This window comes from Thamnophis elegans, chromosome 11 (assembly GCF_009769535.1).
Source record: "Thamnophis elegans isolate rThaEle1 chromosome 11, rThaEle1.pri, whole genome shotgun sequence".
Classification (NCBI taxonomy): Eukaryota; Metazoa; Chordata; class Lepidosauria; order Squamata; family Colubridae; genus Thamnophis; species Thamnophis elegans.
This window is the reverse complement of record NC_045551.1, coordinates 7,291,995-7,396,051: the sequence shown is the minus strand read 5'-3', so window position 1 is coordinate 7,396,051 and position 104,057 is coordinate 7,291,995. Positions and strand designations below refer to the sequence as shown.

Genomic DNA, 104,057 nt, shown 5'->3' with positions numbered 1-104,057 from the left:
ATAAGCCAAAGGTTTTACATGCCCACCCACCTGTCTCCATCTCCACACGCGGATTTCTTTCTCCCCCTTCAGCCATTTTCTTTGTGGGGGAAGCTTTATAACATTAAAAATAAAAGCACATAACACCATGGGTCATTAATAGGCCAATTCTCACACACACGAGAGAGAGAGAGAGAGAGAGAGAGGGAGGGAGGGAGGGAGGGAGGAGGCGGTGTTTCAACCCAAAGAATAAAGAAACAATGTCCCTTCTTTTTTTCAAAAAATGCTTGGCTGTTCTGTCATAACACTACCGTTGAGTGTGTTGTGTTTTGGTTCCACCACAAATGCACGAACGACAAAAGCGCGCCTGACTAAATCGCGGTGACAAAACCGCACCAACAAAACCGCGCCGACAACAGCGCGCCGACAGAAGCGCCCTGTAACCTAACCCTAAACCTAACCCTAAACCTAACCCTAAACCTAACCCTAAACCTAACCCTAAACCTAACCCTAAACCTAACCCTAAACCTAACCCTAAACCTAACCCTAAACCTAACCCTAAACCTAACCCTAAACCTTACCTTAACTTAAATCGCGCTTCTGTCGGCGCGCTGTTGTCGGCGCACTGTTGTCGGTGCGCTTTTGACATCACAGTTTTAGCACCGCGGTTTTGTCGGCGCGCTTTTGACGTTCACGCTTTTGTCGGGTCACGTTGTGTTTTGACCTGCTTTGTTTTCTTTATTTTTTAAAAACTTTTTAGTACTTTTTAAATTGTCTTTTATGTAAGCCGCCCGGAGTCCTTCGGGATTGGGGCAGCATATAAGTTTATTAAAATCCAAAATCCAAATTCAAATAATAGCTGTGCATTATGTTCTGTGCAAAATGCATGAGGAAAAGAGAGCCCTCTCCTCCAGCTTTCCAAACCAGGACATTTCCCCATGACTTGTGCAGGGGGGCAAGAAAATCCCCTGCCCCCCCCTCCCCGGCCAGCTTTGTTGACCCTAACATTCAGCTCCTTCTCAAAACCTGACCACCTGCCCCTCAGTCAGTGGGTCAATGCCACAATGCAACACATCCTCCAGAGTTTCCTTTTCTCTCCCCCCACCCAGCTGTCCTCCAGTTTAACCCCAATCAATCTCTGTCCAGCCCCATTGCTTCCTCACCCAGCCCTTCTCCAGCCTTTGGAATTCTTAAAGATGCCCAGCTTCATCTGCTGCATATTTACAATCTGCCCTGCCCTGCCCTGCCCTAGACCCGTTCAGAATTATCCCACTTACAGAAATCCTGACCAACAACTGCGGTGGATGTGATCACTATCAGATTCAAGGATAGGGCAGAACAGCAAAAAAAAAATGGCCCTTTCTAGAAGGACATGGCTGGGAGGGGAAAAGACTCCTGTGCTTTTCACAGCCAGGCAGAATTGAGATTTTGGCAGCGGAAATGTGTCTTATAGCTTGGATTAAAGCTTTACCTGTTGGGCTTCCCTCTTCAAGAAAAGCATATTCGGGATATTTTGAAGTCTGGAACAGATTTTATGCCTGGTATAAGACAAGGGGACAAGACTGGAACAAACTGTATATATTGTGATTGGACAGAAGGATTGATAATGTATTGAGTAGGCTAATTGTCAATGGTTGAGACTAGCTGTATATAATGTGAATGTACGGTAACTTCGACTCCGCGGTACTGCATTGTTTTAAATGTAAAAATAATAAAAATATATGGGGGGGGGAAGCATATTCAGGAATCCTGTATTAGGAAAGCAGCTTTTGGGTTTCTGAGCATCGAATTTGTTTACTTATTTTAGAAAACAGTTATGGCCTCCCATTGGACACAGAAACGCTAGGTGGCTAACAACAATCAACAAAATCAATATAATGAAATCTCGATAAATCAGAATTAAGATCACCATAATATAATAACCAAGATGCAGTATTGCATAGGCCAGTGTTTCTCAACCTTGGTAACTTGAAGATGTCCGGACTTCAACTCCCAGAATTCCCCAGCCAGCATTTGCTCAAGGTTGACTCAGCCTTCCATCCTTCCGAGGTGGGTGAAATGAGGATCCAGACTCTGGGGGCAATATGCTGACTCTGTAAACCGCTTAGAGAGGGCTGAAAGCCCTATGAAGCGGTATATAAGTCTAACTGCTATTGCTATTGCTAAGAAATATCGTGCAGGAGAGTGGCAGACCCAAGTAGTGTCACAGCATCGTGATGTAAACTTTTATTCCCTATTAAAATATTAGAGAATCTTCTAATATAATAACAAATGTCTAGAGGTGAAAAGCCAGATAAGGGCTAAAGTTTCAGGGTTCTGTCCATTTTTAACCGAAGCGCCTATTTCAGGGCAGGCTCTGTGGTTTCGATATGCTTCTCAGTTAAAACCGGCAGGAAACTGTATTGCGGTTGCCAGAATTACATTCACCCTTTTTTAAAGCTTCTGCCTGTTTTAAATTGACTCTCTTAACTTTCTGTCTGCACAGTTTGAGTTTTATTTGAATTGTGTGGTTCTTTTATGTACCTTCAAAACAATTCTTATAAGAGCAACACAAATCGAATAACTAAATAAGATTAGGATGTGAATAAGATTAGGAAACTGGTTAGGAACCAAAAAGGTTTCCCCCCCCCCTCGGCAGAGCAGACTGTCAAATGGCAGCTTCTATTCTATAATAATCTGGCTTGGAGCTGAGCCAGGCAATTTAAAAGCTCCAAGTTTTCTTCCTTCCCCAAAGCTGCTTTTCATCTCACGTTTCTCTAACCTATACTGACTAAATGGTAGCTTCACACATCACAACCATAGGCATATTGCACAGCAAGGAAATAAAATTATGCACACTTTTAAGTGGCATCTGAACACTTAATTCAGAATTCCAAGTTAGGTGTGCACAGTAACTTAAAAGACATAGTGTTACTGTTGTGGCCCAGCGAGAGCCGTTGGAGCTGCCACCAGACTCCGACAGCGAGGGGCCCTCTGAGCCGGCTCTGGAGGATGTGGAGGACCCTGGACAGGGTTCCGACTCCGAGCAGGGCGCAGAGAGGCTGGTTGGCCACCAGGAGGCGCCTGAGCCTTGGACCAGTGGGGAGGAGAAAAAGGAGAGTGATCCGGACACCAGCAGTGAGTTGTTCCTGGATGCCCAGCACCAAAGAACTAATAGGAACAGTTGTGCAGTTACAGGAGGTAATTGCACTCAGCTGGTGGTCATTAGGCTCCTCTCCAGACTATAAAAGGACTGCTTGTGCACATGCCCTTTTTGCAGAAGTCAACGCAGTAACTAATGTTGGAGAACATTATTGTGAGCTTGGCAGGCTGGATTGCTGCCACGGCTTATCTGTGCTGGATTGCTGCCCAAGCTTCTCTGTGCCGGTTTGCTGCCAAGGACCTGTCTGTCTGTTAATTAAATGCTGCAACTTATAGCAATAGCAATAGCAGTTAGACTTATATACCGCTTCATAGGGCTTTCAGCCCTCTCTAAGCGGTTTACAGAGTCAGCATATCGCCCCCACAGTCTGGGTCCTCATTTAACCCACCTCGGAAGGATGGAAGGCTGAGTCAACCTTGATCCGGTGAGATTTGAACCGCTGAACTGCAGATAACAGTCAGCTGAAGTGGCCTGCAGTACTGCACCCTAACCAACTCAGTTCAGGCATTGTTGGGCTCATGTGGACTAGTGACACATGACTTGGGCCAAAACAAATGGATCCAGAGGTATCCCTTTCAGTTATTAAAGGATTCAACTTGGATCACTCTTTTGATTCAGACATTCTATCAAACTGCTGTTAAATTCATTCTCCAAATCAACCCAGAGATGAGGTGAAGATTAAAACCATTACAGTGAAACCAACAATACAGGCCCCAGCATTGTATTGAGCCGAGGTGGCCGAGGTGGCACAGTGGTTAGAGTGCAGTACTGCAGCCACTTCAGCTGACTGTTAGCTGCAATTCAGCAGTTCAAATCTCACTGGCTCAGGGTTGACTCAGCCTTCCATCCTTCCGAGATGGGTGAAATGAGGACCCAGACTGTGGAGGCGATATGCTGACTCTGTAAACCACTTAGAGAGGGCTGAAAGCCCTATGAAGCAGTATATAAGTCTAACTGCTATTGCTATTGCTATTTCCCCCCAAAAGACCCATAAAGCTGACACTCCCGGGTTTTTGGCATCCGATGAGATGACTTATTTTCTCTATGCAGTTACAGAGTTGAATAGGCTTGTTGCAATCTAAAAGAATACAAAAATAATTTTCAAAATCTTATGATTTATATCCTACCAATCAATTAAGTACTGAAGGTATAATTGTAGTTACTGGCAAGCTAAATGATCAATACAGTTGAAAGTATTTAATTTCCCTGCCCTAGCCCATATAGTCTTCAAAAAGATCCAAATGTTGGGTTTTCACAAAACAGAAAGTTCCAGTTATATTTTACTATAGCAGAAAAGATCAATGCCAAGTTAAAATAAAGCAGGATGGACTTTAAAGAAATAATTATATGTCCTTTACACACACACACATACACACACACACACACACACACACACATATCAGTTCTCATTGCTATCATGCATTTTAATACTTCAACAAAGCTTGCATTAAAAAGAGCATCCTGAGCTTTCAGACTGAGATGCTGCTATGGTTATTTGGTATCTCAGGGTCAATGTATCTTTCAGTTATCTCTTCTCCCTCACTATTGTGGACATATTGTGGACGCTCTACATGGGGCAGCCCTTGAAGAGCATTCAGAGACTTCAGCTCGTCCAGAATGCAGCCGCGCGAGCGATTGTGGGTCCACCTCGGTACACCCACGTTACACCTATCCTCCGCGAGCTGCACTGGTTACCGATTGGTCTCCGGATACGCTTCAAGGTGCTAGTCGTCACTTATAAAGCCCTTCATGGTATTGGACCTGGGTACTTGAGAGACCGCTTGCTGCCAATTACCTCCCAAAGACCCATTAGATCACACAGATTAGGCCTCCTCTGGGTTCCGTCTACCAGCCAATGTCATCTGGCTACTACCTGGGGGAGGGCCTTCTCTGTGGTGGCTCTGGCCCTTTGGAACGAACTCCCCGCAGAGATTCGGACCCTCACCTCTCTCCAGGCCTTCCGTAAAGCCGTTAAAACCTGGCTGTGTCGGCAGGCCTGGGGTCGATGAGTTCCCTTCCCCTCTCGAATTGTGTGGCTGTTGGTTGTTTTTAAATGCCCTGTATTTTTGTAGTTTTTGTGTTTTTCCCTTCCCCTCCTTGGGTTTGTGTGCCGCCCTGAGTCCCGCAGGGAATAGGGCGGCATATAAATAAAATGAAACTCAAACTCAAACATAGAAAAAAAATGCCAACAGCTTAATCTATTTATTTCAAATGTTTTTTTTGTGGTGGGAAACCACCCCTTTCTGAATAGGGCCAGTGAAAGGAAAGGTGAGTCAATGGGCTTTCTCTTCCTTTTTAGTGAACTGATGTATGACCTTGGATTCTTACTGCATTAGCAAAATGGAAGCGAGTAATCTGGAACTTGGTCAGCTATCTGGTTGGAAAAAGTGAGAAGGACTGTCCAGGCTGCAGCTAAAAGCAGTGGCTTTTACCAGGTGATTCCTGATTAATCTGCCTAGACATGCAGCAAGAGCAGTTCACACCATAAGCAGAAAATTGGAAGATTTTGTGAAATAAATGGAGCAAGGCAGCACCCAACTATGAGTTACAACCAGTTACTAAATCTGAAAGGATGCTTACTTACTCAACTTTGACTAGATGGTTCCGCCCCAGGCGCCTGATGGACCCTGAAAGGTTCCTGATGGCGCTTGGGACTTTTCCTGAATCCCTTGCTCACAACTCGTCCGAAGCCCTAGTGGAAGCCTGGGATAGGGTCAGAGGTGGGTTCCTACCAGTTCGCACTTATTTGGTAGAACCGGTTCATCAAATCTACCAAACCGGTTAGAAGAGGTTCCACCAGTGGACCGGGAAAGCAGGCCACACCTACAGAAGAAGTTCCAAATTTTACAGAAACTGCCTCTCCGGTTAACCCTTATTACATTGTAAGAGCTAAGGTGAAGCGCCCACCCAGTCACATGACCACCGAGCCCCACCTACCCAGATGGTCATTAGGGCAGAGAACCGGTTGTTAAATTATTTGAATCCCACCACTGCCTTGGATAAGTTGCAGACTAAGAAGCATGGGGGGGGGGGCATTTGCATCATAGTTAACCATTTTGCAGGGATAATTTCAACAAACGGCCAATCCCTGTAGCAAAATCTGAAAGACATAAAAATCCCGCTCATGTTTAAGCAGATGCTTAATTTAAACTTAATAGCAATAGCAGTTAGACTTATATACTGCTTCGTAGGGCTTTCAGCCCTCTCTAAGCGGTTTACAGAGTCAGCATATCTCCCCCACAGTCTGGGTCCTCATTTTACCCACCTTGGAAGGATGGAAGGCTGAGTCAACCCTGAGCCGGTGAGATTAGAACCGCTGAACTGCAGATAACAGTCAGCTGAAGTGGCCTGCAGTACTGCACCCTAACCACTGCACCACCTCGGCTCTGTAAACTTAAGTGTGGACTGCATGACTCACACTGGCTCCTGGATTCGTAACCATACGAGACCAATTGAGGCTTTAAGGCCCTATAATTTACAGTAGGGCAGATTTGATTTCCTAACCCAAACGTAGCTCCTTGGTAGCAAGTAGGGGGCTGGCGGGACAAAGGCTCCTGCTCCCTGAAGCCAGGAGAAAGCGAGGCCTGTGATCAGTCAAACCAGACTTGCACGACCAATGGCTATTCCTGTCCTCCAACTAATTACCTAAATGGATGCAGGCTGTTGAGAGACAGTCACTATTCCCTAATAGAATTTGCCCTCAAGTGCAATTTAATTTTCTCGGAGGTTGTTTTCCACCACCCCCCTCCTTCTTTCTCTTCCACTGACCCACACACAGAATCACTTTTCCCACTCTGCACCGTGGAGATCACAGCACCTTCCCTGCATGGAGACTTGACAACCCTTTGACTCTTCCTCTTTCACACTTTGGGGCTTCTTCATACCTTTTAAGTCCTAGTCTCTCCTGTAGTATTTTAATCTGCTCCTTCATAATTTCAGTCGAAAACAAGCCCGTGGGGGGGGAGGGAGAGGGGGGAATTAAACGCCCCGCAGCGGGTCCTCTGGGCTACAAACAAATTTCACTTCTCAAGGTTAGGCTATTATCCTCTACGTCTCTTGAAAGACCTACCTTCCTTTTATCCCCTGGTAAGTACAGCCATTCTTATTTATGTACCGCTAATTCTGGACATCTGAAAGTTTTCTTGGGTGCAAGTGAGGAGCATCAAGTTTAGAAGGAAATACTGGGATGTTCTTGTACTGAAACTAGTCGCTTGATGGAGCCGGCGTAGGGAAATGTCCTGATGGTTTGGGGCCCATATTTCTATCAGCAAGTGATTGTAGTTTTCTTGCAAAGAAAAAACGTATCAAGAAAAAGATGACAAAAATGCCTGTATCAGTGATGAGACATTTCTCTTCCTGTATCAAGATCAAAGGGAAGCAGCTTCAGATGTGGGGACTTTTTCTGTTGTGGTTGGGACTGGACATAGTTTGCAGCTTACTGAGATGTAATTTTTAAGATGCATTTTTTTTTCATAATAGGTAGGATTCAACATTTTCTGTGCCTCTGCCTTGCTATAGCTTAATTTGCACATGTTCCTTGTTAGGATGCTTTTCTTCCAGGTTTTCAAATGGGATGGTGGTGCTTAGTTTATATGTTATTAGTATTTATATTTGATATCGTTTCCATTTGATAAAGTCGCCAACTGAAATAAAGTCCGCAAACTGAAAATAGAATAAAAGCCCTTTGCCCTGAAACAATATAATGCAATCCATCGTTTTACTGAAGGACTTTCAAGAAATAGGTCCCTGGTTTCTCTTGAAGCAAAAAGAAGCCTCTTTAAATAAACCAGAATGATTCCATCAGCTGCCAAATCTTCCTACCAATTTCTCTGAAATTATTTCTCAGTGCTGACATGAGGTGTGCTGCAGCCTTTTTAGATGAGAGAGAATTAATGGCCGCTGGCCAGGGAGGAAAAGAAATCTATGGGCAACACTAATAATCAAGCACACTAATGAATTTTAGACTAATTATGCTAAGTAATCCCATGCCCGCACGCCAGCCATGTGAAGAGGTGAAGACTGAGAGATGATGACACCCAGGGAATTTCGTGGCTTAACGGGAATTTAGATCAGGGATTTGTTCTTCTGTATCCAACACTCTACCTGTTTCCCCAAGTCGGGTCTCAATCTAAATGGCACCAGGCTTTTTCCTCAAATTATAATCTCAGTAGGCTTTAATTAATAAGAGGGTAAAGGTAGAGCATGAGTGGTTTTATATGTATGTATGTATGTATGTATGTATGTATGTATGTATGTATATATATATATGTTTTATTTGTGCTGATAAATAAATAAAGGGAGACTAGTATAGATCTATTTCAAGCTATTTAGCTCTCATCAGCTAGCCATACCCTTACTGGGATTCGAACCTGTGCTGTATTGCATCTTCGAATCCCAGTAAGGGTATGGCTAGCTGATGAGAGCTAAATAGCTTGAAATAGATCTATACTAGTCTCCCTTTATTTATTTATCAGCACAAATAAAACACAAATATAACAAAGGCAACAGTAAAAATATTGGGTTTCTGTCATGATGGACTCTTGTGACGAGCCGATTGACAGATGATGGAAGCAGTTAGCTTCCTCCCATAATTGGGGCTTACCAGGGGTTGTGACACTAAATAATAAACATATATATATATATATATATATATATATATATATATATATATATATATATATATATATATATATATATATATATATATATATAGAGAGAGAGAGAGAGAGAGAGAGAGAGATAGATAGATAGATAGATAGATAGATAGATAGATAGATAGATAGATAGATAGATAGATATGGTTCAGATGTGCTTCTTTTCTTAAGGATTGGATATTCTCCTCTATAGAATATCTCTGATATATCTTTGAGACCCAGTTTGATCTAGTGCATATGGTACATTGCTAGAAAGCAGAAGGCCGTTAGTTCAAATTTAACCTTAGTCACAAATCCAGGTGGATAACCTTGGGCCAGTCACTCTCTCTGAGCCCAATCCACCTCACTGGCTGGTGGTTGTGGGGGGGAAATAGGAAGAGGAAGATACTGTATGTTGGATATGTTTGCTGCCTTGAGTGATCTGTAAAAATAATAAAGATGTGGATGCAAATTAAATAAATAGAATGGAGACTAACCTTAGTAAATTTCTCAGTGACGCACACAGCGATGTGCTCTAATCAAGGTGACAGATCTTTACTATCTTGACTATGAATAATATGACAGCTTCACATCTTGATGTCTTTAAAAGAAAACAAGTTTATTCTCTGATTTGCATTAAATCTTCAATTAAGGTTTTGCACAGATAGATTAATTGCAGCAAAAGAAGGAGGGATTTCAGAAAAGGGGCCATATAGAATCCAAAATCTTAACTTTTGAAAGCACTTTTACAGCATGTCATTTCCCAGTTGTTAAGCTCTACTGTTTTTTTAACATGGTTATTTATGCTTTAAACAGTACTCAGTTTTTGAGAGTTTTGAATGGAAAGTAAAAATAGCTTTTTCAAATAATGAATGAATGTATGAATGAGGAAATGTTGTCTCTTGGGAAAAAAATAGCCAAAGTAAAACATTCAGAGAGAAAATATCGATGTTGGGGTATAAATGAAGAGAGATATTTAAATTCACAAAATATTTGCTCAAGATTTTTACTGTGATTGTTTTCAAAGAAAAGAAAATGATTGTGATGTCTTTAGTTAATACAATAAACTGGTTTTAACTATACAAGAATTCATAGTTTATGTGAAGGTTAATTCTTTTCTTACAAGTGTATCATGATAACACATTTTAGAATGAAGCATAAGGAGCACAAAATGATGTGGTTCGGGCATATGTCTTTAAAATATTTTTCTTGATCAGGAGTTTTTTAAAAAAATAGGCTTTATATTTTGCCTTTTGGGTTGTGTAGCCACCAACCTTGCTGGCAAATTGTGCTAGCCAGGATTGGGATACAAACTAGAAGTGACGTGATTTTGAAGTAGAAATTGCAAGTTAAATAACAGAAAACAGTTATCCCAACCAGGGTTGGCACCTGCTATGAAATTGCTTTTTCCTGTGTGGTTCATTTGTGTATTGTCCTACGTACAGTATTCCTGCAGAAGGATTTTATTTCTCTTTTGCTCTTTTCTGAACTGTTTTCCTTTGATAAGAAAACAAACCAAAAACCCAGAAAAGCTTAACTTACAGTGTCATCTGGCCCTTCCCTAAAACTGTCTTGGGAGGCATGGGTTTAATGTAATTCCTAATGTAAGAATTGTGTTGCTCCAATTGATCAGGGTTTCTTCTACCTCAGAATGCTGATAACATCAAAATTAGCAGTGCTTGTGGGCGCGGTGCACTTTTCAAAGTACTTGGGATCCAGAAGAGTATTGCTTCTGAACATGGAGGGTCAGTGCTTACCTAATATTCATTGATAGATTTATCCCCTGGAAACTGATTTAATCTAGTGACTTGTTAAACCTGAGGTCTGCCTGGAAAGGTAAAAGGTTAGGATCTGTTCTGCTTCTGAAAAGCAACATTGAAAGACAGATGAATTAGCAGGTTTTCTCCTATGAGGAACAACTCTTCCCACAGTAGACTTAAAATATTCTCAGCTCGCCAGCTAATTAGATTTCTAGAACAGCTATGCAACCACAAGGGAGAATCTTAGGAATGACTATAAAAGTGTATCTTTTGAATTTGTACCTATACACACATACACAGATCTTATTTCCTTGACACCTGCACAGGCAAATTAACCAAACTGGAGGGCGAATGTTCTACTTTCAGATACTTCTCTGGTGGTTGGGGACAGAGAGACAGTATAGATACCATGCTGTACCTTCTCTGCGTGACCCGACAAAAGCGCAAACGTCATAAGCACGCCGACAATACCGTGGCGCTAAAACCGCGATGTCAAAAGCGCGCCAACAACAGCGCGCCGACAACAGCGCGCCGACAGAAGCGCGATTTAATTTAAGGTAAGATTTACATTTAGGTTTAGGGTTAGGTTTAGGGTTAGGTTTACGGTTAGGTTTAGGGTTAGGTTTAGGTTTAGGTTTAGGTTTAGGGTTAGGGTTAGGGTTAGGGTTAGGGTTAGGGTTAGGGTTAGCTTTAGGGTTAGCTTTAGGGTTAGCTTTAGGGTTAGCTTTAGGGTTAGCTTTAGGGTTACAGCGCGCTTCTGTCGGCGCGCTTTTGTCGGTGCGCTTTAAGGCTAATTAGTTGCTCATTCGTCGCGCGGTTTTGTCACCGCGCTTTAGACACCGCGGTTTAGTCAGGCGCGCTTTTGTTGTGCGCGCATTTGTGGTGGAACCCCTTCTCTGTTAGTTCAGAGATGATCTTTCCATGATCTTAATATAGTCCAAATCAAAATTGAAAGGATCTTCTGGGCAAAGGTTTCCCTCTCCCATGACAATGGATAATCACTGCCTTCCCCATCTCTCTCTCTTCCATTCCCCCTCCCTCTGCTTTTCCAAACGGTTTCCCTAATTATTCCATTCTGCCAAGGAGATCATCATTCTCCTCCTCCCAGCATCCTTTGATTTATCTTTCTGTCTGAAGCACAGCTCTTTCCTCCTCCTCCTCTTTCTCCCACGGGAATTTGATTTTCATTCATTTTTCTGCTTTGCTAGATTGATATAGACCCTCTGCCCTGGTCCATATTACTCACCGCAACCAGGAATACTGCAGAGAAGCTAGGTTTGAAGGGAGATTTTTTTTTTTCAAGAAAAGGGCAAGAACCTTCACTGCAGAAGAATGAGATATGGTTTTTACCTTTCTGATTTTTTTCCCCACCTTCGCTAAATGTAACCCTTCATAATATTTCTTGGATCTTATTTATGGCTATTTTAAATATATATCTCTGTGTGTTTTCTGATCTCTCTCTCTCACACACACACACACGATCTTGGTTTGAAGTAAAAATAAAAACCATGAGTATCATAAACTTTTCTATAGTGGTCATCACTAGGGATTTCTAAATCTGGGCGGACAAAAACTGTCCCTAGTAACAGTGACTATTTTAAAATGAGCATACAGGTTAAAAAAAAATGCCAGTGCCATTTTTACACTGCCGGGTTTGCTGACTCTCTATCTTCAGGATTTTTTAAAATTCTGTCTCGTTGCAGAAATGTCTTCTCTTAGAAAACGTATCTCTTCTTGCAATTTGCAATATTGGTATCATCATTTTAAATGTGTTCATTTGGAGCACTGTGTGTGTGTGCTGCAAAATGACAACAATCTCTAGAGGGCAGCAGGGAGTTCAAAGGGGCCATTTCTCTTTGCTGCCATCTAGTGGTTGCATGATTTTTGCAGTCAGGTTGTGCATGTCAAAAATAAAGAGAGGTGACTTTTGAAAAAATCACTTTAACCTTCTTTTTTTTCTCATTAGAGCACCACAGTTAAACACATTGGGAAGGCCATTACACAACTCAATCTGGTGTGTCTATTGCACTTTTTCCTAGATTTGGGGGCCTTTAGTCAACTCAAGGCTTGACTACTGCAACATGCTCTATATAGGGTTGCCTCGGAAGGCCTCCCAGAAGCTTTAACTCAGTGTTTCTCAACCTTGGAGAGTTGAAGTCCTGTGGACTTCTGGAACCTTCTGGATCAGTTAAAGCAATGTTTCTCAACCTTGGAGAGTTGAAGTCCCCAGCACTTGCTGGGGAATTCTGGGAGTTGAAGTCCACAGGACTTCAACTCTCCAAGGTTGAGAAACATTGCTTTAACTGATCCAGAAGGTGGCAGCACAAGCAGTGATAGGCATGCCTTGATATGTCCATGAAACATATTTAAGAGCCGAGGTGGTGCAGTGGTTAGGGTGCAGTACTGCAGGCCACTTCAGCTGACTGTTATCTGCAGTTCGGCAGTTCAAATCTCACCGGCTCAAGATTGACTCAGCCTTCCATCCTTCCGAGGTGGGTGAAATGAGGACCCAGACTGTGGGGGCGATATGCTGACTCTGTAAACCGCTTAGAGAGGGCTGAAAGCCCTATGAAGCGGTATATAAGTCTAACTGCTATTGCTATTGCTATATTAGCTTTTCAGACTGCACTGATTTCCAGTTGGCTTCTGGGTGTGATTTAAGGTGTTAGTTGTTACCTATAAAGCCCTACATGGCTTACTTGAGGGACTGCTTGTTCCCCTTAGCATCTGCCCACCAATTCAGTTCCGCAGGCTCTGGTTTCCTTTCATTAAACAATGTCATTTATTGCAATCCTGGAAACACACTTCTCTATATCAATATCTGCACTCTGGAATTTATTGCATACTTGAGAGACCGCCTGCTGCCAATTACCTCCCAAAGACCTATTAGATCACACAGATTAGGCCTCCTCCGGGTTCCGTCTACCAGCCAATGTCATCTGGCCACTACCCGGGGGAGGGCCTTCTCTGTGGCGGCTCCGGCCCTTTGGAACGAACTCCCCGCAGAGATTCGGACCCTCACCTCTCTCCAGGCCTTCCGAAAAGCCGTCAAAACCTGGCTGTGTCGGCAGGCCTGGGGTTGATGAGTTCCCTTCCCCTCTCGAATCGTGTGGCTGTTGGTTGTTTTTAAATGCCCTGTACTTTTGTAGTTTTTGTGTTTTTCCCTTCCCCTCCTTGGGTTTGTGTGCCGCCCTGAGTCCCGCTGGGAATAGGGCGGCATATAAATAAAATGAAACTCGAAACTCGAAACTCGAATGACGTTTCCCCCAAGAAAAAGGATAACACACATTCTGCTATTTCTTAGAAAAGCCATGAAGACCTCGCTCTTCACCCAGTCTTTTGGCAAGGGTGGGAGCGTGACCCCCTCACTTTATTCCATATGGGCCGTCATGTTTGTCAGCTTTTATCTTTCATTGATTTTATTGTGCTTTCTTGCATTGTTTTGTGAGCCACCCAGAGTCATTGAAAGTTGGGTGGCATGCAAATTAAATAAACTATGATTAATTGTTGTTATTCCTATTACCTCTGCGCCTCCAGTTTGCAGGTTCTTAAGACTACAATAAACTTGTCAGTCAATGAATGCAGATGCTTATTCAGGGGTCAACCAATTCCTTCATGAATTAAATTTCATTTTATCTGTCTTACATGTAGACACATTCCAATTGCAATTCCTTACTTACTTATTCAAGCAAGAGAACAGGTGGAAAGGTGCCCCTGCTCCTTACAGATAAAAGAGAACTATATAAATATTCCAGATATTCTATTGAAAGGCATGGCCCTGTGAGTATTTAGCATCATAAATCGTATCAGTCTGACCTGACTATTTGATTCTAATGGATTCTGATGTCTAAAACAAATCAGACTGGTTTTCCACACAGAAACCATTTGAATCAGTCCAGGCTTGATTGCCACAGGCCTACTAAAAACACACTCTGTAGGGAAAAGGCCTGCACTATTTACCATACACGCATGCACATGCACACAGAGTGTGTCAGATGACGCTAAGCTTGTAAGGTCAGTTGGGACCGTAGGCTTACAAATTTACATGCTGGGTGGGGAATTCTGGAATGTGTTGTCCTAAGACATCTGAGTGGCTACAGCAGGCTCTGGAGCTGCATGTGGCTCTTTCATCCCTCTACTATGGGTCCCTGTCACCGGTCGGTCAGCGCCACAATTTTGAGAGGAGTTTCCAGTTGGGAGGGAGGGAAAGCACAGCATGCCAGGAGGAGACTACGGCAAGGAGCGGGTTTTCTGGTTGGCTCCCCAATTGATAGGGCTTTCAGTTAGGACAGGTAGAGGAAAAAGTAGCTGCGCTAGGAGGAGACTCTATGGTGGGGGAACAGAACTTCCAGTTGGCTTGAATGGGGACCTTCCGGTTAGGACCTTTGCAGCTTTGCCGACCCTTGGGCTAGAGAAAACTGGAGATTGAAGAGGGCCCACTTATTCTTCAATTGGTCTATTAGATGATTTTGAGAAGCATCATTGGAGACAATATTTCCAATGTCCTGTGAGGTCGTTCCTTCTTCTTCCTGCTTTCCCAGAATGATCCCTTAGGTTGTTCTTCCTGCCTCTGTGGGATACAGATATTGTATATCTCATATGAAATGAAATAGTTCTCAATCATGCTTAGAAAAAAAATGGGTCTGAATCAGTGGTGGGTTTCAAAAATTGTTCAAACCTACTCTGTGGGTGTGGCCTCCTTTGTGGGAGTGGCTTGCCACCCATGTGACCGGATATGAAGATGCCGACGACACTTGTCAGAACCACCTTAAATTACCTCACACACAGCACTGGCATGCATAAGAATATGATGCAAACTTGTTTTTTAAAAGGCATCTTTGGTTTGCGTTAAAACAACTTCAACACACGCAATGTTCTGATTGCACCACAAACGCAGTAGTCATCCTTACCTTTCACAGAGGCACTGAGTTTTATAAATATGAGCATGATAGTGTAGAATAATCATATCCAAGGACCAGTGGTGGGTTTCAAAAAATTTTTGGAACCTCTTCTGTAGATGTGTCCTGCTTTCCAGATCCACAGGTGGAACCTCTTCTAAGCGGTTCGGTAGATTTGACGAACCGGTTCTACCGAATAGGTGCAAACTGGTAGGAACCCACCTCTGATCTGAGTTCATCTTGATGATGCCTTCATGAGCTTCTGTGATCTGCGCAACAACGCTTCTAACAACTCCAAAGTCACAAATAAGAAACACAAACATGCAATTTTTAAAAAGCCTAACTGGATCAAACCAAAGACATTGCTAATCCTCTTTTTTTTTTTTACTCACTGTGAGTGGGTTGATGGCAATTGTTAGCTCCCAATCTGCCATTGCACTCTCCTTGCTAATATTCCCGGGCAACTGATATGACAAACTTTTTATCATCCATACTGGAGGTAATATATGCTCATCGTGATTAATAGCCTGTTCTTTTCGTGACCCGTCAAAACCGTGGTCCACAAAAGCACGCTCGATGAAAGCGCGCATTTGACATCATCACAGCGCGATGAAAAAAATTAAAAATTGAAATAAAAATACAATTAAAGCAAGCCGATTCACATAAAGGTAAGGGTTAGGTTTAGGGTTAGGGTTAGGGTTAGGTTAAGGGTTAGGGTTAGGTTTAGAGCGTTAGGGTTACGTTTAGCGTTAGGTTAAGGGTTAGCGTTAGGTTTAGCGTTAGGTTAAGGGTTAGGTTTAGGGTTAGATTTAGGGTTAGGTTAAGGGTTAGGTTTAGGGTTAGGTTTAGGGTTAGGTTTGGGGGGGTTAAGGTAAGGTTTTCGCTTTATTTTTACATTTATCGATCACAGCGCGATGTTTTCGTCGCGCTGTGATGACGTCACGTACGCGCTTTCGTCGAGCGCGATTTTGTCGTCCGCGGTTTTGTGGTGGAACCGTTCTTTTAACCCTGTATTTCAGCAGGGGGTGCAGAATTTGGGTTCTCCTTGCCATGGCGTTATTTCTTAGACAATTGTGCTTTAGTGAGTTGGCTTGTGTATCAACTCCAGTATGGCTATCTAATTCTCATAGCTGTTGCTCGGATTGCTTTTATGAAATTGACTATAGTTCTTCTGCCAAGATGTAGCTGCATTAGAACGAGTGCTGATCCTTATTGCAGTGTGTGTGTGTGTGCGTGTAAGTAATAGATATATAAATTAAATTTATATGTCAATACACTTAGGAGGCTGTTGTATGGGGAGAGCCTCTTGCCACACTAAAGAGACCCTGTAGTCTTGCTCTTCCCCTGGACAGCTGACTCTTAGAGTTAATTGTGCTTGGAAGGTCTGCGGCTCAGTTCCCAGTAGATTCATATTTTGGCCCTCTGGGCCTCCACTGACATGCTTTAACTCCGAGGCCAACTTGGGCTAAGCGTCATTAGCTTTGATGCTCCCATGCTGGCTGGGTGATGATCTATACATCAGCAGGGAATGCTCCAGCGAGTCCTTTCTTTTTCATTAGGCAGCAATTGAACGCAAGGTTTTAAAGATGTAATTTTCAAGAGTTTGGCAGCTGTTTTCAGTGTGAATTCCAGATGCTCTTTTGCAAAATAAGCCAAGTGGCCATTTGGAGAGAGGGGAAAAAAATGGGAGGAGAATGTATAAAAATAGGATGATGAGATCCGGGCTGCAAGAATCCAGAAGACCACACCATGGCAACAATGAGTACAGAGACCCTTGATAGCTCTATTTTTTAAAAAGTAGATGGACCTTAAAATACATTCCAATGGCACAAAACTAGAAATTGATCCTAGAGGGTTATAAAGAAATCAAAGCAATCCACTATGACACCAGTAATATTTAACTTCGGATATGGTACCTACCCTAGAAGATAAATTCTTGCAAAACCCAGCTACAAAAGAAAAGGTCAGAGACTTTTCATTCTCTAGTGTGATATATAAGTGGATGTGGGAGGAAGCGAGGAAGTGAGATGTATGGCCATTCATCCAAAATTTCTTTAATCCTTTACTTTCCATTTCATAAACTACAAAATAAGACTGATTATTTACACCTTGAGGGTCAAACAACACATTTATACACACAAGGATTGTAACCGTGACAGCAGCTAGTAGGTACAAATGTTCCTCCATAAATGGTAGGACCATTAACCTTGGTAGCTCTGAGTAGAAAAGATAATGAGATGCTCAAGGACACATCTCTCACCTCCCACATCACCAGAGTATTGGCCTTCACATCCCACAATCTCTAGACAATTTACAGTAGTCTGGGTGGGACCACAGATTGGGACCACAGGTTGGGGAAAGCTGGTCAGAATACATTACAAGTAATCCTCAATGTACGACACAATTGACCTCAAAATTTCTTTTTTTTATAAAGATTGTTTTTTTATTTTTTTGAATAAACACAAAAAGACAAAACACACAAAAAACCTCACAAAATCATCTTCCATTACAAATTGTAGAAAGTGTGTCGATTGGTCACAAAAACTTCCGTGCATCCCTTCCACATTCATCACCTACAATTCATATCAAATCATATATTTTAAATCAAATATATTTATATATATTACTATCATCATATCTCAACCTTCATTTGACTATAATTGTTTTTACATCCTTTTATATAAAATATTCCAGATTTAAAGCAAAACCACATAATGGCATTCCATTAGCTCTTCCCAATATCATCCAGTAACATTACATCTTTATAGCCTGTTCTAAATAAAAATGGTTATATTTAATAACAGAGTTTCTAAACCTCCTTTCGTATTCACCATTTGAAATTCATATCAAATCTCCTCTTATCAAACCAATACATATATATGCATTATTATCATTATCAATCATTTATTTAACTGTATCCATTATCACTTCATTTTATACATAATGCTCTAAATATAACTAAATTTGACTTAATTTTTTATTATAAGCTTTCATTACATCAACCTGTGTCTTTCCAGTAATAGTGCAGTCTTAAATGCGCCTAAAGTCTTAATCTTTGTGGCGTTAGTATTCTGGTTATTTCCTTAGTAAGTTTTGTATGGACTTCTCTTCACAACTTATTGCTTATCTTGTATAAGCTCAAAACCCTCCATCTGCTTCTTCGATCAACTTATCTTTGGTTATCACTGGTGCTTCTAACAAAATTTCTCTTCTTAGTTCCATCAATTCTTCTCTTTTCTTCTTCTATACTTTGAAATCTGGGGTAGAGCTCCAGTCCATCTATCTCCCCTTTCCATATTCAACTCTTTCCATTTCCAACCACGCTCAGTTCACTGTCAGTATCAACAATTTTCTTGTCTCTTTGTTTATTTTTTCCTTCAGTTTTTAGAACTCTGACCTCCACTTTCTTCATTTGATGAACATCTTCAATTTTTTCATCAAATTTGACTGTTCTATGATCTATGTTCTCCAATCTCTTCTCAATTTTCTCTCTTACTTCTAATAATTTTTGAACATAATCTTTTGCAATGTTAAAGTTTCTTTTTCATGTTGTGCCATTCTTCCAACTTGTAAACAATGCCACTCTGGCATTCAAACCTTTTTATTAAATTTAAAACAAGTTCATTAATAATCTTTCAAGACAAGGCTTTGTTTCACTCCACTCCAGCTGCCAATAAAGCTCCCAAAGAGCACCTGTATAAACAACCCATGCCCTTCTCACTATCACTCTCTGTAAACAAGCTGAGGACCCTTGAAATGCAAAGTCAAATGATCAAAGAGAAAAAAGAAAAAACAATATTTCCAAGCCTTCCAAGCCTCCAGCTTCCAAGTGGCAGTGTTACTTCCTTTCCCTCTGTTATTACAGCCCTCTTTGTATTCCTTTTATATCTTATTTTATATTCCAGGCTTAAAGAAAACAACATTCTTAAATGGAGCAAAAAAAACCCCATCCAATCCAGCATTATAAAAATAAGGAAAAATTTTTTAATCCATAGGTATATAAAAAAAGAATATAAAAAGAAGAAGAAAAACTAATCAGTTCAATTTAAAGAATAGGAAATGTTTGCAAAAGTTCCATCTGTAAAAGAAAATTTTAAAAAAAGATAACACACTGTCTAATGTAGCTTAATTTCATTGCTTGTTCTCTTCTGTTTTCAAAGTTAATTTAGCTTTAATTTGGGGGGGGGTAGTCTCTTTTATAATAATAAGATTTCCTCACCAGATGGACACATTTTCTCTTTCTGTTTTCCTCCCGTTCCGGAGCTATCCCAACTTCAGCAGCTTCAATGGCTGCGCTTCTATCGCTGGTAAAAAGAGATTCTCCTGGATCAATCAGGGACTTTGTGGTGTCCCTGAGATCAGCAGGACATACTCTTCCCTGTCACCGTCTCTTCGGGATGGTTTAGGTCCAAAAGGACTATCCAGCGGCACGAGGTCCAAGATCGCACGTCGTGTCGTTGCGACATCAGCTCCTCCTTCAATTGACCCCAAAATTTCTGTTGCTAAGCAAAACATGTGTTAAGTGAGTCTTACCCCATTTCATGACCTTTCGTGCCACAGTTGTTAAGCGAACCACTGCAATTGTTAAGGAATCGGGCTTCCTCATTTACTTTGCTTGTCAGAAGGTTGCAAAAGGGGATTACATGAACTCGGGACACTGTGACCATCATCATAACTACGAGTCAGTTTCCAAGCATCTGAATTTTGATCATGTGATCACGGAGACGCTGCAATGGTCATGTGAAAAACGATAAGTGATTTTTTTCAATGCCGTTGTAACTTTGAATGGTCTCTAAATGAACTGTTATAAGGCGAGGACCACCTGTGTAAGCAGAGGGGATGCTATTGTCAAGAGTGTATTGGAATGTTTCCCCATGAGAAAAATTATTTCATTATATTATTTCCTCCCAAAGACATGGGGTGTGGCTGTCAAATGATGTGATCACTACAAATGGAATGAGATTTTTGGCTTTTGTGAGGTTGAAAGGGCTTTAAAAAATGAAATAGATATGTTAAACCTATTGAAAACATATATTTATTTTGCAAATGACTACGTTGTTTGATCTCAGTGAAGGACTGAGAATAATACTTTACTATGGAAATACACTACTTTGAAAATGTCTCATAATGTGAGATTGACTGTAGTTACTCATCAGTCAGGGCCACTCAATATTATCAGATTCTCTGCTCTATATTGTTTCTCTGTGGGTGAGCAATATACTTAACTCAATTACTGAATCAGTCCATTAATTCAATTTCTGACCTAACCTATTTTTAATTTGTTGAATAGTTAACTAACTAAAAGGACTGTGATTTCACAACACTACCCCCCCCCCAATTCACCAACGTTAAAATTAAGCAAGATTGCCATGCTGTGTGAAGGCAACTTGGTTAGGCATGTGATGTAAATCCAGACATGGTATTTAAGAAAAAAATTGTAAGAAGTAAAGTTTAATTCAGTGTCACACTGTATGTAGTATTTGCTGAAAAAGAAATTCTTCAATACTACCAGTGGTGGGTTGCTGCCAGTTTTACTATTGGTTCGCTTCTCACACCTGTGCACAGTTCAATATAAATTGTTCTTCGAGAAAGAGAAGGAGAGAGGGTAGGAAGGGGAAGAGAGAGGGTAAGAATAGGGGAGAGGTAAGGGAAGAAAGTGTGACCCATCAAAACCGCGCTCGACTAAACTGCGCCCGATTAAACCACGTCGCAGGATAGACGTCTGTAAAATAAATAGATACATAAACTTCATTATCAAATTGTAGGAGTCCCTCATAACAATTCGCTATTACTGCTCGAGCTTTGAACAGTCTTGGATGACACCAAAATGAATGGATCAGATATTAACCCGAGCATATTAGGACTGCTTAAGTACGTGCAACCAATTATGAAATGAAGTTACCTCATCTCCTAACTTTGACAGGTGTACTAGAGCCTGGAAGATGATGATCATTTATTAGCTTAAAATGCATTTCTTCCCAGAGGGACTGTCCCCACTAGTGTTGACTGACAATTTCCCTTCCCCCTGGAAACAAGCAATTGATCACAAGTTGGGCTCTTATGGGCTCTCACCGGTATTCTTAATGTCCCTAGGCTTTGAGCAAGCAAAGCAAGTAGTAATTAATAGAATGAGGGACATGGAGTTCCAAGAAGAACTAAATAGGTTGCCTCTCCACAGTAGGGACAGAATCAAACAGGGTGTGTGGGAATCGGCAAGATATCTAAATGACCTGATCTCCCCAAAACAAAGAATAGCTTTCTTCAGAGCCAGATTTAACGTTCGTCCTTCAGCACTCCTCCAGGGCAGGTATAAGAGAACACCTATAGCAGAACGGGTTTGTATAGGTGGCAAGGGAGAAGTGGAAGATAATTCACATGTTCTATTACACTGCGAGCTATACAGAGCTTGTAGGTCTGCACATATTCTCCCCTTATTAGAGAGATTTCCAGGGAGGGCAGACCATTTTTATCTAGGCTTTCTCCTCCAGGACACTAAAGCCCAGTTACCACGTATGCAGGGGCAAAGTTCTGTGCGGCTGCAATGTCCATAAGAAAAAAAAATTGGCTACAGAAGTATAGTTGTCATCTGGTACCAATTATCTGGACATATCTCTAACAATCTTTGGACCATTATGTTATTATCCACTTTTAATGTCAATACTTTTTAATTATATCTTAAAGTTAGTATTTTTTTAATATAGTGTAAAAACTAATGTGTATTGCTGGTCTTTGACCGTAATAAAGATTTTACTGACTGACAGGTGTACTACTTAATCCCATGTTTCCTGCATTTCTGAGTTGAGTGTAATCTTCAGTGACACAGATGAAACAATTGCTTATGCTGATAATACAAAAACAAAAATAGAATGACTTTATTCAGAGGACAACAAGGCAAACAGCTTCTGTTAAAAGGAAAGAAGGTGACCATAAAGTCACATTGGGTGTGTGTGCGTGTTTACGTTTAAACAACTACGAATTTTCAAATAACTGGATCATGGAAATGCAATGCATGTCTTAGATGCACAGCCCAATATTGATCCATTAATTGCTACCAAGACCTTAGCTGACGGATGTTTCAATTAACTATACTGAACCTACAATAGTAGCTTTGCCAAGTGGTTTTCCCAGGGTCAGAAATATGAGCTTCTGTATGTCAATGCTGACTAAAGGCATCACTCTCTTTCCATCTTCTATTTGCCCATTGACTGCATTCCAATGATCTATCAAGTCAGTTACAGTATCAAGAAAGCAAACACAAATCAATATTTGGTTGGGGCAAACGTCTTCTGGAGAAATAGTAATCTCTGCTTCCCCATCTTAATACCCAGAGATGAGTAATACAGGAAATTGTTTGACGATGGTCATGATAATAGATGTGATACAGCATTCCATGAATAAGAATAAAACTATAGGTTATAAGCTATAGCTGGTATAACATGCCGCCTACTGCCAATCACCTTCACTAGACCGATAAGATCGCATAGATTAGGCCTCCTCCAAATTCCATCAGCTAGCCAGTGTAGACTGGCAACTACTCGGAGGAGAGCCTTCTCGGTGGCTGCTCCGACCCTCTGGAACGAACTCCCCGTGGAGATCCGGACCCTCACCACCCTCCAGACCTTCCGCGCCGCACTTAAAATCTGGCTATCCCGGCTGGCCTGGGATTAAAGACTCTAACCCCTACTCGAATTGTATGACTGTTGAGTTCTTAAATGATGTAGTGCTTTTATGTTGTAAATTGTTTGTCCTTCCCCCCCCCCTTTTGAACTGTGGGCCGCCCTGAGTCCCCCCAGGGAAAAGGGCGGCATACAAATAAAGTGAAACTGAAACCATGCGGTCATTAGAAGGCTCCCGGATAGCAATAGCAATAGCAGTAGACTTATATACCGCTTCATAGGCCTTTCAGGCCTCTCTAAGCGGTTTACAGAGAGTCAGCATATTGCCCCCAACAATCTGGGTCCTCATTTTACCCACCTCGGAAGGATGGAAGGCTGAGTCAACCCTGAGCCGGTGAGATTTGAACCGCTGACCTGCTGATCTAGCAGTAGCCTGCAGTGCTGCATTTAACCACTGCGCCACCTTGGCTTATTTAGATAAGACCTGTTTTCTGTGTTTTAGAACCACACTGGCTGAGGAATGCTTCAGCCATAAACCAAGACTTTCTCCAAATGCCTAGGACAAAAGCGCATCCTATAAATGCTGTGTATAAATGCAAATCTTGCTTTTCTTCGTGGCGTTGCCAAGTCAGGCTCTTCCACAGCTAGCTTGAATGAAGTCTTGATCATTTTACATAGCAATACGCAGAGCACTCTGTCAACCTGATCTCTTTCAGAAACAGTTGGGGCTGCAACTAATTCCCAACTGGGGGGAAAAAAAAATTTGTGAGTTCTACTTCCAATTTATCTGGAAAGCATCAACTCAGAAAATTAAGATAAAAAGTTAATTACTGTTACATCAGCATCATGTTCATTTGATTCTAACCAAAATTATGTATTACCCATAGCACTTAGAATTATTATTTTTTTGCATTTGCATTTTTTTGTATTTTCCTGTTTCTTTTCAAGACTTTTAAGCAAGTAACTTTTTTCTTCGTTGTTAATACTCTTTATTGTTAATACAAGCCATGTTCAACATGGTCCCTTCTAGAATGTGGGAACTATGTCTTCTATTATCCGGAAAGTGAATTAGCATGGTGTAATGACTTGAATCTCTGATCAGGGGCAGAACAAACCAGGTTTAAATTCTGGTTCATTTCCTTTTGTGGTTCACTTGAGGATTCAAATGGGACAATAAAATATCTCAATTAATGCATCTCATAAGTGTGTAGGAATAACTTGGAGGAAGAAAAGAACCATATACTTGTCCTTCATTATCTTGGAGGAAATATGAGTTTCATATATAATTAATTTCTCTATTTCCCCAAGAACAGTGATCTAAGTAGTACTATTCTTAAAAGCCCTCTCTATTCTCTTATCTCCCCACCTCTTCCTCTATTTTTTTAAAAAAAGAAAGAGAAGTTTTATTTTTACATAATTTTAGGGGGAGGGGAGGTGTAGAAAACCATAATGAATCTGAGCTTGTGTTGACTTAGATGCCAGGGAGGTGAATAATAATTATTTTGCTTGGTGCTGTTTGTGGATTTGATGGTGCTGACAACCTGTGATGCAGAATGCTTGCAAGGTTTTTATCTGCATGTTAATATACTGGTCCATCAGTGAAATCTGTCTTTGTGGTCATGACAGCTACATGCCTCTTCACTTGAAATTATGAGGAAATAATTTACTGAAGATCTAAAATTCCTGGGCAGAGTCCAACCAACGATAAGTGTTTTAAAACTTAATTTTAAATTATTGGTTAAATGGGCTTGTCCGCATCACCACAATGGTCTTCCAACAAAATGAAATGGCTTCAATTGCAGATCAAAAATGTTACAGTACGTCAAAGTGGGAATTATCAACCAATAAGGAGTTTAATCCCATGACTTTATTTTTGCACGAACTGTGATTTCAAAGTAAAGGAATCTAAGGCACAGGTCTTGTCCTCTGAGAAAAAGATAAATCCTGCTGAAGAATGGAATTGTCTTTTAACTTCCTTTGACTTTGTGCTAGCTGTTTTACCTTGCCTGATTATCATGTTCCGTATTTGTAATATGTGTAATAGATAACGTGTCTACTCATTATGGGTGCTAATTGAAAGGAGACAAGGCCAGAGTAATTAATCATGCCAAAGTGTGATGAGCATCCCTCTTCTGGGATTGCATATTTTGGGTTCATATGAGTGGTCAATAATTAAATTTATTTGTGGTGCAAGCAGTTGCACACAATTTACAAATTACTCTTGTAGCTGCCCCGGTTAAATCGGGAGAATTGGAAACGCATCCCAGGATGGATCTTGCTTGATGCACAGATAGTGTCCTTAATTCTACTGGGCTTCCCCACCCCCACCCCAGGGGTATCTGAATCGAATCTCTGCTGGTGGCCAACTTGACACTTTCTAGAATGTTTTTGTTGTTGCAATATCTTTTGTCCGGGATGGTGATGGTGACAGTAATCATCTTTCAGGTCTTATGCAAAGAGGAGCAAGCTTAGATCTTGAGATCTGTTTTACTCAACACTATCAAATTTATAGACGTAAGCACAGCATTTCAAGTATCTGTTTTCAATATAAATTCAGAAAATTTGGAAAATTCTCCTCGAAGCAAGATCTCTCTCCCTCTTGGCATCTACTTTAGTGGGCACACCGATGGAGTTATGGTGAAGGAAATCAAAGGTTACATTTTATTATTTTTTAAAAATCAGCTAGAGAAATAAACTGCAGTCACTACGATTGCATTTTTTTTTAACCAAACGTGTTGAAATTTTATTTGGTAAATTCATTTCACATAGTGTTCCTCTCCTTCCCATCCTCTTACGATATTCAAATGTTCTGAGAATTTAATTCTTAAATTAATGCTGGGAGATTCCACTCCTGCTTCCTTTCTAGAAAACGCTCTCGGTCACTTAACTAATGCCCGAAAAGAATTGAGCAATTTGTAAGGGTTGATGTTGTTAACATTTTAACACCGTGGAAGTAAATGACCAAACCACAAACGTCCCTTTTCCCTGTTTGAAAAGGGAAGGTTTGGCCCTTTTTCTTAAACTCATCAGCTCAATTCCAAGCCAAACAAAACCGAAGTGGAAACTCAGCATTGTTAAAAGTAGCCAGAATATTGCTCAGAGGAAAAAAAAATAAATCTCATTTTCCAAGCTTCCACCTGAGCCCTGATTTTCGATTGTGAAAAAAAGAAAAGCTGTGTTTTAGGAGCAATGTCTTTTCTTGGTTCTTGCTGTTCCCTGCGCCCAGCCCATCACTTAAGCCCTGCCACATTCATTCATCGCCGGTTGAGGTTTTCTCTGCAGATTTAATCTCAGCATTGTTTGTGGTTGATCATATCAATCTACCTGGTACTTGCCTCCGTTTCCCCGCTGACTTAAACCCGGACAGGAGTAGAGCAGTTCTACCCAACGAATTGGGTTAGAAATAAATGTAATGGCAAAGAAAGGCTGCGATATAATCCTTCAAACGGCAGGAAATCCTACACAGCGAATAGAGGCGTGCAAGCCAGGCTTACTCCTCTTCGGAAATGCGCATTTACCGCGCAATCCCGGGAACCCTGAAGCCTCGGGATCCGAACGAAAGGCGGTCGCTTGCAGTTGAACTAAGAACGAAAAGGCTGGGAAGTGGCTGCCTCTTTAAAAGCTCTCTTCTCTCAGCGATGGCCGAGGTGGTTAATTGAAAGCAGAAATGAATTTCTCCTCCCGTTTCTGATCCGCGCATTACCTCCACACACACACACACCCTTCAGCACACACACAAGCGCGAGCGCCGTCACCTGATCGGCTGCGAGTTTGAGAAAGAGCGAGCGAGAGAGAGGTGGACGAATTTTGCAGCGCGCTTGCTTTCAACTTTCGATCCAGAAGCGAGTGCTCTCCACGTCTCGTCTCCACTTTTACTTTTCCCGGGGAACCGGAGGCAAGGGCTTGGGGTTTTTGTTTTGCCCCTGAGTTGGCAGTGGGTCAGAAGCCAGAAAAAAAGAGAAAGTTTTGGGGTTCGTGGGAACCGAGGAGGCAAAACAAAATGCAACCTTTACCCCAAGGCTTTAGGGCGCATAAACCACCCCGGTTTCTTACAAACAGGCCGGGATAGGCTCAACTTATTTTCTCCACCACAGCCTTGAAACAACGGACCGAGTGAGTCTCTTTACCGAAGAGGGTATGTGAGGGAGGGAGAGGGAGAGACGGAGGAGGAAGGGAGGGAAGTTGGGCCAAGGTCTTAAACAAGAGTTTTGGTCAAGCTTCCTAGTTCTACCCAAATAGTCCCCACCTGGTTTGAGAAAGGGAAAAGGGGTCGAAGCGAAGACTACCTGGTCGGTAGGAGGCGGAGAGCATCCGTCACCTAAAGCTGCTTCCCCGCGCCCAGGGCCTAGGGGAGACCCGAAACGCTCAGACTTCGTGCTCGCTGAGAGGGAAGGGGGAAATCCCTTTCGCGGAGCCTGGCCGAGACCGCTAAGCGCTTCTCTGAAAGGCCTATGAAGCGGTATATAAGTCTACTGCTATTGCTATTCTTGCAAGTGGTCCTCCTCCTTGGGGATGGGGGAAGAATCGTACACTGTTGGAAAGGAAAACAACAGTGTTTATTTTCGTTGCATCGAGCGTCAAAATGCAATGTTACACTGATGCCTGGGGCGGCGTCGAACCTTTCAGGGCAGAAAAAATGCCATCTTTTGAAGACATCCTTAAAAACTACAGACGGGGGTGACTGGACGAGCTGGTGAAGAAAGGGGTGCTTAAGAGGCCTCCTTCTACGTTGAGCGGGAAGGGTTCCCTCGGCTGGGCAGCTCAGAAAGAGAGAAAATCCAGGGAAGAGATTTTGGATGGAAAAGCGACGGTGCAACTGCCCTGGAAAGGGATCCACAGTCTCTCCAGGTGCCTCGCCTATGCTGCGAAAAGACTAAAAGAAGAGGGAATCCGACGGGACGGGACGGGACGCTGTTGCTGGCAGAGCCTCACACAGCCCAGTCGCAAAAAAAGAAGACAGGGCTTGCGTGGGGGGGGGGGGGGTGTCTTCTCGGCTCAGCGGCATCCCAGAGACTCTCCAAGATCCTTTGAGGGTCCATTTTCCCCGCCCAGATTTTTTGAAAGGAGGCGCACCGGGATTGGCTGTGGGGGCGGGGCTTCCCTGCGGAAAGTGACGTCACGCCCTCTCCCTGCAGTGTGAATGAATCAAAGCTGCGTTCTCTGGACCAGCACTCAGCTAGCAGGCGACTTGCTGCAGCACCACTTTCCAACCGGGATAACAGTCAAGCTGGAATAGCAGGAGACTCCAAGGGGGATCTGAAACCAACTGGGCCCAACCTTCTGCAAATCGAGAAGGATCGGTCCCGAATAGGCTTCGTTTTTTAAAAAAATTCTGAGTTTTTTTTTAATTTATTATTATTATTTTTTAAAATAACAATCCCCTTGGGTGTTTTTCCCCTCCCTTCGCCCAGCGTTTTCGTCTTCTCCGTATAGTGAAATAAAATGATGCAAAGCTCAGCACTCGCCACGGAAGGTTCTGTGAAGGGGCTTCCAGAAATTCTTGGTGTGCCAATGCAACGTAAGGAATCTTCTTTTTTTTCTCCCTACTCTCTCTCTCTCTCTCTTCCACGTTAATGTAATAATTAAGAAATGTGGCGATTTGGAGAGCTTGAATGGTGCAGGGAGGGTAGCTATTAAAAACAGCTGCGTGAAGAACAGGGGTAGAAGAAGATTCTGCCTGGCGCTATGTGTACATTGGCGTGTGTCTCTTAGGGGGGCCTTGTGCGAGCGATCTTCCAAGGTTGTGGCCAGGAGGAGGACAGGTTGTTTTGCCTTATGGGTCAATAAATCCTAGCGCTGGAAAAAAACAAGATGCCAGATGGAGAGGGGTAGCAGCTCACCGCTTACTATATACTCACACAGGAGTGAATCCCGCTGAGCTTCAGGGGTCTCTCTCCCAGATAGGCGGGGTGGGGTGGGCAGGGGGTCAGGTTGTTGGGCAGACACGAGAACGGCCTTACCGTGAAGCAAGATAGGGCTGAATAGCGGCTTGCCAGAAGTCTGCCTCCGTCCTTATCGCTTGTGAGCCCATCGATCCCCTTTCCATTGCCCTTCAGTTAATTTGCAGTCTTGTTTTGAGTCCCTTTACTGGGCCGGATGTTGCTTGCGTTTGGGGCATCTCCGGGTGGCGGTGGTGGGGTTAGCTTCCTTTAGCGGGGAGGAGAATGAGAAGCGGCCGGCTCTGCATTTGCTGCAGACCCGAGAAAATAAGCGTCTATACTGTGTCGTGAGAAGGCGTCTCTTTCACCCCGCAAAGGGAGGGGGGGGGTTAATTAAAATTCTCCCCTTGGAGGTTCCGCGGATCCATGAGGTGAGTCAAGGAAGCGGATTGAAAAACGGTGGCAGAAGCGGGAGCGTTTCCTTGCCTTCAAGGATCCAAAGGGCCGGGGTCTCCCGAGAACATTTTATATGTTCACTTCTCTCTTCCGATGAGTGTACTTTTCTCCAACCGGAGCTCTGGTATGAATTGGGCCTTCGTGAGCAACAAGCTTCTGCTGGCCTCGGTTCCACTTCCTTGTGTCCCGGCGGATTTGCTGATCGATCCGCCCTGAAGCTGTGTTGAGTCAGAAGCAAGTCCCTCTGATTTAAACGGAGCGGACCTTTAGGAAGAGCCCCGCTCAGGCAGTGCTCGCCTTCCCCGAGGTACCTTCTTAGAGGTGCCTTCTAAGTCAGGGAGGTCGCTTCCTGGGAAAAGGGGAACTCGGGAAACTCCCTCCTAGAGAAAGAGTCACTGTTTGGCCTCTGTAAAAAATAGGTGCTTTGCGAGGACCGATTAAGCAAGCCAGGAACGCATAGATGATGCGGATGGGAGCTTTCCGTTTTCTAGGCAGAAGGGAAGGCTCGGTCCCGGGCTGGGACGGGGTCTCCTCCTCCTTAAAGATTGTCCCTCTGGGGAAGGGAGGGTTTCCACCGCGGGCTGTCAGTTCCCGCTAGTTTGTCTCAATGCCACCGCAGAACGTCGGATGGAGGGCCTGGCGGCTGCGCTTCAACCAGAAAGAAGGAGCGCGTTAGGGAAGCTGAGTCTTCCCAGACAGGCCCCGGTGGAGCCAAAGCGAAGGGCTTTTAGGTTCACTTCAGGTCAAGGGAAGCCTTAGGAGGAGAAGGTTTGGCGGAGCATATCGGTAGGTACAATTAGCCTGGCGAGGTACTGGGCATCAGCACCCCTCCTCCCTTTCTGCGTGGCTTCGAGGGAGCGAACCACCACCCCCCAGCCTGAAGGTCAAAGGGGCTGAGAGTCTCCTGGGTAGCAACAGTGGCGCTGGGACTTGGCCAGGACAGATCAATCGCTCCCCTCCCCTCTTGTGCTGCTTGGGGCTCAGCCTGGCGCTCTGAGCGCGCAGGATGGCCGGAGCAGCGCTACGATCCCGCAAAGTTGGCCAGGTCCTGCCCAGCAGTGGTGCGAACGGGTCGGGACCGGGTGTCATTGCTTGTCGAGCTGCCCTGACGCAGGGTCCGGTTTCCGATACTCCATCCTCGGCTGGCCTCTTCGGCTTCTTCTCTCGTTCACCGCTTCGGACGGCCTTCGTTGCACTGGACTGAGCGCTTCTCACCGGGCGGTGGAGGCTCCTTCGCCAGGGCAAGCCGGATGCTTCCCGTAGGCGTCCTTCTTCCGGAGGAGAGCACGCCGCAACAGGTGGCTTCCAGTCCATAGGAGACGAGGGTCGCCTCCGTTCTCCGTAGTGTCAAAAGGGATTTGGGGAGTTGTCTCAAGAAGGAGGCAGGTTCGCTGGCCCCAGGAAGAGGGAGGTGGATTTGGGGTGGGGATCTCAGGCCCGGCCTTCATAAGCAAGGCAGCCCCCGTCCCCGCCGAGCGGCTCTTTGCCACCGCCCTTCCATTTGCTCCCAGGCCAGCTTGACTTAGGGGGCAATTGTTGCTGATTTCAGAAGTTGCAGTGTGGAAACAGCAGGAGGGAGACTTTCTAGTGGATCAGGCTGTCCGGTAAGGAACCTGGCCGGGTTCTCGGCCTTGTCACCGGCCTCAGCCCCAACCATTGCCCGAAAAGCGCTGGAGGGCAGGTGAATTGGCCTGAGAAGAACCTTTCTCAGGTTTGAGCAGCAATACCTTGGCGCTTCACCTAAGCTAGTTGGGTTGAGTTGGCTTCGTACCTGGAGTGAAGTCAGCCATTTTGAACCAAGGCGTTGCACCTTGTCTGAACCCAATGGTGATGGCTGGTCAAGCAACCAGAGTTGAAATTTCATGAATTTGAGGGCGATTTATGTCCTGATGTTTGCCTCCAAAACGCGAGGGTCATCCCCCATCCACCGCGAGTCTAGATTTTACTGGATTTTACTGGAAATAGACTTCGGAGGGTTGATTTCACCGCATTGTCTTGATGCGGCCAACCTCTTAGAGGGCAAAATGGGAAGTTGTGAAACACGCGAACTATGAAACCAGGGTCTGGCATGATTTGAGATGTGGTAGACCCGAGATTGGCAAGAAAACACTGTTTGTTGTAAACGTGGAACCGGCTTCGTTTCTTCATATCTTACCTCCTCCTGCTTTAATTTCTTTCCCGCACCTGGCGTTTATTCCAATCAAGAATCCTTTCTTGATTCTCCTCTTGGTGGAAAACCGTCCTCATCTTCTTAAAAATGCCACTGCAAGATAAGTCCTTTTATTTTCTTGAAAACCGATTCCCACTAAATTAGGGAGGAGGAACCGACTGAAAGCAGAAAGGCAACTGGGGAACTCGCTGAAAACCATGTGCCCCAAATTTATAGCCTGGGTCACTGCTCGAATTTGTCTAATGGAGAGTCAATTGGTTCCATTCAATTAGGCCTAGAATATAACTCAGAAAGTCCGTTAAATTCCAATTATCTAACCGCTGATGTGTGTGCCTTCTCACTTTTTCACCTGCTTTGCTTTCCAAGCCAAGAGCTGTTTACTTATCAATCGGCATTTTTCTCTCCTCAGTTAACAGCACATCTCTCCCTCTCCATAGATATGCTCATATGCATGCACACTTTTTGTACCTTTGCACACATAATCCAATGTCAAGTTCAATGCGCCTAAGCATACTAATACCGTATCAGCACGAGAGCTGTCTTTGCATACCTTCCACACCTTCACAGCTTTCCCTTTTCTTTTCTGACTACAAATGTGAGAACTGCCAGCAGGAGTCACCGAAGGATTGACGTTTTACCTCTGTTTTGTTAGTTTGATGGGATACTTTAGTAGCAATTTTTCTGCGCTCCCTTTCTCCAGGGGCTGCACCTTCATAGTTTTTCACACACTATTTCTCTCTTTTCAGAGCTGCCCTGCCTAATATAGCCGTCTTGGTTCCCATCAGTCCTGGCCTTTCCCAGTTCTTTCTCACGCAGGAGCTGTGGGACGCTCTGACGGGGCCCTTTTATTAGTGGCTCCTCACTTGGAGGCGCAGTCAGATCCTTTCCTTATTATCCCTTCCTTTCTCCGCCGAAAAGGTAATTCTGGAGTGAAAGCCCCGCTTGGGTGTGTCAGGCCTCCAAAGGACGGTGGATTGTGGACTCAGGTCGGCTTTTTCCCAATATGGTGCTCCCAGTTTAAGAAAGGTTGACTTGGCTTTCTAAAACATTTGGGAAACACATGGGTGAGGCGGAGTGAGATATGAGATGTCCTTGGATTTGTTTTGAACTCCAGAGTATCGCTGGAATAAGATCCCCAGAATATCTCCTTGCTTCGAGGAGAGGGAGTTGAGCATGGGAGTCAGTTTCCTTTCACTTTTTCTAATAACAGGAAGTCATCCTGGTTCAAAAGCCCAAGATTGGTGGTCACAAATCAAGCCTGTCTTTCTTCGCCATCTATCACTTTCTTTCTTTTCCATTTCGACCTATCTCCTATCTCCAAGGCAAAAGAGGCTGAATATGAAGCAGAGAGGGAAGGGAAGGGATTTGGTGAAGATCCAGCCTTTTCCCCGCGGGGCAAGAGGCGCGGCAGTAAAGGGGTTTTCTTCGGGGGCAATTCTTTCCTTAGCACAGCTGACCTCTACTCTAATCCGCTGTAATTGCTGGAAGCCTAATTGGGACCTGGAAAATTTGTGGAAAATCAGCAAATTTTCCTTAACTGTATGTGAGCCAAGAGCATATCCCCCTCCCCGGGATAGGGAATAAAATCGATTTTCCGGCTTTCCCTCCCCCGCCGCTTTCCTGGGATTTTCTGTCTTGCACATGGCTTAGAAATGGAGCAGACTCCGTTTGCCACCATCCAACCAGGCGCAGCAATCAGCTGCGCTCCGTTTATTTTCTATTAGCGAAAAGCGAGGCGGGGCTAAGAGCTGGAATAAACCGTGGTTAATAAGAAGCTGGCGATGCGTAATTTGCTTGATTTTTTCAGTTACATTGTTCTCCAACCGATTCGATGCAAACATGGCTTAATTCCAGCGAAATGCCAAGCTTGCCCTCTGTGGAGAAAACAGGGCAAGCAGGTGGGATGACTTCCTAGGTTTTGCTGTAGATAAACTGTTTGGGGGAGGGGAGGGGAGAAAGTCTGAGAAAATCCACCTTTTGCAGTCGTAGGATAGAGCAATTCATTTAAGGCACTAAACTACGATGTCATTTGCTTGCTTGTTGACTCAGATACGAGAATCTGAACATTATGTTCTATCCAAGAAACCCAGTTTGAGCGAAGACTGATTGGGCGAGATATGAAAATGCGTCCATCCATTGGCTTTAATTCTAATTACACACGGGAAGCACACTTGTGTACATATTTCGATTGTTCTTTCGGATGGAAAGCTCATTTCTTCTCCACCTTGGTGGCAGGGTATAAGTAGACTAACCGCTTTGCAGTTTGAAGAGAGAGTCAACCATTCTCTCCTGCAACCGTGGAGTCTAGTTCCTCGAAATAGACTTCGGTGTGAAACCCGGATTTCAGCTTAAATATCCCCTTCTTCCGATTTGACAGGAGGGAGAATTTCAATCTTTCGAGACAGATTAGACTCGAGGCAAAGGCTGCTCCGGGTTCATCACAGCTGAGATCTGCCTCAGTCTTTCAGGAATAGTTTTCCGAGTTCCGAAAAGATTCGGATTAACCGAAATAGCTGTCGTGCTCTTCTCTGCTTTCCTGTACAATCTTGATTCGGTTTTAGCGAGTTTCGATTGTATGAGTTGCCCAATTTGTTTAACCGACAGTTCCTTTACACCTGCTAGTTAGGGCAGTCAATAGATAAGCAGCTTAGGGTTGCAAAAATCAACCATCAGAAGCAAACGATTAAGCAAAGAGTGAAGGAAGTAATAATGGAAAGAAAGGCAGGTAGAGGGGCAGCAATCAGCGTGGCAAACACCATTTTTAAAAAATGGCACGCAACGGCAGACTACATACACTCCAACACCCACTTTTCCAAGTTTTTATTGCGCCGCCATGCAAGCGGATCGGGCCACTTATGCAGATGGGATGTGCCTGTAAGTGCAGGTCCCACGTTAAGCGTGGGAAAGATCACATTCGCGGGGACTTGCGGCCCGTCACATCCCGGAGGCTTTGCGTGCTCTGGTGCTTGGCGATATTAGGAAAAAATCGGATCTTATCGGCAAGGAGGGGCTTCTTTGGGGTTGCTTGCAATCGTTTTCCCCTTCTTGTAGAGTCTGCAATGCTTGTAGGGGTTGCTTGCAATCGTTTTCCCCTTCTTGTAGAGTCTGCAATGCTTGTAGGGGTTGCTTGCAATCGTTTTCTCCTTCTTGTAGAGTCTGCAATGCTTGTAGGGGTTGCTTGCAATCGTTTTCCCCTTCTTGTAGAGTCTGCAATGCTTGTAGGGGTTGCTTGCAATCGTTTTCTCCTTCTTGTGGAGTTTGCAATGCTTTGTGTAAAATCGGAATTCCAGTTAAGAGTCTGAGAGAACAGCCTGAAATAAACACTTCTAACCTTAAGCGAAATACTTGATCTGGCACTTTTGCCGCAATGTACCTTTCCTCCTTCAAATTAGCGTATTTTTCATTTCATTTGGGACCTTTACCGACCCAGAAAGAATAGCAGAAGGAGGGGGAAAGTTATCTTCAAAATAAATAAACGTGGAAATAAAATTGCTGGCAAAATTTTTAAAGATATGCTCATCTTCCATCTTCTTTTGTTTGGAGAAGCTGCAGGAAGGAAAAAAAAGATAATCGCTCGAATTGAAGACGAATAATAATAATAATAATAATAATAATAAAACAACCCTTGCATTTTCAAAACTGTAGCTTGGAAGCATAAACATTACAAGGAAGGAGAGAAGGAGAGTAGATAGGAAGGAGGGAAGGAAGGAGGGAACTTAAGAGAAGAAAAAGGAAGGAGGGAAAGAGGAAAGGAGGGAGGGAAGATATGAGAGGAGGGGGGGAAGAAGAGAGGAAAGAGAGGGGGAAGGAAAGGTAGGATAGGAAAAGAAAGGAGGGAAGGAAGGAGGGAAGGAGAGAAGGAGGGAGGGAAGGAAGGGGAGTGGGAAAGAAGAAACAAGGGAAGGAAAGAGGGAGGGAGGGGAGAAGATATCTAACCTCTGATGTCTATAAGGATTTTGATATTATGGGAACGTCTTGAAACGCAGTCAAATGTAAAGCGAAACAGTGAATGTTGTATTGTTTTTTACCAGTTATTGGTTGTTGTATTTTTCTTTTACTAATAAAAATATTTTAAAAAAAACATTACAATTAAAAAACACGTTCTTTTTGAAAAGTCATATTTGCGGGGGAAGGAAGAGGAATAGATATATATGGGATTCAATTATTGCTCGGTGTGTCCAAGGGATTGTGAGCCTCTCGCCAAAAAACAACGAAACAGCCCTTCGTCTCCCCCAGAATCTCGGCCGTCTGGGATCTTCGCTTGTCCCCGTCCTCTGCAGGGGATGCTGACCCTTGGAAGGAAGGCAACGGCCTCGGAGGCTCGACCCGTAACCGGGGATCGGTCCTTCTTTAAGGCCTTTAGCTGGGCGAACTTAATTCCCTCTTGCAGACGCCAATTCATTTTTGTTGAATTTCTGTTTTGGGCCCGGTAGACAAAAGCGCGGACGCCTCGCTCTCTTCCTTCCCAGCCTTCGCCTTCTCTGGGACAGAAACAGCGGCCTCCTGGAGGCGAATTCACTTCTAAGGGTCGGAACGGCGAAGGTTTCCCCGGGAGGTTCGAGCGGCTCCCGAACCTTTCCTTGAGCCTCTTCTGATCGCTTAAGAGGGGAGAGAAAGCCCGTGGAAAAGGAGAGCAACTTTTGAAGGGAAACGCAACCGAGAAGCCGTCCGGTTTCTTCCAACAGCGGAGGGGACGGCAAAGCCTTCGTGTTTCGCCCGACCGGAGGCCAGTCACGAAGCCGCCGAAACCTCCCTGCTGCTTTTCTGCCCGCCAACGCTGCTCAGGCAGGCCTGGTTTTTCCCCCTAGTGGGATCCGTAAGGAAACCGGGCTCTCCTGAAGAAAACCCGGAGAGGAAAAAGGAGCCGCCGCAGGATATGGAAACCCCGTTCGCCTTCACTTCTGACAGGCATGGAATCCCGTAAAATGCAAATGGATTCAAATATATTTGCGCCAAGAGAGAGAGAGAGAGCCATGGAAAGGGAAGAGGCGGCCCGCCGCCCTCCTCCGCCTCCGGGGGGAAACTATTCCGCGTCTCTCGGACGAGAGGCCGGCCTTCCCTTCTAGCGAGTCCCGCGGGGCTGAGGGAAGCGTTCAGCCCTGTCAGAGGCCTGGTAGGTGGCCGTTGGGGCGAGCGCTAAGAGCGCGCGAAAGGCGGAGAGGCCTTTTACCTCACGGGGGGAAAAGCGCGCCAAACTCGCTGTGCTAAAAGGGGCGGGGCGTGGGTGGGTCTCGAAACGAGGTAATGCTGGCCCCGTTTCGGAAGCGCCCCAGAAAATTCGACGAGGAATTCGGGTGCTCTCTCTCTCCCCCCCCCTCCTCCGAGGTGTTTTGGGCCCAGTGCGGCCTAAGAGGACCGAGATCCTTCGCTTTCCTAGATGAGAGAGGCGCACTTGCTTCTCTCCTCTAAGGTTTAATGGGTTTAATGGCGCCGGGTTCTCCTGCAGGCCTCGAGTGGCTCGTCCTGAATTCAGCTATCTTTACCTTTCCTTTAAGGAAAAAAAAACAAGCTTGGTTTTTTTTTTATAATTTTATTTTTTATTACATAGACAACATCACATAACAATAGAAAAAAAAACAATGGGAAAGGGAAAAGGAAAAAAAAGGGGGAAAAAACCCCCATCATCACATACAATATGTCATTTGATCACAGGTGCATCCCTACTACGTTTATACATACATCCCGTATCTCTCTGTTAACAAGCTTGTTTTTTTATCTGAAGTTTTAGTCTCTTTTGGAGAAGAGAACCAGCCAAAACAGACCACGAAACAGATGAGCCGATGAAATGATAATAGTAATAATTACTGATTGTACAGTTGTAGAGGCTAATCTGATTTTGCATTTAATAACCGCAGCGAGACTTCTGGTGACGCAATACTGGAAGAAGGAAGATTTGCCTACTATGGATGGACATTAAAAGTAACAAACTTAGCAGAGATGGCTAAAATATCAGCATATCTCAAGGATATAACTTAGACGCTGGCGCTGGCTAGGCCATACATTGAGAATGCCAGATAATCGAATCCCCAAAATTTCCCTGCTTGCAGAGCCTGGTCTGACCTGGAAACGGCCAAAAGGAGGTGTTCGTCTAACCACTCTGCGTCACTTCAAACGGAAAGCCGAAGATATAGTCATGCGGCCATTCAATCTTAGCCGAAAATCATATAATAGCGACTGGCTGCACCACCTGACAACCCTAGCCCAGGACCGAAAACAGTGGCGTCAAATTTCCATGGAAGTCGCCTATACCCACGATGGGTGAAGAGGCGTCAAGTACAAGTACAAGTATATAGTAGAGAAGATGGATCGACTATACTCAAAATAAATATGGGACTAAGAAATTCCAGATAGCTTATGACTGAAGAAACAAGGAATGACATAATCTGTTTAGAGCTAGCCTAGCAAAGAGGAGTTAAAGCTCAAATGAAAGATGATATTAACTTTTTTTAAAGTTTATTTTAGAATATTATTGTTAAAGATTTATACCCTGTATTGGTTCTGGGAAGTGGGGGGGGGGGGAAGGTTGGGGGAGTTGGGTGGGGAGGGGAGGGGGAGGAAGTAAACATTTGTAAAAGTTTTTTTCCCCCAGTTTTCAATAAAAAAAGAATAAAAAAATAAATAATAATTACTGCCTCCCAATTCCCTCTTCTCCTTTTATTGCAACAAAGTCTGCCCTGAATTCAACAAATAATCTACTGCAGAGCCATTTATTATATTTATTATATTTATATGCCGCCCTTCCCCCCCCCCCCAAGGGGACTCAGTGCGGCTAAGGGTAGCCAACAAATCAAGAAGAGATTACTCAAGAATAGGTCTGTAGCGTTGGGTTTTTTGGTTCTCTAGACCAAAGACTAGAAGGACAAATCAAGATATAAATCTTGCCCTCTGGTAAACACTAGAGGCATCAAACCCAAAATGATTTGAAAAGCATGCAGCTTCTGTCCTAGAGAAGTCATGATGAGCTCTAATGAAAGAGATCACACACTGATTGTATGTCAACAATTTGTGATAAGTTACAAGTTGATCTATGGCATCAGGATCTTCACACACTTCTTATTCCTTATATAAGTGTCTAAATACTTTCTGAATACTGGACAATGAATTTGCTTCATTTGCATTTTATATATCTTTATGAATAACATAATTAATTTGGGTTCTATTGATCAGGTTCTTAAGGTTAGTATACTGGGTTTTGGATTGGAGGCATGATTCAGTGGTGCAGATTGTAGATCAATTTAAGATTAACTTCATGCATTTATTCTCATTCAGCAAAATAGTATCTTTGTGGAACATCTATCTATTGGAACAAATATTATTTTATTGTAGGAAATGAACTTTTAAAAACAAAATGAGCAGATGAAACCATTTATATCTCAGTTATCTAATTTAGGGCAGTAATATTTTAAAAAATCAGGAGGAAGAACACTGAAGAGATCAGTACTTAACTCACTTGTAACTAGGTATTTTTGATAAAGTCAGTGTAAATTTACACCATATCAAATGGATCCTGTGGTTTTTCCTGTAGTACTTTTGTCCTTTAAATTAATTAACATTTGTTTGAGTTTCACAGCCTCTGCGGAAAATTCTCAGTCTTTTCCCTCCAACCCCCTCTAATTAATCTGAGGCTCAGTCTGTTGGGAGGTTTCAAATATGCTTTGATGGTTTTCCTGGACCTTTCCTTCAAATCAAAAGATGGAGACTGGCACAAATGTTTTCCTGGGCTTGTTTATAATGTCTAGTAAATGTTGTCTGATAGATGTTGTCTGCTTTTCTCCACAATTCTGGCTAGAAAGTTAAAAAAAAAGGACAAGAAACAGATTTCAATATGTATTCAATGTGGGTTGATCTGCCTGAGGAAAAAATATCACAAAGTTAAGAAACTACTCTTGGACTCAAGAAGAGCCCTCCTAAAATGGTATAGAAATACAATTATTATTGCCTGTGCTATTGTTAATATAATAAATGCATTCTTTGCTTAAAGATGGTGACTACTTTTATATCTCATAATATTTAACTCAAGACATATTCCTTACAAATAATCTTACAAATGACTTGATATACTGCTACTGATCCCTTTAACTACTACACAACACTGAATCTCATTAGCATTGATAGAAAAGAAGACTTATTAATTACCTGAGGGTAGTTATGATTAACTACGTTGTATTTTATTTACATTTAAATTAAATCAAAATGAGGTTTTGACCTAGATTTAGCTGCTTTTTTGTTGGCAAATATCCCTTGTCTTTAAGTCAATGGCCAGGTGCAGCTAAGTCTGAAAAAAGATTAGATTCCCTATTTTTTCCCTTCAAAGCATAAATACATGCAAAATGAGACAGGTGACAATCCACAATGAAAACACTCATCATCTATTATTTGTTACTGATATGGTGCAATTAATTCTGAAACAACCCGATATTTACTTACCTAGTGACAAACTTCTTGAGTTTATGTCTAGGTAGGATTGCACTGTATATGCATTGATTGGATACAATAATCATGCAGATTTTTAAAAATCTTTTGAATACATTACATTTTTATGTTCTGATATATGTACCGGGGTGTTTGAATCTGTAATAAGTTTGCAAGGACATCCATCTTCTTGCAAAAATATGAAATTTGTGAAATGATTCTTTCAACTGGATTGGATGAGGTGTGAGGGTACTTAATTGTGGATAAACTCACATTTAATTTAATTATTTATATATATTTATATATCAAATTTATAATGGTGTCATTTGTCACACTTAAGCGTATTGCAATGTATATTATTTCACAGATTTTTCCTCAAGAGTTTATTAAACTGTAACTGTTTTGATTGTATCCTTGGCTAATCTAATTATTTGAAATGTCACTTGTTTCTATCATATTCTCTGAAATCTCATATTTATATGTCCTTCTTACTTTATAGGGACTTAACTGAACATTTTGTCTTATTTCGATAAAAGTGCATTTGAAGAAGTCTTTCACAGGGAGTCTAGGAGGGAAAGAGTTTTAAAACAGCAAAACATACAGATACGTTAAAAGCCAGCTGAATAGTTAGCTATGTCCATATATTTTTTCCATTCATGTTTACTCATGAACTTCCTTTGACTGTGGAGTATATGTTATCCCTCATTAACCTATATTTTCATTTAGAGTAAAATATTTCAGAGTTGATTATTTTGGAGGGTTATCATTAATAATATTAATGGAGGATTTATTTACATATCACTTTTCCTCCCAAATAGAATTCGGTACTTGTACATTCTGTTGCCAATAGTGTTTCATCTCTTTAAATTCTCCATAGCCTGTTTTCGTTCAATTTCTCTAGAATTCATCACTTCTATATAAAAGCAGAGGGCATGATAAAGGCAGGAAGGAATATTTGCCCAAGCATGGTGTTGAACCCCTCCAGTTCTAAAAGCTGGAACCTTTTCTCAGGCACATTTTTCATTTGTTCAAGCGTAATTTATGCCCCAGTGTAACAGAGCCAAAAGCCATGTCACAGCTTTTCTCCTAGATATCCTTCTCATCTCATTGTCTTCTACTTCCCACCTCACCATGTTTTCACATCCTAAATATAAGATCTTCTTGGTTCTGCTGTTCTTAAAGTATAATAAACTTTAACATATGCAGAAGGTTTCTACTGGTAGAAAAAAAAGTACAATCCATATATTGGTAGACTGTGCCCAGGTGATGTGGTAATCAGTTTCTTGGAACTGCATGAAATCTCAAGATAGATAAATAAGTAGCCCGATACTTTGCACACTCCCCCAAATCCTATTGATTCTGCATGCTTAGTAGGGGGAATTTAAGTATCTGTGTAAGGAGAGAAATAAAGCAAAAAAAAGTAGTTGAATCTCTGTACCACATTTGGTTTCTTGCTGAAGCAAAAAGCAAAGAGAGACTCTCTGGTCTGTTTGGGGAAATGCAGGAAAATCCAGTGTGCTAAGTTGCTAATGAAGCAGAAAGACAATTGTCTGGAAGAACTGTAGGAATATATGAAGTCAGGAATATAAAAGAAGAGAGTGCCGTCATCTGACAAAGTCTGTAAACTAATGAAAGATTTGGCGAAATAGATGGCTGATATGGATTCTGCCTTAGATACATGAGAATAGAGCCATCTGTTTATAATTTACAAACATCTGTTTTCTTAGGATCCAAACTGCACTTCTACCAAAGGATCCAGGCTGGGATACTTAGCTGATGTTGGACTCTGCATCAGTGCATCATTCCAAATGCATCTGTGGCATTTGGTGCTCATGGTTGAATGTCTCTTTTCCATAGGAATTCTGAATGTAGTGCTGGAAGGGTTTTTGGGAAGAACCCCTGGCTTTGAAAATGAGCTTCACTTCATTTTTTTTTTCATATGAAGCAAGATGAGCAATTAAACTGTGTCTATTCAGCATTTTAATTTATCTTGAGTTCCTTCAGAGGCAGATCAATGCCACAAGTAGGAAGGCTGCCTGTATATTATGGTATTAATATTATGCAAACGAACAGGCCTCCTTTGAAATCAATATTAAGTTGTTCGTGATCACTATAAAAGGAAGGTTACTGTGTGGGGACTGTGGTAAGATACAGTGTCTTGGGTTTAGAAAAGGTCATTTGTTGAATATGTTTTCAAGTTATAGTAATGAAACAGCAAGAAATAGCTTAGCTTGACGTTCTGGAACTTTTATGAAACTTGTCAAGGGGACAAGTGATGCTTTTTCTTACAGAAATAAGAATATATGGAGATTGTATTGTGGATGACAGCCAAGGCTGTTCCACGGTTCTAGAATCTAGATGAAAGCACTGGGATGATTGACAGATAACCAGGGCAAAGGAAAAGCCCTTTAAAATAATTTGAACCTTAAATTTGGTAGTAGTGGTGTTTAATCATTTCAATATATTACATTTCAACTTAAGGTTTTCTTGTTGCGTGTTTATATAAGACATACAATTCCCCTTGAGCCTCTCCTGGACAATCTGCCCCAGATTTTTCCCCTGTGCAGTGTGTCTAGATTCTAGAATGTGTAATAGACTTACAGATTATATTTTTTGTCCTGTTAAATTATTGACAACAATCATGGTTTCAGTGACCCACAACATTAAGATTGTGGCATGGATGGAAGAGAGGAGAATCTCTATTCCCATTGTGAATCCACCTCAGATTAAAATAAGTGTGCTATATTGTTGAAAGGAAGGACTTTCTAGACCAACGTTTGGCTGAGCTGTGGATTAGAGGTCCTTTATGAGCCCATATTTTAAGATGGAGATTGCTTTGGCTTGGTGCTTATTCTTGCATTTAGCAATTAATCACGGAAATTCTGTCTCTCGTTGTTAATAAGTGTTCATTTAGCTAACCTCCTCTTCTAGGGCACAGAGGGATTCCCCACCCCACCCAATATCTTTGCAATGCCAGCTATTACTTTCCCCAAGTGTAATAGAGCTGCTATTCAAATCTTCGGCTTCATGCATTCGAAACCTAGAGTACGGTATGTTAAAAGTACCGTACATTTAAGTAAGGAAAGTAATTCTCAGGAAGTATTTGGTATTTTTTAGGAGAGGATCAATCACAATCAATCTGCTTTAACCCAACAGTCTTTTAATTGCTTCTCTACTTTGATCTTGCAGACAGAGGTGACACATTTTTGTTTGAATTATGGACCTCTGCATAATGGAACACTTACAGAAGCATAACTGGACTGACTTGGATGAAACTAGGATAATAAATTAAGAGTATCATTGCCCTATAACCTATCTTTGTTTCATGTATGAATCCTAAAACTGAATTTAGCCAGGACACTCTATCAGTGCCAATATGAATTGTGTTGCTATTGTTATTAGTGTTTTTTCTTTACATAAGCAAAATGTTATTGAAGGATGCTGGGACTTTATACAAGTCAGCGATTATGATTAATTAGCCAGATGAAATTTGGAAATATATTCTTGTCATCTATATTGGAAATGGGCAGAAATGGATTGCGGGAAGCACAGCATACCCAGGCAACATTGCTTTTCTGTTACTATACTCCAGCTTTAAGGGTTGCTAATAACTTTTGAAATGTGGCATTGTCTCAGAGTTCCATTGGTCACCTGGATATACTTCCTGGAAGCTCTCTCAGTTCTGCAGAAGAAGCAGATTCCGGGATGCAATGATTGCAGTCAAAGTTTTATTGGGGTTTTCTCCACTGTCTAATAAGTCTTGCCAAAGGAAACATCATTTCAGGCATTTCTAGGTTTTAGATCACACTATGACATCTCCTCCTCTTTCTTCCCTTTTGCAGTACTAATATGGTTTTTATTTTATTGTTTGCCATTTTTTTGGCCTTTTTTAATTTTTATTTTAAACACATAAACACATCAACAAAAACAAACACATGACTTAAGACAACATAGGAACAAGAAGTTCCATCGTATATCATACAGCAGTTCCGTATCGGTTTCCTTTGCAGTTAGTGTTTTCCCTTCTATACATTTCTATCTTGCATTCATGGTCCCCTTATTCGTTATCCATTTTTATGTACAGTTCTATATTTATTTATACTTAGCTATTTATAACCAAATATTGTTTACCTATATTGTGCTTTATATTCTTACTATCATTTATTCTCTTACATACAATTATAGGTATACATTCACATAGTTATTCTTTTTCTTTGCAATTTTTATACTTTTGTTATTCCATTTAAAAGGTTATAATGTACAGTTTGAGTTGCTTTGTTTACCATTCCTAGCGCCTGTTGTAACACCACCTTATTTTCCCTTTCTTTTCTCCCTCCCTTCCTTCTCTCCTTCCTTCCTTCCTCCTCTCCTTCTCCTTCCTTCTTCCCTTACCTCTCCCCTACTCCTACCCTCTCTCTTCCCCTTCCTGCCCTCTCTCCTTCTCTTTCTCTCCCTTCCACCCTCCTCCCCTTACCTCTTTCTTCTTCCCTTGCCTCTCCTCCACTCTTCCTCTTCCCTTCCTACTATCTCTCCTTCTCTTTCTCTCCCTTCCACCCTCCTCTCCTTTCCCTTCCTTCTTCCCTCCCTTCCCTACTTCCTTCCTCCTCTCTTCTCCTTCCTCCTCTCCTTCCCCTTCCTTCTTCCCTTACCTCTCCCCTACTCCTACTCTCTCTCTTCCCCTTCCTACCTCTCTCCCTCTCTTTCTCTCCCTTCCACCCACCTCTCCTTACCTCTTTCTTCTTCCCTTGCCTCTCCTCCACTCTTCCTCTTCCCTTCCTACTATCTCTCCTTCTCTTTCTCTCCCTTCCACCCTCCTCTCCTTTCCCTTCCTTCTTCCCTCCCTTCCCTACTTCCTTCCTCCTCTCTCCTCCTTCCTCCTCTCCTTCCCCTTCCTTCTTCCCTTACCTCTCCCCTACTCCTACTCTCTCTCTTCCCCTTCCTACCTCTCTCCCTCTCTTTCTCTCCCTTCCACCCACCTCTCCTTACCTCTTTCTTCTTCCCTTGCCTCTCCTCCACTCTTCCTCTTCCCTTCCTACTATCTCTCCTTCTCTTTCTCTCCCTTCCACCCTCCTCTCCTTTCCCTTCCTTCTTCCCTCCCTTCCCTACTTCCTTCCTCCTCTCTCCTCCTTCCTCCTCTCCTTCCCCTTCCTTCTTCCCTTACCTCTCCCCTACTCCTACTCTCTCTCTTCCCCTTCCTGCCCTCTCTCCTTCTCTTTCTCTCCCTTCCACCCACCTCTCCTTACCTCTTTCTTCTTCCCTTGCCTCTCCTCCACTCTTCTATTCCCTTCCTACTATCTCTCCTTCTCTTTCTCTCCCTTCCACCCTCCTCTCCCTCCTCTTTTATTGGCCTTCTATAAATCCTATCATCAATCAGAGTGACACATCATCTCAAGTAGCAAAAGCTTAGTATTATTCAGCACTCATGGATTGTCTATTCCTGACAATTTCCTCTTCATTCTGACCTGTTGGAAAACAAAACCTTCAGCCTCCATTGCATTCTGTACTGTAAACAAATTTGTCCTCAGATATGGTTAGGGAGGGATATTTGACCTTATTTTTTTACTCATGACATGCTTATCAGAATTGGGAAAACCTACTCCATCAAGGCCACTTGATGGGAAAATTGGCATCCAAGATTAGTTAGGCTTTTTGTTTTACTGTGACTTGAAACTTACGTCTTAAAATAAGGGATAGTTGGAGTGAGACACGATGATCTTCCAATGAAAGAACAAGGAAAAGGGAGATAAAAAAACTAGGGGAAGCATATTTGAAGAACCAATGGGATAAAATAAGTGCTTTTTTCCCCCAAGGTGTTTATATTTCCCTTATTTGATTTATCCTGGTATTAAATATTCTGTAATATAATACTTCATATAATTTTATTTTACCTTATAAAAAGGCAAACTAAAAGAATAGATGTGTACAAATTAAGATAAATATAACGTTTGGATTTCTCAGTGAAAATCTATCAATCTCAGATAAGGTAAAACCCGTAATATTTGACTTGGTCCTCTTTTAACCACCTGCCCAGAAAGAAATTCTTCAATGATAGTGAGACAGTCTGATCAGTGTTAGTACATCAAAAAGATGTAGACACCATGTTGCACCTTGCTTGATGTGTCCAAATTGTTTCAGGCATGCTGTTTAATTACTGTGTATCAATACGAATGGATTGGTTTTATTATTTAATTTATTGTTTTTATTTATTGTTTGTACATACTTCAAGTAACATGCTGTTGGTAGAGATTACAGCATGAATATTGCAATCCCCACCATAATGGTAAGGACCATACCAGTGGTGGGTTTCAAAAATTGTTCGAACTTACTCTGTGGGTGTGGCCTCCTTTGTGGGAGTGGCTTGCTGCCCATGTGACCAGATGGGAGTGGCTTGCCGCCCATGTGACTGGATACGAAGATGCCGACGACACTTGTCAGAACCACCTTAAATTACCTCACACACAGCACTGGCATGCATAAGAATAGGATGTAAACTTGTTTTTTAAAAGGCATTTTTGGTTTGCGTTAAAACAACTTCAACACACGCAATGTTCTGATTGCACCACAAACGCAGTAGTCATCCTTACCTTTCACAGAGGCACTGAGTTTTATAAATAGGAGCATGATAGTGTAGAATAATCATATCCAAGGACCAGTGGTGGGTTTCAAAACATTTTGGAACCTCTTCTGTAGGTGTGGCCTGCTTTCCGGGTCCACTGGTGGAACCTCTTCTAACCGGTTCGGTAGATTTGACGAACCGGTTCTACCGAATAGGTGCGAACTGGTAGGAACCCACCTTTGGACCATACAGAAATGTAAAAGAGTCATGTTATAATGTATAAAAGTTTTAACATTTAAAATACTATATGAATGCTAAATTGCTATAAATAAATAAATAAATTTAAATCTTAGGGTAAATAAATCAATCTACTAATAAAAAAAAGGTAGCCATAATTTTCCTGCAATCCATACCACAATGTTCTAACTTGCAAGGTATTAATGTTGTCATTAAAATACTCTACTTCCTGTTATGTACACAACAACTTCCTGTCACTGAATAGGACAAGTCATCGCCAACTTTGGCTCCAGCTCAAGGAGAGCTATCATTTCCATCAAGCCGTACTTCTGGGTGATGTTCAAGTTCTGCCCATTTGGGCGACATCACTGTTTCTATGGTAACTAATGCACTTCAAGGAGAAACCATTATTGGATTTTATTTTCTTTTAAAAAGGGAAACTAAAATTGGTGGCATAAACAAAACCTGCAATGTCAGTGATGCTATAAAGTTTTCATTGCCACTTATGGGGAAGAGCTGTATAACTCACTGACATCTTGGGAAAACCTACGCAGTCTCAACTAAGGGAAATAAAACATTTATAGAGCTGAATTCTGCATTAATTATGGCACTGTCACCGTATTCCTCATCAAGTACACGAGGAGCCCCCCCCCAAATAAGGCAATGAGGTGGCGCAGTGGGTAGAGTGCAGTACTGCAGGCCACTTCAGCTGACTGCTAGTTCAGCAGTTGGAGCCATGTTGCCTGGCAAGCCGTGTATCGCCCGTTCCTCTTCCAGGTTTCTGGCACACATGAACGCGTGATGATCAGCTGGCCTTTGTGTGTGTGGCAGGGCCAGAAACTGGAAGATGGTCTTCCATTTTCCGGTGTGAGTATGTGTACCGGCCAGCTGATCATCGTATGTGCATGCACACCAGTAACTGGCAGACTAGATTGCCAGTGCTCATTTAGTGTTTAGTATTTAGTATTTAATAAATTTATAGGTCGCCCAATCCCAAAGGACTCCGGGCGGCTTACAGAAAATACATTAAAAAAAAAAAGAATTAAAAAATTAAAAAAAAAACAGAGAAAAACAGATTAAAAACCACATCATGCACTCAATCTGGTCGGGGCTGGACCACAGTCATGAGGTCAACAGCCCCAGGCCTGCCGGAATAACCAGGTTTTGATAGCCTTTCGGAAGGCCATGAGAGTGGGCAGGGTCCGGATCTCTGGGGGTAGTTCATTCCATAGGGTCGGAGTGGCTACAGAGAAGGCCCTCCCCCGGGGAGCCGCCAGCCGACATTGTCTGGTTGACGGCACCTGGAGAAGGCCCACCCTGTGCGATCTTATCGGCCGTTGGGAGGTATGCGGCAGAAGTCGGTCTCGCAGATATCCGGGTCCTAGGCCATGTAGGGCTTTAAAGGTAATAACCAGCACCTTGAATCGCGTTCGGAGACCGATAGGAAGCCAGTGCAGCTCGCGGAGGATAGGTGTAACATGGGTGTATCTTGGTACACCCAGTATCGCTCGCGCGGCACATATGTGCACTGGAAACCAGAAGCTCATATCACCATCACTCCCTTAGTGTGTTTCAGTACTTTGGTCCATCATATGATCCATCAGTGCAATAAATACATTGCAAGCAAAGTGCATATGAACTTTGATAGTAAAGGGCTGAAAACAAGAAAAATCCCTCTGAAATGTTTTTAGTGTGCAAAAACCCCAATGTATCTCAAAAGTGTGGTTGACACGATCAAAGAAAATGTTTATCATTTTAAAATAGGGACCGGTATTTGGCAGGTGTAATTTGTTTCATTTCTACAATATGAAAGCACATTTTAAAATGTTTAATGACACTTATTTTTTTTCCTTTAATGCTGAAAGTCAAATTAGATGAAAGAACATGAGACCAAAATACAGTAATATATTAAATATCTTGATGCTATCCAAATAACTATTAATACAGCATGAGCAAAAATTCCTATGCTCCAGGTTTTTAATAGAAGTTATATCACTGCATTTGGAAGGAAGAGTAACGGTGAATTCATAAGATATTTTTTACACTAAAGACAATTTGGCATGGTCTAATCTCAAAATCTTGCCCCATTTCCTTCTGAAGCACCAGACAGACAGATACATTGGGGGACCGAATGGAACTCAAAGCTTAATTTGGACATCTCCCCCCACTTCTCTTTCTGATTTTGTTCCCACACAAATTCCACCCAGCCCAGTAAAAATATTGTTTGAATAGAAAGAAGGGGAAAGAGAGCTAACATCATCTGTTGTCTCTTGGGCAGTGGAGGAGGGAGTGGGAGGCTCTCCCCACAAAGTCATCTTCTTGGATGTTTCAACTGTGTTTGACTTCGGGTTAAAAGAGTAGGTCCATTAGCTGGTAACCTAATCAAATCTGTGGCCGCTGAAAGCAAGTTCAGAACATATAACTCTCTGTGTATACTGCGAAGAAAAAGGCTAATAGATTTGTTGGAAATAAGAAGCAGGTCTGTGGTGTGTGTTTGTGAAACAGATGTGATCATTTATCGTAAAAATGGTAGAAGAATCAACACAGAAATGTCTCTCTATTTTATATTGTAAAGAGACAGCTACTTTCTCTCAATTTGTTTAGCTTTTTTCTTAAAGAAAGAAAAGGTTTTTTCCCCTTATTTAAGTTCCACAGATCCATAGTTGGTATCCTGCTTCTGATATATTTAAGCAACGGCTTTTTTCATTAAATTCATTAAATTCATTAAATTCATTAAATTCATTAAATTCATTAAATTCATTAAATTCATTAAATTCATTAAATTCATTAAATTCATTAAATTTCAATTTTTCAATTTTTCACACAGTTCATTGCCCTGCTGATAGCTTCTTGGATTTGAAGGTGTTTTTCCTAAATTATAATATCATATTGTTTTTTGTCTTGAGTGATCTCCAAGCATACTTTGAGATATGATATTGCTGATTTTCCCTTTCAGCTTCCTCTTTAACACTCCTCCGATTTTTGAGACATTTCATCTTATGAACTTTATGGTAATTTATGTTGGACTTCTTTACATGCACCTTACAACTTATTTAATTATTTAAACTTGCTCATAAATTAGAGTAGGATTTGGGGAAAGGTTACTTATACCATTTAGCAATAGCAATAGCAATAGCAGTTAGACTTATATACCGCTTCATAGGGCTTTCAGCCCTCTCTAAGCGGTTTACAGAGTCAGCATATCGCCCCCACAGTCTGGGTCCCCATTTTACCCACCTCGGAAGGATGGAAGGCTGAGTCAACCCTGAGCCGGTGAGATCTGAACCGCTGAACTGCAGATAACAGTCAGCTGAAGTGGTTGCAGTACAGCACTCTAACCACTGCGCCACCTCAGCTCTATCATTTATCTCAAATGATGTCACTGAGCAGCTTTCTGTAGTACTATATTAGGGGTGTCAAACTCACTTCGTCATGGTGGTGTCACATGACGTATCGGGACTTTCTCTCCCCCCTTCGCTAAACAGGGTGTGGGTGTGGCCAGTGCATGACGCATCTGGGCTGCAGGCTGGGAGTTGGACAGCCCTGTACTATACAGTATTCCCCAGCTGTTCAGGACTACATTTTCCACCATTCCTAGCTAGCTCATCACAGGACAGGCCCTAATTTGGAGAAGATGTTTGGAAGGCATTCTCTAATAAATTTTTGTGAACTGAAATCATATTTTATGTAGTGCTTATATAGTGATACATATGCCACTGCTGAGACTGTTGGTCGGAAGGAATCCATTTCCCAATGGCAGATTATCCCAATCTTTGATGCTGGAACAATGCGGTGTCATTTCAAAGGTCTTCCATGGAATGGAGTTGATGTTTTCTCCAACAACAGAATAGCAATTGCATATTCCATGCTTTAAGCATCCATGAAAGAGTCCCTATCAACTTATAGTTCCATTCGGGAACCTTTGTTTTGTTACCATCTGACATTCTGAAGGACAGTGAGGCATTTTGAAATTTCAGAAGCAAGGTATACAGAATGTTCTAATATTAATGATATATAAAGTGCCTGATTAACACTCTTTTGAAATCCCTAATTATTTCTGAGAATGTTAGGTTAGGTTTAGGTTAGGTTTATTGGTTTTGTATGCCGCCCACTCCCGAAGGACTCCGGGCGGCTCACAATAAACAGGGGTGGGAATAAATAAGACAATATAAACAATTTTAAAATCCACAACAGTCACAATTAAGACGGGGCTGGGTGCTTTAACAGCCCCCAGCCTGCCGGAACAGCCAGGACTTAGTAGCTTTACGGAAGGCCGGGAGGGTAGTAAGGGTCCGGATCTCCATGGGGAGCTCGTTCCAGAGGGCTGGAGCAGAAGGCTCTCCCCCGGGGGGTCGCTAGCCGGCATTGGCTGGCAGATGGAACCCGGAGAAGGCCAAGCCTGTGCGATCGAATTGGTCTTTGGGAGGTAATTGGCAGGAGGCGGTCTCTCAGGTACCCAGGTCCGATGCCATGTAGGGCTTTATAATGTTGGCCAGTTTATGGCCAATCGACGGCATATGTAGAATTCTAATGCTTCATATTTATTTTTCAGTCCAATTCTGAACAAAAAACTTTTTTTTAAAGCATGTATAGGAGTTTCAAAGGGAATTGTCATAAATCTCCTAAGGAATTGTCGCAAACCTCCTAAATTTTAAGCAAACCTTTTGTTAAAAATTTAAGACCTGCAACTCCCTGAGCAAAGAATTTTTCACTTCACTTGTACTGAAAACTCTAGAAAGAAACAGCTTTCAAGGGATTCCACAGTGCTTCATTAAATTTCAGGGCCAGGAACTGAAGAGGTAATTTTGGCTTTGAAAAACAAGATTGAGAACATGACTCGGGGCTCCAGAATTTAGCTCTTTATCCAGTGGCACTAGTTTGTAACTGATCAATTAAATAACAATTAAATAACAATTAAATAACAATACAAATCTAATCCTACTGGCTTGAATAATGGTCTATTCTTAACAGACAAACTCAAAAGAAGCTTCGTCTAATAAAGTACTGTATTGTAAAGATAAAGTAAGCATTTCATATTATAAACATTAAGTGGAAATATTTGTTGCATGAAAGCATTAGATTTTAATCTGATCACAAGATATAATTTCACTAACTGTATTACTGCCATAGTTAAAATAAATTACATAATTGCTAGATGGAAAGATTAGGAGAATAAGATCATCAAGATTTCTCAGGACAGATAATTGTACTTAGAAAGTCAAAGCGGGCATATAGATTTTTCACTGCTTTATTTTCATGTTTTGCTCGTCATTGGAGGGAAATGGATTTTATAGTTTGATTGATTTATTTCCTGTCATATGGAACTACCAAGTTTTAAAGAAAGAAAAAATCAAGTCTGATTAGTTTTACATGTTGTTATCTCTTTATTGATAGAAATGGTATTGGAGGTAAGGACACCTCCATAGGAGGATTCTGTGCCAGTTTGAAAGTAGTTCCTGATTTGTTCATACTCATAATATAGACAATATTGGTGAATGAGACAATTTATTTCCAACTCAGATGATCTGGAACTCAACCCTAACAGTTCTAAATTTATTCTTGCTCAGCATTAGCAGAAAATCTTGCTTCGCCACATCTCCTAGCTCATGAATTCAAGAGAAACTTATTCTCTCTCTCTCTTTTATCTGTTTCCGCCAGCTTTAGTATAAAAGGTAAATATAACAATACATCCCTAAGCAATAGCTTGGTGAAGCAAAAAGAGAAGGAATTCAGATTCATCTTTGCCTTCTTTGCTCTGGGCTATTAAACACCACAGAAATTGTTTCAGGGACCTGCAATTAGTTAAACAGCCTAGAATCTAGATTAAACTTGGCTATGATCTTTGGCTGCAAAAATGCTGATATGCTATTCTTTTGGCTTCACAGTTCATAGTAGTTTTGAAACAGAAAGAATGGCTCTTTGTAGCTACGGAAGTTCTCCTTGTAGCAATGACTCAGATTGTGGTGGGTGGATGGGTAACACATTGACCACAAACACTCACAACTTGTATTGAAAATGAAGAGACATGACACACTAGCTAGCTTTTGCTTTTAAATTCCAGGTAGAACGGTGGAAATTGATTTTGGTTAGTTCAGAAATTGTTACTAACTGTTAACCTCAACCCTAAGACATGCTCAGATAATAATTATATATATATTCATTTCATAGATATCCTAAATAGCAATCTAAGAATTATATCGATAGTGAATAAATAGGGCATCTTGAGATACTGAATGATCAATTAGAATTTTTAATGCCATTTTGCAAGCTCTTTGAATCTTATAGAGAGATCTCTGTAAAATCTTATCATTTTTGGAAAAAAAATGTCAACAAGTATTCAACGAGGTTGGACGATATATGTTCAATGTTTAATGTTGATTCTGTATATGTTGTGCGCGTTTTTTTTATTCCTCTTTTGCCTTGTCTGTAATTTTTCTTTTTATTGTCTTTGCAGTTTGTTTTAAATGTAATATCTTGTTTTTGAAATTAAAAAAAGATGTTTTATGAGAAAAAGTGAAACGGCCATGTTTAAAAAACAATTTATTTATTTATTTCAGTGGTTCCCAAACTTGGCAACTTTAAGACTTGTGGACTTCAATTCCCAGAATTCTCCAGCCAGAATTCCCAGAATTCTGGGAGTTGAAATCCACAAGTCTTAAAGTTGCCAAGTTTGGGAACCACTGATTTATTTATTTATTTATTTATTTATTTATTTATTTATTTATTTATTTATTTATTTATTTATAAAGAAAGAAAGAAAGAAAGAAAGAAAGATGGCAAAAAGTCAAGATTTTACTTTGCCATGACCTCTTTTAGTTAATGCAACAGGCATTCTGCTTTAAAACAATCAACTTATCATCTGAAAGCTGAAGTTCATGTTGTTCCTTTGTCAAACTGTGACTGGCCTTACATAATGCTGCACTGCTAACCAGGATTTTTAAAAAAATGAGCATTTGAAATAATAGTCATAATAATAAATGGTACTGAAATGAAATACATGCACAATGATGCTATCATGGAAGTTCTTTACATCCTTACATCCTTATACAAGCTCGTATGTCATGACATTTGTATATGAGATCATTGCACATGGGTTCAACCAAGTAACAACCATTTTACAGAGAAGGAAAGGTCTTATGCAAAATCAATCTTGTCTTGCAGGTTGGAGGTATAGATGCCTGTTCTGTCCCCCCTTCTCCGCTCATTAACAGACCACAGGCAGACAAACTTAAAAGGAAAGAACTTTATCAGTCCTCGGCTCTGACTGGCTGCGAGCCCAAAAATAAACATAACCAAGTCTCTGACAAGAGATAACAGAATGCAAAACAAAACTCTTACAGCAAAATTCAGGTGTCCAAAAAGAAAGCAAAACACTTCTCCAAGTGTCTCTCACAAACAAACCACGACCGATGAATCCTGAACGTTCACTCCTGCAACCAGGGCGTAGCACTATCCGTCCTTTTATCACCAGAAGACCCACTAACGAGCCCCAGCTGTATTGTAATCTTGCATCCCGAAAAGACTCACAGGAGACGTCTGCTGAGTCACAACAGATGCCTATGCATTACAGTGAAGCTGTGGCACTAAATGATTAGTTTCAAAACTGTTAAACCATTAAGAAGCTTGGTTTTGGCATTGTCTGGGGAGTGAATCCATCCATGACGCCCCAGCGATATAAGCAAATCAGGATAGTACAGGTTATCTAAAAACACAATGTAACCAAAGAATCTTGATTTAAGGTTATGGGGAGGCAGTTATTCTGAGACTAGATCATTTAAAAATTGTAATGAAAATAAAATGGGATGATTCCTTACAGGAAAGTTGAGAAAAAAAGTTTAATTAATACAGAAATTCAGGAGGACGGGAGGCTCAATTTACTTCATAATGAATTGGAGTCTCATTTGGAGGGTCACAATGACTAAAGTTTCTGCCTTCCCTCTATTTTATTATTTGGGTTTTTCTTTCATTCTTCATGACCTAAATTGCTTGGCAATTGCTCAGCTTTAGAAATTGAATTACAGTAATAAGAGAGAGAATTCGTTTATATTACAAATGCCTTTCTCTCATTTTTTTTAATAAGGCTGGTTTAGAGAGGCATCTCAGATATAAAATGGTGAGAAAATCCACTGAAAAGAAAGGCAAGAGGTTCAAGGATTATCATGAAGAATAATGCAAATGTGTTTGTTTAAAAAGCCCTGTGCATTATAGCCTGCATTCACCACTTCAGAGGCAACCTTCATAACCTCTGAAATAACATGCGATAATGAGCCGATTTCATCTGGAATAAGCTGTATATCTTCACTTTTTTTCTACTGCATATTCATATCCAGGAATTTCCTGTCTTTCAAAAATTTTATTTCAAACTTTTCAAGGGCATTTTATTGCATGTTTTTTTGGATTAGATCAATAAATTAAACTGAAATGAAATATTTGAGTTATCTTGCAGATATTAAATTCCGCATAGGTTTTCTAGCAACTTTCCAAATTGGAGCGTCAGACAGAAAAGACAAGTTCTTTTACAATACAATACAATACAATACAATACAATACAATACAATACAATACAATACAATACAATACAATACAATACAATACAATACAATACAATAATACAATACAATACAATACAATAATACAATACAATACAATACAATAATACAATACAATACAATACAATACAATACAATACAATACAATACAATACAATACAATACAATAGCAGAGTTGGAAGGGACCTTGGAGGTCTTCGAGTCCAACCCCCTGCCTAGGCAGGAAACCTTATACCATTTCAGACCTATCCAGCATCTTCTTAAAGACTTCCAGTGTTGGGGCATTCACAACTTCTGGAGGCAACTTCTGTTCCACTGATTAATTGTTCTAACTGTCAGGAAATTTCTCCTCAGTTCTAAGTTGCTTCTCTCCTTGATTAGTTTCCACCCATTGCTTCTTGTTCTGCCCTCAGGTGCTTTGGATAATAGTTTGACTCCCTCTTCTTTGGGGCAACCCCTGACATATTGGAACACTGCTATCATGTCTCCCCTAGTCCTTCTTTTCATTAAGCTAGACTTACCCAGTTCCTGCAACCGTTCTTCATATTTTAGTTGATATGTGTGTCAGAGTAAGAGCCGAGGTGGTGCAGTGGTTAGGGGTGCAGTACTGCAGGCCACTTCAGCTGACTGTTATCTGCAGTTCAGCGGTTCTAATCTCACTGGCTCAAGGTTGACTCAGCCTTCCATCCTTCCGAGGTGGGTGAAATGAGGACCCAGACTGTGGGGGCGATATGCTGACTCTGTAATCCGCTTAGAGAGGGCTGAAAGCCCTAGGAAGCGGTATATAAGTCTAACTGCTATTGCTATAGTACACAAGGAGGGTGCTCTCAAAAATCTATCGTTGAGGGAGAGAGGTGTGTTAGGGAGGGAGAATCAAATGTTTGGAAAAGAGAAAAATTTCTCACCGTCAGGTTTAACATTCCTCTCATACATAGAGCAATTAAATTTTGGTGAGAAAAAAGGCAGGCAGTTGGCATTAATGGACGTTCTTTTTCTTCAAAGCTTAGATGCCAACATTACGGAAGGGACTTTTTAAAAATTTCAGCATGTGTGTTTGTGTGTAGCCGTTATTTTTGTCTTCATAGTTACAATCTCCCAATCTTCCTTATTTTCATTAAGACCGAGACAAAAAATAAATAAATTCCAAACCGTTCTGGTAATGCTGATGGACAATTGAGGTCCAGAGATCTTGGTGTGGGATTGATCCCCATGCTTGCTACCTGTTTTTCTTATCAATGAAAATAAACTAGTGTTCAGAAATTTATATGTGGGGTAGAAAGCATGATCTGGTGGTGAACTGTATTTAATATGTTTTTGAAAAAGGCCACTTTCCAATAAGCCCACGTTTGCAGCTGGAGACAACAGTTTTAGGAATTGAAGGTTAAATCATATCGGCATAATTTCCCATTGTATATACAATTCTTTCTTCAGTCATATTCTCCATCTCTCTTGTAGATTTTTTTTACTGCAAAAGCTTGCATTAATCTATAAGCAAGCCTATAGAGTAGATGTTGAAAATGCACAAAAGACCTGGCTTTTATTAGGCAGCCATCTTAGGGGAAGAAATTAATAATAGGAGTTGGAAGACAGAGAAGAACTGAGAAAGAACACACACTTTAAGACAGCCTGCCCCAGTGGTGGGTTTCAAAAATTGTTGGAACCTACCCTGTGGGTGTGGCCTCCTTGTGGGAGTGGCTTGCCACCCATGTGACCGAATGGGAGTGGCTTGCCACCCATGTGACCGGATATGAAATTATGAATTAGTACTTAGGTCGATTCAAGTAGCTATTCAGAAACTCTGGCATTGAAGCATGCAAGTCTTAAAGCTGTCGAGTTACAAGATCCTTGCCAGTGGTGGGTTTCAAAAAAATTTGGAACCTCTTCTGTAGGTGTGGTCTGCTTTCCGGGTCCACTGGTGGAATCTCTTCTAACCAATTCGGTAGATTTGACGAACCAGTTCTACCGAATAGGTGCGAACTGGTAGGAACCCACCTCTGCAGCCTGCTAACCTCAGGAGAATGCTCTCTCTTACCATCACAGCTGAAACCTGATTTCAAATCCTGTTTGTTCTGTCCTGTCCCTGGGACCCTGCTTTTTATTTCAGCCAGCGAAAGGAAGGTTGGGGGTAATGATGGGTTCATGATTCCACTTTCAGTCCTCTTGAGAACTAGAATCTTTGTTCAGCAATAGAATACTCCTCAGTTAATAAGCCAATCAGTGCTTCTGTTTCATTGGGATTTTAGTACAAAAGCTTCTGAGATGCCTTCCTGGCCATCCAGAGGGGCATAAAAAGGCAATGAATTCTTCATATTTACTGTGAGTCGGTCTCCTGCCATTCCAAAACTCCTCCTTTCCCTGAAAAAGGAGGGAAAAGAGCGGGAAGGAATAGAAAGAATCCTTTGATGCATAAACATCTCTTGAAATATTATGCCATATCTGCTCTGTGGTTTGCTTCTTTAGAAATCAATCTTTCCTTCAGACATATATATTAGAATTTATGTGCATTGCTTTTACTGAGAAATCTCCCCTGGCAGGCTTTGCTACATTTTCTACATTATTTGGAACTATAGACAGATAGAAAGAGGCATGAACTCACAGCTCTTTGTAGCTGTATACCCTACCTATTTCTCCTGCAGACAGACGACTCATGTAGAGACAGATTGCACAATCAGACCAGTGGTGGGATTCAGCCAGTTTGCACCTATTCGGGAGAACCAGTTGGTAACTTTCTAAGCAGTTCGGAGAACTGGTTGTTGGAAGAAATCTCCTTTTGTTTTTTCCCCACTTTACAGGGCTAATCCTGTAAGGAAGGCAGGAAGGAAACATTCTGGTGTTGTTTCTAGCCTAATCTTTATTGACCTGCTTACAGAAACTGCCTCTCCGGTTAACCCTTATGACATTGTAACAGCTAAGGCGAAGCGTCCATCAACCTGAGTGATCTTGAGTTGGCCACGCCCACCCAGTCACATGACTACTGAACCACACCTACTCAGCTGGTAATTAGGGCAGAGAACCGGTTGTTAAATTATTTGAATCCCACCACTGAACCAGACTATATTTTACTGGTCTGACTAATGATGAAAGAAATGTCCTTCTGGGTTCGGCTCCAAGTGGGGAAAAAGACACTGGAGACATGGAGAGATTGGAAAGATGGTTTTAATGGTGGACAGGACCACGTGGCTTGAGCCCTGAACAGAAAAGGGGATCACATGCTTCAATGTTGGTGGAGAAGAAGAGAAGGGCCGAAGGAGGGGCTTGCTAGGCTTTTTATAACCTTTTTAGTCCCACCTCTCTGTTTCCTGTTCCTGTGTAAGAAATGTATTCTGATTGGTTGTCAGACTCCCATGGGGCCATGCAGGGGCTACTCTCTAGGCTGTCTTTTGAATCCAGGTATGGATGAGTTCTCAGATTCCATGTGGTCAGTTGAGTAAAGTTCCAATATTATCATGCCTTTACTCCAATCCCCTCTGGGGCTGCAGTGGAGAAGTCTTTATTATGTAAAAGGGACTAGCTTGGCCTTCTTAATGGCCCATTAACAGTGGGGATGGGCAGGAAGCTACAGGCAACTATTCTGTCTTTTAAAACATGTTTCTTTCTTTTCATATCCAGAGAAATTTTCTGCCTTTTCAATATTTCCTAGGATATTTCATTTTTCTGGGAGAGGGCTGGATGATAACATCCCACACTAATAAGCCTGAACTTGGTCATACAAGCAGAATAGTGGTCAAAATTCAGCAAGGCTTTACCCACTTATCAGCCTTTTGACTCCAACTGCACCTCATCTTCACATCCTCGACTCCCCAGTCTTGGCCTCACATAAACAAAAAATTGGCAGTCCTGTCTATTTTTATTTCTAATCATTGAAGAGCCATCTTTAATTTATGCATGGCATCTCAGAAGAATACAAAGATTACACCCATTCTAGGAAACTGCAGATTTTCTCTAACATATATGTTTGGTATTGTAAAACTGAACTTAAAACAGTGCTGGGTTTTATCTTGTCTCTGGTTTCCTAAGAACAAATGTTTTTGATTTGTTAGACATGTATTATCTATGCAGAGTTTTAGCGCTGATTTCAATCGCGTGTGGAAATAAATCCTTCATATATTGTATATATGTACCAAAGCTATAATAAAGGTTAAGAAGATTGGAACATCTATGGAGGCAAAAACCATCCATCCAATTTTTCTAATCTCCAGCTGGATCTGTTTAAATACTAAGATCACTTATTCCTCTGTACCTTGTTAATATGGCTGATAAAGTGTAGGATGGGCATGTGAACTGTTTTACATAGGACAATCCTTTATTTGAAGAGCAGTTGAGTACGACTCTGGTTTAAATATGAAGCATAATTAAGACTGGGTAGATGAAGCCATGAAAGTCACCATCCTTATTTGCTATCTGGATTGAATAGGCACACAAGTCACAGCCTCTCCCACTATGGTGAAATGTACTGCATTTCTGTTGTAATATTATATCCATTTCAGGGACGTGCAGGCAGAGGAGGCAGAGCCTCACCACTGTCATCCTGAAAAGGAAAAAAAAATGTAAAAGGAAAAAGGCTGAGCTAGTTGCTGCCAGAATCACCATGGATGACTCTGCTTAGTGCTTAACTGTTTAAAAAAGCCTCTAAAAAAGCGCCCTCTACAGGAGGAGGCGGGAGAACCATGTGCCTCATCTAGTCTGAGTTTATGATCACTCGAGCAGAGCTAAGCAAGAGTTAAAAGCCGAAAAATTCCTGACGTAGATGAGGCACGGAGAAGAAAAAGAATGAAGGAAAACTTTTTCGCAAAGGAGAAAAACAAATGCTGTCGCTTTAAATCGGGACTGAGCATGCCTGGCTGAGGAATTCTGGGAGATGAAGTCCACAAGTCTAAAAAAATTTGAAACCCACCACTGTGTCAGTGCCTCACCAGCCATAAACCTCACCGCACGTCACTGATCCATTTTTACCTTTTTTCTTGGGAAAATGTAGGTCACCTCATTAATTACAGGATTTCTCATGGTGGAATCCAAACTTAGTGTGCTATTCTTTCCGAACAATTTTTTGCTAGCTTTGAGTGACAGAAATCAGTCAGACAGAAATTAGCAGGTGAAGTTTCCTGGGGTATAAAAATGATTGCAGTAGAACTGTTGCTTATTAAATGTCTGGATTCCACAGTTTGACACAAGGAATTGTGCCGAAAGGAATGGAGGGAGGATATTTGAATTTGGAAAGGATTTTTAAAGGAGGATGTTTAGTATAGTCACTACAACTAATTCTTCAGAGTAGACTGATCAATATGGTAGAAAGAAGGAACAAAAAAACCCCCATCTCTTAGTAATATGAAGATCTTACATTGTAAAAATAGAAAACCTCTGAAAAAAGAGTTATCATGACAATATTAAAACCCTAAAGCCTTTAAAAGCAATAGTTTCTTTTAAGCATTTTCTAGAAAACTAAGAATCTGCATATTTTTACAATGCTGCACAGCATTAATGGCCAACAGAGACCATGAAGCTGGATGTTATGCTGTGAGTCATTTTGTCTGGCTACTGTTTTAATCAAGATTTGATAAAAAAAATTGCACAGTTCCATATGATAAGAAAAACAGGAATGATTTTAGATGGCAAGAAACTGAAACAATCCAAACTGTGATGTTACATTTCTTTTGAATTTTAGTCATGATCCAAAATGATAACAATGCGTTATGGAAGTTTCTGAATATTCTTAATAGACATGGTTTGCCTTGGCAGAAATCTGAACATCCCAGCTTTAATTTCAGAAAGGAAATCACAAACTAAAATCGGGGAATAGTGCTTTTCAGTTTTACCCTTGGTCTTGATGTCTTGCTCTTTAATTTTTGCGAGCTGCATCAATACAATAACACATCCTCCCAAATTTGACAATTTGACTACAGAATTTGGACTTTTCTAGCTGCAGAGCCTAAAATGTTTAAAAATTACCAATGGTTTATGGATGAATAGATGATAGAACTTGTATTCGGTCTTACATTGGGTAAGGCTAAATATAGGTAGTCCTCAACTTAAAACTACAATTACACCCAAAATTTCTGTTGTTTAAGTGAGACATTTGTTAAGTGAATTTTGTCCCATTTTATGACTTTCTTGCCACAGTTCAGTGGTGGGTTTCAATTTTTTTTCGAACCTACTCTGTGGCCTCCTTTGTGGGAGTGGCTTGTTGGCCATGTGACCTGGTGGGAGTGGCTTGATGGCCATGTGTTTTCTTTCTTTCTCTCTCTCTCTCTTTCCTTCCTTTTGTCTCTCTGTCCCTTTTTCCTTTTTCCTTTCATCTCTCTCTCACTTTTTCTTTCTTTTTTTCTTTTTTCTTTTTTTCTTTCTTCCTTTCTTTCCCTTTCTCTTTCTCTCTCTGTGTGAGTCTGTGTGTGTGTGTGTGTGTGTGTGTCAGTGGTGGGTTTCAAAAATTTTTGGAACCTCTTCTGTAGGTGTGGCCTGCTTTCTGTTGGAACATCTTCTAACCGGTTCGGTAGATTTGACAAACCGGTTCTACTGAACTGGTGCGAACTGGTAGGAACCCACCTCTGCCACAGTTGTTAAGTGAATCACTGCTGTTGATAATTTAGTATCCTGGTTGTTAAGTGAATCTGGCTTCCCTATTGACTTTGCTTATCAGAAGGTGCAAAAGGTGATCACATGACCTTGGGACACAGCAACAGTCTTAAATATGAACTAGTGGCCAATCATCCGAATTTCGATCATGTGATCTTGGGGATGCTGCAAAAGTCGTAACTGTAGAAAAATCTTCATAAATCACATCTTTCAGTCTCATTGTAGCTTTGAACGGTCATTGAAGAACTGTTGTAAATCGAGGAGTACCTGTAAATGAATTTCAGGCTGAACCTGGATTATAAAAGTTTCCAAGCCTTTTTAAATGATACAAAACGAACAAGATGTTGACTTTAAACAGGGCAGATTTGTTTGTGAAGTATAGAAGCCTTCGGATCTTCTCCAGTCATAATATTATACTAGAATTGACATGGAAACGATGGTGGCGTGGAATTGTTGCTGCGTAGAATTTAACGGCAGCAAGTGGGACTGATAAAAACTAGAGGAAACCAACTCCTTACATTTTCCCCCTTGTTAAAAATGGACTTTCCATGTGATCTTCAAGTACATGTTCCTGCAGGTTCCCCTCACTGGGGAAAAATATGGGAAAGAGAATTTTAAGTTGGAAATAATAAAACGGGGTTAAACTTACAACCTCATTCCCATGTGCTTCAAGTATCTCCTTCATATTTAGTTGTGCACAATTACATCCCCCCCCAGCCCCCTCCACCAATCAGATCTGCCTGCTCGCTACAGTCTTTTCTGAGCCGAGGTGGCGTAGTGGTTAGGGTGCAGTACTGCAGGCCACTTCAGCTGACTGCTATCTGCAGTTCAGCGGTTCAAATCTCACCGGCTCAAGGTTGACTCAGCCTTCCATCCTTCCGAGGTGGGTGAAATGAGGACCCAGACTGTGGGGGCGATATGCTGACTCTGTAAACCGCTTAGAGAGGGCTGAAAGCCCTATGAAGCGGTATAAAAGTCTAACTGCTATTGCTATTACTATTGCTATTTTCAAGCTTTGTGGAAATGCTTGTTGTTTGTTGCTGATATTGTTCTTGTTCTTCCTTTGCCAGAGATCCCCCAGTGTGCTGGTTGCAACCAGCACATCTTGGATAAGTTCATCCTGAAAGTCCTTGATCGACACTGGCACGGCTCCTGCCTCAAGTGTGCAGATTGCCAGATGCAGCTGGCAGAACGTTGCTTTTCCAGATCTGGAAGTGTCTATTGCAAGGAAGACTTTTTCAAGTAGGTACAGAATAGCTATCCAAGATGCCTTGGAAGTCTTGCAGGATTACTGTCTGGCCATGGGCAATGTCCTGAAATGCCCTTGTTTTGGGGGAGGTGGCAAGGGGGTAATTGAGGGTTGTTAAAAGGGGCGAGCTAAAAAAATGCTAATTTAAGTGTCTGCAGTCCTAACATGGCACTGCCTCTGGCAAAATCTGCTGATGACTGAGATCAGACTTCCCAGGTCTTTTGAAAATACTATTGCTATAAGATGTTTTTTAAATTATTCATAATCTCTTATCCTGATGCTATAATGACTTCTATATGTAATGCTATTTCGGAAGGGTATTCTTAACACAATATAACCTATGGCTTCAACCAAGAATACCTGTTCCAGTCTTATATTGGGAAGGTGGGGGAATGTATTTGATTTAGATTCTCTAGTCAGCATTTTCTTGGTGTTGGTTATTCAGCCTGTAATTCCATGTGCCTTTCAATTCCATTTAATTCTGTTGCTTTTTGCTATGTAACACATAGTATGTGTTAGATTTCAAAGTGACGCGATTGCACTTGTATACTGTTGCTCTTTAATTCCAGTGTAAAAATAGGACAAGCTGAATATATTGATAGATAGTAGAAATACACCGAAGGGAGGAGTAGAGGGATAGAAGAAAGAGGGGTAGAGAGGGCGGGAGAGAGGACGGGAGGGAGGGTGAGAAGGAAGGGAGGGAGTGTATCGGGAGAGAGGAGAGGTAGAGGGGGAGGGGAAGTAGGGTAGAGGGGAATGATGGTGGGAAGATGGAAAGTTGGAGGGGGGGGCGAAAGAAAGGGTGTATGGAGGGTCGAAGAGGTACATTGGGTTTCTATTTTTGGGGGTATTATTGACAAGAGGAATGGCTGTGTTTATTGTTTAATGTTATATGGCCCCGGTTCTGCACAGTATATATGTGACTGTACGAAAATGAAAATGGAAAATAAAAACACATTTACAGAGCAATAGCAATAGCAGTTAGACTTATATACCGCTTCATAGGGCTTTCAGCCCTCTCTAAGTGGTTTACACAGTCAGATTTTGCCCCCAACAACAATCTGGGTCCTCATTTCACCCACCTCGGAAGGATGGAAGGCTGAGTCAACCCTGAGCCGGTGAGATTTGAACCGCCGAACTGCAGATAGCAGTCAGCTGAAGTGGCCTGCAGCGCTGCACCCTAACCACTGCGCCCCCTCGGCTCTACTCGGTACTGACCCATATAGGATTCCTTTATCAAGGTCCCACAATCTTATTCCTTTCAGATAGAGTCCCTTAGGATGCTTGGACCATCTGCTTGGTCTTCTAATTCCTAAATAAGCCTAGAGCTGGGGAGAGGAGGAGGCAGGCAGGGGAGCGGCCAGGAATAATGTCCGTTCATAAGTAACAAGCCCTGCATTGGAAGGGGAACAGTAACTCTTAACAGAGAGCGAAAAAACTTAGAGCAAACATCCCACTCGAAGAAAGCTTAATCCAAGACATCCTCCAGCATTTACAAAACCCTTTTGCCTTGAAAATGAATTCTTTTTAGGAGAGATAGTAGGAAGGGAAGAGTGGAGGAGAGGCAAGGGAAGAAGAAAGAGGTAAGGAGAGGTGGGTGGAAGGGAGAGAAAGAGAGGGAGAGATAGTAGGAAGGGAAGAGGAAGAGTGGAGGAGAGGCAAGGGAAGAAGAAAGAGGTAAGGAGAGGTGGGTGGAAGGGAGAGAAAGAGAAGGAGAGATAGTAGGAAGGGAAGAGGAAGAGTGGAGGAGAGGCAAGGGAAGAAGAAAGAGGTAAGGAGAGGTGGGTGGAAGGGAGAGAAAGAGAGGGAGAGAGGGTAGGAAGGGGAAGAGAGAGAGTAGGAGTAGGGGAGAGGTAAGGGAAGAAGGAAGGGGAAGGAGAGGAGGAAGGAGGAGAGAGGAGGAAGGAAGTAGGGAAGGGAGGGAAGAAGGAAGGGAAAGGAGAGGAGGGTGGAAGGGAGAGAAAGAGAAGGAGAGATAGTAGGAAGGGAAGAGTGGAGGAGAGGCAAGGGAAGAAGAAAGAGGTAAGGAGAGGAGGGTGGAAGGGAGAGAAAGAAGGAGAGAGGGTAGGAAGGGGAAGAGAGAAGGTAGGAGTAGGGGAGAGGTAAGGGAAGAAGGAAGGGGAAGGAGAGGAGGAAGGAGAAGAGAGGAGGAAGGAAGTAGGGAAGGGAGGGAAGAAGGAAGGGAAAGGAGAGGAGGGTGGAAGGGAGAGAAAGAGAAGGAGAGAGGGTAGGAAGGGAAGAGTGGAGGAGAGGCAAGGGAAGAAGAAAGAGGTAAGGAGAGGTGGGTGGAAGGGAGAGAAAGAGAGGGAGAGATAGTAGGAAGGGAAGAGGAAGAGTGGAGGAGAGGCAAGGGAAGAAGAAAGAGGTAAGGAGAGGTGGGTGGAAGGGAGAGAAAGAGAAGGAGAGATAGTAGGAAGGGAAGAGGAAGAGTGGAGGAGAGGCAAGGGAAGAAGAAAGAGGTAAGGAGAGGTGGGTGGAAGGGAGAGAAAGAGAGGGAGAGAGGGTAGGAAGGGGAAGAGAGAGAGTAGGAGTAGGGGAGAGGTAAGGGAAGAAGGAAGGGGAAGGAGAGGAGGAAGGAGGAGAGAGGAGGAAGGAAGTAGGGAAGGGAGGGAAGAAGGAAGGGAAAGGAGAGGAGGGTGGAAGGGAGAGAAAGAGAAGGAGAGATAGTAGGAAGGGAAGAGTGGAGGAGAGGCAAGGGAAGAAGAAAGAGGTAAGGAGAGGAGGGTGGAAGGGAGAGAAAGAAGGAGAGAGGGTAGGAAGGGGAAGAGAGAAGGTAGGAGTAGGGGAGAGGTAAGGGAAGAAGGAAGGGGAAGGAGAGGAGGAAGGAGAAGAGAGGAGGAAGGAAGTAGGGAAGGGAGGGAAGAAGGAAGGGAAAGGAGAGGAGGGTGGAAGGGAGAGAAAGAGAAGGAGAGATAGTAGGAAGGGAAGAGTGGAGGAGAGGCAAGGGAAGAAGAAAGAGGTAAGGAGAGGTGGGTGGAAGGGAGAGAAAGAGAAGGAGAGAGGGTAGGAAGGGGAAGAGAGAGAGTAGGAGTAGGGGAGAGGTAAGGGAAGAAGGAAGGGGAAGGAGAGGAGGAAGGAGGAGAGAGGAGGAAGGAAGTAGGGAAGGGAGGGAAGAAGGAAGGGAAAGGAGAGGAGGGTGGAAGGGAGAGAAAGAGAAGGAGAGATAGTAGGAAGGGAAGAGTGGAGGAGAGGCAAGGGAAGAAGAAAGAGATAAGGAGAGGTGGGTGGAAGGGAGAGAAAGAGAAGGAGAGAGGGTAGGAAGGGGAAGAGAGAGAGTAGGAGTAGGGGAGAGGTAAGGGAAGAAGGAAGGGGAAGGAGAGGAGGAAGGAGGAGAGAGGAGGAAGGAAGTAGGGAAGGGAGGGAAGAAGGAAGGGAAAGGAGAGGAGGGTGGAAGGGAGAGAAAGAGAAGGAGAGATAGTAGGAAGGGAAGAGTGGAGGAGAGGCAAGGGAAGAAGAAAGAGGTAAGGAGAGGTGGGTGGAAGGGAGAGAAGAGAAGGAGAGAGGGCAGGAAGGGGAAGAGAGAGAGTAGGAGTAGGGGAGAGGTAAGGGAAGAAGGAAGGGGAAGGAGAGGAGGAAGGAGGAGAGAGGAGGAAGGAAGTAGGGAAGGGAGGGAAGAAGGAAGGGAAAGGAGAGGAGGGTGGAAGGGAGAGAAAGAGAAGGAGAGATAGTAGGAAGGGAAGAGTGGAGGAGAGGCAAGGGAAGAAGAAAGAGGTAAGGAGAGGTGGGTGGAAGGGAGAGAAAGAGAAGGAGAGAGGGCAGGAAGGGGAAGAGAGAGAGTAGGAGTAGGGGAGAGGTAAGGGAAGAAGGAAGGGGAAGGAGAGGAGGAAGGAGGAGAGAGGAGAAAGGAAGTAGGGAAGGGAGGGAAGAAGGAAGGGAAAGGAGAGGAGGGTGGAAGGGAGAGAAAGAGAAGGAGAGATAGTAGGAAGGGAAGAGTGGAGGAGAGGCAAGGGAAGAAGAAAGAGGTAAGGAGAGGTGGGTGGAAGGGAGAGAAAGAGAAGGAGAGAGGGCAGGAAGGGGAAGAGAGAGAGTAGGAGTAGGGGAGAGGTAAGGGAAGAAGGAAGGGGAAGGAGAGGAGGAAGGAGGAGAGAGGAGGAAGGAAGTAGGGAAGGGAGGGAAGAAGGAAGGGAAAGGAGAGGAGGGTGGAAGGGAGAGAAAGAGAAGGAGAGATAGTAGGAAGGGAAGAGTGGAGGAGAGGCAAGGGAAGAAGAAAGAGGTAAGGAGAGGTGGGTGGAAGGGAGAGAAAGAGAAGGAGAGAGGGTAGGAAGGGGAAGAGAGAGAGTAGGAGTAGGGGAGAGGTAAGGGAAGAAGGAAGGGGAAGGAGAGGAGGAAGGAGAAAGAAGGAGAGAGGAGGAAGTAGGGAAGGGAGGGAAGAAGGAAGGGAAAGGAGAGGAGGGTGGAAGGGAGAGAAAGAGAAGGAGAGATAGTAGGAAGGGAAGAGTGGAGGAGAGGCAAGGGAAGAAGAAAGAGGTAAGGAGAGGAGGGTGGAAGGGAGAGAAAGAGAAGGAGAGGAGGGTGGAAGGGAGAGAAAGAGAAGGAGAGAGGGTAGGAAGGGGAAGAGAGAGGGTAGGAGTAGGGGAGAGGTAAGGGAAGAAGGAAGGGGAAGGAGAGAGGAGGAAGTAGGGAAGGGAGGGAAGAAGGAAGGGAAAGGAGAGGAGGGTGGAAGGGAGAGAAAGAGAAGGAGAGATAGTAGGAAGGGAAGAGTGGAGGAGAGGCAAGGGAAGAAGAAAGAGGTAAGGAGAGGAGGGTGGAAGGGAGAGAAAGAGAAGGAGAGGAGGGTGGAAGGGAGAGAAAGAGAAGGAGAGAGGGTAGGAAGGGGAAGAGAGAGAGTAGGAGTAGGGGAGAGGCAAGGGAAGAAGGAAGGGGAAGGAGAGGAGGAAGGAGAAAGAAGGAGAGAGGAGGAAGTAGGGAAGGGAGGGAAGAAGGAAGGGAAAGGAGAGGAGGGTGGAAGGGAGAGAAAGAGAAGGAGAGATAGTAGGAAGGGAAGAGTGGAGGAGAGGCAAGGGAAGAAGAAAGAGGTAAGGAGAGGAGGGTGGAAGGGAGAGAAAGAGAAGGAGAGGAGGGTGGAAGGGAGAGAAAGAGAAGGAGAGAGGGTAGGAAGGGGAAGAGAGAGGGTAGGAGTAGGGGAGAGGTAAGGGAAGAAGGAAGGGGAAGGAGAGAGGAGGAAGTAGGGAAGGGAGGGAAGAAGGAAGGGAAAGGAGAGGAGGGTGGAAGGGAGAGAAAGAGAAGGAGAGATAGTAGGAAGGGAAGAGTGGAGGAGAGGCAAGGGAAGAAGAAAGAGGTAAGGAGAGGTGGGTGGAAGGGAGAGAAAGAGAAGGAGAGAGGGTAGGAAGGGGAAGAGAGAGAGTAGGAGTAGGGGAGAGGTAAGGGAAGAAGGAAGGGGAAGGAGAGGAGGAAGGAGAAAGAAGGAGAGAGGAGGAAGTAGGGAAGGGAGGGAAGAAGGAAGGGAAAGGAGAGGAGGGTGGAAGGGAGAGAAGAGAAGGAGAGATAGTAGGAAGGGAAGAGTGGAGGAGAGGCAAGGGAAGAAGAAAGAGGTAAGGAGAGGAGGGTGGAAGGGAGAGAAAGAGAAGGAGAGGAGGGTGGAAGGGAGAGAAAGAGAAGGAGAGAGGGCAGGAAGGGGAAGAGAGAGGGTAGGAGTAGGGGAGAGGTAAGGGAAGAAGGAAGGAGAAGGAAAGGAGGAAAGAAGGAAGTAGAGAAGGAGGGGAAGGAGAAAAGAAAGAGAAAATAAGGTGGTGTTACAACAGGCGCTAGGGATGGTAAACAAAGCAACTCAAACTGTACATTATAACCTTTTAAATGGAATAACAAAAGTATAAAAATTGCAAAGAAAAAGAATAACTATGTGAATGTATACCTATAATTGTATGTAAGAGAATAAATGATAGTAAGAATATAAAGCACAATATAGGTAAACAATATTTTGTTATAAATAGCTAAGTATAAATAAATATAGAATAGCACATAAAAATGGATAACGATTAAGGAGACCATGAACGCAAGATAGAAATGTATAGAAGGGAAAACACTAACTGTAAAGAAACCGATACGGAACTGCTGTATGATATACGATGGAACTTCTTGTTCCTATGTTGTTTTAAGTCATGTGTTTGTTTTTCTTGTGTTTATGTTTAAAATAAAAATTAAAAAAAAGAAAAGAAAATGAATTCTTTTGAATTTAATAATTTGTTAATCAAACCCTGATTTACTTTGTGCTGCTGCTTTGCCCCCAGGGGACAATCTGGGCATGAGATGGGCTGGCTGGAAGAAAGGCATGGCCTCTGAGATCAGTGCCAAGGCACTCAGTGGCCTTGATAGTTTGGCTGGCAGCCAGGTCGAGTCTAGGACTGGCAGGGAGGGGAAAAAAAGTAGGTAATGTATGTCCACTCTGGAATCAGAGGGGGAAAGGCAGGGGTGGGTTCCTGCCAGTTCTAACCTCTTCTATAGAAGAGGTTCCACAAATCTACAGTGCCGTTTAGAACCGGTTCCAGCTCCCTCCCCTGCCCATCTGCCCATCATCAAGATGAAGAGCGAGAGGAGGAATTCTGGGAGTTGAAGTCCACAAGTCTTAAAGCTGTCAAGTTTGAACACCCCTGGAGTTTTTTTCCCTAAAGAGTTAGGAGTGCAAGGGTCTTGTAACTTGACAGCTTTAAGACTTACGTGCTTCAAATGCCAGAGTTTCTGAGCCAACATTTTGGTTGCTAAGCAAGAGCGTTGTTAAGTGAGTTTCACCACATTTTACAAGTTGGCCACGGCCACCCAGCCACATGGCTGGCAAGCCACTCCCACTCGGTCACATGGTTGGCAAGCCACTCCCACCCAGTCACATGGCCAGCAAGCCACTCCCACAAAGCAGGCCACACCTACAGAAGAGGTTCTAAAAAGTTTTGAAACCCACCACTGGGGAAAGGCCACCTAATCTGCTTAGTTATTTGGATGGACAATCCCAGTTATTAACATTTTGGGTCTCGGTATTTAATATTTATTTGAATATGAATTAACAGAAAATAAATACTAGTCCACTAATTATTCCATCTGTAATGTAAATAAACATTTCTAGCCTGCCGCTAGTAAATAACTAGTGTCTTCAGAATTAATTGTTTACAAAGGTAGGCTAGAAATATTTGATTATTTTACAGAACTGCAGAAAAAAAATGTGCGTGCTTAGGTTTTGTCTTGGGTTAGTGACGCATGGCTATCAATCTGTCATAATCCAGATTATTTATTTGCATAATTTATATCCTGCCCAAGTCTACAAACCTTGAGCAGCTCACATAAAAACATCGTAAATATCATAAAACAATCAATTTAAAAACAACAGGGATCATTAAAGTAGCACAGCACATCTAACAAAACCGCCCTCCTGAATTCTAAAAGCGCCACCACCATATATACAATTTTATAGCTCAGAACCAACATTGAGACATGGATGCATCCTGGAAAAGCTGTTGATCCTTTATCCCTCTGTGCTGAAAGATCAGTTGGAGAACCATGCCTTAGAAAGACCCAGATATTTACATGAACATAACTCTTGTAAAAGTTATGTATATGTTTGCATTTATCAGATATTCTGGCATCTGCTAATCTTGGGGAGGTCCAATGGCTCATAGAAATCTTATTCTTCAGCATCAAAATGCACCTGTGGCCAAAGTTTTCTTAAAAGAGCCGAGGTGGCACAGTGGTTAGAGTGCAGTACTGCAGGCCATTTCAGCTGACTGCTAGCTGCAGTTCGGCGGTTCAAATCTCACCGGATACTGCACATATCTCTATAATTTGCATTGTGGAGTAACCTTAAAATCCATTATTAGGAGAGCAAATGAAGACATCTATGTAGTATTAAAACTTTCATTTCCATAACCTTTAACTGGTTGATTTTCCAAGATGCAATCCCCACTTTTAAAATATCAGTTTTATTATGATAAATAATAAACCGGCTCAAGGTTGACTCAGCCTTCCATCCTTCCGAGGTGGGTGAAATGAGGACCCGGATTGTTGTTGGGGCCAATATGCTGACGCTCTGTAAACTGCTTAGAGAGGGCTGAAAGCCCTATGAAGCGGTATATAAGTCTAACTGCTACTGCTATTGCTATTGCTAAAACCTTTTCCTCTGTGATCACTTCCAGTCACTAAAGAGAAAGACTTGCTTTTAAAAAACAGACAGTGATAATGTTCAGGGAACTATCCTTGCTATGCGCCAGAGCAAAGTCTAGAGGCTTTTGCTGCACATGGGTGATGATTCACAGTACCCTGCCCTCTGGAAGTCTCCTACTTGCCCAGTTTGAATCTAGAAAGAGAAATGCTCTTGTAAAGTAGATTCCCAAGTACATATTGCTGGCCAGATGATTTATATCTGTAGGGTAGAGCCAGCCCAGCTCAGTATACAGGTGAAAGAAAAGTGTAACCCAGGAAATGATACCCCCTCCTCTCTTTTCCATTATTTGGCTGCATTGCTTGATACCAAAAGCATCTGCCTGACAACCTTCCCTCCCTCCCTTGCCATTAGCAAGGGAAGAACATGTGACTGAGGAGATGCTAAAGGCAGAGAGCCTTTGAAGTCATCATGTAGAGTTGGTGGTTGCATGTAAGCAGGGGATTAGAGAAATTAGAGTGTGTGTGTGTGTGGCAGTGGTGAGTTTCAATTTTTTTTAGAATCTGTAGGTGTGGCCTGTTTTGTGGGAGTGATTCAGTGATCATGTGACTGGGTGGGCGTGGCTTGTTGGTCATGTGACTGGGTGGGCATGGCCAACTTGGAAAATGTGGTGAAACTCACTTAACAATGCTCTTGCTTAGCAACCAAAATTTTGGGCTCAATTGTGATCATAAGTTTTCTTTCTTTCTTTCTTTCTTTCTTTCTTTCTTTCTTTCTTTCTTTCTTTCTTTCTTTCCTTCCTTTTGTCTCTCTCTCTCTTTTTCTTTCTTTATTTATTTCTCTTTCCTTCTTTCTCTTTCTCTCTCTTTTTATCTTTGTCTCTCTCTTTTTTCTCTCACTCTTGCTCACTCATTCCTTCCTTCCTTCCTTCCTCTCTTTCTCTCTCTCTCTCCCTCTCTCTCTCACACACGCACATCCCTTCCAATTATTTTCGTAGATATATTCTATGAACTAAAACCGGTGCACAATAAATCCTATGATCAGACATTCTGTGTCCTACAAGCCAATTCACAGAGCCCCCAATTCAGTCTCTCTTACCGCTCTGGGGGTTAACCAAATATGGTTAGTCGTCATGTTATCTCTTGGCCTTGGTTCCGGCCTTTTTAGCAGGGAGGCAGAGAGGGCTAATTTCAAACGGCTTTTTTTCCTTTTGAGAAGCCAGATTTCTCTGCCACTTGGCGAGTGACCTGATGGGTGTCCAAAGGTGTTGGGCCCATCACGGAAGGCACGCAAGTCACACACACACACACACACACACACACACACACACACAAAAACACACACACACACGATGCTTGTCGCAATGCAAGGCGCATGTGTAAGAGGGACTGGACCAACTGGGAGGCTGGCAAATAAGAAGCCTCTGTTTCTCCGCTCGCAGAGGAAGGAGGCAGGGATGATGACCACTGTTGCCGCTGCGGCCCGCCAGCTGTGGAGAAACAGAGGCTTCATTTTTGCCAGCCTCCCAGCTGATCCAGTCCCCCTTAAATATGCGGTGTGTGTGTGTGTGTGTGTGTGTGTGTATGTGAGACAGCCACCTTGTTTCCTCGCCTCCTTTCCTTCTTTGGCTGTTGGACAAGCCCACGTGGCGTGCACTCCTTCTCTTTGACAGCCGCCTCATTTCCAATGGGGTGGGAAATCCATGCAGAGGGAGGAAAAATGCATGGATTCCCCTCCCTCCATTGGAAACGAGGCAGCTGTCAAAGAGAAGGGAGTGCATGCCATGTGGGCTTCTCCCAATCCTCCACTCTGGCAAAGGAAGTGGGTGGGCAGGGAAAGCCTGGTGCGGACAGGCGGGGCGAGCGAGTGACCGGTGACTGGGCAGGTGGGCAGGGGGAGTGAGCAGGGGGAGCAGACCAGGGGTGGGAGCGTTCCAGTAAGGGGCTGGAAGATCAGGTACAGGAAAGCACACTCAATGTCACCATCCGGTATGCCTGTACCAGTGCGTACCGGCTGAAACCCACCGCTGGTGTGTGGGGATTAATAGTTCTCTGCAGATTTATAGAGTGTCGTGATGATGATGATACTTTCAAGATGCAGTTTTTAGGGTTGTGGAAGGGATGGTTGCAGTAAAAAATAAGGTATTCCTAATTTGACTGATTAGCTTGATCAATATTGTTAAACATGAGGTGGCAGCATCCGGAAATGGGACACTAAGCATACCAGGTAGGCTAGTGTCATTTTGGAGTTCTCTCTTACAACCTTTTTACTATATGTGTATCTGCTTATTAAGAGCAGGGGACTTTATTAACTGCAGAGGGTCTTGAAATTGCCGCAGCATAGCAGCATAAAGGCATCCCCACCATTCCATTGTGCTGGCATTGTGTAGGACAGGCCCAACAATTGGGCAAGGAGTGGGAAGACGATTGTACATGCAAAATGCCAGCACAATGGAAGTGCCTGTTGCAGTCACAGGAATTCAGAGAGCCTGTTGGACACACTGCAAGCAAGGGGTAGATCGCCCTAGAAGAGAAGAGGAGGAACACGTGTGTATGAGAAGGCAAGTGAGGGATCTCCAGATCTAAAACACAAGTGAAAAAAGGGAATAGGGTGCATGTGCTTCCCCCTGGGGACCCTGGTAGTAAATAAACAGGATGTACAACAGAGGTGGGTTCCTCCCGGTTTGGCCCAGTTCGGCTGAACCGGTAGTGGAATTCAGGCCTGGGTTTCAGAACCAGCAGCGACCCAGGCCTGCCATGCCCCGGAACCGGTTCCCTCACCGCCACTGAGACACTACCATTTTAGTTTTTAGTGATTGTGCGTGCGCAGTTCACGGTAAGTTGTTCTGCGCATGCGTGGAGAACAATTTACATTGAACAGCACACGTGCGTGCGTTGCATGCAGGTTGCGCACTGGTAGTAAAACCGGCAGCAACCCACCCCTGGTGTACATTTGATGTACTGTTTGACAATGGAGCTGGTTCTGGGTTTTCCAAGCAGAAATTCCTGTAGCTCTTGGATTATTTAATCATCAAGGCTACTGCCAAGCCAAACGGGGAGTTCTAACGGTGTCCCTCCCTCCCTTTTAGGCCATCTAAGTAAGCCACTCTTACCCTTGCTCCCCCATTCCATAATGTGCTCAGTGTGTTCCTCTGCTAAGCTATAGTGCTTGCTGTAAATCTTTAGGCCATTTTTTCCCCCTCTTCCTGGGTCAAATTTCTAAACTGTTTCTCAGCTCCTAACATATAAACTCCCTGAGTTTTGCATCACATGGACACAGCAGCCAATTTTTTTTTATTTAATTTTTTGCGGGCCATAGTTTGAGCATCCATGCTTTAATAGATTCCCATTGCCGTATTCTTTTTATTTCTCCTAGCTATTTCATCCATGCTTGGTCTCACTTTGGTCAAACTGTTGCTTACATCAATCAGTATCTTTAGGTTCGGGTGGACCCACAACTTCACATTCATTTATTTTTCAAATGTTTAAGTTTTATTTCTCCTTCTCAGTTCTATGGATCACATCCCCTTTTGAATGTAAGGCCCCAATTCATATATCTTTGTAGGATTTTCTGTGGTCTTGGAAAAAAACTGCCTTATTTCCTGTAATTTCTATGTTTATTTCTCCTTGTTTATCTATGCATCATTTTCCTCTGTCCGGCCTCCCTGGCTACCCAAATTCTTAACATCCAAATTATTTCCTTGCTTTTCATAGCAATCCCTAAGTGAGTGAAATTGCCCCAATTTCAGTCATTTTTCCCAAATTTAATACAACTCCTTGGTTAAATTCACTGTTAATACATACATCCTTAGTTATTTACTTACTTATTTATTGACTTCCTAATGACTATTGGCCTTGAGTTCAAAGAAATAATACACATGAATAAAAGAGGGAGACGTGGAAACCACGTCAAAATTGCGCCCACAACAGGGCGCTGACAAAACCGCATCCACAAAAGCCCGATTAGGGTTAAGGTAAGGTTTAGGATTAGGGTTAGGTTTAGGGTTAGGTTTAGGGTTAGGTTTAGGGTTAGGTTTAGGGTTAGGTTTAGGGTTAGGGTTAGGATTATTACCTTGTTTTTGTGTTGTTGGTTGATGGCACGCTTTTGTCGGCACGCTGTTGTGGGCGCGCTGTTGTGGGTGCGATTTCGACGTTGCTGTTTTCTCGCTGTGGTTTTGTCGGCGCGCTTTTGTCAGTGAACCCTTAAAGGAAACTCAGTTTCAGATAATAACTCTCTAAATCCATGCCTGTTGCTTCTTATATGGTACCAAAATGGCTGGCCTTGTGTAACATGTGCAGCCTTTATGTCTGTGTGCAGGGGTCTTCCATAAAATGCCTTTACAGATGGCTGCAGGTAATATTTTTCTGTTGGGCGCTTATAGCTTTTTAATCCAGCAGTTAATATCCCACTCATTTTATCAGTTATTTGGATCTCTCTGGAGAATGGGAATGGAAGTTTAAAAAAAATAACGGCTGCTTGATTTGCTGGGCATAACTGCATGTTTTCTTTTAGTTAAAACCTCTCTAATGGCATTACATAAGCCAGTTTTAAAGGAAGTAATGGCTCTCGTGTGGGCACCAGTCAGCATAAGCTTTAGAGCCAATTCCGTATTTAATTCAATGGAATAATATTGTTGGATAAATAAGCATTAAATTGCCATGAAAAATGAAATGTATATAGGAAAGAGTGAAAATGGTTAAAGCTGACAAAGTTTTCTTACAAATACAGGTACAACTATTGCAGTGGTGGGTTTCAAAAATTGTTCGAACCTACTCTGTGGGTGTGGCCTCCTTTGTGGGAGTGGCTTGCTGCCCATGTGACCGGATGGGAGTGGCTTGCCACCCATGTGACCGGATATGAAGATGCCGACGACACTTGTCAGAACCACCTTAAATTACCTCTCACACAGCACTGGCATGCATAAGAATAGGATGTAAACTTGTTTTTTAAAAGGCATCTTTGGTTTGCGTTAAAACAACTTCAACACACGCAATGTTCTGATTGCACCACAAACACAGTAGTCATCCTTACCTTTCACAGAGGCACTGAGTTTTATAAATAGGAGCATGATAGTGTAGAATAATCATATCCAAGGACCAGTGGTGGGTTTCAAAAAATGTTGGAACCTCTTCTGTAGGTGTGGCCTGCTTTCCGGGTCCACTGGTGGAACCTCTTCTAACCGGTCCGGTAGATTTGACAAACCGGTTCTACCGAATAGGTGCGAACTGGTAGGAACCCACCTCTGAACTATTGGTACAACTCTCTATTGTTGAAATGTTCCCTTTACCTGGTTCATCTTGCCAAGCTTTCTTCGATATGCTATCTGGCTATTTCCTGATTTCATGTATAGCAATAAAATATTATTCTGATTTAATATTCTTCAGCATATATAGAATGCCAATTCAGGCCCACCCTTCCCTATAGTGACAGAACCTATCCTTGTGACTTGAGTGCTTTTGAAATTTTGCAGTACATCTTGCTTTATTGTCCCTTTTCTAAGGACCTAATGTTACCTCTGATTAGGAATATTATTGGGGCCTGATGAATTTTCCATTGACTGTTGAGGGTATGGAAATGTTTTGAATTTAGTTTTGCCCTATTCGAGTTTGAAACCGTTCTTTTCAATTCAGTATGGGTTATTTGAATAATCTTGGAAGTGTTTCAATCTTGAAGCAACTGCTTGAAGCTCAAAACACTTCCAGAAAGGTAGGAACATCGTGTTTGGAATTCAAAATTATTGTTTCAAGGTGCAAAATAGGGCATTTTAAATTCAGAACTGTTTGAAACAAGAGCATTTTGTACATCATTATTTGATACCTTTTAAATGACCGAAAACTAAATACCATATCACACTCCAAACTGCTAGATTTTCTTAGTCCAAATTGCTAGGTTTTGTTACTTATCTGTTAGCAAGTAAAGTATGGCTGCATATATATCAGCCAAGGTGGCGCAGTGGTTAAATGCAGCACTGCAGGCTACTGCTAGATCAGCAGTTCAGTGGTTCAAATCTCACCGGCTCAGGGTTGACTCAGCCTTCCATCCTTCCGAGGTGGGTAAAATGAGGACCCAGATTGTTGGGGGCAATATGCTGACTCTCTGTAAACCGCTTAGAGAGGGCTGAAAGCCCTATGAAGCGGTATATAAGTCTACTGCTATTGCTATAAATCAGTGTCTCCTGCTTATAATATCATTTACCATAAAGTTGATATGTAACACATATCCTAAAACAAATGTATTCAACTTAATCCACCACTAGCAGTGAAACTGCTTTGCATTTATTTTTGGTTCCTATATTAAGCCATACCTTACACAAATGACAGGTTTATCCATGCAAAGCTATCTTATAGCAACTTAAATCTTTGAAGGATGTGTATATGTGCTTTTCTTGCTTATTTATTAAACATATTTTGAAAGATGAGAGTTAAAGTTGAGACTTTCTGCACAGCAGGCATTTTTTTTGCCACAGAATGAGAACAGGATATTCTTCTGTTAGCAAACAAAAATGTTATGAAAGATGTATACTAAGGAGATCTTATATATCACATGGATCCGAGTGGAGGTGTTGCATGCCTATAGGATCAGGATGAAAGAGAGATCATGCAAATTTATCTCCACATACTGCACAGTATCAAATGACACAAGTTGCAATTATTCATGTGCATCTTTCAAGGTGAGCAACCTCTCTTCCAACAAATTCAGAAACAAAATGGTTGATTTTCCAAGATGCAATCCCCACTTTTAAAATATCAGTTTTATTATATTTTATGTAGATAGGAAATAAACATGAACAAGTATATGAAGAAAGATTAACAATTTCTCACTTTGTTAAAGACAAGGGCAGGTGTGGGAACCAGAAGGAACAGGATGCAAACTGGTCTTGTTCCAGCCGCAAAGCCCCATGAAATAGCTTGAAATATACCCAGATTTTTATTATTTTGTGAGGGGAGAATTGCTAATGGTGGAAATGAGAATGGTTTCCTTCCAAGATTTCTCCTGCTCCCATTCCCACTGCTAAAAGTCTAACAGGCTAGGGAATGAGCAATAGCAATAGCAGTTAGACTTATATACCGCTTCATAGGGCTTTCAGCCCTCTCTAAGTGGTTTACAGAGTCAGCATATCGCCCCCACAATCTGGGTCCTCATTTTACCCACCTTGGAAGGATGGAAGGCTGAGTCAACCCTGAGCTGGTGAGATTTGAACAGCCGAACTGCAGAACTGCAGTCAGCTGAAGTAGCCTGCAGTGCTGCATTTAACCACTGCGCCACCTCGGCTCTGTGCCCTCCCTTCTTCCACATTTCCAACACAGTGGGGATAACCCAGGAAACATTTTGGCTAACCTTGTTGGGGGAAAGTGCCATCTATAAACCATCTTGCGTATATTTTCTTTAAACGCTGTAGATATCGTAAGTTTAATAGTCTTACTCCATAAGCCCATTGGGTGGGCTATCTTGATGGCCTAATCCTCATATATTGTTTGCATAGTGTTTCAAAAACGTGAGCAAACGTTGTCCCGAGGAATTTAAATCAGACATGAAATGGAAAGAACAACGAGAGGAAACAAGATGCAATGATCCCAAGAGATGAATTTAAGCTTCTGGTATGTGTCCTACATTATATGTATATCAGCAGTATGGTGTAGAGCTAAATGCTTTGTGAAGAGTCCTTTTGAGCAGCACAATTGAACCAGTATATCCTATCCCCTGCAAATTCATTGGCTGCTGAACATTAGTATTACAGCTAACCATTCCCTTTCGGGGGCCTGGCTATTACTATATTACCCAGAGGGGTATTTGCTGGGGGAGGAATTGAATGAATTTTCCATGTTAATGTGTTTATGTCACCATATATCCTATTATTAATTTGCCTTTTAAAAACTGATTGATGTGATTTCCAGTGGTTGCTGCTCCTGCCCGAAATAACAAATGGTATTATTTACTTAGCCACATTTTCTGATGGTTGATAGGCTCTGACAGATGCCATTAAAAGACATGTTTTTTACAAGAGCAGAACATTTTTCACACCATGTGAATGGAAGCAAAAAAAATGTATTAAAATGTAATCATGGTGCCTGGAGTTTCTGGCTATCCGGGTAGGAAGGGCTCTGCTAAATCAGTGGGTTTGAGGCTTAGATGAGGAAGTAGATATTGGACTGTGGAAAGTCTAGATTGATACCGCCAGCTGTAAAAAAATAAGGTCTTAATTATAAAGTACATATGTGAAATGAGGCAGCAGAAATGCATGCAAGAGGCAAGGCTTATGAAATGTTAGCTCCCTTCCGTTTCAGGACCACGGACAGCAACCTGGTAGCAGTGTAGCGGTGACAGTGTTTTAATTTTTTTATGAGATCCCAATTGTCTTAATGCAAACTCTCTTCATGTGCTTTAGCTCGTTGGAAAGTAGCTAGCTTTAAAAAATAATCCAAATTTATTAAAGGAAGGGGAAAACTTATTTTATTGTATAAATGAATGTATGTCAAGCGTCCGGATGGTTCCACCACAAAACCGCGGTAGACGAAAGCGCGCTCGACGAAAGCGCGTACGTGACGTCATCACAGCGCGATGAAAACATCGCGCTGTGAGCGGTAAATTTAAAATTGAAGCGAAAACCTTACCCTAACCCCCCCAAACCTAACCCTAAACCTAAACCTAACCCTTAACCTAACCCTAAACCTAACCCTAAACCTAACCCTTAACCTAACGCTAAACCTGACGCTAACCCTTAACCTAATGCTAACCCTAACCCTAACGCTTAACGTAACCCTAAACCTAACCCTAACCCTTAACCTAACCCTAACCCTAAACCTAAACCTAACCCTTACCTTTATGTGAATCGGCTTGCTTTAATTTTATTTTAATTTCAATTTAATTTCAATTTAATTTTTTTCATCGCGCTGCTGATGAAGTCAGGTACGCGCTTTCGTCGAGCGCGCTTTTGTCTACCGTGGTTTTGACGGGTCACGGTCTGGATTAATGTCACTGTTGGCAATGCTTTTGATGAGTCTTGCCGGAGAGATCAGTTTTTCTGTTTGTGCAGAAAAGCTCCTACGATAATCTCTCATATCATAATCTTATCGTTCGATCAGTGCATATTTCCTTTGCCTGACAGTGAGCAAGGTAACGTCTGTGTTCTTGTGCACATTGGGTTGGATCCAAATAGGCTGTTTCTAGAAAGAAAGGCTCTCGGATCCAGTAGAAGTTCTTTGCTGGAAGAACAATAGGGCAGCAATCCTTGCCAATTTATCTACTTTGCTCAGCACAAAAATTTTCCAACACAAAGGCAACTCCACTACACATTGATTGATTGATTGATTGATTGATTAGTGTCATCAAGGCACTTTTTACTCCTAGCAATCATACATATAGACTGTCTCCATGACAACCTGTTGTGGCCTGGCAGGAGCTGTTGGAGCTGCTGCCAGACTCCGACAGCGAGGGGTCTTATGAGTCGGCCCTGGAGGAGGTGGAGGACCCTGGACAGGGTTCTGACTGCGAGCAGGGCGAGGAGAAACTGGTTGGCCACCAGGTGGTGTCTGAGCCTTGGATCAGTGGGGAGGAGACAAGAGTGAGTGATCCAGAAAACACCTGTGAGTTGTTCCAGGATGCACACCGTTGAAGGGCTACTCAGCGTCAAGAACAACGGCGTAATTATAAGAGGTGATTACGCTCAGCTGATGCTCATTAAGATCCTCTCCTGATTATAAAAGAGACTGCTTGTGCCACGCCTTTCTGCAGAAACCAATGTTAAGGACTAACAAGAAACAAACTTGGCAGGCTGGATTGCTGCCAGAGTTTGTTTGCATTGCTGCCAAGTTTTGTAGGACTTGCTGCCAGAGTGCTTATCTCTTTGTTTATGTGGCTTGCAGCCAATGAGAGTCTGGACTGATTAAAAGAAACCTTCTCATTTACGTTGGTTTTGGCTTTCGTTCCTGGATGGAGGAGGGGGGTCAGAACACAACCTGTCCCCAATCTGATCATTCAAGTCTTCCAACAGTGAACTCACTGCTATTGTTCATCCTCAGTGCTGTTGGTCACCCTCTTCTCTTTCCTTCCACCTTTGCTAGCTTTAGATTCTTCTTCTATTTGGAACGTATTATATGAAGACTTAACTCTCTGGAGTTAGTCTTCATATAATATGACCAAAATAGAATAATTTGAACCCTTGTGTCTTGAGTTAAAAAAAGTATGGGTTGATTTGTTTCATAGCAATAGCAATAGCAGTTAGACTTATATACCGCTTCATAGGGCTTTTGGCCCTCTCTAAGCGGTTTACAGAGTCAGCATATCGCCCCCACAGTCTGGGTCCTCATTTCACCCACCTCGGAAGGATGGAAGGCTGAGTCAACCTTGAGCCGGTGAGATTTGAACCGCCGAACTGCAGATAACAGTCAGCTGAAGTGGCCTGCACTACTGCACCCTAATCACTGTGCCACCTCGGCTCTTCATGATAGATGTGTTTATTTTCTTGGCCGTACACAGTATTCCCCAACCCTAAAGTTCAAAAAACCGAGAGATACTGCACATATCTCTATAATTTGCATTGTGGAGTAACCTTAAAATCCATTATTAGGAGAGCAAATGAAGACATCTATGTAGTATTAAAACTTTCATTTCCATAACCTTTAACTGGGCAGAATGGTCCATCATAGGGCAACAAGATATCACAAATAGACTAACTTACAAAATGCATTTAAAATCTGGGTTTCATGACTTCTTAGGGAATAAAATTTGGGGAAGTTATTGGTGCTTCAGTGGTGCCCGGCTGCTGCTGCTTCAGAAATACAGGCTACTGCTGGGGTCATGGGATGCTCATTTTGAAGGTTCCAGGTTCCCAGCTACTCTCTTGCGATCCTTTGGTCATTCCCCCAGCTAGCAACAGGCACCGACTTGCCTGCTGGGAAGGAGAGGGAAGATAAGGAAAGGAAAGAGGGAAAGTAGGAAGGAAGGAGGGAAGGGAGGAAAGGAAAGAGGGAAAGTAGGAAGAAGAGAAGGAAAGAAGGAACAGTAAGGAAAGAATGAAGGGAGGCAGAGAAAAAAGAAGGGAGGAAGGACAGAAAGAAGGAAATAATAGAAGAGGAAGGAAAGGACAGGAAGAGAGAAAGGAAACAGCAAGGATGAAGAAAGAGGGAGGAAGGAGGAAGATTTCTGATGCTTCCTATCAGCTTCCCACAAGGAAATCCATTGTCTTGTTTTCTAACTAGCTGCTCTAACAAAAATATTAAATGCAACAGTAGGTCTCTATCAGGGGTGGGTTCCTCCCGGTTCACACTGGTACGCCAGGACCGGTTCGTGAAATTTAGCCTACCTTTTGGAACCTGTTCCAAAAAGAAGGAATGAATGAATGAATGAATGAATGAAGGAAGGAAGGAAGGAAGGAAGGAAGGAGGAGAGATACACACAGGAAAGGAAGAGATACACACAAGAAAGGAAGAAAGGAAGGAATGGAGGGAGAGTGAGAGAAAAAAGAGAGAGACAAAGATAGAAAGAGAAAGAAAAAAGAAAGAAAAAGGAAGTGGGAAAGAGAGAAGAAAGAAAGAAAGAAAGAAAGAGGGGGAAAGAGACAAAGGGAAGGAAAGAAAGAAAGAGTGTGTGAGAGAGAGAAAGAAAGAAAAAGAAAGAGAACTTATGACCACAATTGAGCCCAAAATTTTGGTTGCTAAACAAGAGCATTGTTAAGTGAGTTTCACCACATTTTCCAAGTTAGCCATGCCCACCCAGTCATACCCACCCAGTCACATGACCACCAAGCCACTCCCACAAAACAGGCCACACCTACAGAATAGGTTCTAAAAATTTTGAAACCCACCAGTGGTCTGTATTCACTTAAGGTTGTTCAGTTTTAGAAATCAGTGCCAGAGAACTGTTCTTCAGAGCATGCAAGGAGGTGGAAGTAGAACTTGTGTATAACTCCTTAAAACAACTCCATGTCTTCCTGGGATCTTACAACTGCTCTGAAGACTGCTACATTCAGCCCCTGCATGTTCCAAAATGTCTTTGGGGATCAGATTTGTAACACTGCATAGTCTGGCACAGGTTTGGAATTATTTTGAGTAACAGTATAATTATTGAAAAGTTCAGACATTTGCTCTATTATCTGTGTAAGTTATTGTGGGAAACATGTGGCCCTTGACCACTAAATTATTAAGCATCTCTTTTGTATAGATTAAATGATCAGTTTCCACCCTCTTGTTCAGTAGCTGAAATAATTGTCATGTATTGGATGACTAATAGGAATTAGAAGACAAATTTCTACAAATACATTTTAGGCTTTTTTCTTTTGTCTTTGAAAACAAGCAATCTGCAAATTGGGAAAGCAAGCTGTAATATTAAGGCGCTGTCTTGTGAACCAAAATGCTAATCTCCTTTTCTGGCATTTAAAATAAACACAGCTCTTTAATGTGACTTTATGGTATCCCAAGTACTTTTGTCCATCCCTAATTTCATTTCATTTCATTTATTGAATTTCTAGGCCGCCCAATCCCGAAGGACCCCGGGCGGCTTACAGAAATGAAAAATATTTAAAAAGAATTAAAACAATAAGACACAATAAAATTAAGAAGAAGCACAACATGCACCCAATCAAAGGGGGGCTGGACCTCAATCAAAAGGTCAACAGCTCCAGGCCTGCTGGAAAAGCCAGCTTTTGATAGCTTTACGGAAGGCCATGAGAGTGGGTAGGGCCGGATCTCTGGGGGTAGCTCATTCCATAGGGCCAGAGCAGCAACAGAGAAGGCCCTACTCTGAGGCGTCGCCAGCCGGCATTGTCCCGCTGAAGGCACCCGGAGAAGGCCCATCCTGTGCGATCTTATTGGTCTTAGGGAGGTATGCGGCAGAAGACGGTCTCGCAGGTATCTGGGTCGAAGGCCATGTAGGGCTTTAAAGGTGATAACCAGCACCTTGAATCGTGCTCGGAGACCAATGGGAAGCCAGTGCAGCTCGCGGAGGATAGGTGTAGTATGGGTGTAACTTGGTACACCCAATATCGCTCGCGCAGCTGCATTCTGGACTAATTGTAGTCTCCAAACACTTTTCAGGGGCAGCCCCAAGTAGAGCGCATTACAGTAATCCAGTCTTGAGATGACGAGGGCATGAGTGACTGTTTGAAGTGCCTCCCGGTCCAAATAGGGCCGCAACTGGTGCACCAGGCGAACCTGGGCAAGCCCCCCCCCCCTGGTCACAGCCTACAGGTGATGTTCCAAAGTCAGCTGCGGGTCCAGGAGGACCCCCAAGTTGTGGACCCTCTCTGAGGGGAGCAAATTTCCTCCTCCCAGGCTTAATGGGAGTGTGGGAGAAAGACATTGCAGCTGCATGTAACCCACACATTAAACAGATTAAGCCCATGCTTCTCTAGGGAGGGGTTTGGCAGGCATGAACATTGCAAATTGAACTGCATGTTATTATTTTTTTTAAGGAGCATGCCTCCAATCTTTTAAGTGTAGATTTGAAAACAACAAGCAGCGACAAAGTGCTAGTTCCTATAGCAAATACATCATTAGGGAATCGGATTAGCTTGGTTAGACTATTTAGAAAGTCCGTGGAGAAAACATTTGAATGTACTTCAAATAATTAATTATTCACTCTTCATCTTGGCTATCTTAAGTTTTCTGGCTTTGGAGACCAATAGATTAGTCCTCTACAGAAGATGAGAGGCACACATATAGCTGATTGCAGGTTGAGAAAAGGGTAGATGTTATAATTCACCAAGTGTCACCTCTGTGTGGTTGGCTCAGTGGTGGGTTTCAAAAATTGTTCGAACCTACTCTGTGGGTGTGGCCTCCTTTGTGGGAGTGGCTTGCCGCCCACGTGACCGGATGGGAGTGGCTTGCCGCCCACGTGACCGGATATGAAGATGCCGACGACACTTGTCAGAACCACCTTAAATTACCTCACAAACAGCACTGGCATGCATAAGAATATGATGTAAACTTGTTTTTTAAAAGGCATCTTTGGTTTGCGTTAAAACAACTTCAACACACGCAATGTTCTGATTGCACCACAAACGCAGTAGTCATCCTTACCTTTCACAGAGGCACTGAGTTTTATAAATAGGAGCATGATAGTGTAGAATAATCATATCCAAGGACCAGTGGTGGGTTTCAAAAATGTTTGGAAGCTCTTCTGTAGGTGTGGCCTGCTTTCCGGGTCCACTGGTGGAACCTCTTCTAACCGATTCGGTAGATTTGGAGAACCGGTTCTACCGAATAGGTGCAAACTGGTAGGAACCCACCTCTGGGTTGGCTATATAAATTTGTTAAACAAATAAGCAAATACATGAGATGGGGTGGCATGGCATTGTTTAGAGGACACAAATATGCAGATTCTTTCTTTTAATGGTCCTGCCTTTCTTTCAAATACATTGGTCTCATGGCTTTTGGTTCCTTGCCTGGAGATATTGCTCTCTGCTTCTTGAATTCATAACAAAGTTGTCCTCATCCATAACTTAATTCTGAATAAAAAGGTTACTGGATAACCAGCAACTTGCTTTCCCACCTGCAGCTCCAATTCTGCATCAGCCTAGACTAGATAGCTAATGATGAGGCATGCTGCGTTAAATAAGTATTTACTAGGAAATCTCTGACTGATGCAACTCAACAGCCTCCCTGACTGATCTGACTGTCCATTATAATAGTGGAGAACCCATATTTGGTCATTCTGAAGGACTTCAACATTGAGACCGAGAGAACCTTTGTCTGAGTTGGTTCAGAATTTCATGGTCTCATTAAAACCAATAAAAGTGCCTCGATTTGTCCTCAGACAAATTGGGTTAGTCTTTTCTTGTAAGCTGTGAGGAAGTTGTGCAACCTAGATATACTAAGTTGGTGAAAATGGTGACGTATCAGTAGCTATCTGTAAAATAAGGCCTATTAAAGTATTTGCTTTTAGATTAACAAAATTTGATGGAATGCTCTGTTAGAATTTCTAATGCCAAGGAGCAATTTGATCAGAACACCTGTTCAGGTGAGGACAATAGGCTACCAACATAGCTGCTTTTAGTTGTTTCTGTACCCTAATTTGGGAGCAGAGGAAATCTCTGTCATGAAAAAGGGTGGAATAGCAATAGCAATAGCAGTTAGTCAGCCCTCTCTAAGCGGTTTACAGAGTCAGCATATCGCCCCCACAGTCTGGGTCCTCATTTTTACCCACCTCGGAAGGATGGAAGGCTGAGTCAACCCTGAGCCGGTGAGATTTGAACTGCTGAACTGCAGATAACAGTCAGCTGTAGTGGCCTTCTGTACTGCACCCTAACCACTGCGCCACCTAGGCACTTATTTTGGGCTTATTTGTAGAGTCAGAAGAACATGTATTGTTCAAATATGGAATTAGATTTTTTTCCTAGAAACCTGAATCTGACTGTTATCATAATCGTGTTTTTTTCTACATAGTCTAGGCATTGGCACTTTTTATTTTCTTCTTCCTTTGCAGGCGTTTTGGTACAAAATGCACAGCATGCCAACAGGGAATCCCACCCACCCAGGTAGTAAGAAAAGCCCAGGATTTCGTCTATCATCTGCACTGCTTTGCCTGCATTATCTGCAACCGCCAACTTGCCACAGGGGATGAGTTTTATCTCATGGAAGATGGGCGCCTAGTCTGCAAGGAGGATTATGAAACAGCCAAACAGAACGGTAGGCTTGAATAATGCATACTGGCCTTGATAAAATGGGACAGATTTTTATGATCCTGGTGTCTCCTCTCCTGTTCAGGTTGGTGAAGGCCTGCTGAGAGTTACCTCTGGCATAAATTATGTGAAAGAGGGCAGAATTGGGATTACTTTTATTTTCAGACATTCAGACATTCATCGACAATCAGTGATTAAATAAGGTCTAGGTTAAAAACAGGCTAGATAATATTTTGTAGTTGTGGAGACAATAAGATTGTGTAAACAAATGAGAACCGAGAAATTCAAATTCAATGAATTTATATGCCTCCCAATCCCGAAGGACTCCGGGCGGCTTACAGAAATTCATTTCTAAAAGGTTAAAAATTAAAAAAAAAAAATAGAGAAAGAAGAGCAGATTAAAAAAAATCACTTCATGCACTCAATCTGGGTGGGGCTGGACCTCATTCATGAGGTCAACAGCCCCAGGCCTGCCGAAATAGCCGGGTTTTAGTAGGCCGAGAGAGTGGGAAGGGTCCGGATCTCTGGGGGTAGATCGTTCCATGGGGTCGGAGAAGCTACAGAGAAGGTCCTCCCCCCGAGGAGCCGTCAGACGACATTGTCTGGTCAACGGCACCTGGAGAAGGCCCATCCTGTGTGATCTTATCGGCCGTTGGGAGGTATGTGGCAGAAGACAGTCTCGCAGATATCCGGGTCCTAGGCCATGTAGGGCTTTAAAGGTGATAACCAGCACCTTGAAGCGTGCCCGGAGACCAATGGGAACCCAGTGCAGCTCGCGGAGGATAGGTGTAACGTGGGTGTATCTCGGTACACCCAATATCGCTCGCGCGGCTGCATTCTGGACCAATTGTAGTCTCCGAACACTTTTCAGGGGCAGCCCCATGTAGAGCGCGTTACAGAGAAGAGAACTTTACACCCTTTCATTACAACTGTAGTTGGTTTTATGAGTGGTCACATAACTATCTTAACAAGGGAATGAGAGAGAGGGAATTAAGAGACTTGCAACTCTTGTGTACATCTTTCTACTTTGGATAACTTGTTTGAACTGGAAAACAGAACAATGCAATACTGGAAGACAACGTAGATTTCCCTGCGCCACCTAGGAATATCAGTATCCATCACTTCTTGCTGATTGCAGTTGTGATGCTGGGGGGCGAGGGGGGGGGAGATGGGTCCAGCCAACTGCAGTTTTTTTGTGACCTAGAATATGGCATGCAATGGTTGGCTCTGATTCGGACCCAAGTCCTCATTACACATTAGACCTAATGCACTATATTGAAGATCCGGATTGGTCTCATTTGTTGTTTTAGCCTTTCCCCTGTTTTATTCCTAGAATTATGTGCACGGAAAGCTTTTTTTTTTTTTTTGCCAGGTATAATCTCTGGCATTCTGGGAAATGTTTCAGAACTGGCTCTGCTGCTCTGGTGCCACTAGGTGTAGAACAACAGATTGGCACACTAAGGTGTAGTGCAGGGGTGGGTTTCTCACCCCGTTCCAACCGGTTCGGTTGGAACGGGGCCGGCGGCGTCCTCGTGCACGCGCGCAGTGCACGCATGCATACTAGTGCCTGTGCGATGCTCCAGCTGCTCCTGGAGGATCGCGCAGGCGCTGTATGCATTCTGTGCATGCGTGGAAGCGCAGAACTCGTCAAAAACGGGTAAGAAAGGACTTCCTGGGAGGAGCCTACTGGTGGAAGCAGCAAAAAATCAGCTGCCTCCGAATTCCTGGCTACGTACCTGATTAGAGGATCTTCCATCTGACGTCTTATCAGGTTTTCTTATCCTTCAGGCAAGAGGGAAAGAAGAAACTGTTTTGCTGGCAAATGCTCTTCGATTTTTGCAGCTTTTGTGCTTGCAAGGAAAGGGGGGCTAGCCCAAGGCAGAACGGCTGTCCGTGCTGGGAACTTCCAACTGCCTTGTGCAGGACAAAGTAGGTCTCTCCCACTCTGCTCTAAGTTTTGTTTGATTTAATCTTATCACGAGCTGAATCCGTTTACTGCGAGGACAATAATTGCTTATCAATATTTTAGCTTCTTCTCTTTTTCTCCTCCGAAAAATTATTTACTCAGAGGCTTTTAAAATGGCGCCGAGCAGGCTGGTTTCTCCGGTAATAACGAACACTTTTTGCTAATTCTCACAAGACTTCAAAAGAATTCAAAACAAAAGAGATAGCTTATCACATGTTTTGGTTTCACAATAGAAGAATTTTACTCCTTCATTAACTTTGCTTATTTGGAAGTTAAATGGTGATGAATCTGTTGAACGGTTTTGTTACAATGTTTACTCACTGAAACTTTTGCCAAGCCTTAAACTTCAAAATAAAAGCCTCTTTACTTAAAGCTACATATTTAGGCAATAGAGTTTTATTAACTGCAGGCAGACAAATTTTGAAATGGCCTCAAAACCAAATATTAACTTGAAGTCGTCACCCTCTACTTCCAGGGGCACATCCTCAGTGCCTGGTACAAAGCTGCAGCCTCCGCTTCCTACGCCCCCTGCTGGGGATGTGTTAACGAAAGAATTTTTTCTGAGTAATCTAAGCGAGGCTCTTAATGCACAGACAATTAAAATGGAAGATAAATTTAGAGATAATAGAGAGGAGAGAAAAGAGGAAATAAAAGAAATGAAAGAAGAAATTAAAAGTGAAATTAAAAGTGAAATAAAAGGACTTAAACAGGAGTTGTATGAGAAATTTGAGGCTAAGGTTGATAAAATTAGAGACGACATGCTGAGTCTTGTAACTGTATTAACAGAACATATTTCTGGAATGGAAGATACTCTAGAGGTTCTTAATGATGCCAATGCTAACTTGACATTGAAAACAGAGGTGGTGGAACAAAAAGTGGAAAATGCTGAAAAAGAAATTATTATGATACAGTACCGACAAATGGAGTTCGCATTAAGAGTAAGGGGGCTGCGTGAGGAGAAACAGGAGAACCTGAAACAGATCCTATCGGAAGCTTTTGACCGCCTGATGGGAAGACCAGGGACCAACCAAGGCTGGCAAATTGACAAAGCTTACCGCGTTAACTCCTGGCTGGCAAAGCAGAAGCAGCTTCCTCGAGACATCGTTATATATTTTACTACAAGAGAGTTCAGAAATATGGTACTGCAAGCGTCTTATAACACTAAGCTTCAAATTGGCGGTCAAGACCTGGCTGTTTTGAAAGAGATACCACCTCAAATGTTAAGAGCCAGAAGAGACTACGCTTTTTTGGTCGAAGAACTCAGAAATCGTCAGATACAGTATAGATGGGATGCACCATTTGGCATCATATTTACATTTGATAAGCAAAGGTACCGCCTCAACTCTGTATGGAAAGCCCGAGATTTTTATTATAATATATTGAAGGCCGGACACCCTGCACCATCTGGACCTAGAGAAAGACCACAAGAAGGACAGGATAGACAGCAAACTACACAACCACCAGACAAGATGGAGCATCTCTCTTCTCTAGAAGTGCAAGGTGCTATGGAACCAAGACCTAGCCGCATGACTACTAGACGTATGGAGAAACAAGCTAAGAGGCAACAGCATCAACAATCATCGGCCATCGATCAAGGAACTACAACAACAAATCTGGAAGCAGTGGGAGGAGCTAGACCTAAGGTTAAACAGGCCGTGCAGGAAGCTCTAAAAATGCTTCAACCAACCAAAGATGACAACTAAGATTTTAACATGGAATGTCAACGGACTGAACTCTCCACAGAAGAGGAAGAAAATATTTCATTATCTTAAACAGTTTAAGAACGATGTAATTTGTTTGCAAGAAACTCATATCAAGTCAACTGATCAAAAATATTTGATCAACTCAAAATTTGGTCAACATTTTGCAGCTTCTGCTATGGAAAAGAAGAATGGTATAGTTGTATACTTAAGAAAAGATATGAAAGCTGAATTAATAGAAGCAGATCCCTTCGGAAGATATATTGCTTTAGACTTAATCTTAGAAGGGAAAAAGACATTACTTTTGGGAATTTATGCTCCCAATCAACAGCAAGATAGATTCTATAGAAATCTTCATGCTAAATTAGTACAGTGGGACTATAGTTCCTGTATACTATTGGGTGACTGGAATGGAGTGATAGATACTAAGAGAGATAAGAAGATTTCCCGCCTAAATACCAAGATGCGAGCAAAGTTACCCAAATCTTTCTTTGACATTATGGATGATTTTGAATTGAGAGATATCTGGCGAGAAAGAAATGCAGAGGAATATGACTTCACTTTCTTCTCGGACAGGCATCAATCCCTTTCAAGGATCGATTTTATTCTAACCACTAATGATTTGCTTCCTAGGGTCAAGAAAACAAAGATTGCAGCTAGAGTCCTTTCGGACCATAACCCAGTTTGGATGGAGTTGGGAAGGGTAGTGCAGGCAAGAAGGTCTTGGAGACTGAATGAAAATTTATTTAGATATGAAAACTATATTAATGATTGTAAAAAATTACTATCTGAATATTTTGTTTTGAATATGAGTAAGGGTACATCTATGGAATTTGTATGGGATGCAAGCAAAGCGTATATGAGAGGAGTTTTGATGAATATAAATAAAACACATAGAAATAAGCAAGGGCTAAAACGAACAGAACTGGAAGAGGAAATTAAGAGAAAAGAGCTGGAGTTAACAAGGAAACCAGACGATACAAAGGTTAAGGAAGCTATTAACATATTAAAATCTCAATTTGACATGTTGATCTCTGACCAGGTAGCTACTAATTTATTATATGCAAAACACAATACTTTTTGTAATGCAAACAAACCTGGCAGATGGTTAGCTTATCAGATTAGGAAAAAAAGGAAAACTCGAAATATATCTAAACTGATTTACAGAGGGAAGGAGGTGTTCCAACAGGAAGAGATTCAAAAGGCTTTCTGGGAATTTTTTACAGAACTGTATAAAGGGGAAAAAATTAATGGTTTAGACATAGACAAATATTTAGACAAGGAGAAAATACCTTCAGTTAGAGAAGAACACAGGCAAAAATTGAATCAACCAATAACCTCGGGGGAAATCCTGCAGGTAATTAAGCAATTAAAGCCAGGGAAAGCACCAGGTACAGATGGCTTGACAGCGGTTTACTACAAAAATTTACAGTTAGAAATGGTAGAACCTCTTAGAGAATTATTTAATATGATTCAAACGGAAGGTAAAGTCCCTCCATCTTGGAAGACAGCGTTTATATCTTTGATACCCAAAGAAGATCAAGATACTACTCAACCCAAAAATTATAGACCCATTTCATTACTGAATGTAGATTATAAAATTTTTACTAAAATATTAGCAAATAGGTTAATGTTGGTCATTCAACAATTGATACATACGGACCAAACAGGTTTTATACAAGGGAGACAGATGAAAAGTAATGTCAGATTAATTATTAATGCATTAGAATATTTGGGAAAGAACAACCAGATCCCTGCTGCGTTTATATTTTTGGATGCTGAGAAGGCCTTTGATCGAGTTAACTGGCAATTTCTGCTGAAGATATTGCAAAAAATGCAGATAGGAGATAATTTTTTACAGTCAATTAAAGCAATATACCAACAGCAAACAGCACAAATCATAGTCAATGGAAGTTTAACAGACTCTTTTCAAATTGGAAAAGGTACAAGACAGGGTTGTCCTTTGTCCCCATTATTGTTTATTATAACTTTGGAAGTATTGTTGAATAAAATACGGGGCTTGGATGGTTTAAAAGGGATCAAGATTAGGCAGCAAGAATATAGAGTCCGCGCTTTTGCGGATGATTTGGTCATAATATTGGAACAACCGCAGGAATCCAGTATGGTTTTAATGAATACGATTAATCAATATGGTCAAGTGTCTGGCTTTAAAATAAACTTAGGAAAAACCAAAATATTAGCTATAAATATGAATATTAAACAAAAGGAAGAATTAGGAGTGATGCTAGGATGTGAGGTAGTTAAAAAAGTCAAATATCTTGGAGTTAACATTTTAACTTCAAATGGGAAATTATATAAGCATAATTATGAACCACTTTGGCATAGCATACAGACAGAGATGAAAAAATGGGAGAAATTGCACTTATCTTTGCTGGGCAGGATAGCGGCAGTGAAAATGAACATTTTACCAAAATTTTTATTTCTTTTCCAAATGTTACCTATACTTAAAAAAGATGCGAACCTTTTAGAATGGCAGAAGGGTATCAACAAATTTGTGTGGGCAGGAAAGAAGCCGAGGGTAAAGATGAAAATAATGCAAGATGTACGTGAGAGAGGAGGATTGAAACTACCTAATTTAAAACTATATTATGATGCAGTGGCATTATCTGTAATTAGTGATTGGATTCATTTAACCAATGATAGAATATTGAACATTGAGGGACACGATCTGGTATTTGGTTGGCATGCTTACCTGTTATTCAACAAAAAATTGGATAAGAACTTTAAAAGTCATATTTTGAGAAATGCTTTATTGCGGGTTTGGAAGAAATACCAATATAAATTAAATGACAAGATACCCATGTGGGCAATTCCTAGACATGCAATTGAAAATATGAATACAGCACAAAAACAGGATAGATTTACTTACAGACAGCTTCTTACCTCGGAAAGGGGGGTATTACAATTAAAATCTTTAGAGGTATTAAAAGAGGAGAAGGTAGTTCAAACATGGTTCCAGTATGGGCAATTACAGGCTAGGTGGAAAATAGATCAAAAAATTGGCTTTATTCAAGTTGAGGATAATCTGTTTAAACAAATAAGAGATCAAAGCTTAATGCATATAAAGAGGATATATAATGTATTAATACAGATGGATTCGGAAACAGAATTAGTTAAAGATTGTATGATAAAATGGGCTCAAAATATTGAGGAACCAATAATGTTGGATACATGGGAAAGAATTTGGGTAAGAAATGTGAAATTTACACAAGCTCAAAATCTGAGAGAAAATTTTTACAAGATGTTTTATAGATGGCATTTAGATCCTAAAAAGTTGGCTTCTATGTATCCGAATGTACAGCCTAAATGTTGGAGGTGTGGTTCTCTCGATGCTACATATTATCATATATGGTGGACCTGTCAAAAGGTTAAGGCATTTTGGATAAAAATATGGTGGGTCATGCAAAATGTTTTTAAAAAAAGGATAAAGTTTATTCCTCAGTTATTTTTACTAGGTATATGTACTGATTTTACAGTGGTAGAGACCAATTTGATTCTGCACCTGATAACTGCAGCAAGACTGTTGGTGGCGCAATATTGGAAGAAGGAAGACTTGCCTACAATCCAAGAATGGACATTGAAAGTAACAAACTTAGCTGAAATGGCTAAAATATCGGCATATCTTAAAGATCATTCAAATGAGAGATATAAACGAGACTGGAAAAAATGGATTGACTATATACAAAATAAATACGGGACTAAGAAATTCCAGTTAGCCTATGCTTAAGATCAGAAATGATTTAAACTGTTAAAAGTTAGTTCAGTAAGAAGAAGCTAAGTTTAATCTAGAATGTCATTAATTTCTTTATTTCTTTTTTCTGAATAGATTTTAGACTGTGTTAGTTAAAAATCCATACCGTGTACGGGTTCTGGGAAGTCGGGGGGGGAAGGAGGAGGGGGGATGGGGGGGTGGAGGGAGGGAGGGGTACACACAACAAAAAAAAATTGTATTTCAATGTCTTAATGATTGACAAATGATGATATATTTGTGTTTGTTTTTTTTTAAAGAAAAATAAAAAAGTTCTCTTAAAAAAAAAAAAAAAAAAAAACGGGTAAGAAATGCGGGTGGGCGGGTGGATCCTTCGGCGTTCCCAGAAGTTACTTACTTCCGGGTTCGCCGACCAACCGGTTCGCGGGGACTTCCGCGAACCGCCTGAAACCCACCCCTGGTGTAATGACTAAGCTCTGCTTTGGGCTGGCTTGCAAAATTCCAGAAAATAGAAACAAATGGTTCTCATAAGCCAGTGTAACCCCTCGATATAACATCAGGCGAAATGAATTAGATATGTTAAAATCGGAATCATCCTCTCAGAATGGATGCTTTATGTAGGAAAAAAACACACATTTTCCTATAGTTCAACTTTTTTGTCTGTAGCATCCCAAACACTCCTTTTCCGCTCGTTCACAATTGTGTATATCAGATGGTTGGAAGTAAGGGAAGTGTTTGTTTGTTTTTATTTATTAGGATGAGCCACAAGAAGTTGGTTTTTGTCGTCTCTGTTGATTTCAGGCTGCGGTACATAAAATAAGATCAAGAGTTGAAAGTCATCCCAGTCGCGGCTCTCTTGAAAGAGGCAGAGTTGCATTCTTGCACTTTAGCTTAGCTGGCCCTTCACCCAGAAAGGCTCCCATTTTTCAGCATAGGGTCTGAAATGCCGATATTTACTGTAGGTAAAAAAAACAACAACAGAACCGAGGCTGGGTTCAAGGAAGCCAGACAGAAAAAGGCTATAGATCACCAACGCTAATGAATCCACAGAGGCTGCCCAACGGTACACTGACTGAAATTAAAACTGAACTGGTCTTTAATGGATTTCATGTTGACAAGCCCTGACTTCTCATTAATTAAGGACTCTATTTTGACCTAATCAATTTGGCTAGGGTGATGCAATGCCTGCCCGTGTAAAGGAGATTGGTGGAGAGGGAGGCTAAGAGATCACGGATTGAACGCTGCTCAATTTCTATTATGGGCTCAGAGTAATCAATGACTTCAGTATGATACAGTTTTGCAACCCACATAGCTTGGGGAGGGGGGGAGAGGAGGGGAAGAGGAGAGCTATCAGCATATAGGTTAAAGTCCATTGCTAACCACAGAAGGAGAATAGATTCTAGTGCTATATAGTAAGACATATTTTATCAATATGTGGGAAGATATAAGATGTTTTATGCTTTATATAAAATAGCAATAGCAGTTAGACTTATATACCGCTTCATAGGGCTTTCAGCCCTCTCTAAGCGGTTTACAGAGTCAGCATATCGCCCCCAACAATCTGGGTCCTCATTTTACCCACCTCGGAAGGATGGAAGGCTGAGTCAACCTTGAGCCGGTGAGATTTGAACAGCTGAACTGCAGATAGCAGTCAGCTGAAGTGGCCTGCAGTACTGCACTCCACCCACTGCGCCACCTCGGCTCTTATATATTATATATTTTTATATTTTAACATTTTGCTAATTAGAGGGGCATATATACGGAGGCTTGCTTCGAGGAAAAGAATTCTACTAGAAGAAAGGCAGCTAAGTGTGAGACTCATCGTAAGAGTTCAGAAAAATCTATATTCTATATCTTTCAGCTTGGCAATTTTAGCTCCAGGGTGTATTTACTGCGGATGGAAATGGTTACCTCTCAATGAAAGTGCGCTAATAATTTTCTTATAGTTAGCAGGACCTAAAGGAGAATTAAAATGGTGCATTTAGATTAATTGCCCAAAATTACTACAGTTTTTAAGATGGTAGGTTTAATTACAGATTAGTTACATTATACCTAGTCAAAATGTTATTATAATTACTAAAGTTGAGAAGCCTTATTTATGCCCCTTTATTGAAGAGCATAGGTTTATGAGTAGCCCTATCAAAATTTAGAATTAATTCATAGTAGCAAGACAGGAACTCTGATATAAAAAGACGAGAGTGACTACAAATATCAGAATAAGCACATTTGCCTTTCTTAAAATTAAGTTGGATACGGTACTTGTTCCAGGTTCAGCCCCTTTGTATTGCTTGGTGGATTTGAAACGAATGGAAATAACCCAAATCAATGTATTTTCCTATGTAGAAAATAGAGGGATATTAAAATTGCAAAGAAACATATGTGCAGAAGATATAAACGAACTAATTGACATTACTGTGAAAAAAAAATGGAATTGGAGTGGAATAAAATATTGAAGATACACATAGCGCTGGGGCCACTTCAGTTATCTTATGTAAACATCAGCCTAAACAGATGTTTGCACATCTCTCTTTATTCTGTTTGGTTTTACAGGTCATCCTCATCTAATAATAACTCATTCAGTGTCTGTTTAAATTTACCACAATGCTGAACAAGTGGTATCTAACACCGGTCTCTTGTGTTCTAGCTATCATAGCATACCCACACTTGTGTGATTGTTACATTGGCAATCATGATAGCATATCCACACTTGTGTGATTGTTACATTGGCAATCATGATAGCATATCCACACTTGTGTGATTGTTACATTGGCAATCATGATAGCATATCCACACTTGTGTGATTGTTACATTGGCAATCATGATTGCCACTGTTCCTTGCTGGCTTTCCCCAAGCAGAACCAATGCAGAAGCTTGCAGAAAGTCAGAAATCCTTGTAATGCGTACTTGCTGACACGGTCCTTGCTTAATGGTGGCAACCAGGACTCCTGCAACTGATGTCACTAATTCCTATCCCAATTGCCATTATTAATCAAGGACTACTTGTATTAGTTAAGTGAAGCCTGGTTTATTTTAGTACTATGTATCCATCAAAACTTGAGTGTACCCGTAAAAAGATGCAAATATAACTGAATGTGGTCATTCTTGTCAGCTTTCAAAACTCCCCACGTCTTCTAGGAAAAAGTCTCTTGCTCCACATTCTACAATAACTGGAAACTGTTCCCTTGCAGACGATTCAGAGGCTGGAGCCAAGAGACCTCGAACCACCATCACAGCAAAACAGCTGGAAACATTAAAAAATGCCTATAAAAACTCTCCCAAACCAGCCAGACATGTGCGGGAACAGCTGTCCTCCGAGACGGGATTGGACATGCGGGTTGTACAGGTGAGCACCCGACACAATATCAATTTTGTCTTCAACTCAAAAGATTGGCTGGCTTGCGGCGATTCTTTTGGAGGTGTTCAAAGTTACTCAAGGCGATGGAGAACACGTTCGAAATTTAAAGTCATAGCAGAATGAATGCCAAGCTAAAGGAGGTGGATGCCTAAGATGATTTGTTCAGCAATCCTTCTGAATAGAAATCTCCTTTCCTCTCTTGAGAAAGTATGGTATCTGTTGTGGCCCAGCAGGAGCCGTTGGAGCTGCCACCAGACTCCGACAGCGAGGGGCCCTATGAGTTGACTCTGGAGGATGTGGAGGACCCTGGACAGGGTTCCAACTCCGAGCAGGGCGCAGAGAGACTGGTTGGCCGCCAGGTGGCGCCTGAGCCTTGGACCAGTGGGGAGGAGACAAGGGAGAGTGATCCAGAAGCCAGCAGTGAGTTGTTCCTGGATGTCTGGAATCGAAGAGCTAATAGAGCTAATAGGCGTCAGGAACAGTTACACAAGTACAGGAGGTAATTGCGCTCAGCTGGTGGTCATTAGGCTCCTCTCCAGACTATAAAAAAGACTGCTTGTGCACACGCCCCTCTTGCAGAAGTCAAAGAGAACTGTTGTAATTAACTTGGCAGGCTGGATGGCTGCCAAGGTTTGTCTGAGTTGCTGCCAAGGTCCTTATCTGTTTGTTATGCTTGGCTTTCAGCCACCGAGGTTTTGGTTTCTTGCTATTAAAGGACATTCCAGTTAAGCTTGTCTCTGCTTTCGTTACTGGACGGAGGAGAGGGTCAGAACAAGTTTCTAAGTCTAATTGGCAATATGTAGGAAGAAATGGAAGCCTATTATCTCATAGGCCAAAATCTTGTGATATAACATGTCAGAATCTTAAGCTTTTTAAAGTTTATCGAGCTCTAATATTAGAACCAGATGAGCCTTTTCCACAGCTGCCCCTATTTTGTGGAGCACCCCCCCTCCACAATTCAGCAAGCCCCCACCCTTCTAGCCTTTTAGAAGGCCATCAAGGCCTTGCTCTTTACCCAGGCAGCGGGGTAGAGCAATGGAAGATTATGGATGGCTGTTGGGGCCTCCTTGGAGATGATTGAAGTGCCTTTTTTTTAAACTGCTTCTTGGTCTTAAGTTTTTGTATGGTTTTATTGCTGACGTGAGCTGCCTGTGTTTTGAATTGGATAGCCTTACAACTCTTTTAAATCAATCAATAAATCCTACGGACATAGTTCCTTTAACAACTGTGTCAGATTTCTGCAGGACAGTTTAATACCCGAGTGGGAAAACAGTAAATTCTCTTTCCTATAGAATTCTGCAGATGTTTTCATCTTCTGTCTGTTTGGTGTCTATTCCAGATAAGTAGTATTAGTAAAAGTACAGAATGTCTTCCTATTCAGGCCTGTAGTTCTGAATCTATAATTCCCAACTACTTTATCTAAATTTTCAGTAAGAGGTCACACTGTTGCATTGCAGACTTTGTTTCTGAATATTGTGATTTTCTAAACTCATTTATAGGATCTTTTGCTCTGTGGAACTTTGTCCTCTTTCTACAACCTCTTGCTAGGAAGGACAGCTTCTCAAGGCTTCTTCTGATTGCAGAAGTCATAGCAATGTTGGAGACAAAGGGTAGAATGCTATGGTCCCACCACAAAACCGCGTTCGACTAAAGCGCGCTCAACGAAACCGCATAGCTGACGTCATCACAGGGCGACAACAGTGCGGAGACAGAAGCACGCTGTAAACGCTAAACCTAAAATTAACCCCTAAACCTAAACCTAACCCCCCTAAACCTAACCCTAACCCTAACCCTTAACCTAACCCTAAACCTAACCCTAAACCTAACCCTTAACCTAATCCTAAACCTAATCCTAACCCTTAACCTAACCCTAAACCTAACCCTAACCCTTAACCTAACCCTAAACCTAACCCTTAACCTAACCCTAACCCTAAACCTAACCCTTAACCTAACCCTAAACCTAACCCTAACCCTTAACCTAACCCTAACCCTAACCCTTAACCTAACCCTAACCCTTAACCTAACCCTAACCCTTAACCTAACCCTAAACCTAATCCTAACCCTTAACCTAACCCTAACCCTTAACCTAACCCTAAACCTAACCCTAACCCTTAACCTAACCCTAAACCTAACCCTAACCCTTAACCTAACCCTAACCCTAACCCTTAACCTAACCCTAAAGCTAACCCTAAAGCTAACCCTAAACCTAACCGTTACCTTAAGTTGAATCGGCTTGCTTTCAAAGCGCTATTTAAAGCGCCCTTCTTTCTCCGCGCTCGCTGTTGTCGCCCTGTTGATGACGTCAGCGACATGGTTTAATCGGGCGCGCTTTAGTCGACCGCGGTTTTGTCGTGCCACGGAATGCTATAGTCATCCCTTGAGTGTCCTCCTCCTCGCAACGGCCCAATATTAGCAGTGCCAGCAATAGATGCTGACTTTCCCCACTTCTTAGTGCAGTTAAAAGGGACCCATAAAACTTTGCTGCACATCTTGAAGCCTATGCAAAAGCACACAATGGTACTGGGGGGGGCGGGGGCAGAGCATTCTGGAAAATCAGGGTGGGAAAAGCATGTGAGCATGTGAGTCGGTAAGCAAATGCTCGGTGCAGAAGACGCGGAAACTGAGGAACCTCCAATTGTCCCTGGGTGCAATCGACACAAGATAGATCTGGAAGGCCAGGTGCATGCGCATGCGTGCACCAGTGGTGGGTTTCAAAAAATTTTTGGAACCTCTTCTGTAGGTGTGGCCTGCTTTCCGGGTCCACTGGTAGAACCTCTTCTAACCGGTTCGGTAGATTTGACGAACAATGCATTTTGTTCTTAAGATGTGTACAGTTATTCAGAGCAACCTAAAGAGTAAGCATACATAATTTTAATAATCCTTGTAACATTCCTTTATGGTAAGTAGTTTTCTTATTCTCATATTGCTGTTTGACAACATACAAAGCAGTGTACTCTAGCAAGTTGACAACTGAATTGGAATTTTCCTTCACTCACACTTTTTTTTTTATCACAGTGCAGTGGTGGGTTTCAAAAATTGTTCGAACCTACTCTGTGGGTGTGTCCTCCTTTGTGGGAGTGGCTTGCCGCCCATGTGACCGGATATGAAGATGCCGACGACACTTGTCAGAACCACCTTAAATTACCTCACACACAGCACTGGCATGCATAAGAATAGGATGTAAACTTGTTTTTTTAAAAGGCATCTTTGGTTTGCGTTAAAACAACTTCAACACACGCAATGTTCTGATTGCACCACAAACGCAGTAGTCATCCTTACCTTTCCCAGAGGCACTGAGTTTTATAAATAGGAGCATGATAGTGTAGAATAATCATATCCAAGGACCAATGGTGGGTTTCAAAAAATTTTGGAACCTCTTCTGTAGGTGTGGCCTGCTTTCCGGGTCCACTGGTGGAACCTCTTCTAACTGGTAGATTTGACGAACTGGTTCTACCGAATAGGTGCGAACTGGTAGGAACCCACCTCTGGCACGCACGCAGACGCACACACACACAAAGTGATTGTTACTGTACATCACTCAGGACTTTGGATAATGATGTGCTTATGATGTAGGGTTAAATCAGAAATGCTTCTCTTCATTTCAGTTCCTTGTGTTTGTCCTGGAACTCCTTAATTATGGGTGATATCTAATATCGAACAAGTTAAGATCTTCAGATGTAAGCAGGTTCCCCCCACCCACCAAAAAGTTCACAGTAGGAAACTTTGAACTATCTATATTTGTGCTTGGTCATATTCTAGATATTGTAGGTATTAGATATTCATTCTTACTACATCTGCCATATGTCTTAGCCTAAGTTTTTTTTGTTTTTGCAAAACAAAAATTAGAATTTAGGGAAGCTGTTAGTTTATAACTGGGGTACCTGAGGGCTAGTACCAGTGGTGGGATTCAGCCAGTTTGCACATATTCGGGAGAACCGGTTTTTAACTTTCTAAGAGGTTCAGAGAACCGGTTGTTGGAAGAAATCTCCTTTGGTTTTTTCCCACTTTACAGGGCTAATCCTGTAAGGAAGGCAGGAAGGAAACATTCTGGTGTTGTTTCTAGCCTAATCTTTATTGCCCTCCTTACAGAAACTGCCTCTATAGTTAACCCTTATTACATTGTAACAGCTAAGGCGAAGCGCCCATCAACCTGAGTAATGTTGAGTTGGCCATGCCCAACCAGTCACATGACCACTAAGCCCCGCCTAACCGTCTGGTCATTAGGACAGAGAACCGGTTGTTAAATTATTTGAATCCCACCACTGGCTAGTACCAAGGTCCATGCAATCACCCTCTAGGAAGAACAGGGCTTTTCCCTCCCAGATGAGATCATGTCTGTCCATCTTCTGGATGATGAAAGAGCTCTTTTCAACGACTCTCAGGTGGTGGGACTGAAAATAGTCTTGTTCTCACTGCTTTTTCCCACCGTGATTACAGGTCTGGTTTCAAAACAGAAGAGCCAAAGAGAAGCGACTGAAGAAAGACGCTGGGAGACATCGCTGGGGTCAGTTCTACAAGAGTGTTAAGAGGAACAGAGGCGCCAAGCACGAGAAAGAGAGTTCTGCAGAGGACTGCGGAGTCAGTGACAGTGAGCTGAGTTTCAGAGGTAGGCAGGAGTGGAAGCACAATAAGGGAAAGAACGATGCAAAATTAAGATTAGGGCTCCTATTTATCTTTACAAATGTCCTAGATTAGGAGTGGGCTACTAACGCTTTTCCTAGTAAGATTTGCAGATCTTTGGGAAATGCCTTGTTATTTGACACCCAGAAATCAGTATTTCTGCAGGAAGAACAAAAATCTAAATTGGTGGTTTTAAAAATTAAAATTGTGGCCTATCTACTGATTCAGTGCATTTTGTCATCAAATTGATTGCCCCTTTCTTATTTAAATTTCCGAGGCACCATGTTCATTTTTATTTGCATTATTTGTTAGTTTAGTTTAGTTTAGTTTATTGGGTTTGTACACCCCCCCACCCCCGGAGGACTCACTACCGCCCACTTTTGTATTTCTGTTAGTAGTAAAATCTTCTAATCGCCCACCGGTCCCATAGTAATGGTGATTTATAAAGTAGGGAAGTACAGCAAACCCCTACCGCCCACCATGAAAGCTGGAACACCCACTAGTGGGCGGTAGGGACCAGGTTGACTACCACCGATCTAGATTACAGATTCAATTTCTGCTTCATTTGCTGCAGCCAGGAAATCTACAAAGTCTCCATGACGGGATCTATTTTGGCACTGTTGTCACGATACGTGACAGATATAGTTTGTTTTTTGGCCTCACAGTCACAATTTGGTGACGGTGTTTTGCCTCAATCATAGAGAGCATCAACACATCTACCATGGCCGTTGTGAATTCAGTTCCGTGTTGTCCATATGGCACAGGGCTGGTCAAATCGAGGTGGTTTTTTTTTAAAAGATGCAAGGCAAACGTTGACATTGTGGAGGGTAAAATGCTGTTTCCGCATTGTATGTGTGTCCAAATCATATTCTGTAAGTACTTTAGCAGTAGAAATAGCTGGATGCCTGGTATTATAAGTAAAAGGTATTATAAATAAATAAATAACATTTTTTGTGGCAAAAAAATAACCCTGCATGGAAAAATGCAAATTGTTTTTTCAAACATTACTGGATTTTGTTTTGTATTATGCCAAATCTGATAACGAGGGATGATATGTGATTTAATCTTGCAATAGCTGAGAAGCCTACCATTTTTCATCCCTGACTTAAAGGTATCTTTCGTTCTTTGATCAGAGTGTACCAGATAGAGATTTCCCCCCCCCCCTACTAAAATTTGGTTTCTTGCTTTTCAGAAGACCAAATCCTCTCAGAGCTGAGCCACAATAGGATATACAGCAACAGCGGTGAGGTAGCTGGTGGACAACTGCTGAATGGCGCTTTCTCTCTGGATGGGACGGGACAATCCTACCAGGACTTGAGGGATGGAAGTCCGTATGGAATCCCACAATCTCCAGCTTCCATATCATCTCTCCCATCGCATACTCCATTGCTAAATGGTTTGGAATACACAATGGACAATAATTTAGGAATAATAGCACATGGAGGGCAGGGGGTGAGCCAGACACTCAGAGCTATGGCTGGAGGCCCAACTTCCGATATTTCCACTGGAAGCAGCGTTGGTTATCCGGACTTTCCAACAAGTCCTGCCTCCTGGCTTGATGAAATGGACCATCCTCCTTTTTAAAGCGTTCTGCTTCCTTCAAGATTTGCCATAATCAGACCTGTTCTTTTGGCCTGAAAAACGTGCTAAGCCACCCCTAATAAGGGACAACAATCAATCTTCAAAGAAAGAACGTTTCCATTATTTTAGAAGGGGAATCCCACAATTTTGTTTTCTGTAAAGGTGAAAGAAAATGCGATAATATAATGTATAAATATATATACACACACACATATATATTTTATTTGCTTTGTATTTGAAAGAGGGGAATGATAGGAGGAGCTGCTTCTGAATACAGCACACTGTTGTGTTTTAGTCTTT

At 42.2% G+C, this 104,057-nt stretch overlaps 1 protein-coding gene across 1 annotated transcript; it reads left to right on the top strand.

The window, feature by feature from the left end:
* Positions 1 to 28,470: 28,470 nt before the first annotated feature.
* LHX4 (LIM homeobox 4) lies at positions 28,471 to 103,760 on the top strand. Its single transcript, XM_032226778.1, has 6 exons — positions 28,471 to 28,546; positions 62,928 to 63,099; positions 86,610 to 86,812; positions 97,390 to 97,544; positions 101,994 to 102,162; positions 103,369 to 103,760. Exons 1-6 carry the CDS (start codon positions 28,471 to 28,473, stop codon positions 103,758 to 103,760), a joined length of 1,167 nt encoding a protein of 388 aa, XP_032082669.1.
* The last annotated feature ends 297 nt before the right edge of the window (positions 103,761 to 104,057 follow it).

Excerpts from the sequence above, each read along its gene's own strand:
- LHX4 (XM_032226778.1), top strand. The coding sequence starts at position 28,471 with ATGATGCAAAGCTCAGCACTCGCCACGGAAGGTTCTGTGAAGGGGCTT. Across the intron at positions 86,813-97,389 it reads TGAAACAGCCAAACAGAACG|ACGATTCAGAGGCTGGAGCC; the intron begins GTAGGCTTGAAT and ends GTTCCCTTGCAG. Across the intron at positions 97,545-101,993 it reads TGGACATGCGGGTTGTACAG|GTCTGGTTTCAAAACAGAAG; the intron begins GTGAGCACCCGA and ends CCGTGATTACAG.